Source organism: Sorex araneus, chromosome 2 (genome assembly GCF_027595985.1).
Source record: "Sorex araneus isolate mSorAra2 chromosome 2, mSorAra2.pri, whole genome shotgun sequence".
NCBI classification, from domain to species: Eukaryota; Metazoa; Chordata; class Mammalia; order Eulipotyphla; family Soricidae; genus Sorex; species Sorex araneus.
In genome coordinates, this window is record NC_073303.1 from 94,840,612 (window position 1) to 94,984,790 (window position 144,179).

The following is a 144,179-nucleotide window of genomic DNA, read 5'->3' on the forward strand; positions in this document are numbered from 1 at the left end:
AACGGTTGCAGAGAAGGCATTTGACAAGATTCAGCACCCATTTATGAGAAAAACTCTCAGCAAAATGGGAGTCGATGGAACTTTCCTCCATATAGTCAAAGTCATCTACCACAAGCATTATTCTCAAAGGGGTAAAACTAAGAGCCTTCCCTTTAAGACTGGGACCAAGACAAGGTTGTCCACTCTCACCACTTCTATTCAATATAGTACTGGAAATACTTGCCATAGCACTTAGGCAAGAAAGAGATATAAAGGGCATCCAAATAGGAAAGGAAGAAGTCAAGCTATCACTATTCGCAGAGGACATGATACTGTGCTTAGAGAGTCTTAGAGGCTCTACAGAAAAGCTACTAGAAATAATAGTTTTGTTTAGTAGAGTTGCGGTTACAAAATCGATACCCAAAAGTCTATGGTTTTCCTATACACAAATAATAAAAAAGAAGAAAGAGATATTTAAAAAAATTCCCGTTCACAATAGTGCCTCAGAAAATAAAGTACCTCAGAATCAGCTTAACTGAAGAGGTGAAGGACCTATACAAAGAAAATTACAGAACACTATTTCTTGTAGTTTTCAAGAAATTAAAGAGGACACTGGGAAATGAAGAATTGTGCCCTGCTCATGGATCGGGAGGATTAATATTGTCAAAATTGCAATATTTTCCAAAGCATTGTACAGATTCAATGCAGTACCTATAAGGATATCCATGACACTTTTCAAAGAAATATACAATACACTCCTAAAATGCATATGGATTAATAAACCAAAGAATAAATAGCCAAAGAAATCCTTGGGAAATAGAAGATGGATGGCATCACTTTCCCCAATCTCAAACTGTACTACAAAGCAGTAATAATTAAAACTGCATGGTATTCGAATAGAAACAGACTCACAGACCAATGGAAAAGAGTTGAATATTCTGACACCTCCTGTCAAGTATGTGATCACTTAATCTTTGATAAAGGAGCAAGAAATGTTAAGTGGAACACAGAATGCCTCTTCAACAAATGGCACTGGGAAAACTGGACAGCTACATTCAAAAGAATGAACTCAGACCTCTGACTAATGCCTATCACAAAAGTCAGATAAAAATGAATTAAAGACCCCAATATCAGACCTGAATCCATAGGTACATGGAGGAAAATGTAGGTAGAACCCTCCATGATATTGAAGCTAAAGGCATTTTCAAGGATGAAACACTACCAACCAAGCAAGTGTAAACAAATATAAACGAATGGGACTACATTAAACTAAGAAACTTCTGCACCTCAAAAGAAACAGTGACTGAAATACAGAAAGAGCCCACGAAATGGGAAAAAATATTTACTCAATGCCCATCCAATAAATATACAAGACTCTGGTAGAACTTTACAAGAAAAAAATTCTCTAACCCCATTAGAAAATGGGGAGAAGAAATAAACAGAACCTTCCTTAAAAGATAAATTCAAATGCCCAAAGACAGAGGAAAAAATGCTCTACATCACTTATCATCAGGGAGATGCAAATCAAAACAACAATGAGTTATCATCTTACACCACAGAAACTGGTATACATCAATAAGAACAAGAACCACCAGTGCTGGCACAGATGAGGGGAAAAAGGGACTCTCACATATTGGTGTGAATACAAACAGGTCCAGCCTTTTTGGAAAACAATAAGGACATTCCAAAAACTAGAAATTGAGCTCCCATGTGACCCAGGAATACCACTCATTGGAATATATTGCTATTTGCAAAAAACACACAGTTGAAATGACATCTGCACTTCTATATTTATTGCAGTACTGTTCACAATAGCCAGAATCTGGAAAAAACCCGAGTGCCTGAGAACAGATGACTGGTTAAAGAAACCCTGGAATAACTACAAATTGGAATACTATGCAGCTGTTTGAAGAGATGAAATCATAAAATTTGCATATAAGTGGATGGACATGAAGAGTTTCATGCTAATTGAAATGAGTTGCAAAGAGAGGAACAGATACAGAATGACTACAGTCATCTGTGGAGTACATAGTAGGATAATATGAGACTAACATATAAGAACAGTAGCAATAAGGGCCAGGAGGGTCACATTATACTTTGGAAGCCAGCCCCACATGCTGGGGGAAAAGGCAGTTGGAATGGAGAAGGGACCACTAAGTAAATGTTGATTAGAGGGATTTCCAGGGGTGGGAGATATGTGCTGAATGTAGATCAAGGACCAAACATGATGGCCTCTTAGTATCTGTATTGTAAATCATAATGCCCCAAATCAGAGAGAGAGTAAGAAGGAATGTACATGCCACAGAGGTGGGGGTGGTGGAGGAATGGGGTGGGGATGGCTGGAGGGACACTGGGAATAATGGTAGTGGAAAATATGCACTGGGGGAGGAATGGGTGTTCAAGAATTGTATTCAATGTATCACTGTCATCCCATTGTTCATCGATTTGCTTGAACAGGTGCCAGTAACATCTCCATTCGTCCTAGCTCTGAGATTTTAGCAGCCTCTTTTTACTCGTCCTTCCCAAAGGTGTAGCACTGGAGGCTCTTTAAACGTCAGGGGAATGAGACCCATCATTGTTACTATTTTTGGCATATCGAATATGCCACGGGGACCTTGCCAGGCTCTGCCATGTGGGCAGGATAATCTTGGTAGCTTGCCAGATTCTCCAAGAAGGAGAACTAAACAATAAGAGTTCTTGGCTGCATACTTCTGGGAGCTTTGTTTAATAGTCTCTGGATCTTTGCCTTTGATGGTATTACACAGCGGCGTAGAGGGCAGTTTGTGGGTGTGATTGCCGAGCTACTGGAAAATGGGGGATCTGGGTCGAGGAGGCCCAGTCCCGATCCAAGCAGCCTTGGAGATCTCAGTCCCGGGACCCGCACACCTGGGCTCCTCTTCTGGTTCCTTCATGTGTGAGGTTCATCCGAGCATGTGGAGAGTGGCCGTCAGCATGGCTGTGACTGGATTCTGGACGTTTTCAGCTGCTGGGGCTCTGCTTGGGCGGGGGGAAACTCAACCCACCCCCCTCTGAGGGGCCCCAGTGAAGTACAGCCAGGCACTGGGGCAGCATTATATTACTGAAATGTAATTACAAAAGTTTGTAAGTGTATCTCACGGTGATCAAATAAAATGTATTAAAAATAATTGTAGTATATGTAAAAAAATCCTTCTATACTTAATTTCATGAGTGCCTTTGCACTTTAATTATATTATTAGAATATTTGATGTTTGGGGAACCAATAACAAATTTATATTAATACATAAGGTATGGGAAAACTAGAAGTTGTCTAGTTGCCATATTGCATCCACCCCCTTTTTTCATTTCCCTTTTGAGTCTATCACCTGGAAAGAGTCATGCTTCAGGAAGCTCCATTAACCACGATGGAGCTTTTTTTGTTTAATGGTGAATCATCATTAAACAATGATGCCTAATTCCTTTTTCTGCTGAGGCAAGAAAAGCAGTGAAACTGGATTTTACTCAGATTTTTAAATTATTGAGTTGTTAGAAAATAGATTGAGTTTCCTCATATGAATATGTGGATAAAATAAAAAGTTAGTCCCACACAATACTGTCCATAGTTTTTTATAAAATGCAAGTGCTTCAATAATATGATTTCATTGACCTTGACTGAGTTCTTTTTTTTCCCTTGGCCAAGATTCAATAAAACAACATTAAAGGTAATAATGCTATGCCAGCATCTGCTATATTTACTCATCTTGATCATCATTCAGAGAATAAATTAATTTGTTTTTAAAATTTGAATGAATATTTAACCTTTGTTGAGTGCTTCTTCCATAGATAGCACTTTTCTAAGGGTTTTTACCTGTATCATGGCCATTACTTCTCAGAGTGATACATATGTATGCTTATATATATATATATATATATACATACATATATATATGAAAAGCACTTAGCATTTTAGCATTTGTCAATGTAAAGAAGGAAGTAATGACAGAAGGAAAAGAAGAAAGGGAGAAAGGGAGGGAAGGAGGGAAAAAGGAAGAAAAGAAGGAAGGAAAAGAGGAAGGTGAGGAAGGGAGGGAGAGAGTGGGGAAGGAAGGATGGGAAGTAGGTAAGAAGGAAATTGTAGAGATGTTGATAAATTTGGGATGCTTTTTTTCCAAAAGGGGCCACTCCAAGTGGTGCTGAAGGTGTTTGAACCACATAAACTCCACTGGAGTGGGCCTTGCAGCATTGGAGTGAGAAGTAAGCAATGCAGGGGACCCCACATACACTATGCATGTGCTCTCTCCCTGGGTCCACATCGGAATCTTCTTTATTTGCCACAAAATTGCAATGAGGAAAGTCTTTTGATGGAAAATTATGCAAAATATAGCATCACCATCATATTAGGTACACATTTTAAATATATTGAATTTTAGTAATAAAAACTAAAATTATATTTAGTCATTTAATTTAATAAATACCACTATATCACTATCATTCTGTTGTTCATTGATTTGCTCGAGTGGATGCCAGTAAGGTCTCATTCGTCCCTGTTGCGTTCAGGATCAGGGAAATGAGGCCCATTGTTGTTACTGGTTTTGGCTTATCGAATACGCACGGGTAGCTTGCCAGTTTCTGCTGTGTGAGATTCTGCATCACTCTCTTCCAGGATCTTTGTTTTGTAGTCTCTGGATCTTGGCCGTTGATGAGATTACATGGAACCATGGGCAGTTTGTCGGTGTGGCTGCCAAGCTACTGGAAAATGGGGGATCTGGGTGGAGGAGGTCCTAGCAGGCTTGGAGATCTTGGCCACAGGTCCCGCATACATGGGTTCCTCTATCAGTTCCTTCATGGGTGAGGCTCGTCCAAGCGTGTGGAGAGTGGCCTTGAGCATGGCTGTGGCTGGATTCTGGAGGTTTTCAGTTGCTGGGGCTCTCCTTGGGGCTAAGAGGGAAACTCAACCCACCCCTCTCCGAGGTGCCCCAGTGAAGACAGCCTGGTGCGGGGCCAGGAAACTCTGCCAATTTAATAAGTAATTTTTATTTTTAAGTAAATAATTAAAATTATTCTATTTAATAAGTAATTTAAACTATAAATTATATAAAATTATAGTAATAAAGATAATAAGAACAACATAGTTTTCCAGGTGAATGTCCCTGGAATTAATTGAGAACAAAAGAAATAAGAAGATTATCTTGCTGTTGCTGGAATTTAAAGAAAATGTTTCAGTGGTTTGCTCAGGAAACACCACTCCTTATATTTCCAAGAGCCGGAAAAATGAGTCTATTTTGAATATGATTTGCATAAACAGATACACCCCATGATTCTTTAAATTACCACATTCAATTTGACTGAAATGAACTTGACTTTACTTGGAGTTGTCACATAATCATTTCTCAATTTCCCTTCCTGTTGGTGAGCTGTAAAAATTCCAGCACATTGTCTACCTGTCCTTCAAGCCCCATGGGTTTTCTGTGGCATTGGGATGAGGAAGGGCACAATATAACCCACCCAGTCTGACCTATGACAAATGATAAAGTAGACGTGTCTGGTTTCTCTGCTTTATCACATAAAACTCTTTCTGTTCTACTGCAGAGCTAGGACAATCTGTAGAACCCTGCCACAGAAAGAAATTCTTGTTGCAGTTTAGGTGAAAAGGCTCCAAGGTGAGGAAGTTCTCAAAGAACACTGGGGGTGAGCCCTTACTTAGCACTGTCAGGACCTATTCTTTCCGTGCCCTAAAGTGACCCCCCAGTCTTGGGAGATTGTATGCTGAGCCAGGCATCAAACAATGGTTGGCTGTGAATTCAATATGTGGGTATGCAACACATGCATCCAGTGGCCGGCCGAGAACTGCCTCCCTGTCCTCCCCAGCAAAGGAACAAAGAGATGGGGGACCACACACTGATGATCAAAATTGCCTGTTTAGTGCAAATCTGTAAGAAAACTTAAGAATACATATGAAGGGATTTGGGCATAGAACTGCATGTATGTGTGATTGATCATTTACAGAGGCAAAACATATAGATGGAGGCAATTCTTCTGGAGGGATTAACTCAAGGAGACACTCTATCTCCCAGAGACAGTTATTGCTTTTCTCTTTCCCTTTAAGTGTACATGTTTAACAATTAAGTTTACTTCTTATTGAAACTTTCAATTACTTGGATAAACATAGTAAGAGATACAAATTCCAAGACTTAGTTTTCTTGGCTCCAAGGGCAAGCAAGGCTTTTATTGTAAATCCCAGACTAAGTCCTCAGGCCGGTTCAGCTTATCCTTTCCCATGGGGTCCTGTCTCTTATAACAGCTTGCATTGAGACTGTAATTTTATGCTTTCTAGACTGTTCCATTTTGATGCCAGGATAGCTTTGCCATTCACCCCGGGTCTATCAAGATCCCATGGTGAGACTCCCACTACCACCTTTTGGGTAGTTAGGAACTATGGAAACTAAAGTCCATGTGCAATAATTATGACATGCCCAGGAGTTGGTATATTTTAGAGTAAACCAACTCCCAAATATTAGGAGCACAGCATTCATGTTTTTCTGTGTTTAAGCAAAGAACATTGCTCCATAGTAAAATATAAAAAGCTATAGAGGAAATAGTAAAGCAAATAGTTCACTTCAAATACAAAGTCCAGAATCACCAGAAGGTTTGACTTCTAAGTAAGCAAGACTGACTTGGGGTATGTAATAATGAGAGGTAAAGCACAAAGGAAAGGTTAACTCAGGGATTAGGGGTGATTATAAGAGCACTGTAAGTTTCTCTGTGGGGAGGAAAAGGGGCAAGTCACTAATGAAGCCTAAAACACATAGTGTTAATATCCAACAATTAACCCTATGAAGACAAGTCCTTCACCTCCTGTTTTATCACTCCTCAGAAAAAGACCAGAAGAATGGGTTACCATTCCTGTTAGATCCACTGAAAACATGAGCATCTCTGTGACAATGTGACTTCCGTCCTCAACTGTGGTTCTCCTTTGTCTGGAAAATCAAGCTGTAGTAGACACTGGATCACTGACTGATACATTTAGTCATTCAGTAGATATTTGGGGGACCCTCCTCAGCGTTAGAGATTCAGCTAAAATGTAGAATTTAGAGAAGAAACACCACCCTCTCCTTCCTCCTCAAGTAATTTTTGGTCTAGTAAATGATACAGTATGAACTACACCTTGAGCACAAAATCCTGAATCCCTTATGTGCTAGCAATGTTTTCTCACTAGGCTTGTTCCTGTATCTATACTATGTGCATAATAACATTGCTTACCTCTATGGGTTGACGTGGGAATAACACTTTCAAAGTACTCAGGGGATAGGAGCCCACAAACTTTAAAAAGATTTAGAGACTCAGGTCAGGAAAATAGCTTAATGGACTGGAGTATTACATACGTGAGGCCCTGACACTCCATCCCCCTCTCCCAGAACTTCTGGGTATGGCTTTGGTAGCCCCCAACACTACTGGGCCTGAGTATAGAACCAGTATCAAAACTGGGCCATGTGCCGTGGGGATTGGAGCTCAAGCCCTATTGAGGAGACTCTCCCTCCCCACTCTATTTCTTTTCAAACAAAACAAACTAAAAACACCTGAAATTTTTTTTTTTTTGTAGATGACAGCCTTACTAGATGTTCACTTAGGTATGAGTGAAAAGAACACTCCAGTTCTAACAATGTTAAGTTTTATAGGAAATATTTGAGACTCCTTTGACAACTAGAAAGTGCAAGAGTGAGGTTAGGTATTTTGGGGTGAATTGCCTAAAGACAGGGATAGAAGCTGAGTTAACTTATCAGAACAACGTATCATTGTTCTGCTTGAAATTTTCTGTTTGAATTGTTCTTCAATCCAAATCACAGACTGTCTCCTTGGACTGTCTGCTTCTTGGACAGTTTCCAAGAAGTTTCCCTTGTTTCTTCTGACCCAAGATTGAGATTCTATACTTATGTAGAATCTTTTACTTATTCTCTACTTATCCTTATCTTGACCTCATGCCTCTGTCAACTGAGAAACTAACAATTTGTACCTGTATTTGTGCTACCAGCTTTTGCTAAGATAGACCCTTTTTAGCCTGGTTGTGTAATCTCCGGGGTGGATAGCGAGGCCCCTGCAACTCTCCCTCTTGCCACCCGAGTTTGGTGAACTCGGGCCGCTCCCCCACCCTGGGCTGCCCATGCCATGGGTGGACGAAGGAGGAAACAAGGGTCAAGCTGGTTGATAATCAGTTGCTGTTTATTCCATTCTCCCATGCCGCCTGTTCCAGTCTCTCTGAGCTCCGCATTCTAGTCTCACACTGCCCCTCACTCCCGTCTCCTCCTGTCTCTCCCGCTCATCTCTCCACTCTCCATCTCACAGCTCAGGTCTCTTTCTCTCTCCATGTGCCTGGTCCCGCATTCTTCCTCTACACTCTTCTCCCTTTGTCCCCCTTACTAGTCTCTGTGTGCTCCAATTTGCTGCTCTGGTCTCTCTCGTTTTTTCTCCAATTCCCCTTTGGGGGCAGACACTACACTCAATCCAGTAGTAAATCAACATAAAAAAGCCCTTCCTTTGCTCATGCTCAAAATACCACTTAAGGTGTTTTTTTTCTTTCCTTAATCCAATACCTTAATTAAGTCTTAAGTCTACTTTTTAATATTAGTTATTTTGTATGGACACAGTAAGAGATACATTGAGCTTGTAGGGTGGCTCTCCTGGGGACATCTCACCACAGACTCAGACTAGAGTGCTCAAGACAGATTAATCATTCCTAACCCTAGCAGGGTCTGAATGTAGTTATTACTTTTTGGATCATGTGCAGGCCTATTTTGATGCCAGGGTAGCACATAGCTCACAGCTTGCCCTGGGTCCATCCGGTTCCTCATGGAGACCCTGCTTTTGGAGATCTAGGAAGTAAGGGCATGAGGCTTAAGTCCCAAGAACAGATACCCAGGGGGTTAATATTATCTGGAGTCAATTAACTCCCAAGTTACAAAAGCATAGCATTAAGTATCTTCCTGCGTCCATACATACAAAAAGGACTTTGCTCTGAATTAACTATGCAGAGGACTTAAGGAGAAGAGAAAAACAATATTTACAAGTCAACAGAGCACAAAGAAAGAGGTTACAAATAAACACAGAGGAATGGGAGCACTGTGATGGGAGGAACCCAAGAAACCTAAGCTCCCTGCAGCAAGGCAGAAAGAACAAACCAATGTTATCCTACATCTGGTGAACCTTTTGCTCTGATAAAGAACAAGATCAAACAAAACAGTATTTGCTAAACCAGTCTAGTGTCCATTTCATGTCCTGTCTTACATTTCTAATTAGACCCTGGTGCACACATCTCTCAGTGGCACAGCCACAGATAATGGCATTGTTAGCTTTATGTGGAAACGAGGTAGTTTTAATTTTGTAAGGGAAAGTCACCTCCTGATGCCACATAATAATGCACCTATGGGTTTAAAATAGGTTGCAGAATGCCAGAGCTCATCCTCTTTGACCCTTACTGTCTTGCTTCTATAAAGCCGTGTACTGAGAAGAACCAAACTTTTGGTTTGGTGCTTTTTTTTTTTATTATTCATTTTGTTGCCTTTGCTCGCAACTTTTGGGTAGGGATAATGAATGTGACTTATGTGGATACTTTACATGTTTTTAGAAATATCCTTGGTTCTCCCAGTATTTCTCCAGCTAGGACAGTGCCTGGAAAATCCTCTTGTCATTCCAGTTTAGCACATTAGATGGGAAATAGTGACTTCCACTACTCCTAATCTATTTTTCTCTAACTTACTGCACAAAAATTGTCTCTGTACAGTTCATCCAGTTCATCTTTGGGGTGGGGTGGGGAAGGTGGACAAACCCAGCAGTGCTCAGAGTTTACTCCTGTCTCTGTCCTCAGGGAACCACATGGAATGCCAAGAATAAAATCTGGATTGGTTGTAGGCAGGACAAATGCCCTACCCACTGTACTATCACCTGGCCCTACCCTCTGTCTTCTGTGCAATTCTTTCCAATGCTAAGCAAATTCTGGTCCTTGTTTTTGCCACACTCTGTTTGGCCATTTGTTTCTCGCCCAGTTCATGCTTTTGTCTCCATTTAGCAACACCTAATAATTTCCAATAGCAAATGATTAACAGGACTCTGCTGAAAGAATACTTTCGCTTTGCTCAATACTACTCTATAATTTTCTTTTAAAATTAAAAATATGTAATAAGATGAATACAGATCTTACTATTAACTACAATGAGGATAGAAAAATAATTACATATTACAACTTCTTTTACAAAGCATATAGAGTACAATACTTTTATAATAATATTGTGTTAAAATAATCATGGCTGGAGTGATAGCATAGCAGGTTAGGGCATTTGCCTTGTATGTGGCTGATAAGGGTTCTATTCCTCTGCCCCTCTCGAAGAGCCCGGCAAGGTACCAAGAGTATCCCACCCACATAGCAGAGCCTGGCAAGCTACCCGTGGCGTATTCGATAAGTCAAAAACAGTAAAATCAAGTCTCACAATGGAGACGTTCCTGGTGCCCGCTCCAGCAAATCGATGAACAACTGGAGGACAGTGTTACAGTGCTAAAATAATCATAAATTTTCTAGTAAAGAGTTGTAGACGGTAAGTTTCTTGACATTAATCTCAGTAAATTGAATTTGATGCTGTAAGCAAAGGCAACAAAATCAATAAAAAACAAATGGTAGCACTGTAGCTCGATTTGTTTGAGCGGGCACCAGTGACGTCTCCATTGTGAGACTTGTTGTTACTGTTTTTTGGCATATCAAATATGCCACCGGTTGCTTGCCAGGCTCTGCCGTGCAGGTGGGATACTCTAAGTAGCTTGCCGGGCTCTCTGAGAGGGATGAAGGAATTGAACCCGGGTTGGCCGCGTGCAAGTCAAACATCCTACCGGCCCAAAACAAATGGTGTATTACATCAAATTTAAAACTACCTGAACAGCAAAGGAAGCCATAATAGAATAATAAGGCAACCTCCAGAATTGGAACAGTTTATCTCTAATGAAGGCTTACTATAAAAAACTCATTTAATTCAATGGGAGAAAAACCAATCTGATTTTAAAATGGGCTAAGGATATATCTAAACATTTTCTCTGATAAAGATTTACAAAAGGGGGCTGAAGAAACAGCATGGAGATCGGGGTGCATGCTACTCCATCCCCACCCCAGCACAGGCAAGTGTGGACAGAGGGTGCCACCAGCACCACCTCAGTGACCCTGATGGGTCCCAGTACCCTATATCTTGGGGTCATGACAGGACATTAAACTGTTGAGCCTTGTTAACCAATATTGCTGAGCATAGCCCCTGAACCCCCTGAAACCTGCTTGGGATGCACTCCCCCAAATAGATATAAACATGGACAATCGGCACATAAAAGGGTTTCCATTTCACTAATCATCAAGGAAATGCAAACAGAAAGCCAAGTTGAGATATTATCTCAGGCATATTAGAATAAAAAAATGAACGGGTAGACAAAAACGTGGAGAAAAGAAAATGCTTTTGCACCATTGGTGGGAATATAAATTGGTACAGATGCTATAAAAAATAGTATGGCAGCACTTACAACATTAAAAATAGAAGTGTCAGAGGTCCCTCTATTACATGTATGGGTGTTTAGCTGAAGGATCAATATAAAAATCGATAACAAAATCAATATCTTAAAATATGTATGCTACACCATATTCAACATTATTTACAACAGGCAAACTACAAAAATAGTCTAATCAGAGCTGCAGTGATAGTACAGTGTTTAGGACACTTGCTTTCACTGACCTAGATTCAACCTGTGGTACTCCATATGTTACCCCAAGCACAGCCAGGAGTGATCAATTCCTAAGTATAGAACCAGGAGTAAGCCCTGCACAACACTGGTTGTGACTCCTAAATCAAAACTTAATAACATTATAAAAAGTACCCCAGCCTAATCATGATCTGATGAATGGACACAGAAGGTGTGTTATGTGTATGTAAACAATGCAATATTATCCGGCTATTAGAATGGAAAACTGGCATTTTCAGGAATGTGAAGAAATTCTGAGTACTACATATATTAGATAATATAAATCAAAGATAAATGAAGTATCTCACATACGGAATCTAAAATACCACCACCAACTGAACTCCTAGATACAGACATGAGATTGGTCGTTGTTAGAGGAGAGAGAGAAAGGAGGGGGGAGGGAAGAAGAGAGGAAGGGAGAGATAGTAGGTGAAGGCGTCAAAAAATAATAGCATACCACAATAAAACTCAGACATCAACTTTTGAAAGGTATAAAGTACTAACTGCATATGAATAAGGTTATTGCTAACTTTTCCTCCTTCAGAATTGGGGTCAAGGCCACAGGGTCCTTTTGGAAGGAGTCTGGGAAGACCAAGGGACTGGTGGTGGGAATTTTAGAAGTAAGAGACCTGACAATTCAAATGCTGAGCAGGAAAAATAGATGGTGGGGGATGAACGGAATGTGTTTTTGTTTTATTTTTAATTTTTATTAGTGAATCACCGTGAGGTACAGTTACAAACTTATGAACTTTCATGTTTGCATTTCGTTTACATCCCTCCACCAGTGCCCATTCTCCTCCACCAAAGTTCCCAGTATCCCTCCCACCCTCCCACCCTACCCCCCTACCCCACCCCACCCAGCCTCTGCAGCAGATCATTCAAAGGGAATGTGTTTTGACAACACTTTCTAGGAGGGAAATTGGACGGTGCGAGACTTAAAAAACGATGAACTCTAATAAGACAACTAACCTTTATAGTGAAGAGGCTGTTGGGTTTTTTTTGTTGTTGTTGTTGCCCATAAATTGTCACACAAATGATCTTATTATAACTTCCCAACCAACTCTTGAGGTGGTTATTATTATCACTCATAGAGCTGGAAACTGAAGCTAAGGACGGTTAAAGTCACAAAACCTGTAAATAGATTGGGGACCAATTCCAGATCTCTTGGCTCTGGAATGTGTTAAGTAAAATTCAATTACACATCAGTGTGAGTCTGGCCCTATGGAGCAGGCAGTTCCCTTTAGGAACAGGTCTTGTGGTTCTTCCTTAGCGTGGCTAGTTGATGGGGAAAAAGAGAAGCAGTTTGTGGAAGGAGATTGTATTAGGCCAGGGACAGCCACAGAGGCCTTTGGGAAGCCGCCCCGCTCTCCCGCCGCGCCCCCCTACCCCACCTCCACCTCGCCACCCCACCCGGTCACCGCGCAGTCTCGCCTGCAGGAATAGCGGCGGCATCTGGTCCTGCGCGGCCACCGTAGAGTCCTGGTTGCCATGGCTCCCAAACCGCCGCGCGGCCGAGCCTAGTCCAGACCCAGACCCGTGACTGCAATCCTCCCGGGCCAGCGCCTGGCTTCTCGAGTCGGGGACCCCGACAGACGTCATGGGCCGCAGTAAGCGCCCCCTCCCACCTGCCGCGCTCCATCCTTTCTTACCCCCCGCCCCCGGGCCTCCGGCTGTCCCTTAAGATCACCCCAGAGCGGGCCCCGACCCCCGCGGCGCCTCGGCCCTCTGCAGTGTGCCACCGCCCGTCTGTACGGAGTTGCAGGGGTTGTGGGCCCGAGCAGAGGGGTAGCAGTGGGGCATTTCCTTGCATGCGACGGAGCCGGGTTCAACGTCCAGCATCTCTTATGTTCCCCTGAGCGCACCAGGAGTGATCCCGGAGCACACACTCACACACCAGGAGTGATCCCGGAGCACACGCGCGCGCGCACGCGCGCAGGCACACGGACACACACGCGCGCCAGGAGTGATCCCCGAGCACGCAGACACATACACAAACACACAACAGAAGTGATCCCCGAGTACATACACACACACCTTTAGGAACAGGTCTTGTGGTTCTTCCTTAACGTGGCTAGTTGATGGGGAAAAAGGGAAGCAGTTTGTGGAAGGAGATTGTATTAGGAGATTGTATTAGTGATCCCTGAGCACACACTCACACACTCACACACACACCAGGAGTGATCCCCGAGCACGCAGACACATACACAAACACACAACAGGAGTGATCCCCGAGCATGGCGCGCGCACGCACCCACACACACCCACACCCACACACACACACACACACACACACACACACACCAGGAGTGATCCCTGAGCTAGCACTCGCACACACAGACACAACAGGACTGATTCCCGAGCACACACACACCCACTCCAGGAGTAATCCCCGAGCGTTCCCCCCCACCCCCCGCACACACACACGCACACACACATAACCCTTCAGGGTTTTCATGTAAAATGCGTTGGACGTGGTTCTGAACATCTATATCTGAAGAAGAGATTGTGTCGAGAGAGAGGGTGGTATTAAGACAGAGGTTTGTCCTGTACTTACTACCTTCTAATCTAAATGCACTAAAACTGGTTTTGATTTTTTTCTATAAAAATTGTTTTGCGGGTCTGAGCTACATCAGGCCGTGCGCAGGGCTGACTCCTGGCTCGGGGCTGAGGAATTGCGCTTGGCAGTGCAAGGGATCAATCTGGGTTGGCTGCCATGGAAGGCAGTTACTGTCTGTCTCTCTGGCCCCATCTAAGTGGTTTTGTATGCAGTTCATGGAGTCTTTAAGCACGCCTTGAGAAGTAGACATGTCACTTTCTCTTTGTAAAGGAGGGATCTGAAGCACTGAAGCAACTTGCCCCAGCGTAAGTGGTATAACTGGGACGTGAACCTAAGCAGAAATGGCATTCTTCCATAGGTTTCTACACTTTCTCTTAGAATTAAGAGAAAATATGGTGAGAAAAAAAGTGAGGTTCTTGGTGGAATATGTGCACTGGTGAAGGAATGGTTGTTTGAGCATTGTGTAGCTGAGGCTTAAGCCTGAAAGCTTTGTAACTTTCCACATAGTGATTCAATGAAAAAATAATAATAATAAAAAAAGAAAAAAGAAAAAAAAGTGAGGTTCTGCTGAGAATTTTCATACATAAAGTCTAAGACACTACTTTTAGTGTACTGTCTACTCCAGAGATGCAGAGAGAACAATGGTTAGGGAAAATTGGAAGAATTAGCTCTTCCCTCCTCTCAATCCCCCACCCCTCACATATTAAATCTTATGCAACCTACCGAGAGTATCTCACCTGCACAGCAAGCTGCCTGTGGCTGTATTCACTATGCCAAAAACAGTAACAAGTCTCAAAATGGAGACATTATTGGTGTCCGCTCGAGCAAAGCTATGAGCAACTGGATGACAGTGATTATTTAGAGAAAATATAGAATATTTGTATTATTGAATTCATTTTGTATTACTGTGACCATCAAACTAGGGTGGTTAGTCTTTTAGCAATTTTTGTTGTCAGTGAATACATTTTTCAAGGGTTGGAGGTATTAAATGTCAGCTGAAGGATTTTATTTCTGGAAGGTTACTGAATTAATTAGAAAGTCTCTAATCCAGACTATTTATTTCCACCCACCCTCCTCTATACAGTTGACAAGTATTTTATGAAAAACCCTTAAGCATCGTTCAAGCTTTATTCCTGTTCTGTGATAGGCCAGGATTAAGCTTGAGGCTGTAGCCCAGAAGATTTACATTATGTTCTTGCTTATTTAATGACACATAGGGGAGAAATTGGTTATCTATGTTTCTTTTAAGTTTACATGGAATATGAAATTCCACATGAATCATTCCCCATTATTCATGAACCTTGTATCTTAGTTACTTCATCTTTATGATCTTTAAATTATTTTTTATTTAAATTCTTGCTTATAAACGCTAAATTCGTTTTCTCTGAAGTTTGTATCCATTTGGTGAGTATTTTCCACCTTCCATTTGAAATTCTTTGAGACAGATAACATATATCACAATGTACTTATTTGCATATTTTGAATACTTTTAATGTTTTTAATCAAAATTTTAGCTTTACGAGGAAAAATGTGATTCATTCTCTAACATCTTTTCAGTAAGTGGGCTAGATTTTCATATGTAGCAATAAGCAAAATACTTAACTTGGGAGAGAGTTTGTTTTTGTTGTTCATTTTGTTCTCTTTTCAAGAAAGGCCTAGTTTAGTTTTCAAACCAAATTGTAATAATATGTGATTTTCTTTAGTTGTAGCTTCACAAATGGGGCAGTTATATCCTTTCTGTTAACAGTCATTTTTATTACCAAAAGATTAATAGTAGACAAATATTTCATGACTTTAAGAAAATTAAAACACTTGACTATTAATTTTTGAGTGTTCATAATGAAATCACTTACACAGAACCCGATTGGGTCCTTCACATTCATGTTCCATAACTTATTTAAAAATAAGTAAAATAAACAAATAACACCCAAGTCCCCTAAATATGAAACATGACACCTCTGATCATAAAGAGCCTATACTCTGTTAGGAATGCTATCACAAGAAAAAACAAAATGACATATAGATCTATAAAAAACATTTACAGACAAGGTTCCCTTTCTTCTCATTCATTTTTGGAGACTTATTGCTTTTTCCTTGGCAAAGATTCCTATTGTATGTTCAAAACCATATTGGGGGCTGGATAATAGCACAGCGGGTAGGGCGTTTGCCTTGCACACGGCCGACCTGGGTTCAATTCCCAGCATCCCGTATGGCCCCCGAGCACCGCCGGGAGTAATTCCTGAGTGCAGAGCCAGGAGTAACCCCTGAGCATCACCGGGTGTGACCCCAAAATAAATAAATAAATAAACAAAACCATATTGTAAACAATTCTGAAAGGCACAATGTCTAAACAAAAAATTTAAATGAAAAAAAATGAGTACCTTTAGAGAGAAACCATTGGAAAGACTTATTTTTTTCCCATTGGCAACTAATTTCATTTATTTAGTTTTATTTATCATTTTTTAAAAATTTATTTTATTGAATCACCACGTGGAAAATTACAATGCTTTCAGGCTTAAGTCTTAGTCATATAATGCTGAAACAACCATCCCTTCACCAGTGCCCATATCCCACCACCGAAAAAAAAAAAAACACAGTACGCCTCCCATCCCGCCCACCCCTGCACCCCCCCTTATAACTGATAAATTTCACTTTACTTTCTATTTACTTTGGTTACATTCAATATTTCAACACAATCCTCACCATTGTTAGGAGCACCCCACTAGAGTCAGACCTGTTGTGAAGGGAAATGAGGTCTACAGCAGCAGCGCGGTTTTAAATTTCTGTACTTTAACAACTAAATCCAGGGAGATTTCTTTCGGATATTGGATCATTGCAAGCTTGTAAATCCCATCTGTGGTCATCATAATATGGCGTCCCCACGCCCTTCATCCCCGGGAAGGGACAGGCGAGAGAGAGAGAAATACCTTGGAAAGACTTATTTAAATGAGCAGTGACACACTTTAAGGTTTCTTTCTGCAGCTAAAACAGAGTAAGTGGCATTGAACTTCTTCTATTATAAACAGTTATACAGTTGGTCAAAATATAAATGGCATTTGTTTTTAGGAATATGACTGTACACAAGAATTTAATACGAATTATATAAGAGGTATGGTTTACAATTTCCCCTGCTTCTCATGTCACTTTCTTGCAGCAATAAAGGGAGATGGAGTTCAGGAAAAGTAGTAGTCTTCCTTAGCTGAGTTAGCAGAAATTAGCATTCTGAACTGCTGAAGTCACTGTGATTAAGGGGGCAGAATACTGAAAAGAAAGTTACAGCATGCAATGGGAAGATTATATAAGTCTGTTTACTGTAGGTTTTCAAGTGTGCACACCTAACACAAGAGTTTGAGAGACCTAACAGAGGTCACCTGTCATGGGACCAAGAGTTGAATGAAGATGTCAAAGATCATGCAATCCCCTATATCCAAAACTCACTTTAGAGGAAAATCCTAAACCCTCAAATAATAACCATGGTAAAATAGTTCTGCTCCAACAAAAATATAAAATCAAGCCTAATATGGAAATGGTTCATCTGTCACTATTTTCACTGCCTCCTAGAATAAAATTTCACACCCTGGAAGGGAGGGCCTTTGGCATAATCCAAACTTTGAATCGGGTTTGAATTGAATTGATTGCTTGCAAGGCTTAAAAGCTTTTACCCCTGTACTAATCTCTCCAGCCCTAACCTAAATCTATTTAAGTGAGTTTCAGTCTGGCAAACTACCCATGCCAAAAACAGTAACAAGTCTCACAATGGAGATGTTACTGGTGCCCGCTTGAGCAAATCGATGAACAATGGGACGACAGTGCTAGGACAGGGCTATTTATATCCTTAGTTTGGAAGTCATACCTGGCAGTTCTCATGGTTTACTCCTTTCTCTGTTCTCAAGGATCATTCCTGACAGTGTTCTGGGGACTGTATGGGGTGTGATTGAACCTTGGGTAAGTTGTCTGCAAAGTTGCACTACCTCTTTAGTTCTAACAGATGTTTGTAGTTTTCCTTTTATAAGGAGTTTTCTCATTTAAATTGCTGAACTTGTTAGTACAAAATTTATATCATTTACCTCTTGTCCTTGGACTGGAGTGATAGCACAGCAGGTAGGACATTTGCCTGGCATGCGGCCAACCCGGGTTCGATTCTTCCATCCCTCTCGAGAGCCCGGCAAGCTACTGAGAGTATCCCATCCTCACGGCAGAGCCTGGCAAGCTACCCTGCATTTTATATCATCCATTGTAACTTGTGATGCCCCATTGTTTACCTGGAATATATTTTCATATTTCAAGATCAACTTGGGCTCTCCAGACCTCTTTTGTTTTCCTTTCCAGCAGTAAATAGCACTAATAACTCCATCCTTTGTATTTACTGTACCTTTTCCTTAAACATGTTGCTGTCTACAAACTTTTATCCTTGCTTTTAGTAGCATTCTAACGGAATCACCACTCACAGTACCATTGGATTAGGGTAGTATATAAACTGTCAACAGATGGATTTAAAGCTCACTATGATGACCCTAAGAGTGAGAAAAGGAAGATCAAATAGATATTCCTGTTTTTTAATTAATTATTTTTTTAATTAGTGAGTCACCATGAGGGTACAGTTACAAATTTATCCATTTTCGTGCTTGTGTTTCCCTCATACAATGTCCAAGAACGCATCCCTCCACCAGTGTTCATTCTCCACCACCAATGAACCCAGTATCCCTCCCACCCTCCAATCCTCCCCCCACCCCAACCCACCTTTGTGGCAGGGTATTACATTTTGTTCTCTCTATCATTTTGGGTGTTGTGGTTTGTGATAGGGGTATTGAGTGGCCATTGTGTTCAGTCTCTAGTCTACTTTCAGCACACATCTTCCTTCCCACACAAGATCTCCAACCACATTTTACTTGGTGTTCCCTTCTCTATCCGGACTGCTTTTCCCCCAGCATGTGAGGCCAGCTTCCTGGACATGAAGCCAACCTTCTGGTATTATATACTACTATTCTTGGGTGTTAGTCTCCTACTCTGTTATTTTGATTGCACTCATCTGTGGAATATAAATAATAGATAATCCTGTTTTATAAAGTTTTCATTGATAGAACAGAGTTGAATATCCTGTCACAGACCCCAAAATATATGGCCACTTCATCTTTGACGAAGGAGCAAGAAATGCAAAGTGGAACAAGGAAAGCCTCTTCAACAAGTGGTGCTGGGAAAACTGGATAGCTACCAGCAAAAAAATGAAATCTGACCTCTGTCTAATGCCAGGCACAAAAGTCAGATCAAAGTGGATTAAAGACTTCAATATCAGACATGAATCTATAAGGGACATGGAGGAAAATGTAGGCAGAACCCTCCATGACATTGAAGCTTAAAGCATCTTTAAGGATGAAACAGCACTGACCATGCAAGTGGAAGCAAACATAAACAAATGGGACTACATAAAACTAAGAAGCTTCTGCACTTGAAAAGAAACAGTGACCAAAATACAGAAAGAACCACAGAATGGGAAAGAATATTTACCCAATACCCATCTGATACGGGATTAACATCCAGGATACACAAGATACTTGTAGAATTGTATAAGAAAAAGACCTCCAACCCCGTCAAAAATGGGGAGAAGAAATGAACAGAAGTTTCCTCAAAAAAGAAATACAAATGGCCCAAAGGCACATGAAAAAATGCTCCATGTCGCTAGTCATCAGGGAGATGCAAATCAAAACAACAATGAGATACCATCTCACACCACAGAGACTGGCACACATTCAAAAGAACAAAAGCAACCAGTGCTGGCGTAGATGTAGGGAAAAGGGGACGACACTCCTTCACTGTTGGTGGGTGTGCCAACTGGTCCAGCCTTTCTGGAAAACAATATGGACAGTCCTTCAAAAACTAGAAATTGAGCTTCCATATGACCCCGCAATACCACTTCTGGGAATATATCCCAAAGATGCAAAAGAGCACAGTAGAAATAACATCTGTACCTATATAGTCATTGCAGCACTGTTCACAATAGCCAAAATACGGAAACAACCCGAGTGCCCTAAAACAGGTGACTGGTTAAAGAAACATTTTTTTTTCTTTTTGGGTCACACCCGGCGATGCACAGGGGTTACTCCTGGCTCTGCACTCAGGAATTACTCCTGGCGGTGCTCAGGGGACAATATGGGATGCTGGGAATTGAACCTGGGTCGGCCACGTGCAAGGCAAATGCCCTACCTGCTGTGCTATTGCTCCAGCCCCTGGTTAAAGAAACTTTAGTACATCTACACAATGGAATACTATGCAGCTGTTAGGAGAGATGAAGTCATGAAATTTACTTATAAATGGATAAATATGGAGAGTATCATGCTAAGTGAAATGAGTCAGAATGAGAGGGACAGACATAGAGGGACTGCACTTATTTGTGGAGTGTAGGGTAGCATCACAGGAGGCTGACACCCAAGACAGTAGATACAAGGGCCAGTGGGATTGCCCCATAGCTGGAAGACTGCTTCATGTGTGGAGGGGAGAAGGCAGATGGAATAGAGAAGGGATCACTAAGAAAATGATGGCTGGAGAGACCAGTTGGGATGGGAGATGCATGCTGAAAGTAGATAATGGACCAAACATGATGACCTCTCAGTGTCTGTTTTGCAAGCCATAATGACCAAAAATAGAGATTATGGGGAAAATTATCTGCTATGGAGGCAGGGGGAGGGTGGGAAAGGGGGGTATATCCAGGATATTGGTGGTGGGGAATGTGCACTGGTGGAGGGATGGGTGTTTGATCATTGTGAGATTGTAACCCAAACATGAAAGCTTGTAACTATCTCACGGTGATTCAATAAAATTAAAAAAGTTAAAATAAATAAATAAAAATAAAATTTCCATTGATAAAAGAAGAAAGTTTCGATGTCACAAGAGCTTCACCTAATCCCTTAACTGTTTTATACATCCATTTCATATTTGTATCTACTTTGAAGGTTTTTTCTTTTGAATCACTGTGAGACACACAGTTACAAAGTTGTTCATGATTGAGTTACAGTCACACAATGTTCCATCACCTGTCCCTCCACCAGTGTACATTTCCACCACCAATGTCCCCAGTTTCCTCAGGCCTCTCTCCTCAGCTTGCCTCTCTCTGTCTGTGTCTCTCCCTCACTCTCTTTCATTTTTGGTGCTACGGTTTGCAACTATAGCTACTGAAAGGTTATCCCATATATCCCTTTACCTCCTTTCAGTACTCAGTTCTTGTCCGGAGTGATTATTTCCAGCTATCATTGTCATAGTGATCCCTTCTGTGTCCTAACTGCCCTCCTCTTTCCCCTACTTGTGGCAGGTTTCCAACCATGGACAGTTCTCCTGCCCCTCATATCTACTGCCCTTGGGTATTAGAGAACTATGGGATGAATTCTTAGGGCTGGAATGATAGCACAGCGGATTTGCCTTGCTCTCAGCAGCCCGGATTCGATTCCTCCATCCCTCTCAGAGAGCCTGGCAAGCTACCGAGAGTATCTTGCCCGCTCGGAGGAGCCTGGCAAGCTACCCGTGGGGTATTCGATATGCCAAAATCAGTAACAAGTCATCTCACAATGGAGATGTTACTGGTGCCCGCTCCTGCAAATCAATGAGCAATGAGATGACAGTGATACAGTGATACAGTGATGAAATGAATTCATAAAGAACAACCTAAAAGTCAGCGGGATAGGAACCCAACCCCAGTGAATAAGTAACAGTCGAAGGCATCATTGCTGAAAAGTTCCCAGAGCTTTTGAGGATATTTTAAATTCCATAAAATCTGCTATAACCATATTGATTAATTTTATTCTAATTAGAGGATGAGAGCTGTTTACAGAATACAATAAGGATTGTATTAAAGGAATGGCTTTGGTAGTTTTGAAAAGCTGACTTAATTTGCTTAAAAAAACTTAGAAGTAAACAGCATAGTAATAACAAATATTGCAAAATCTCATTTCCTGCCCTTTATTCCCTTATACTATGAAGTTATTTTACTGACTCTCTATTTTTAATGATTAAAAGCCAAATCATATTAAGAAATCAGAAAGACATCTAGACTGCCTGATCACTTTTGGTTAACCCTTTAGAATTTTCAGCAGCATTCTCTTAATGAGATAAGTATGAATCTGTGTTGAAATTGCCAAATTGCCAATATTCATTATAAACCACTCATTCCTCTAGACCAGCACCCTCAGGGGGTGAAATTCTTATAATCCATCTGTATTTTGTTATTTGAATGTTTTCAGAATTCAAATATGATCTTGAAAGAAGTGGAAAATGTTTTATTTGAATCTCAGTATGTTCTTCTATAACATAGGACACTGGACACTGTGCAAGTATAGACTTTTTAAGTCGTCTTATAATTACATAGCAATACTTTTAATGCATTTTCAAAATTTATTTATTTGAGGCACTGGGATTTACCAATTGTTAGTAAAAGAGTTTCATATGTGAACTATTCCAGAACCACACCCCCCAGGTGTCTGATTCCCTTTACCATTGTCCCAGGTCTCTCCCGCCCCAGTGGTAAGCTCCTACTGAAAACAAGATCTTGGTTTCTGTTGTGTTATTTGTGTGGGTGTTTGTGTGTCTCGGTTATTTCTTCATAGCCTACATGTGAGGGAGATCTTGTGTCCATCCTTCTCTGTCTGATGGACTTCACTCAGCATGATACTCTCCAGCATCATCCAGGTGGCAGAAAATTGTATGATTTCATTTTGTTTTCAAACGGCTGATGAGTATTTACCCTTTAAGAATATGTACCACAGTGTTGTTGTTTTTTTCCCCAGTCATCTCATCCTGGACACTTGAGTTACTTCCAGATTTTGGCTATTGTGAGTAAGGCCTATGCAATGAACATAGGCGTGCAGATGCCTTTTCTAAATTGAACTTTTTGAGCCCTTAGAGTGGATGCCCAGAAGTGGAATTGCTGGGTCATATAGGAGCCCAACTCCTAGTTTTTTTGAGATGTGTCTATTTCAGAGCATTTTAAAATCCCTCAAATGATTTTCTTGCAAATGCAGAGCTGTAATACTTGGAATAGACATTCCAAAGGTGAATAATGCTCCCTGGAGTTAACAAATGTTTAGCCTAAATTATACGCTACAAAAACTTCAAAATGTTTTTCTGTTTAAAGTATGGAACACTATAAAATCCCATATATAGAGTGGATATTCTTAGACATTTCTTCTTAGGCACTTTAGTTTTTGCATTGAAGCTTGTGATTAAAGGTAAAGCTGTATTGTGTAACAACTTCCTAAGTGCTATAAAACCATACACTACACTGCAGTTTAATATAGAAGAGGGCCCCTGAAAAATTGTAGCCCTTCATAGTTCTACCTTCCTCTGTGATTCTCCAATTTTCTTTAATCTGTTCTAATTGTGAACATATTTCCCTGTTTTGTTGAATGAACCTCCTTTCCTTTCTCTGTGTGTGTTTGTTATGTTTAGGGAGTTCCCATCTTTTTTTTTTTTTTGCTTTGTGGGTTACACCTGGTGTTGCACAGGGGTCACTTCTGGCTCTGCACTCAGGAATTACTGCTGTTGGTGCTCAGGGGACCATATGGGATGCTGGGAATCGAACCTGGGTCGGCTGTGTGCAAGACAAATGCCCTATCCACTATGCTATTGCTCCTGCCCTAGGAAGTTCCCATCTTAATCCTGGTCAACATATTCTTAACACATTGTCCTGAAGGGTAAGGATTTGAAAATTGCATACAAGTCGCCAAGTTCACATGCCACAACAAGCATAATAAGAAGATTTTTAAATTTTAAGTAAAGGGTAGCAGGAGAACATAAAATGAATGTTTGGTGCCAGTATGAGCTATCAGACTCGGTTATTCCTGTACCGGCCTGGAGAGCCAAGAAGCCACATGCGGACTGTGTAAGTTCTGTGTGGACATCCTAAGTGATGCTTAACAGGCACCTCTGAGACTTCCCAAGAACACATTTGATCCAGTCATATCGTAAATACAACTATGGGGATCAAGTTAGGTTTTATCTTCAATACAGATACTCAACCTAAGACTGTCAGGGCAACTGAGGGCTAAAACATTGTAAACAGAGACCCTGTACCAAGCTATAATCATACTGCCAAATAACATGTGCTTTCTCCCTTGACATATACTTTTGCATAACTACAGCAAATCTCCATTTCATGTTTCTAACTTTTGAGGCTCAGCGTGAGAGCACAGTGGCTTGGGGGGAGACATGACTCCCTAGTCTAAGCTTCCCTTCTCTTCCCATCCCTAGTACTATCCCTGGTACTTGGTATATACACAAGGCTTTTTAAACTGGGGGTTGGATTGTGACCCTGATCATGGAACCCCATATAGGGCTCCTGAAATCTTTGACAAGAGTGAAAGGCTTCACAATGTACAACTACCAAAAATGAATTTAAAATCAGGTGCATAATGATTCCAAAGTGTTTCTGGTAGTGTTCTCCTTTATTGCATTTCACGGGTGAGTAGGGTTGCAAGTGGAAAAGTTAAAAAAAAACACACCCCTATTCCTATGCATCCAAGTATCAAAGTTCCCCCACAGGAAAACAGCTGTGCCTTAGACACTTGTGGGTATAGAGGTATAGTTTATCTTCAGAAGTGAATTTGGAAAAAGTGGCTAGAGACACACTTGGGGCCCTTGTACATTTTTATTATCATCTGAAGAACTGTCATTCTAAGTAACCTCATCTCCTACCATCAAAGGTACCATCAAACTGTTAAACTCGTTGGGATTTCTCTTTTCACAATGCAAGTTTTCTGAGGCAAAGAGGCATTCCATTCAAAGAGGCATTTCATTCAAAGAGAGTTGATTGTCTAGAATGTTGTATCACAACTGCAGGCCATTTGGCCCCCTGAGAAACCCACACTATTCCAATGGGGGCACAGGTGAAAATCATAGTAATGGAGGGCCACAGTATGTAAGACTAGAGTTCAGTCAGTAGAATAAGGACATAGTGAGAAGGGGCCATGGTAAAAAAGATCAAATGTGTTATTAGTCATTAGTAAACACACTGACAGCTACGGACAGGCCTCATCCCACACTGAGTTGCCTTTGTTTTAAAGACCATGATTATTTTCAATAATTGATCATTTGGGCACTTGTTTTTCAGTCTTACTACATTTGAGGTTCCTGCTCTTATGTTTAAAACACATGGAGTGGTCCTATGAAACCACAGATCCTATCCTTATGTCCAATAAGAGCAGAAATCTGTACATATATTCTCTCTCATTGTCTTGCATTCTCTATCTCTTTCCCCCTCTATCTTCCTCTCTCAACAATCTTTTATTTCTCAAAGTTTTCTGATGGCTACTTCTGGAGGGCATGTTTAAACATAACTACACAACTACACGGGCTAATCTAATCATAGCCTTTGCTATTGTTAGCCTGAAACTGGCAGTCAATTGTGTAGTTAATTGCACACAAATGATCACATTCAATGCACACTTTTTAAAAGGCACACTCTGCTCTTAAGGATGTGGTACAGAAGTGGGTCAGATGAAAAGAATCTCATCTCAGCTAGAAGAGTTTGCACTTTTAGGGAACCTGAGACATCTCAAGGGATTCTTATTTGCTTTATTTGGAACAGTATAATTAACAGTGGTTAAGAGTATATGGTTGGCTACCATACTCTTAAATTAAAAGATGTTGGCTCTGGCACTTACTGAAGACCTTGGGCACCTAACTTAGACTTTCTGTGTCTTAGTTCTCATCTGAAAAATGTATACTGTGCCAACACATATATGAATAGATGGAAAGCATTTAGAGAGGTGGTGGACTACTTGTAAAGTAGCAATAAACAAATTTTTATTGGATATAGATAATTTATAACTACAATCTAAAATAGATTTCAGGTGGATTAATACATCATTTAGTATATAGGAAGTACATGGTTTCTTCATTTTAAGTGTCTCTTTTAGTGCATCTTATGGAGTTAATTCATGGTCTTGTTCTTGTGGCACAAGATCCTCTAAGCCTGATATCTTCTTCCATGCTTGGTCCTAATCTGCTGAGTCAGGCCAGCTCAGTGCCATACAAAGGGAAGGGACCCTCAAGTCTGTTCTCAAAATGAGTGAGATCTTTGGGTTCTCCTGAAAACAGAACAATCTGGGATGTTTCTTGTCTTTCTCTCTGATTTTAAATGAATAAATATTGTTTGAATGAATAAATGACATTTCCTTATTGAGTAGTCAATAATACATTCATTTTTCTGCCCCCTAGCAACCTGATGTTGCTCAAGTTATGGTTGCTCATGCTGCTCAGTTATTGTTCACATAGTGTGATTCACAGAATTCCACAAACTACCTCAAGATTCCACGCCCAGATTCTTATAACTATCAACTCTGATTCTAGCAACACATCAAAATATATGTAGACTCTGGCTAAAAAGGAGAAAAGTTCCCATCATGTCTTATTCTTCTCTGACTCCCTATTGCATCAACGAAACACCAGTGGAAAAGTTTACTCCTCTGATTTCTTGCCTTCCGAAAATCACCTGGGCCTGGAGAATTACAATTAACTGCAAAGAATACCCAATGCATTAATAATGTAATAACCTGATGACAAACACAGAGATGCAGATGTAACATGCAGCAAATTTTCTTTCAGTCACAGAAGATCTTATTAGACGGAATGCTGAACACAATGACTGCATAATATTTTCCCTGGAGGAACTCTCCTTGCATCAGCAAGAAATAGAAAAATTAGAACATATTGACAAATGGTGCCGGGATTTAAAAATCCTTTATCTTCAAAATAATCTCATTGGAAAAATTGGTAAGTTTTCAAGACCTTATTCTCATAGTTTCTGTCATAAGTGGGAAAACATAGTACATAATTCAGTGGGAAAATATCTTAGAGGAAGACCCACCACCACCAAAAAAAAAAAAAAAAACAAAACCCCAACAACTCAGAAGCAGACATAGCCATATCTCAGGAGTTGTGTGTTGGACATATCTCTAATCTTTCCATGAGTGATCCATTTTCTTATCCCTAGGAAGCACCATCAGAGTTGGAAGCAGCAGATGAACCAACAGGAATATGTTTGTTGATTAGTTTATTTATAGCTTGATTTGGAGGCCAGGGGATTCCCAGGCATTGTTTAGAGGAGCGAAAGGCCCTCTGAATACTAGGCCAGGCTGTATTAAATGAAGGCTGACTGAATTCAGTTCATGGTGTTCAATGAAACTTCAATGGTTGGCCTCGAGATGTGGTGCTATTCCAGCACAGCAGTGCTTTGGTGCCACCGGGGCCATATCCAGAAGTGCTCCGGGGACACCAAGCCTATACCTAATGGTACTGAACGAACTCCATTGTCCAGGGATTGAACATGGCAGTGTCATAGATGCCAGATGTCAACTCTAGCCCTTTTGGGCTGTCTAATCCAATAGCCTGATTTTTGAAAAAAGGTTTGAAAGGGATGAGGATATAATATAGGCATGTGTTCCGGTTTTATATTTCTCTAGAAACCTAAAAAAGTGATGTGTGAGTTGGGTAATTTCGTGTCAGATTCTCAGGACCTGTGATAGCTAGTGCTACCCTGTGTTTTAAGAATGTATCTCTCAAGTTATTGAGCTCAGTATTGGATATGGAGGGAATCCCACCGATTTACTGTGCCAGTTTTGAGTGAAATGAGAGGTAAGTATACAAGTCAAGTGAGCAAAAGTCAAAATATGAGCATAATAATTAAAGCCCTTTGGAAAGTTTTGCAACCAAAGGGGCTTCATAATACGACCTCCAATATTTAAACCTTTCTAACAAGTCACGTGCAGATGTGGACAACCATTCTTTTACCTATACTGGTAGGATGGAGCTAGGACTGTTCTGTGCTGGCAAGATGATCCCAAAAGCCAAGCCAGAGGGTAGAACAAGGCCTGCCCGTATGTTTACTAGTTCACCCATCAGGTAAGTTGTTCCTCCCTACAAGCTCCCCCCCCACCAGCCCCCCTCCCCTGGGAGGAATGAGTCAAGGAATTGAGAGATTAGAGGCCTGTAGAGTCATTCTTTTGGGAGATTTTGCCATATGGAAGCAGCAAGAGTATTTCCCAATACTCATTAGGGCAACATCATTGTTTAGTGGTAAGAATGATGATCTAGGAAATTGTACATAAGAGCATGTGCCTGACCGGGGTTCAATTCCATGCACCACATGGCTTCCCAGGCATCACCAGGTGTAGCCCTGGAGGCCGCTAAGCATCAATCTGGGTGCTCTAGAAACCACCATGTAGTTCCGGGGTGGTCGCCAGCACTGCAAGTCCCAAGCAACTGGATGTCCTTAGACTCTCGCAATGAACCATTGGTCTAGTTGGCCAAGTTACATTGGGAATCGCCATAGGACCTCCTGAGCACTGCTTGGGAGGTCCATCACCCCCAAAAAATACAGGCCCCGATCTCAATAATCTATATTTTAATTAATTAACTTATTTTTGCTTTTTGCGTCACACCGGACGATGCACAGGGGTTACTCCTGGGTCTGCACTCAGGAATTACTCCTGGCGGTGCTCAGGGAACCATATGGGATGCTGGGAATCGAACCTGTGTTCGGCTATGTGCAAAGCAAGGGCCCTACCCACAGTGTTATTGCTCCAGCCCCAGGCCTCAGTAAATCTTTAAGCACTACGTTGTTTCTTGGAAATTGGGTGATATTAGATAATCAGTGAACTTCTCCCAGGTTTAGTCTCATATCTATAAAATAGGCATATTAACATCTAAGACAGCAGCAGTGTAAGGCCTACATGAGATCACAAGCAAGCCTTTAGTCACTTACTGGTTGGTGATTGCTGTGACTGCTACTATTATTAACTGTTGTTTGCCCCTGTTTGCCTCAGGCGAACCACCTAAAAGAAGCAGGAAGGGGAGAGCAGAGTGTGAGGAAACAGTGACTTCAGGGTTGATGAATTTGAATGAGTAGCCAACCCAGTTCTGGCACTCTAGCACAGAAGTCAGCTTTTCGGGTTGTATTTTAGCTTTCCATTCTGATATGCGGTGACCTCAGTAATGCCATTTGGCAGTGTCTGGAGACACGTTTAGTTGTCCTCAGTGTGAGTGTGTTTGGAGTGGGGGAGGGCAGCTACCAACTAGTTCTGTGTAGAGATCAGGAGTACTGCTAGCATGCTGCAGTGCTCAGGAGCCCCGCACTTTGTATCCCCAGCCCCAGAAATAAATTACCCAGCCCCAAGTGTTAGTGTTGCTTAGGTCCATGAACCCTGGTGGGTGATGTGGCTGCTCCTTGTTTTCATGGGTAATTTGGAATTGGCTCAAGGATTGCAAAAAGTCTCGAATTTAAATCCTGCTGAAGAATTATTAAAAGTCTTTCTATTTCTTCAGAAAATTATTTTAGGCTTCTTTTACTTTGACCAGAAGTGAGGAAAATGGATACATTGTTCAATTAAAAAGGCTGTCAGAGAAAACCCCGCCAGCCTTTCTGCTGGGGGACATTAAGAGCTGTCCTAATTGTGTGGATCTAAAAGAGTTTCCCAAATTTTAATCTCGACAGCTGGGTCCATCACAATAACTAATTAGTAGCATAGTATTACAGGCCTTTTCAGAGCTGTGAGGGAGCTAAAATTTTTGCTTCCAAAGTATTCTTTAAATTAAACACTATTTTAAATCCTAATAACGGGACTTTTTCAGAGCCTCTCCACCCATAGGCACTTAGGCACTTATTTAACAAGTCAAACTATTTAGCAAGGGTTCGGCCCTGCTCTGGTGTTATTGAGGTAGAAGTCTGCAAAACAATGGCCTTGCCTGCAGCTCTGTTCCTCCCTGGAAGACTTCACAGATGGGCTGTGAAGGCGCTACTTGGTGAGGCTCCAAGTGGAGCTGAGAGGAACCTTCTTCAAATGAGCTCAGGCCCCGCCCCTGACTCAGAACCTGTGTGGGTGGATCCCCCAAATCCACATTGGTAATAGTCTTCCTGGTGAGCCTCAAGCCTGAAAGATACTCAGAGCTTCTTGAATTAAGGTGGCATTTGGTCCATTCTAAATTTGTAGAGTCTGGTTTGAACAGTTGGTAAGGACTGATTCCAGGATTGTTGGGTGGAATAGACGCATTTCCTGCTGCCCCAGACATTCTATACATTTTTTATTTAGAGAACCTTTACTTCTGGACCCATTTGGCCACTCTTATTACTGATGAGTTAAATTAGAAAATTTTTTCCAAACCAGTCTGGCCTTTTTTGGGCCTTATTTTTCGTACCAGGTGATTCTTTTTATGGATGCAAAGTCATCCATATAACAAATGTGTTGAAGTAGCAGTTGTGTTAGTGTAACCTGACAATTTTTGTAAAATTGAATCACCGTGAGGTAGAGCATTACAAAGCTGTTCTTGATTGGGCTTCAGTCATACAATGTTCCAGCTCCCATCCCTCCACCAGTAAACATTTCCCAGCACTCATCAATGCCCCCAGTTTCCCTCTCTCAATCCCCCCATCCACCCCTCCCCACAGCCTGCCTGCCTCTATGCATTCCTCTCTCTGTCTGTTTCTCTCTCTCTCTCTCTCTCCTTCTTGAGCGCTCATGTGTATGTGCACATTTTGAGCGTTATGGTTTGCAATACCGATACTGTATTACAGTTCTTGTCCAGAGTGATCATTTCCAACTGTTGTCATACCGAGCCCTTCTCTATCTTAACAACTCTCCACCCCACACACACTTATGCTAATTTCCAACCATTGACCAGTCCTCCTGGCTTTGGATATTAGCTTCATACTTTTGTTTTTTAGTATATCCCACATGGAGGAATTGAACGCGGGCTGGCCATGTTGTTCAATTCCTTCACCCTCTCGGAGAGCGCGGCAAGCTACCGAGAGTATCTCGACCCTATGGCAGAGCCTGGCAAGCTCCCCATGGTGAATTCAATACGCCAAAAACAAAAAAAAGTAAAGTCTCACAATGGAGACATTATTACTGGTGCCTGCTTGAGCAAATTGATGAGCAACGAGATGACAGTGATACAGTGATATCCCACAAATGAATGCTAGGCTAATAATTTTTTTTAAATTAAACGAGACTGGTAATTTTAAGAACAACAACGTTACCTACTTAAGTTGAAGACTAGAAACGTCACATTTCGCTGTGCATAGAGACTATGAAACTGTTGATCGTCAAATGCCTAGGGTGATCAGAGAAAGGGAGGCTGCATAGGCAACTAGCAATGTCTGTTGTACAAGTATACATTTAGGAAAAAATAGTTTTGATCATCATAATAAGCTCTAGAGTATATTAAAATTTTCATAAAGATTATGTAAAATGCATAATCACATCATTTGTATATTTCAGAAAATGTTAGCAAGCTCAAGAAACTTGAATATTTGAATTTAGCTTTAAACAACATTGAAAAAATTGAAAATTTGGAAGGTAAGAATTTTTCTTTTATTTTGTTATGAATTAAAATTGTAATTTAAAATTACATTGTAAATTATTGCCTTGACAATAGGTATAGTTTCCAAATGCACATTTTACATATCTTAGACCTTTCAATGCTTACTGAATGAGATAAATGTTTTGAAAAAAGTCAATTTTAAAATGTGAGAATGAGCTTATTTTGCATACCACATTCCTTTTTCCTGGCAAGCTCTCTGTAGCATATTCGATATGCCAAATACAGTAACAATAACAGGTCTCATCCCCTGACCCTGAAAAGAGCCTCCAATTATTGGGAAAAATGAGTCAGTAGTGGCTGCTAAAATCTCAGGGCTGGGACTAATGAAGACGTTACTGGCACCTGCTTGAGTAAATCGATGAACAACAGGATGATACAGTGATTCTTTTTTGAGGTAGATGGAAGTTAATGTTTCATGTCTTTGTATCAAAGGGATCCAGCTTTGAGTATTGTTTTGAGAATAAAATTTTTGGGGGGGAATTATCTTGTTCTTTTTCTACTCGGGAAAGGGGTAGAGGTGGGTTGGGGATGAGGGAAGGAGCTAGGCTATGTAACAAAATGTTTGCAAAGTGTTTTATTCGGCTGTTTATCTGCAGATGGACATTTGTGTGGTTTCGGCATTTTTTTCTGTAGTGGTTATAATAGCTGCTATGAGCTTCCTTTTACATATGTGTCAACTCTGTGCAGGTGTAATTTTTTTAAAGGGATACTAATTAATGGAATTCCTAGTATATTTGCCAAACTAGTTTCTCAAAAAGGTTGTGTCAGTGTATACTTATACTGTACTAATAGTTCATGTGAGTATGAAACTAATACTTTTAAAAATTGTTTTTGCATTTTGGGTCACACCCAGTGATGCATAGGGTAACTCCTGGCTCTGCACTCAGGAATTACTCCTGGTGGTGCTCAGGGGACCATATGGGATGCTGGGGATCGAACCCAGGTCAGCCATGTGCAAGGCAAATGCCCTACCCACTGTATTATCTCTCCAGCCCTGAAACTTTAATATAGTTTAGAAGAAATTTTTTAGATCAGAGTGACATTGCTTTAGAAGTCTACAAAGGTTTATGCCTTTTAGGAGTTTGTGGAAGATTATCACACCATACCCACCACCAAAGTGCAAAATCCTTCCAGCTCATTGGATCCTTCCTACCTTTCAGCACACTCCCCTTTTGTCCCCAACCTTTGGTAATTTCAATTCTGTGGTCAGAGTCCAAGAATTGATTTTATTGGACCGTGTCTGTTCCCTTGCTTTGTTTTTCATATCCCACATATCCGTGAGATCATCATCTATGAATGAGGAATTCTCTTTCTCCACACTACCACTCACAGTTTTTTTTTTAAACTGGTGTGAGAAGGTCATTTATTTTTATTTTGATGTTTCCCTTATAATCAGTGTAGTGAACATTTTTTCATGTGCCTATTGGTCATTTGTTTATCTTTTTTGATTAACTGTCTGTTCACCACTTCTCATTTTTTTGTCAGAGGTTTTTTTTTTCTGTCATTGTTGAATTTTGTTAGTTCTTAATATATATCTGGCCTGTTAGGTCTTAGTCAGATGAGTGCGTACAAATATTTCCTCCCATTCAATAAGATGTATTTTTCTTTCAGTGCTCTTTTTGCAGTAGAGAAGACTCTTTTGATTTAATCACATCTGTATATTTTTGCCTTTGTATTTTTTACTTATGGCATCAAATCTAGAACCCTCTCTACCCTTGCTGGTGTCAGCTCTCTATCTCTTGCTGGGCTCTGGGGCCTTTCTCTCAAGCCCCATAGCTCAGAGGGTCTTTGTCCATTGGGCTTCCTTGATTCTCAGGCCACGTGTGAGATCTGATGCTTTTCTGCTCTTTTCCTGAACACAGGTGAGGGGCCAAAGAAGAAATTACCAAATCGGAACTCCCTTGATTTGCTCAAGCGGGCACCAGTAACATCTCTATTGTGAGACTTGTTATTGTTTTTGGCATATTGAATACGCCACAGGTAGTTTGCCGGCTCTGCCGTGCAGGTGGGATACTGGTGGGCAACATGTATCACTGTATTACTGTCATCCCATTGCTCATCGATTTGCTCGAGTGGGCATCAGTAAGGTCTCCATAGTGAGACTTGTTATTGTTTTTGGCATACCGAATACGCCACGGGTAACTTTGTCAGGCTCTGCCCTGCGAGCGGAATACTGGTGGGCAACATGTCAAAGGACAAATTAAACTAGCTATGTGATGCGGTGCCCCTGCTTCCCCCCGCCCCCCCCCCCCCGTGCCCCTTTCTTCACAGTCGTAGCCAGACTGATCGATGTTCATTGTCTCTTACTCCGTATTCATTATTTAAACCTTTTCGTCTTGTCGTTCTGGTCGGAGAGGGGTCTTGCTTCCCTTCCGCTGATTCTACCTTGTGCTGTTACATATTTTTCTCAATACCTGGTAACTGTTTAGTGTCTGACTATAGTCACAAGGGACTTGGTGACTCGTGGCTGGTGCGGGACTCCTCTGCTTCAGTGAGATTTTCCTTTCCGCAATCCTGCCTCCCGCCTGGCTGCAGGCCTGCTCGTGGGCTCCCTGTGAGTGGCAGTCCGTGCTCGCTGGGAGGCTTCGCTGCAGAGCCGGGGCATGGTGCAGAGGCAGGGAGGCCGCGCTCCACACCCCACTCCCATCTGCCGACAGCTAAAATTAGGAGGACTTTCCTTCGATCATGGCAGTTTCTTTTTTTTTTTTAGTCTATTCGCCATCTCGTCTGTGTACTGAGATGCCCGTGACTATAAAGGTTTCGAATATAAGCAAATTTATATTGATAGGTAAGTTTTAAACTCAGAAAGAACCTTATTATTCTTATTTTTTCAGCCCCGAACTCCATGTTTAGAGCTGGAATTGAGCCAACTTTCCCCTTCATTGGCTTGTCCGCATTCGATGAGGGTGGTATTGTTCTGTGTCTCGTGTGAACGAATAGAATCATGAAATGTACTTGAGAGCCATGCTTTAGGTTGGTGAAGTATCACAGAAGTGATTAGACTGATGGGCAGCTGGGTGACCCCCGGCTTGTTCTTCTGTGGTTCAAGGAACCTCTGCAGCACGCACTCTGTGCTTGCGATGTTTGTTCATGTGCCACAAGAGGGCAGCATTGCCACTGTTTAAGCTTCGCAAGCCACAGCTCCCCTCAAGCTGTTTACTTGAAGCGCTTCTTCCATCCATATGGGCTGAGGACAGGGGCAGTTGGGGGCATATTTAGGGCATGGATTGTAGGAAAGGAGGATGCAGCTTACCTGCTGGCAAATAATGCTCTTTTGTTTCATCTCATTTGGGGTGGGGGAATTTGGGCCACACGTGGCCGTGCTCAGGGACTCACTCCCCCTGGGGTTGCAGGGACTCAAGCCTGAGTCAGCCACAGCAAGAGCCTCGACTCTTGTACTCTTTGCCCCCGTTTTGTTTTGTTTCATCCTAAGGGTCTGGTGTGGGAGATGAGGAAGATGGGGGGGCATATACTTCACCTCCCCCCCCACGTAAGTAAATCCCAACATCATTTTTAAAAATGCTAGATGTGTGTTTGTTTGGGTGGATGGAAGAAGAAACCAGTATCACTGTTGTTGCTTCCACGGCTGTGGTGGTGCTGAGGCAGCCTCTCTCCTGGCAGTGCTCAGTGTCCGGGCTCCACTGGGATATTCAACCAGGGCCTCCCCTCCTGCAAGACATGAGCATTACCACAGGAGCCCAGTACTCAACCACTAGGACTTTTCTTCCCCTTCCCCCTACTGTGAGTTTTAGCAGCATGGAATAAAGAGCTTCTTCCTGCCATCGTTCCTCCCTCCTCACTCTGACTTGTACAGGGAGTGCTCCCTCTTAGGAAATAGTTCTTCTTCTTCTTTTTTTTTTCTTTTTGACTTTTTGGATCACACCCGGCAATGCACAGAGGTTACTCCTGGTTCTGCACTCAGGAATTACTCCTGGCGGTGCTCAGGGGACCATATGGGATGCTGGGAATCGAACCCGGGTTTGGCCACGTGCAAGGCAAATGCCCTACCCGCTCTGCTGTTGCTTCCAGTCCCCAGGAAATGGTTCTTACTGTCAGTGACCTTCCTAAGTGGGCCAATGACTTCTGTCTGCACAGAGCAGGCGGCAGGTCTCAGCTGCAAGAATCTGTGCTGTACTGCACATCGGAGCTCTCAAGCTTGATATTGACGAGGTGTGTTTATATGTTTGTTTGCTTGTTTCTCTGGTGCCAGTGATTAAACCCAGTGTCACAAGCATGAAGCTGCTCTGCTCCAGGACCCAATCTCCTGAGGTTTTGTTTTTGCTTTTTTTGATTTTTGATTTTGTTCCAGGGCCAAACCCGGCTGTGCTTGGGGCCTCTCCCAGCTTGGTCCTTAGGGCATTATGAGGTGCCAGTTATTAAACCCAGGGTTCCTACATACAAAACGTACCCTGTGGATCATTATTATGGACTCACAAACATTTGCATTATTTTTTGGTTTATGCTCCTGGTTCTATGTTTAGGGATCATTTCTGGCAGTGCTAGGTGGACCATGTGGTTGGGGGTGGGAGGGTGCCAGAGATTGGACCTGGGTCAGCTGAGTATAAGGCAAGAGCCTTACTGACTGTACTGTCTATTTGGTTACAAAAAAATTGTTCTTTAGAATGACATATTTGGTTTATTACATTATGGCAAATAAAAGAATATTTAAAATTCATCACTTTGAAAAATACAAACTTTTTGGAAATTCTTAACAATTCATTAAAGTGAAATATATAAACATTTTATCCTAGAGTCTTTTAAATTCCCTCCCTTCCTTCCTTCCTTCCTTCCTTCCTTCCTTCCTTCCTTCCTTCCTTCCTTCCTTCCTTCCTTCCTTCCTTCCTTCCTTCCTTCTTTCCTTCCTTCTGTCCTTCCTTCCTTCTTTCCTTCTTTCCTTCCTTTCTTTCTCCTCTACATGCAATGCAAGCACCTTATCCATTGCAATACCTCTCTGACCTCAAATTGTAACTTCTTTGATTTCTTCATTTGTGAAAGGAAAGCATAGTTAAAATGTCTTTAGAGTCTTTTAAGATAAAATTTAAGAAATACCGGTTAATCTCTATTTTAAGTCCAATGAAACTTAAATGTATCTTTCACATTTTATAAAATTCATCTAAACTTTTTACCAATGTAAAACTGAACATACAGATATAGAAATATAAACTTAATTGCATTTATGATTTAGTAACATTTCTAATATAGTGATTAAGTATATTTTGATAATTAAATGGGACTGGAGTGATAGTACAGTGGGTAGGGCATTTGTCTTGCATGTGACCTACCCATGTTTGATCCCCCAGTATGCCATATGGTCCTCCGAACACCATCAGGAGTAATTCCTGAGTTCAGAGCAAGGAGTAACCCCTGGACATTGCCAGGTGTGATCCAAAAAGCCCCTCCCCCCAAATCAATAGACTTAATTATAAAATCTATTGTGTTTTAAATAAATTATTAGTTCAGTGCTTGACATACTTTTGAATAGAACTGTGCTGAATAGTTTTGCACAAATTACTTCTTTTTCCAGTGAGGTAATATTGAGATTTTTTTCCTCCACATGATAGTCTGGATAAAAGAAGGAAGGTATTATGAAGCCTATATACCAAACGCTGACAGATAACTGAAAAGCATAATAATTTTTTTACACTTGCTAATATAATGTTGTTTAAAGTGTATAGTCTAAATGTTTTTGCTTAAAATATTTTTAAATCTTAGGAAAATTCTCAACATTTTTTTCTAATTTTAATTGAAGGAGTTATTTTGTTCTTTCCATTTATATGATTTTTTTTTAAAGTTGTAAAGTCATTGAGTTACCTTAACCTTACAGGAGAGTCTCTTTATTTATTTGTTCTTACACATGTTAGATATTTATGTTTAATATTTAATACTTTACCAGAGTAATATACTATGTTTTATCGGGTTAACAATAGCTTCAAAAGCCAAAGTGTTATTTTCACTTAAGTTGAAAACAATCGCTTCTTGCCGATGTTGCAAAGCCCTGGCTTCTACCCCCTAGAGGGAGCCACTCTCAGCTCTCTGTATTTCTTTCGTACATGTTTCCTCCCGTGCTTTTCTTCTATTTCTTGATATTCTCACTTAGGCACCTGTAGTTCCTTCCTGAAGGAGAAGAGGCAGGTTTTCAAGATTTTTCTCTCTCATTTACTCCACATATATATATATATATATATATATCACTTACTCCACATATATATATCACACAATGGGATATCCTAGAGGGATATGTGATATTGATCCATTTTTGGTGACTGGTATATTTTGAATTTAACTTTTTTTTTTGGAAGGAATAACTAGCTGCTGATCCACATTTGCCTTCTGATCCTTCTTACTCCCCTTCTCTTTCCTCCTATCTGCAGGCTTGCCTGGTGCCCTCCCACAGTGCTATGTGTCATGGTCATAGGCTGTGCCGGGCCCTCCCTTCTGAAGGTTGTGATCACAACTGCTTGTACTTACAAATGCAAAATTGCATCCCACAGAGCTTTAGCTAGAGAATTTCAAGGTAACAGGGGCGGTGAGGGTGATGATGTTGTGTTAGCAATAAGTAGCTGATTTTAGCAAAGAGACTGACTGGGTACATCCTGGGATGTTGTTCAGCTGTTCGGCTGGCTTCCATTCCCAAGTCCCCAGTTTAGAACTGTGTGAACTTTATCAATTTTTGAACTCTTCTGCCTTGCAGTTCCAGTAAGTGCAGCGAATAAAACCTTCAAAAGTGGAGCTGGAGCAATAGCGCGGCTGGTAGGGCATTTGCCTTGCACGTGGCCGACCCGGGTTTGATTCCAAGCATCCCATATGGTCCCCTGAGCACCGCCAGGGGTGATTCCTGAGTGCAGAGCCAGGAGTAACTCCTGTGCGTTGCCAGGTGTGACCCAAAAAGCAAAAAAAAAAAAAACAACCTTCAGAAGTGTAGTGCCTTAAAACCATGTTTTTAGAGCCAGGGGATCTGATGGTGGCAGTGTCTGCCTTGATGGCATGAAGGCAAGCACTTACCACCCCCCTCAATACCCCATGAGCACTGAGTACCAGTACTGTGATTATGACTCAAAGTGTCAGAATAAGCACATCCTCTTGGTACACTGCAATCATGCGTGCACACCACCTGCACGCTCTGCACCCATGAGTGTGAGCACCCAAGTGATGCTCACCACAAGAGAAGGGAAGGGACAACAACAAAAGAAGACAGGCCATGTTTGCACACCCACTCGCAAGGTTGTGGGTGAGCAACTGTATTGGACTTCTTTGATCCATGGAATCAGTTGTGACAGCCATCATCAGATCTACAGCGGAGATGGCGTCTTTGCTACATTTCCCACTGATTTCAGAGGAAGTGGTCCCTGCATGGGATGTGCTCCTGATTCTGCTCCAGCACAGATGAGACTGTTATTCGATGCGGAAGCCGTTTCTCCTTGTTTCCCCTACAACCCCCCCTGTTAGGCAGGCAACCTCTTATGTGGGTTGTTTTCCTGTGCTCCAGCTCTGAGATCTTCCTTTTGCTTCTCCTGTGTTGCCTCCTCATTTGCTCTGCTAGGTCTCTAATTCCCATTTCTTGGCATAATGTGCCGTCTGACTTTTCCTTTAGGCTCAAATAACCCCGGGTTGGCCATCTCTGGTGTGGAGACTCTGTTCAGGTATGCCCCTCTCTGCAGGGATGCCATCCTCGCTGACCTGAGGCTTTGATGCCCATGCCAGACCACGCTGACCGAAGGCTGTGCCCTTCACTGCTCAGACTCTGATTTCTCTGGTCAATGCATTTTTTTCTTCACATACTTTTCTCATTATGTTTGACTTAGAGCACTCTGATCTGTACCTTCAGAGCTATTTTCTGTCTCTCCACTTTTTCTTTACCTTGCCTTTGTTTGTCTTGAAGTGCACACAGGGAGAAGGGGGGAAAGGATGAAAGTGAAGAGATAGGCAGAGAAGAAAAAAGAAGGAAAATATGTGAGAGGAAGAACCATAAATCTTTCCTTTCTCTATTTTTGTTCATTGCCTGTTCTTTCCTTACTTCCTATGCTCTTAAAATAGAAATATTATTAAGGAGGAGATTGCCACTTTGCAAAAGGTGATGATAACCTCAACTAGAATATCAGTAAAAGAATGAGAAAATTTAGTAATGAATATCTGTAGGACTTGATGACTGATGACATAAACAGGTTATAAAGGTAGTTTGATTTTCAAATAACCCTGATTTGTTGATGTCAGACTCACATATGATTACAGAATTGTGATGACATTAATAAGGGTTAGACCAAAAAAAAGCATAAAACCTCTCTCAAGGAGTGGAAAGTGATTGAACATATGGAGAGTTCTATTTGGTACATTTTGAATGTTATTCAGGCATTTGGAACAAGATGGGCATTCAGAAAAAGGAATAAGATCTTCAAGTTGTGGATGTGAGATGTCGAGTTATTTTTTGAGAGTTGTCATAATCTTGGGTTGGTCAATTATATAAGTAATTTATTTGAAAGAGACTGACTAGGAAGAAAACCATTGTACCGTGGATATTAGCAAAGGTGCTAGAATCAGGTGCTAGAATCAAGAATAGATAAGAGAGAGGGAGTAAAAGAATTTAATAAAATGTGAGAAAAACTTGCCAAAGGTAACACTGTTACTGTTGCAGAACTGTGAGTCAGTATGAATTCATATTTGTGAGGTTAACATATCAAAAATAAAGGTAGTTTACTCTAAGTTTTGAAGCTGCAAAGCAATGAAAGGAAAGTAGTACATAACTAGGAAGCATGTGGGAAGAGTGGAGTGGATAGAAGTTTGAAGAGAATGAGTGCAGAACAGTAGAGCTGGGTTTCACCAGGAGATGCCCTAAAATGTTGAAGGCTGCGAAGTCTTTGAGGTGAGTCCTGAAGACAGGCGCATGCCGTTGGGAGAGACTGAGTCTCACCAACAGGGTGAGGCAAGCCAGCTGTTCCAGAGTCACAATGAAGAGCCCCGTCCGTGGGGCAGCAAACCTTCTTTCTCTATCGGCCCCTTGTCCAGGAATGGTCATCAGAATCCTATGATAATTAGTAGATTGCTTACTGGACTATAGCAAATCCTCGCTATTTTTTTCCTCCATGTCCAGAGGTGCTCAAGCTTACTCCTGGCTCTGTGCTCAGGGATCACTTTTGTTAGTGTTAAGGGCTGAAACACAGGTCAGCCTTGTGCAAGGCAAATCCCCTACCACCATACTATCACCCAGCTAAGTTTTTTTTTTTTTTTAATGAAGTGTCTAGTTCACAGACACTGTTGTCAGTACTTTTGGTGAATAATCTTATCTTTACAGCAACTTCTAATTTGGTAGCAACATTATAGTGATTCTACAGAGGAGAAGATGGAGGTCTGTCTGCCTCATGAGCTGGGGGAGAAGGTAGATGGAATAGAGAAGGGATCACTAAGTCAATGATGGTTGGAAGGATTGTTCGGGATGGAAGATGTGTGCTGAAAGTAGATAAAGGACCAAACGTGATGGCCTCTCAGTATCTATATTGCAAACCATAACGTCCAAAAGTAGAGAGATAGAATGGGAACTATTGTCTGCCAAAGAGGTAGGGGGAGGGTTGGGAAGTGGGGGTCCTGAGGGCATTGGTGATGTAAACTGTGCACTGGTGGAGGGATGGGTATTCGATCATTATATGACTGAAACTCAAACATGAGAGCTTTGTAACTGTATCTCATGATGATTCAATAATAAAACAAAAAGACAAGAGGCTTGTAACTTCTTCAAGAATGTGACAAAGAAGGTGACAGAGAAATGAGTTCAAAGTCTAATTCAGAAGTTTGTCTTTCTAATTCATATGGACTGTGTGAGAGGGGAGCTAATTAAAATTTGAATTTAATTCACAATCTATGTTGAAGATGGATATGTCAGCTTTACTATAACTCTTTCAATAACTCACCATTTTCTATCATTCCTCAGAGGAACAAATTTGTTTTTTTAACCTTTGTCTATGGATTAGAGTGATAGCACAGCAGGTAGGGCTTTTGCCTTGCATGCGGCCAACCCGGGTTTGATTCCTTCATCCCGACAAGCTACCGAGAGTATCCCGCCTGCACAGCAGAGCCTGGCAAGCTACCCGTGGTGTATTCAATATGCCAAAAACAGTAACAACAAGTCTCACAATGGAGACATTACTGGTGCCCACTCAAGCAAATCGATGAGACAACACTGTGACAGTGCTACAGTGCTAACCTTTGTCTATACCATTAGCCTTATCCACTCTAAATCTCTCTGACCCCATTCACTCTTTAAGGTGACTACAAATATTATTTCTGATGGACTAATTTCGGGGGAGGGGTCCACATCTGTTGGTGTTCAGGGGTTTTGCCTGTCTCTGTACTCAGAAATTAGAACTGGTAGTGTTCAGGGGCCCATATGGGATACAAGGGATAAAACCTGGGTCAGCTGTGTGCAAGGCAAATAAATATCCTATCTGCCCTGCTATCACTAGAGCCCCTCTCATGCATAAATTTTATCAAATTCCTTTCTTTTGGGGGAACTTCCCTTTACTTTGAATGTTCTAACTGCCCGGTAAAATTTTTAAGAAGATTTGGATGTTCTTAAACTTTTTGTGTCTGTGAGCAGGTATCTGCATACTGTCCCATTGACCAGCATTTAGACCAGCACTGGACAAAGTGTATTTTAACCTTTCCACACCTGCAGAATGTGGAATATTGTTCTAGATGCCCAGTATACAGGAGCATTGTTCTCAAGTAAAGTCCATCCCGGCCCACTCATATGAACTTTCTTTACACACAGTAAATAGGAACAAAGTAAATCCAAATGATCACCAGATTAGCACAGGGAAAGTGATTTCTCCTAGATGGAAATACTACAGGGCTGAAAATAAAGTGAATTGTAAATAAAAATGGTCAAGATTAAGTCTTTGAGGGGCTGGCAGGGGAGATAGCTCAAATGATAGGAGTGCTTCTCTTGCATGCATGTGACCCTGAAAGTGAACCTGGCACCACACAGTCGCCCTGAATACCATGGGATGTAGTCCTGACGGTCCCGATGCACTCAGTGTGGTGGCCCTGGTGGTCACACTGCTGTGCCGGAGCATTGTGGCTTTCCCCTTGTGGACCCTCTGAGCACTTCTTAGGAGCCCTCTCTCCCCTCCAGTCTAAGAGGAGAAAAAAGACCAAGCTTTTGAGTGACTATTTCTGCTAAACCACTTCTTGGTAAAGCAATTAATCAGCCTTAATTAAGGAGACTTAAAATAGTACAGTTTCTATCATGTGCTGTTACACACATTTTATTCACTGTGATTTTCTTTTCCTTTTGTTTTTCGCTTTTCTCTCAACAGGATGTGAGGGGCTAACAAAACTTGACTTGACCGTCAATTTCATTGGTGAGCTGAGCAGTGTTAAAACCCTCCAGCACAATATCCACCTGAAGGAACTCTTTCTCATGGGCAACCCCTGTGCTGACTTTGATGGCTATAGGCAGTTTGTTGTGGCAACTCTTCAACAATTAAGGGTATGCTTATTTTAATAATGAAAAACCTATAATCTGCAATTATAATGATTTTAATTGTAATTTTATAATAATAAATTATAATAATATAATATATTACAATATAGTGTGTATAATAATATCTATTATAATTATAATACTAAATAATAATAACTTATAATAATATTTTATTATAATTCATTATAATTTTCATTATAATTTTTCTTCACAATTTCAGAGAATGTGTTGTTTCAGAGACTGGAACATTTCCAAAAACCAAAACCAGTTCTTTGACTATTGAACTTCTGAAAATTGTTTTTAAATGTTCATGAATCTTTGAAAAATACATTTCATACTTTTCTCTTTTCCCATTTGGAACAAAACAGAGCTTGATTGAACTATTTCTTTAATTCAAATTAATGTTATGAAGAGCATTCATCATTACTAAGATCAAAGTGAAAGGTTTTCATATGATTAAGGCTAAATGACTTTTTAATTAAGTTACTGTGTTTTATTAAAAAAGAATTAATTATTATTATTATTATTATTATGCTTTGGGCCACACTCGGCAATGCTCAGGACTTACTCCTGGCTCTGCACTTAAGGAACATAGAATGAAGTATTAATGTGTATTATTCACAGGCACACAACTGACCCCATTCTGGCAATGCAGTGTTCTGACTTGAGAGGTCTGAATTGCGGGCTGGGAGTTGTTTCAGTGTCCTGGATACAGTGTCTCTGATTTGATCGAACTTTTGCAATGAGTGCCTTGGGTGTTTACAGGGATGATGAAGCAAGAGTTCTGAGAGTCGATGCTCCCTGTTTCACCTGACACTCCTGTCAGTGGAGCAGGTTGAATCTGAAAGAGAAAGGCCCCTGTGGGCACTAAAACTACACTTACCGGGGCTCTGTGTGTTAATGCATAGGCTTTGGAGCAAGTCTTTCATCCAAGTCAGCTGTTAGAATAGGCAACAGAATCTCTTTGAGAAATACTATTTTTAAGTGTTTGCAAGTCTTTAAAGATAAGTTGATAAACTTTGTGTTTTTAATTGCCATTTCATCAAAAGCTTGCAATTTACTTGAAAAGAATTGTTTCTCTTCTAGCTTCTGGTAGTTTTTGGCTGTCCTGGATCTTTTTTTTTGGCTTATATCTGTCTCTTCACAAGACAGTTTTTTTTTAAATCTACTTTTATGTACTGAAAGTAGATAAAGGACCAAACATAATGGCTTCTCATTATCTGTATTGCAAACCATAATACTCATTAGTAGAAAGAAAGTAAGAGGGAAACTGTCTTCCACAGAGGCAGAGGGAGAGGTGGGATGGCGGCGGGGAGGGGTGCAGGGAGAGGGTACTGGGGACTTTGGTGGTGGGAAATATACACTGGTGGAGGGATGGGTGTTCAATTATTGTATAACTGAAACTCAAACATGAAAGTTTTGTAGCTATAGCTCAAGGTGATTCAATTAAAAAATTATAATATGACAGTCATATTGGAGTAGGAGCTACTTCATCCTGTATAACCTTAACTGAACTAATTACATATGCAATAGTTATTTCCTAATAAAGTCACATTCTGAATATGGGATCAGGAATTCAAGATAACATTTCCCCCCTCCAAGAGACACAATTTATTACAGATCATTTATTTTAGAGTTCCACATATATGTACCTCTTTTCCTTTTGGCTGAGACACTCTGGGTGATAAGTATGCACTGCAGAATAGTGAAAAAAGAAGTTTTGGTAATAGACTGGGATTTTGCTCTATCTCCACCATGAATAGTGTGCCTCATTTGTTTTTTGTCAATAACAACGGATGGACAGTTTCTACTTTAAAACCATTCTGTGAGAAATTTGGTACATTTTAAATTTTGTTTCTCTACTTTTTTTTAATAGTACATGTGTGATGGTTATTAATAAGCAAACATACCCTATCTTTGGGTTTCAGGAATCCTAAGTGAAGAAACATTAGAAATGCTATAGTGTGTAACTTAAATGGGGTAAGAGCGGTAGTACAGTGGGTAGGGTGCTTGCCTTAACCATTGCTGACCCAGATTTGATCTCCAGCATCCTATATGGTCCCTGGAACCTGCCAGGAGTGATTCCTGAGCATAGCTGGGTGTGACCTCAAGGGCCTCAAAACAAACCAAAACAACAACAAAATCACCCCCCCCGAAAAAAAAACTCTTATTCATTAGATCTCCCAAACTGAAATGTGATTTTTGGCTTGAAGGAATTTAGGCCATTTTCAAAGATGACCTTTAAAAATCATAATAAATTAAGATTCAATAATTCAATCTCTAGAACAGATGCTGGTAGATGTTGAAATATCATCATAAATTTTCAAAATGTGGGTTTTTTTTGCCTCCTGTCTCTAAGGTAACAGGGAAGTTATTTGTCATAATCTCTTAGAAACAGTAGTTCTAGCAATTATATCTGTGTGTGTATGTGTGTGTGATGTGTGTCTGTGAATGCACATTAATACTTAATTCTATGTTCCAAGTAAAATAAGAAAACAAAACAAGAAAACATTACCTTGCTTCCTTCCCAATATATATCAAAATGTTAGTGAAAATTTATATTTAACCATAGTCTCCCAACTTATTCAGTCTTAACTTAAAAATCTCTCAAGGTTTCCACTGTGAATCTCTACATTATAAATGAGTTTTAGAACTGTTATGGGAAAGCTTGAAATTGTTTCATTTTCTAATCAAACATAACAAAAAATCATGGAATTGATCATGTTTTTCTGTTTTGCTTTCACTGTCAGGAAACTCAGCATCAATCTGCAGTCATCTCATAGCAATCCAAAACATATTTCAAATGTTTCACCTCAAATTCCAAAATTGTTATTTTCATTTCTAATTTAACTCATCCTTATGAATTTTTATTTTATTTATTAATTTATTTATTTTTAAATTTTATTGAATCACCGTGAAATAGTTACAAGCTTTTGTGTTTGGGTTATAATCTCACAATGATCAAACACCCATCCCTCCACCAGTGCACATTCCCCACCACCAATATCCTGGGTGTACCCCCCCTTTCCCACCCTCCCCCTGCCTCCATGGCAGACAATATTCCCCATTATCTCTACTTTTGGGCATTATGGCTTGCAACACAGACACTGAGAGGTCATCATGTTTGGCCCATTATCTACTTTCTGCACACATCTCCCATCCCAACTGATTCCTCCAGCCATCATTTTCTTAGTGATCCCTTCTCTATTCCATCTGCCTTCTCCCCTCCACTCATAAAACAGTCTTCCAACTATGGGGCAATCCTACTGGCCCTTGTATCTACTGTCCTTGGGTGTCAGCCTCATGTTCGTTCTTTTATAAAATATTTTTAAAAATTTTATTATATTGAATCACCATGAGAAAAAGAAAAAAAATACAAAGCTTTCAGGTTTAAGTCTCAGTCATACAATGATTGAACCCTCATCCTTTCACCAGTGCACATGTTCCACCACCAAGAGCCCCAATATACCCCCTCCCACCCAGCCCCCACTAAGTAGTTAATGATCTTTATTTTATTCTCTATACTTTGAATACATTCAATATTTCAATAGAGAACTCACTACTATTGTTTGGAATTTCCCCCCAACAATTAGACGTGCTGAAAAGGCATCATTTAATAATTTCTTTTCATTGCTGAGAATGAAGATTCTATGAACTCTTTGGTTTTGGATTTCTGATATTTCAGCTCAGTTCACAGTCTAGATGCATTTCTGTAAGAAGCCGCTCTGGGTGCCAAAATGGGTTAGAAGACCTCTTGGATCATAGTCTGTACAAGCAGAGGGTCTGTTTCCCGAGCAGCAGCTCCGGATTTTATCTGGGCCGAGGGCGTGCCGGTACCGCCCCCATCCCATGATGGCCTATGAGCCATAGCATTGCAAAGTTCCTACCTCTGGGTGCAAGTCTTAGGGAGTGGCTCTCACCATGTGGATGATGCCGCCGCCGCCATTTTCTGAGCAGAAAAACAGGGTGGAAAGGGAAAATCCCTCCTCGGGCGGCACATAGTCCTAGTACAGCTCACAGTCCAGATGCATGTCTGTAAGCAGGGTGCCGAAATGGGTTAGAAGACCTTGGATCATAGTCTGTACGAGCAGAGAGCTCATGCTCATTCTTGTGATTTTTTTTTACTCACTCATCATGTGATATTCCATTAATAATTGATTTCAACAGAAAGCCTTCTTATTTTTATTTTCAGTAAAGATATTTTGTATGTGGTGTTTGTTAATTATAACAAATAAATAATGATCTGGATCAGAGTTTCTAGTAGTCCCCATTAATTATTTAAATTCCACCATGATTCTGCATTATTTATTTTTTTAAAACTAAAATATTCCAGTCCAAGTCCACCAGTGCTGATTTAAATTGTGACTTTTTAATAACTGCACTCTGTTGATTATCTTTTTCTCTAGTCGTTGGATGGTAAGGAAATAGAGCGTTCAGAAAGGATTCAAGCATTGCAGAACTTTCCAGAAATTGAACCATCTATCAAAGAGCAGGAAAAAACTTACTGTCTCCAAAGAGCCAAGGAAAAGGAAGAGGCCCAGAAAAAAGTGCAGGAGGAACATGGAAAGGAAGAAAAGAAAGGTCACAAAGAGAGCTTCAGGCAAGTGAACCTCAGTGCTCACTGTGCTTTTCTTAGTTACTAGGGTTGCTTTCCACTTAGATTTTGTTAAAATCAGCAAGCTATCTGTTCACTTCCCAGTATGAATGTAATCTAGCTTCTTGAACTATAGGTTACCTACTGGGGTAACTTTTTAAAAACTTATTTTAAAACAAGTTTGTATGGTTCATCATCAGTGAATCGTTTCTCTACCATATTTAATATCTTGGGTGAAAGGGATCAAGGGATTGTGAATGGAAAAAGTGTAAGAAGCCCTGGTTTGCAGTATCATGAAAGTCCAGATGGTTAACTTTGAAGAATAAGTCAGGATGTTGAATTTGGGGGAAACAGGGCATCCCACTGTTTGTACCAGCTCTATGAGACTTTTCTCTCAGGAACGAATGCCTTTCTAAACCAGCAGCTTTAATTTGCATCTCAAATTATCTTCAAATCTCTTGGAAAATATGCACAGGAAAGATGAATTAACAGGTGTACTTAGATTTGTAATGTAGGACTGTTTTAGAAAAAGTTAGATGCAAATCACATTATTATAATTGAACAATTTTAATTGCATCATAAAATGTTCTATTTTGTGAATTACATACTAATACATTTTAATGTGATTAATGTGACTTTAATTGGTATACTTTTACAAACATAAATATTTCATGCTTCTTCATTTTAAGTGAATTGCAACTGTTGTCAGCTGATTTGATTCTATACTACAAAAACTTTAACTATTTTGATAATGGGACTGGATATGTGACTCAGTGATAGAACATGTATATCACCCGTGTGAGGCATTGCACTAAGGCTCCAGAACTCAGAAAAATAGAGAATAAAAGAAAGATAAATATTTTCATAATAGAATTTTAAACTTGAGAAAATAATAATTATTAAATATTTCAGTCTCCTCATGTCAGTTCTGCTGATTAGGGATTGGATCAGTTCAATCCATTCAAACTTAGGTACACAGGTAGAAAGAATGTCTTTATTATTTACGGCTCAAAACTGGAAGCTACTTGGTTTCCTCCAAGGGGCTTGGTGTGTGATTGTGTGTGTGTGTGTATTTATGGACATGTATTTGGCAGAGTTCTCTTGCACCCACGCCTGGCTGTCTTCACGAGGCCCCTGGGGGGGGGGTTGAGTTTCCCTCCCTGCCCCGAGCAGAGCCCCTGGCAGCCGAAGACTTCCGGAACCCAGCCACAGCCATCTCAAAGCCCCTCTCCACATGTTCGGACAAGCCACACACATGAAGGAACTGGCAGAAGAACCCAGGTGTGTGGGACCCGGGGCTGAGATCTCCAAGCCTGCTTGGATCAGGACTAGGCCTCTTCCTCCCAAGTCCACAATTTTCCAGTAGGTAGGTGGTCACACCCAGAAACTGCCGTGTAATCCCATCAATGGACAACATCCAGAGACTATACAACTAAGCTCCCAACAGTGACATCTTGTAGCCTAGTTTTCTCTCTCGGAGAACCTAGCAAGCTACCGAGAGTTTTCTGCCTACACAGGGAGCCTGGCAAGCTCCCTGTGGCCAAAACCAGTAACAATGATGGGTCTCATTCCCCTGTCCCTGAAAGAGCCTCCAATATGGCACCATCGGGAAGGACGAGTAAAGAAAGGCTTCTAAAATTTCAGGGCTAGGACGAATAGAGACATTACTGAGACCACTCGAGAAAATCGATGATCAACAAGATAATGATGATGATGATGATGACGATGATGATAATGATGAAATGCATAAACGTTTATAAAGTGATAACTATGTAGACCCACTACATAAATTTTTAAAATGTCAGCAGTTGTGCCTCTTATTTTCCCTAAGAAGTGCATAGGAGACCTGGGGGCCCGCCTGATGATTCTTAAACTCTTAGCTAATCATTCAATGTAAGAGACTAAGGCTGTGGTGCTCCTCCAGCCTTGCAATGCTGGGAAATAATCTGGGCTACCACGTAATTCTTCCTGTACCCAAACCAGCAGCATTCCATGGGTCTCCAGGCCTGTGTTTTGGCTTACTCCAGGCCCTACATTCAAGGATCACTTCTGGTAGGGCTTTGGGAACCATATGTGGTACCTAAGATCAAACTTGGGTCAGCTTCTTGTAAGGCAAGCACCCTACCTACTGTACCATCACTTCAGCCCCTCAAAGTTTTCTTAATTAGACATGAACTTCCACTCATATGCTACATGGCATATTCGATATGCCAAAAAGAGTAATGATAGGTCTCATTCCCCTGACCCTGAGAGAGCCTTCAATTGTTGGGAAAGACAAGTAAGGAGAGGCTGCTAAAATCTCAGGGCTGAGAGGAATAGAGATGTTACTGGTGCCCACTCGAGTAAATCACAAACAATGGGATGACAGTGATATAGTGATACAGTGATATTTTGGGGAGAAGTCACACCTGACAGTGACCACAGCTTTCTGCTGGATCTGTGCTTAGAAATCACTCCTGGCAGATATATATATATATATATATCATATATATGTATGATTCGAGGGATCAAACCCACATCTACTCTTAAGGTACAAAGCAAGCACCCTCCCTGCTATACTATTACTCTAGCCCCTGTTCTGTTAAAAAAATTATAATTAGCATCCTCTATTCAGACTCCCCTTAAATTCCTAATGTGACTTTGATTGAAACTGTATTTAATTTATATTAATTAGGGGAAAAGTTGGAGTGTTCATGACTTTGATTCTTTCCTTGCTGAATTTTGGAATAGCTCTATTTATTTCTAACTTTTGAGTCCTTTGATAAGAATTTACAACATTCTCTGTAAATTTCTGACATACTTTTTGTTATATTTCTTTCTATGTATCTTGTAGAATGATATTTTAAAATAGAATAGTAATTGCTTCTGCTGATGCATAAAAATGCAACTGATTTCTGTATACTAATATTTTTAAGCAATTTTGCTGAACTTTACAAAAGAAGGTAAATCTGTAGGGTATCTTATGTTTGCTACTTTAAAACAATATAGTATTTTAAGTAATAGTCTACCCCCACCCCATTTTTTGCCCACACCTGGTGGTGCTCCAGGCTTACTCCTGTCTCTGCACTCAGGAATCACTCCCAGCGGGGCTTGGGGAACCATATGTGTTGTCAGGGCTCAAACCTTGGTGAGTCAAGTGCATGGCAAGTACAATGTTCTCTGTACTATCACTTTGGCCTTAAACTATAGCACTGTAGCACTGTCTTCCTGTTGTTCATTGATTTGCTCAAGCGGGCCCCAGTAACGTCTCCATTGTGAGACTTGTTACTGTTTTTGGCATATTGAATATGCCATGGGGAGCTTGCCAGGCTCTGCCATGTGGGCGGTATACTCTTGGTAGCTTGCCGGGCTCTCCGAGAGGGACGGAGGAATTGAACCTAGGTCGGCTGCATGCAAGGCAAACGCCCTACCTGCTGTGCTATCAGTCCAGTCCCTTAACCTAATCTCTGTAAAATAATTCTTAAAATCGTTCTTCATCTACTTTGCATTTTCTTTGTGGTGCCTGTGTCGAACTTTCAGGATGAAGTAGAATAGCAGTAATAAGGATGGTTTATTCTTATCTTGTTTCTGATTCTAGAAGGAACAGTTCAAACTCTTCATCATTAAGTATCATTAAGTATCATTTTAGCAGTGGTGTTTTAGTTAAGGAAATTTCCCCCTTTGCCCACACCCTAAGAGTCACTTGTAGCTCTGCACTCAGGAATTACTCCTGGTGTGCTCAAGGGGACAATATGGGATGCTGGAGAGCAAATATGCAAACCAAACACCCTATCCACTGTACTGTCATTCTGGCCAAGTAAGTTTCCTTTTATACCGACTTGATTAGCTTTTGCCATTACAAGTACCAGATTTTTCCTTATGGGATAGTCTTGTTTTACTTGTTATTGTGCCGAATAAGATCAATAGATTTTTCGATATTAAACCATCCTTGAATTTCTAGAATAAACTTGATTTTTCTATTATATTTTTAAATACACCATTGCATTTGTCTTACTTATATTTTTTCTATAGATAGATCTATGAATCTAAGTGCAGAAATTAGATTTTTGCTACAATGCCTCGTTTTTTTTAACTCAGGGATTTTGTTCGTTTGTTTTTTGTCTTTCTTTTATATTTTGGTGCAAGGATTATATTCAGGTGACACATTCATTGAGCCATATCCCCAGACACTTTAATTCTGTTTCTCTGCTGTTTTACTGCAAAGCAATGAAATGCATTGGGAATGATTCATTATGCTTGATGGATAAAAGTTTATACAAGGTTAAATTTATTCGATTCATACTTTTCATAAGAAGCATACTCAGGTTTCTTGCAAGAAGCCTGAATTTGCAAGAAATTCTTTCTTCCTGACCACAAGACTCATTAGTCCTTCCAGCCTTTACCCCATTACTCTGTTTAACCTGAATAGAAACATCTATGAACAGAAACCTAGACATTCTAGAGGAATGACATTGAAATAGAGGTGCAATGACTTAGAGAGGTATCAGTGAAATTCCCAATGTCAGAAGCTGAGTCGATGTCACAAATGACCACACAGGTAGTTAGTGTGTGATCACTATAATAGGAAACAATGATAGGGAAAGCTTTCATGTTTTCAAGAACTCATACATGTGCTCACAAGAGAATCCCAGTAACTAGGCATCAACCTCAGAGAAGGTACCGATAGCCACGCTATAACAACAGTAGTCTCATACGAGTATTTTGTCTCCTTCATCCATTCTTCCAGGCTCCAATTTCAAAAACTGGGGGAAATGATGAGGCCCAGAAAGATGTGATGCAGAGAGGTGGAATAGATGAGCAGCAAGTGCTTATTCATAAGCACAATCTAAGCATGATCTGGGAAACTGCAGGGGGTGGGGTGGGAGCTTGGAAAGGGAGGAGAGGATTTCCTTTTGGATGTAAGTCTGATGTAATATTAAACTGTAGACATTTCAAAACCTGAGCATTTAGCTGGGGTGAAAATGTTCTTGTATGTGATTAAAAGGCTGTGTCTCCTCATAAATGGGAAGATAATTCTGAGAGCATATTTGAAGAGCATATTTAAAGAGAAAAATAATTTGTTTATATGCTAAGAAGCTCAGTTTTATTCCCAGTCAGCTTCTACATTTATATACATTTTGCATTTGAAGATGCATGCTATTTAGGTTATATTCTATATATTTTAAAAGCATAATTACATTTATTTTTATTATACTTTTTAAAAATTGTGATTGGCAAAAGTAATGCAATGAGTCATTTTTCAGAAAAAACAAACTCTTAGATGAGAATGAGGCCAGTCATTTCAGTGATGATTAGCTAGAATAATGTAGAATAAAATAGAGTCCCTTAATTGCCTTTCTGGTACTATAAAGAACAACATTGCTGCAGGAAAAAATATTCATTTTGTGCAATTTGAATTATTTTCAACTTAAACTATGTACTTGGATTTTGCAATATGTTAGGTATCTTAAGTAGAATGTTATTCTTTTTTGTGTGGCTTATACCACTTGTATTTTATGTCTTATTACTTTGGGCCTGTCTCTTAAGAATCTTATTTGAAGGTTAACAAATGAGCCTTTTGTGTCATCTCATCTCAGTAACAATAAAACCAGAGAAATAACTTAATTATTTGACAGTCCATAAAATAAGGAATGAAAATGAGAATAGTGCTCCACTGCCATATAAAGATATAAAACCAGAAGTCAACTATGAAAACTGGAGTAGGCCAAGGCTATAGATGATAGATCTCAGTCATTGCTTTGAGATTTGGATATGGAAACAATATAATCAAACTTTCCTGTCAGAAATATCCCTTGGGAACAGTACTTGAAATGGAATGAGAGGTTCGTGTTTGGAGGGTTTATGGTTGGTAAGGCCCAGACTGGTTCAGTCATCAGAACCTCCTACAAAATATTGTGAGACAAATTCCTATTCCTTTCTCTGGTTTATGAAAAGACTTGTAAGTATCATGCAATGGATCTGAAATTTTAATAAAGCTCCTCATATGACAGATAACCATATCAAGTAGGTCTCTGGACAGTGAAATTACATCTTACAGTTAGGTTCAGGTAGGCCTTCTTTCAGACACAGTTTTGCCATTCATAGGTAAGAAAACATTTTGAAGTGACAGTTTAAGGATGCACCTAAGATATTCATTACTTGTCTTATGTTCTCTATGTTCTTTTCTAGGGCCTCATCCTCTGTAGGGGATCATGAGCACCTTCAGATACCAGAAAGACAAGAAGGGGGATGCAACATGAAGAAATTAGGTGACACTGAAGATGACTTGGAATTTTGGAATAAGCCTTGTTTGTTTACTCCTGAATCGAGGTTGGAAACACTTAGGCAAATAGAAAAAACAAGAAACGAACAAGAATCATCAAGGTATTCCATGTTTTTCTGTCATTTAAAGTAAAGTTGTGTGTATGAAATATTTGCTAGCCATCTCAAGTTGACTTTGCTTTTTCTAAGTTCAGTTACTTATTGAATTGTATTTGCTAACATTTATTACCTTCTTTATAGTATCATGAATTACTATATTTTTCATAGGGCTTTATTTGTATGTCTTTTTAAATTTTTTAAAATGTTTAATTTTTTTAATTGAATCACCATGAGATACAAAGCCTTCATAATTGAGTTTCAGTCATAAAATGATCAAACACCCATCCCTTCACCAATGTGCATTTTCCACCACCAGTGTCCCCAGTGGGGCTGGAGTGATAGCACAGCAGTTGGGAGTTCACCTTTCACGTGGCTGGCCCGAGTTCGATTCCTCCACCCCTTTCAGAGATCCCGGCAAGCTACCAAGAGTATCGAGCCTGCACGGCAGAGCCTGGCAAGCTACCCATGCATATTGGATATGCCAAAAAGAGTAACAATAAGTCTGTCAATGAGAGACATTACTGGTGCCCGCTCGAACAAATCGATGAGCAAGAGGATGACAGTGACAGTGTCCCCAGTATCCCTCCTACCGCCCTCATCCTATCCCACCCCCTGCCTCTGTGGAAGGCACGTTTCTTCTTTCTCCCTCTCCACTCTTGGGCATCATGGTTTGCAATACAGATACTGAGAGGTCATCATGTTCGGTCCTTAGTCTTCTTTTAGCATGCAACTCCCAAGCGATCCCTCCAACCATCATTTACTTAGTGGTCCTTTCTCCATACCAATTGTCTTTTCCCACAGCATGTGAGGCCAGTTTCCAAATCACGGAGTGATCTTCCTGGCCCTTCTCTCTACTGTCTTTGGTATTAGTCTAATATTAGTCTCAAAATAACATAGTTATTTTGTATTCCACAAATGAGTGAAGTCATTTTATGTCTGTCCCTATTTCTGACTCATTTCACTAGCATGATACTCTCCATCTCCATCAACTTATAAGAAAATTTCATGACTTCATCTTTTCTAACAGCTTCATGGTATCCATTGTGTAGATGTACCAGAGTCTCTTTAACCAGTCATCTGTTCTTGAGCATTTGGGTTGTTTCCAGATTCTGGCTATTGTGAATAGTACTGCAATATACATACAAGTAAGTCTCTTGCCTGCACGCTTGGCTGTCTTCCCCGGGGCCCCTCGGGAGGGATGGGCTCCAGCTTCCCTCCCCATCCCAAGCAGAGCTCCTGGCGGCCAAAGACCACTGGAACCTAGCTACAGCCATGCTCGAGGCCCCCCACTACACGTTCAGACGGGCCTCACGCATGAAGGTACTGGCAGAGGAACCCAGGTGTGTGTAATCCCATCAACAGCCAACATCCAGAGACTTAAAAGCGAGCTCCCAGAAGCTATATCTTGTAGCCTACTTCGCCCTCTGGGAGAAACTGGCAAGCTTCTGAGAGTTTCCTGCCCACATGGAACAGCCTTGTAAGCTTCCCATGGTGTATCCCTATGTTAAATCCAGTAACAGGCTGGATACCATTCCCCTGACCCTGAAAGAGCCTCCAGTGTGACATGATTGGGAGGGCCCAGTCGAGAAAGACTTCTAAGATCTCAGGGAAAGGATGAATGGAGAGGTTACTGAGCCCGCTTGAGAAATCGATGATTAATGGGATTTCGTGATCATGATACATACAAGTGCAGATGTCATTTCTATTTACTTTTTTGCATCCCCAGGATATATTTGTAAAAGTAATATTGCTGTGCTCATATGGAAGCTCAGTTTCTAGTTTTTTGAGGAATGTCCTCAAAAACAATATGGATTGTTTTCCAAAAAGGATGGACTAGTTGGCATTCCTACGGATAATGAATGAGAGTCCCTTTCTTACAGAATCTGTGCAAGCACTAGTTCTTGTTCTTTTTGATGTGTACCAGCCTCTGTCGTGTAATATATATGATATCTCATTGTTGTTTTGATTTGAATCTCCCTGATTAGTGCATTTTTTCACATGCCTTTTAGACGTTTGTATTTCTTTCTTGAGAAAGTTTCTGTTCATTTCTTTTCCTCATTTTTTTGATAGTGTTAGAGTTTTTCCCTTGTACAGTTCTACTAATGTCTTGTATATCCTGGATATTAGCGCCTTATCTGATGGGTATTGGGTAAATATTTTTGCCATTCTGTGCCCTCTCTCTGTATTTTGATCACCAATTCTTTTGAGGTACAGAAGCTTCTTAGTTTAATGTAGTCCCTTTTTTATGTATGTTTCCACTTGCTTGGGCAGTGATATTTCATCCTTAAAGATGTCTTTAGGTTCAATGTCATGGAGGGTTCTACCTACATTTTCCTCCATGTACCTTATGGATTCAGGTCTGATATTTAGTCTTCAATTCACTGTGATCTGACTTTTATGGCTGGCAAAAGTCAGAGGTCTGTCTGAGTTCATTTGTTTTTTGTAGGTAGCTGTCCAGTTTTCCCAGCACCACTTGTTAAAGAGGCTTTCTCTGTTCCACTTCACATATCTTGCTCCTTAATCAAAGATTAAGTGATCATATATTTGAGAGTCTGTGTCATAATATTCAACTCTGTTCCATTAGTCTGTGGGTCTGTTTCTAATCCAATGTCATGAAATTTTTACTGCTTTGCAATACAGTTTGAAGTTGGGAAAGGTTATGCTACCCATCTTCTTTTCCCCAAGGATTGCTTTAGGTATTCGTGGGGGTTTATTGTTCCATATGAATTTCAGGAATGTTTTTTTCCTGAAATTTATTTGAAAAGTGTCATTGGTGTCTTTATAGGGACTGCAATGAATCTGTATAATGCCTTGGGAAGTATTGCCATTTTGACATAGTTAGTCCTCCTGATTCATAAACAGGGACTGTGTTTCCATTTCCTAGTGTCCTCTTTCATTTCTTGAATTAGTGTTTTGTAGTTTTCTTTTTATAGGCTCTTTACCCCCTTAGTTAAGCTGATTCCAGTGTACTTGATTTTCTGAGTCACTATTGTGAATGGGATTTTTTAAAATATCTTTCTTATCTTTTATTATTTGTATATAGGAAATGCATGGACTTTGGATATTGATTTTATAGCCTGCCACTTTTCCATACAAGCCTATTATTTGTAGGAACTTTTCTGTAGAGTCTTTAGGAATTTCTATGTATAATATCATATCACTTGCAAATAATGATAGCATGACTTCTTCCTTTCCTATCTGCATGTCCTTGATATCTTTTTCTTGCCTAACTGCTATGGCAAGTACTTCCATTCTATATTGAATAGAAGTAGTGAGAGTAGACCACCTTGTCTTGTCCCTGATCATAGAGGGAAAGCTCTTAGTTTTTCCCCACTGAGAATAATGCTCACTGTGGGCTTGTGGTAGATGCTTTTACTATACTGAGGAAAGTTCCTTCGACTCCCATTTTGTTAAAGAGTTTTTTTTTATCATAAATCAAGGCTAGGTTTGGTCAAATGCCTTCTCTACATCTATTGATATGATCTTATCTTTTATCTTTTCTTTTATTGATATGATGAATTATGTTGATTGACTTGCCAATGAATACCATCCTTGCATTCCCAGGATGAATCCTACTTGATCATGGTGTATGATCTTTTTGATGATTTTTTATATTTTGTTTGCTAGGGTTTTGTTGAGGATCTTTGTGTCTGGGTTCATCAGGGATATGGGTCAGTAATTCCCTTTTTTAGAGATGTCTCTGTATGCTTTTAGTATGAGGGTGATATTTGCCTCATAGAAACTGTTTGGAAGTGTTTCTGTTTCTTCAATTTCCTGGAAAAGCTTGAACAGGGTTGGGAGTAGGTTCTCTTTAAATGTTTGGAAGAATTCACTAGAGAATAATCCATCTGGCCCAGAGCTTTTGTTTTTCTGGAGACTTTTGATTACTATTTCAATTTCCTTGATAGTGATACGTCTGTTCAGAAATTCCAAGCCTTTTTGGGTCAGCTTTGGGAGACTATAGGGGTCTAGGAGTTTATTCATTTCTTCAAAGTTCCATTGGTTCATGGCATACAGACTTTCGAAGTAATCTCTGATTATCCTTTGGATTTCTGTGGATCTTGTTGTGATGTCCCCCTTATTATTTGTGATTCTGCCTATTAGGGGGTTTCTCTCTGTGTAAGACTTGCTAGTGGTGTATCGATCTTGTTTATTTTCTCAAAGAACCAGCTCCTGGTTTCATTGATCTTTCAGATTATTTTTGGGGGTTTCCATGTCATTAATTTCTGTTTTCTGTTTTATTATTTCTTTCCTCCTGCCTGTGTTGGGCTCCTTTTGTTGATCATTTTTCAAGATCTTAAGCTTTGAAGTTAAGTTACTTGTGTGGCTTGCTCTTTCTTCCTGAGGAATGCTTGTAGATCTATAAACTTTCCTGTTAACACTGCTTTTGCCATGTCTCATAAATTCTGGTAACTCATGTCTTCATTCTCATTTGTTTCCAGGAATCTTTTGATTTCCTCTTTGATTTCCTTTCTAAGGAAAGGATTTGATTTCCTTTCCTTTCTTTCCTCTTTGATTTCCTTTCTAAGCCATTCATTATTCAGTAGTGAGCTGTTTAATTTCCAGGTGTTTGATTTGAATTTCTGTTTCTGGGTGTGATTCTCTTCTATTTTCAGCACATCATGGTCTGAAAAGATCGCTGATAGAGTTTCGATCCTCTTAATTTCATAGAGGTATATTTTGTGGCCCAGCATGTGGTCTATCTTGGAGAATATTATATGTGCATTTATGTGTATTCAGCTTTGGGGTGATGAAATGTCCTAGACATACAGTATATATATGTAGATAGATAGATAGATAGATAGATAGATAGATAGACTAAATCCGTGTCTTTCGTTTCTTCCCTCTGATAACGTATGTCCTTGCTGAATTTGAGTCTGGTTGATCTATCAAGAGGTGACAAAACTGTGTTGAAATCTTCAATTATTACCATGTTCCTATCAGTGTATTTTTTCAAGTCTATGAGCAGTTGTTTTAAGTATTTTTTTGGTTCCTCGTTAGGTGCATATACATTTAGGGGTTAAATACTTCCTGTTATACAGATCCTTTGATCATTAAGAAATGACGTTCACTGTCACTTGTAACCTTCTTAAGCCTGAAGTCTATGGTTTGATACTAATCTGGCCACCCCAGCTTTTTTGAGGGAGTTGTTTGCTTCTACAATTGTTTTCCATCCTTTCACTTTGAGTCTGTGTTTGCTCTGACTGTTCATATGTGTTTCTTGCATGCAGCAGATTGTTGGGTTCAATTTTCAGATTCATCCTGTCACTGTGTCTTTTAATTGGTGTGTTTAGCCCATTGACATTGAGAGAGATTATTGTTAAGGAGTTTTGTCCCATGTTTCTGTATTAGTTTTGTGTGTTAGTTTTGTGTGTCTTGTCTTAAAGCAGCCCATTTGGTTTTTCCTGTAGCCATGGTTTTGAGTCTGTGAAGTCCCTGAGTTGTTTGTCTGTGAAGCTGTGTGTTGTTCTTTCAAGTATGAATGAGAGTCTAGTTGGGTAGAGTATTCTTGGTGCGGCATTCATTTCATTGAGGTTTTTTTTTTTTTTTTTTACTATACCCCCCTACAGTCTTTGGGCATGGAGAGTTTCATCAACTAAGTCTGCTAAAAAGCTTAAGGCTGCCCCTTTATAAGAAATGTCCTCCTTTTATCTTGCTGCTTTCAGAATTTTATCTCTAAAGGATGCATCTTGAAGTATTTTTATTTGGATTTCTTTAGCTAGTACCCTTGAGGTCTCCTGAGTCTGTGTGCATGTGCTTTCCAGCTCCAGGAACATCTCAGCAATGATGTTTTCAACAGTTGCTTCTTCATCAGGGTTTTCTTTTTGTCCCTCTGGGACTCCAATGATTCTTAGGTTATTCCTCTTGGCTTCATCCCTATTTTCTCTTGATATCTATTTGTTTACTTTGAGACTCTTTTCCATTTTCTGCTGTTATCCGGAGGTTCTCTGCACCTCATCTTGGAGCTCACTGATTCTGTCCTCAGCAGCTGTTACTCTGCTGCTGAGGCCTTCCACTGAGTTTTTCATTTCACCTGCCACGTTTTTAAGGTCTCTCATGTACTTTTGTTTGCATTTTCCTCACCTCCACGTTCATATTCTCTCATATTTCATCAGCAGTTCATTCCATTGCTTGTTATGCATCCTTAACAGCTCCATTCTAAATTCCTTATCTGAAAGGGTATATAGTTCATTATTAGTGTTTGATTCATCTGTACTAGCGACTTCACTCTCTAAGCCTCATGAGTTTCTGCATTGTCTTACCAATGCCACCTTTGCACTTTTTAGTTTTTTCCTGTGTGTTAATGTATGTTTTGGCCCCTACTGTTGGGCTGCCTTTGTGTATTACTGTGGGTTATGGATAGGCAAAGAAATGTGAGGCCTGAGTTAACTACTACCTCAAATGTTGGGTATAGATGAAGTAACTTCTTCACACTGATGCTATTGTATCCATGTGGTTTTGTGGTTAAAAGTATGCCATGATCATGGTATCTCCCCTGCCAAGCGGGGTATACCAGGGATATTGGTGGTGGAGAATGTGAACTAATGTAGGGATAGGTGTTTGATCATTGTGTGATTGTAACCCAAACATGAAAGCTTGTAACCATCTCACAGTGATTCAATAAAATTAAAAAAAAATAAAGTATGCCATGAGAGGGGGATTAGCGGGCACCCTGGGGTTCCACACATCTATTTTGAGAAGTTAGATTGGCTCATTGGGGGCTACTGCTGGCAGGGGAGGGAAATTCCTGGGCAAGATGCTGGGAGGCAGAGCTTCCCTTCAGGTGAGGGGTCAGGGCTGACTGGGGAATGGGCGTCACTGGCCACTGGGGTCCACCGAGTTTGAGAAGTTAGATCAGCACATTGGGAGTGACTGCTGGCAGGAGAGGGCCTATATGTTTTTTTTAACAACATAAGTTTATAAAATAATTGTCATTTGAGTTAGATATAGTTAGATATATATATATATATAGATTGTATAATACAATGAAAAAGGCTACTTTGTAGTAGGATGAGCTGCTGTGTTTCATTTGGAAAATTAAAATGAGAACATCATAATTAGAGATGAGCTTCATTTGGCATTGTATTTCTGTAATACAGCTCTCTTGAACATTTGATTAGAGAGGAAATGCTGCACCTTTGAATTTTTTTAGATATAATATCACAATTGTTAGATTCTAGTTTGCTAAAAGTTGTTATTTTCAGAATAACATTTTCAAAGATAGTCTCATTTCATTTCATGCCATTGTTTAAGTTCAATATGTGAAATATATCATTTACAGGAACACTTACAATTCATCATCTGGAGAATGTGATCAGTTATCTCTAAAATATAATATTCTGCATGGCAATGACATAAGTAAAACATATATCTTCTTACAATTTTCAACTAAAAAGAGGATAGCTTTTAGAGATCTCTATTTTTGTGAAATTTTCTTTGTTCATTGGGTAGGTAAGGAGGCACAAACTGACAATATGCATTTCACATACAACTATTTTATATAGTTTATTTATAATATATAATTTATAATATAGAATATATAATTATGTAATATATGATTTATATAATATATAAAAATATGTTCATTTGTACACAGAGATTTTTGGAAATATGGATTTATGTCCCTACTGCCACTTACTATGTGTGAAGTTTGTAAATACCTAATTCCTCCTTATCTGTTCCTCATCTATTGAAGAGGGATTATCATATCTGCTTCACCTGAACCACTGTATTGTTAAGAAAATAAGATGAATAAAAGTACTTTATATACTCAAGAACCCTTTGAAATGGAAATTCTACATATTTATGTAATACACATTTCTGGTCTGTATACACATACAATAAAATTATATGTATGTATGTGTATAGTTACATTGTTTCTTATGTTGTGTATATAGTATATAATATATTGGGCCTGAAATCAGGGGGATTTCAATCTCCCTGACAATCTAAAAATAGATGGCTGGAGTGGATGAAGGTCTAAGTCATCTGGTTAGTGTGCTGTATCTAACCAATCCAATGGGTCCCTGAGATATTTGCCTCTTGTATGTGATCCTTAATTGTCTTCAAATAAAGATAATACCATCTGCTAATAGAAATCTAAGACAAATTGCGTAAGTTCTACCATTGAAACAAATTTGTCTCTATGATCTTTTAGAGGTCATATGTTCTTTTCAGTATAATATATTTTTATTAATATTTTAAATATATTAAACTGATATTCCATACTTTATGTGTTATCCATGAATCTTTATTTTTCCCATTTCTTTTCTTTGTATCCTGACCCTTCATGGAAATGAGTGTACTAAACTTTGGTCAACAGCACCAGATCTTTCTCCAAAATCAATAGTCGTATAAATTATAGGATTGTAGTTAAAGACAATAATAAACTTATCTATTTTGTATATTAATTACCCTTAAAAACATGATCAATACATACATTAGTTTTTAGATTAGTAGGTAAATAGTGAACACATTTTTTAATAGCGGTAAAATATTTCATCATATGAGTAGAGCACAAGTGATCCAATCATTCCTCCATTAGTGGATATTCATGACACTTCTGAGATTTTGCCACTATAAATAATGATGTAATAGACATCTTTTTACATAAGTCCTTATGTAGTGCTATTTTTATTTCTATGAAAGAGATTCTACTTGGCAGTTACAAATTGTGATTTTTAAGTAAAGCAGAAGCTGTGTACTCAAATGGAGAATTAACAGTTATTTGGGCAAGTGATGCATAAAATATACTCATTTAAACATTCATAGATAGTTGATGGAAAGGTTTTTTTCCGCTTTCAAATTATCTGGCAAACTGTCATGATCACATTTTTGCCTTAATGATATAGGCAACCATACAGAAATAGGACTTGATGGTCAATTCCCAACATAGATTTAAATGAATGGGTTTCATAACAGTGAATTATTCATATGTTCACAAATATCTGTCTAATTTTTCTTAATGTCTCACAAAATATTAATTCCTTTAATATTCTCTTTGTTTACTTTTCCCTCTCCATACTATCACTTATTTTTGCCTACCTTCAATCATAAGTGAAAAGAAGAAAGTGAAACCACCCAGGACCTTGATCACTGAAGATGGAAAAGTCCTGAATGTAAATGAACCTAAGTATGTGAGGCCAAAAAGAAACTGGATGAAGCAAAACTTGTGGTGTTGGTCATTTCAATCATTTCAATTGTAGGTTTTCTCTGCAGAGATTATATCTGACCTCTCTAAGTTTGATGAGCTTTAGAATGCCATTTTTCACTTATCTAAAAGCCAAATATCTATGCCATTATCACACATGTAATGTTTAATTTAATTGTGTTAGCATATAGAGAGTGACTTTACATATGGAAATCTTAACTATTTATGTATTCCCTGAAATTCTGTACTATGCATAATCTCATAAAATTAATAATTACATAGTTACTTGATTATATAATTGCCGGTACAATTTCTTTTTGTTTCTTAGTTTTTAATCCAGCGATGGTTAAGCTACCTGAGAATACTGATATATGCCTCTACCACACATCTACAAAGCATTCTAATATTAAGGAAAACAATTGATCTCAATACTTCAGTGTGGTTAATGAGAAAAAACATTCAAACTGGAAATACAACCAATAGAATAATACTTATCTGCTTTAACAGGCAGTCTTAATTTTTTAAACTTAGAAGCAGATCGAAAAGGCCATTTTTAGACAAAATACAACCCTAATAAACTATGAAGTAAATCCTGGCTGCTACTCAAATTCTCAATACTTTGATCATTTGTTTCGCTATGCCATTCCATGATAAAGGTGCAGGATTTGAACCTGTAGAAAAAAAAATATACTGCCTACTTGTGACTACCATGAAGATAACATGAATGATGCCTGATTTCTATTCTGCTCACAGGGCAAACATTCCAAGACCTAGCAGTTTCCTGAAACCACAGAGTTAGTTAGTTAGTTAGAGTTAGTCACTGCCTTTGTCTTGGTAAAGCATAGCCAGTTTGAGTAAATTATTTTGATGGGTCATTGTCACTCAGACACATGCGTTGTCATCTTTCAACTTAAAAGGAAATAAAATAAAGAATTATCTCTTTCCCCAATTTTCATTACAGTTATAGCCCTATTTACCTACTCCTATCCTAGAACACTTACAGTCACATATTTTCTGTATTCTAAGCTCACCACATTTCAATATTCAGTCACATTATTTTAAATATCTCTCCCTATCTTCTTGACCTAGTAGATTTGGTCAAGTGAGTCCTTCCATTCCTCCTTGAAGTAGTTTTTTCTTTTGCTTCTCTAATTCTTCAAACTCCCTACCTGTTCTGATTGTCTTATGATTGGCTCAATTATTTTGACCTCATCTCCTAAATATTCTGGAGCAAACTCCTTGTTTGTCTTCTCCTTTCACATTCACTCTTTAGTGATCTCACCTGATCGTTATATTTTCTCACCTAATCTTAATTTCATCTAATCTTTATGTTATTTTTAAAGTGATCACAATGAGTTACATACTATCATATACATACTATCAAAATGAAATACATTGTACTCCTCAGATTCAAGATGAGTGTATTTATTTAGCTATTTATACCAAAATGTAAATATAAAACATATCAAATTCAGTGAATAACTATATAGCTATGGCTTTCATTGAAAACACAATTATCTCCCAGGACTTATCTTAGCAATAAGCATCCACCCATTTTATAATATTAAAAACCCTGGTTTTATTCTTGATTGATATATTTTCTGTGAATCCTACAACTCCTTCTCCAATATTACCAGATTATATTTCTTCTTTTTCTTATTTATTTATTTATTTTTATTGAATAACCATGTGTAAAATTACAATAAGTAATTAAGTCTCAGTTATACAATGCTGAAACAACCATCCCTTCACCAGTGCACATATTCCACCACCCAAAAAAAAAAACAAACCCACCAGTATACCTCCCATCCCCAGACCCTCCCGCCGTGTAACTGATAAATTTCACTTTACTTTCTCTTTACTTTGGTTACATTCAATATTTTAACAAAAAACTCACTGTTATTGTTAGGAGTTCCCCGCTAGAGTCAGACCCGCTATGAAGAGATATGAGGTCGCACAGCCGTAATAGCAGCTTGTGGTTTTGGATTTCTGTATTTTAGCAACTAAATCCAGGGAAATTTCTTCCACCAGAAATTGGATCATTGCAAGCTTGTATCTCTCATTAGTGGTCCTCATAATATGGCGGTCATGGCGGTCACCACGCCCTTCCCCCCCCCACCGCCCCCGGCAAGGAAAAGGCAAGAGAGAAAAACCTTTCCCCTCTTGGGCAGGCATGGGACTGCGGCTTAGTTCTCAGTCTGGAGACATTTCTGCAAAGAGCTGCCTGTACTGAAAGTAGTTTAGATGGCCTCTGGAATCATGCTCGTGCAGCTGCAGAGAGGCCGCACACGTGTGGCTCCTGGGATCACATCTTGGCCTCTTCTTTTTCTTAAAAGCCAACAATTATGTTTATTTTTTTCTTTTTTTAAATTGAATTATCATGAGATAGTTACAAACTTTCAAGATTGAGTTTCATTCATAGATTGATCAAACATCCATCCCTCCACCAGTGTACATTTCCCACCACCAATGTCCCCAGTATCCCTTCCACCACCCCCACCCCGCCCACCTCCTGCCTTTCCTTTTTACTCTTTCTCTCTACTTTTGGGCATTATGGTATGCAATACAGATACTGAGAGGTTATCACATTTGGTCCTTTGTCTACTTTCAGCACACATCTCTCTGCTTAAATTTCTCATTCATTTCATCATTGCCACATTGACTCAGTTAAGTTTTGCCTCAGCAATTGCAATAGCTTGTTAAATGATCTCTATAATTCATCTTTTGCCTCCTATAATCTAATCTATTCTCAGCAGAATAAAAAAGAAGGTAGAGAGAAAAATGAACACTCATTTCTTCCTCTCTTTCTTCATTGTTTTCCTTCCTTTGTTTCTTCCTTCCTTGTGTCCTCTTTTTTCCCTCCCTCCCTCCCTCCCTTCCTTCCTTCCTTCCTTCCTTCCTTCCTTCCTTCCTTCCTTCCTTCCTTCCTTCCCTTCTTTCCTCCATTTCTCTCTAACCTTGTCTCTCCCTTTATCCCTTCTCTCTTTCCCTCGTCTCTTTCTCCTCTCTTTCCTCTCTCTTTCATTCTCTTCCTCTCTTCCTCTCTTTCTCACACTCTTTCTTTCACTCTTTTTTTCTTTCTTGCTCTCTCTCTCTCAACATCCAGCAGCTCTTAGAGCTTATTGATGACTGTGCTCAGGGCTCACTTCTGGTGGTATTAAGCAGATCAACTGGAGTGTTGGGGATAGCTGCTTGCAAGACATGTGCCTTAACCCCTGTACCATCTCTCCAGTACTACAATTGAAGTGCTCAAAAATCAACCGCTTTATTCGGAATAGTATGTAGACAGTATGGAAACTGTACTTTATCTCGGGGTATAGTTGAATGGCTTAGGACTAACTCTCCAAACTTATTTGCTTCTCCTGAAGGTATTGGTCTTTCTGAGTTGCTCTGTCTCTTCATCTGTAAAATGGAAGTGGTACAGTATGGGCAGGGCCATCAACATTTCCCAGATCCATGGAAAGAGAGAAAAAAAGAGAGTAGAGAGAGATTGCAAAGACGATAGCAAGGAAAAGGAAGAACTACAGTACTCTTTCAAACTTAAAGAAGAGAGTACTGGCTAAAGGGAAGCAAAGACAGTATTTAGTTCTCCATAAATATAGTCTAGTGTTTTAGCAAGCTTGAATAAAATGTGAAACAAAACTTTAACCACCAGATGTCTCTGTCTATGCACCAAAGCAAAACTTTTGTGTGTAATTTTAGGATTTTTCACATCTGAACAATGTTAAAAGGATTATTATATTAATATGTTGTGGATTTCTTTTAAATTTGAAATTAACATAGATATTTTATTGTTCAGTTACCAAGATAAGTTTGTTATTAGCATTATAGAACTATTATATGATTAACTTGGTTACATGATGGTATTATCTATTCTATTGCTCAAGATATCACCTCTTTTTTTCCTAAAAAAATGAATTATCCTTTAGACTGGACTTCTCTTTGAATGATGATGAAAAACATCACCAGATCATCCTGGACCTGGCCGTCTATAGGTAAAGGCCTTTCATTATGTGTTTATGTAATGGCAGTTTTTGTCTCCATTCTCAATTGCATTCTCTTGAGTTTTGAACATTTTGAAATGGAATTTGGTGTCTAATGTAGGGAAGTGAAAAAAAAAACTCTTTTATTTATTAAGACAATTTATTGTCATGTTTTAAATCACATTTAATGCATATATTGCCAAACCAACACTTCAAACACAATTTAAGTGAAAAAGGAAGTAAATAACAACACAGTGCAAAGGTTGTGAACTCAAGGATGTCTGTTTGGGGCAGAGTTTAAATAATTTCTAGGTGTCTGGCTCCTGACACCCCCAGAGAGCCACCTCAGCCTGCTTTCACTGACTTCTTTGCCTCTGTTTCAGCCCCATGCTGTTGTTTCTGTTTTTTTCCACTTAAATATGCTCTGTTAAGTGCCTTGAAGATCTTCATTTTTTAGACCCTATTCTTGGAGTTTTATAAATATGTAACCTTTGTCTCTATTAAGTCTCTTGACCTCCTCACATCCAGTCATCACCCCAAATGTACACGTTTTCAGAGAAGACCTATGTTTCTCCTGTCAGACAGTAAAATTCTTTGATTTCCATTATTCTGTTTAAATTAATTACAATAAAACGCTTCATCACCTTTATTGGTATACATGAAGTATGCATGAGGGTGAAGAGCCTATGCTCTTATGCGTCCTGCTTTCATTCAACACATAGCTATAGAATGCCTACTATACTCCAGGCACGGGGAGGTGTAACTGGCACATTTTAAATACTGTCACTGCTTTCCTGGGGCTATTGACCCAGTTGGGGAGACAGAAATCTTAGGAGTAATTGCAAAGGAAGAAGAGTCTGAGCAAGAAAGAAACAGAGTTAGGCCTATACAACCATTGTTCTGAGGAGTGTCGTGGCTACCGATGAGGGAGGAGACGATGGGAAGAGTTGCTGACTTGGGCAGCACAAAATTGAGGGATGAGAAGTTACATGCTTTGTGAAGAACTGGAAGAATATTGTTACTAGGCAGAGCTAAATAGCTCAAGCAGAGATTTTATAGCCAGAGGCAGATGAACTGTTGAAGACACTAAGCATGAGAAAGAATATGAAATCTATCAAATGGGTGGATAGTAAATTTGAAATTGTAGGAAACCTAGACCCTACTTTTCATTTTTAGTTATGGCTAGAGCGATTGTACAGCAGGTAGCGTGTTTGCCTTGCACGCGGCTGGCCTGGGTCGATTCCTCCATCCCTCTCGGAGAGCCCGGCAAGCTACCCGTGGCGTATTTGATATGCCAAAAACAGTAACAAGTCTCACAATGGAGATGATACTGGTGCCCGCTCGAGCAAATCAATGAACAACGGGTCAACAGTGCAACAGTGTTACAACAGTGCTACATTGAAAAATATGAAAGTGTTTTAGTAACTTTATATATTAGGACCTTTATAGGTGCATTTGTGGCAACCTTTAGGGGTTAAACATTATTCATATCCTAACTTTACACACCAGGAAACAGATTAAGGAACATGGTCCAGGATAATAAAGCAGAAAACGCATTTATCACCTCTCAAGTCTGTGATTGAAGCCTGAGCCTATAACCCCAGTTTTATATCTTACCTTCCTTAATGTTTAAATCATCTCTGCATTTTTAATTTTCCTAATAAATATGTAAAAACATGATCACAATTATTTGGGTAAGCTGCTTGTTTTAATAAATCAGATTTGAACTTTTATGTGCATGTTTAGTCCAGAGAACTAAATGCCACTTGGGCCTTATGTAGCACTACCATAGGTGAACGGTTTTGCTTATTCTGCACGATGTGCTTTCAAGGAGTGAAGTAGACCTAGTCTTCCAAAAGAGATGCTTGCAGGGCAGCTGCAGAACAGCTGTCTGGGAGGGAGAGTAGCTAAGAAAGCAGTTGCTTGTAGCTGCAGACCCCACGCTTAGTGGATTCAGCATTCCTGGTTATTCAAGTCAGTCTTAGGGGCTTAAAATAAAATATTCATGAAAGAACATGGCAAGCAGTTTTTTGCAAACCTCTGATGTTTCAGTCCTTAGATATTTTGGTGGTAGGGGCAATCAATGCCAAGTGTACTTGTGGGTCTAAATATGAAATTGCTGATATATTGAATTTCTTTGGGTCTGGGGATTAATTTAGCACTAATTTTTAAAGACCTGTTTAGCATGGAGATTTTAAACTGTCATCATTTAAAGTGGTTCTCAAGTTTGAATTTGCATTTGTCCTTTAAAAGATGTTTTTAAGATGATAAGATGACATGTTTTATTTTGAAGGTATATGGATACTTCGTTAATTGATGTTGATGTGCAGCCAACTTATGTGCGGGTAATGGTTAAAGGAAAGGTAAGGGTAGCCCTCTGAATGTTAAAAGTTAACCTTTGTACCAAGAAAAATTGCCTTGATAATTTTATTTAAATATTTAAAGTAGTATTCAACTAGGGAAATACAAATTAGAGAACCATTTTTAGGCTCAAAGTCTTTTTTTTTTTTCTTTTTGGGTCACACCCGGCAATGCACAGGGGTTACTCCTGGCTCTGCACTCAGGAATTACTCCTGGCGGTGCTCAGGGGACCAGATGGGATGCTGGGAATCGAACTCGGGTTTGGCTGCATGCAAGGCAAATACCCTACCCACTGTGCTATTATTCCAGCCTCCCATGGCTCAAGATTTTATGTCTTTATGTCAAGGTATACAATGAGAGAGACTGCTGACTTGTGTATAGCTTGATAAAATGAGCAATTTCTTTTTACCTAGTCTGTTGTATAAGTAATATTTTCAAAGCTGATAAGAAGATAAAATATACAGTAGGCTGTTGTTGATAAAATAGATTTAAAAAAATCTATTCCAGTATGTCTGTAGTATTTTCCTTTTTCTTTCCTCTCTTAGGGGCTGGGGTGGGGATTGGGCCACTCCTGGGTATGTTATGTGCTTACTCTTGGCTCTGCACTCAGAAATCTCTCCCAGTAGGCTCCTGGCACCATACGGGGAGCCATGGATCAAATCTGAGTCAGCTTTGTGGAAGGCACGCTCCTTGCCCGCTGTGCCATCTCTCCAGCCCTGAGATTAGTATTTTCAAAGCTGATAAAACCATAATAATATATGTGTTAGGCCATGGATGAAATGATGTTTAGACAATGTACTCATTTAAAATTATCACTGGGACCCAGGAGATAACTCAAATGGAGTGGAGTGCATACTTGATGTGCGTGAAAGCCCTAAGTCCTTGGCACTCCCTGGAGCCCCGATAACTGCTTGTAACCGTGGTGTCCCATGAACACTGCTAGGTGCGTTCTTGCTGGCCCTCAGCACCCCTGGACATGAACAGCACTGTATCCCCCACCATCAGACCAGCACCACCAGGGTCTTGAAGGCCCTGAGTGCTGGGATGTTTTTATTAAATAACATTTTAAAAATTGCCAGTGTTTTCGTTCATAAGGATTTTCTCTACCATGTTCGAAATGCCACATTTTTGCTGACTCCGAGAATTAGAGAAAGCTTGGATGCTTTAGAATGGAAATATGTTGGCATTCTGTGACAAGAAATTTTATGTATGAATTACTTTTTGGTCGTTTTACAAAAATGGACAAGCGGTTGTTTCCTTGTGACTGATGACTATCTTTAGACTTTTCATTAGAATGGGTAAAATATAAAGGTCTTGGTAATAATATGAAACTATCAAGAATGCAAGGCTTTCTCTGTAACAACACCAAGATTAACATTCATGTATGCAGAGACCTCCTGGCCAAGGCAATTTGGAGGAGTTGAATATAACCTGCTCCCAGAGCCATTCTCTGATTGTCCCCTTTCTAGAGAAGCCAATGTTCCCTTTTGAACACATCTCTCTTTATCTCCTCAGACATCTCTATGTAGCACTGTCCTCCTGTTGTTCATCGATTTGCTCGAGTGGGCACCAGTAACGTCTCCATTGTGAGACTTGTTACTGTTTGTGGCATACCAAACACACCACTGGGAGCTTGCCAGGCTCTACCGCGTGGGCAGGATAAGTTTGGTAGCTTGCTGGGCTCTCCGAGAGGGATGGAGGAATCGAACCTGGGTTGGCCATGTGCAAGGCAAATGCCCTAGCCTCTGTGCTGTTGCGCAATGACATCTCTATAAATTTCTTAAAATAAAACTATATTGCTTTATTACTTGTTGGTTCACTAAAAAAAGTAGGTAAGATAATTAATGCATATCAAGTATAAACCATTCATTTTCCCCGGCTACATCCAAACACTTCTTTTTTATTGAATGGCAGTTCTCAGAGACTGTTTCCAGCTCTGTGCTTGGGGCCATTCCCAAGTATGTTTGGGGGACCACGTGATGCTGAAGCTCAAACCTGGATCTTCTGTATAGGAAACACCAGCTCAGCCTATTGAGACTTTTTTTTCCTTCAGCCTGTGAATGTTGTATCTTAAATTTGTAAATGCCTCATAGTACATGAGGTGGCCCTCTCATGTACTGGACACTCACTCTTTATGACACTTTGTTTGCTTCAGCCATTTCAGCTTGTCCTTCCTGCAGAAGTCAAACCTGATAGTAGCTCTGCCAAAAGATCTCAGACAACAGGACACTTGATAGTCTGCATGCCCAAGGTAGGTAAGATTATCTGGATCCTTTCAAGTTTGGTTCCTGAAAGACCCAGTCCTGTCAGAGTTAAGGATGACTACTATTGAGGATTTTGTCAAAACAGCCAAGAAAACTACTCATGCCAGCTTGCATTAGAAAATAAAGACTTGTGGGGACAAAAAAAATCTAGGACCCCTACAGGGGGGTCTATTCCACCATTATGTCACCAGTTCTTGTCTCTGTGGCTTTCCATAGCTCTCAACCAGAGTCTAGGTAGGAGTTGCGGTGTGTAAATCAGATGGTTCTTCCACGTGGAACATGTACCATTGAGTGTATCTGCTTTTTGATGATTGATAGTTTCCTTACAAATTAATTGAGAGGAAACAGTAAATCTTGCATCTCTGAAAAAAATTGTTTTAATTCCAAATATAGAGCTTACTCTCTTCATGACTTTGGATCTTCCTAGGTCTCTGTTTTCTGCTATTGCTGTTCAGAAAGATAAAGCATATAAAATTTATAGAATGGCAAATATGCAATGGATAGTGCTAATATTTTATGATACATAAAAGAAACTATTTTAAATAAATATCCTATGTGTTTGTGTATATATGTGTAGTAGTAGTAGTGTTACTAATGGTAGTAAATAGAAGTCTATGTGTACATAAGCATATGTAAACTAACTGATAGTAAACTAATTTGAGTCAGTTCAATTCATAAGAAATTTTGAGTGTCTACACAGCAGTTTCTGATCTAAGAAACTTCAATTCTTTTTAAATTTTTTTAAACACTTTTTATTATTGAATCACTGTGAGGTATAGTTACAGACTTACAAACTTTCATGCTTGTGTTTCAGTCAAACAATGGTCAAGTACCCATCCCTCCACCAGTGCCCATTTTCCACCACCAGTAGTCCCAGAATCCTTCTGACCACTCCCACCCCATCCCCTCCACCTCACCCCGCCTCTGTGGCAGGGCATTCCCTTTTGCTCTCTCTCTCCTTTTGGGTGTTGTGGTTTGAAATGCAGGTATTAAGTGGCCATCATGTTCAGTCTATAGTCGACCTTCAGCCCACATCTCCCATCCCGAACAGGCCCTCCTAGCACCCTTTACTTGGTGTTCCCTTCTCTATCTGAGCTGCCTTTTTCCCCAGCATGTGAGGCCAGCTTCTAAGCTATGGACTAATCCTCCTGGTACTTATCTCTACTATTCTTGGGTGTTAGTCTCCTACTCTGTTATTCTATATTCCACAAATGAGTGAAATCTTTCTATGTCTGTACCTCTCTTTCTGACTCATTTCACTTAACATGATACTTCCCATGTTGATCCACCTGTATTCAAACTTCATGACGTCATCTTTTCTAACAGCTGCATTGTATAGGTATACCAAAGTTTCTTTGACCAGTTATCTGTTCTCAGGCACTTGGGTTTTTCCAGATTCTGGCTATTGTAAACAGTGCTGCAGTGAACATATAAGTGCAGATATCATTTCTGCTGTACTTTTGCATCTCCAGGATATATTCCCAGAATTGGTATTTCTGCGTCAAATGGGAGCTCAATTTATAATTTTTTGAGAAGCATCATACTGCTTTCCAAAAGGGCTGAATCAGTTGGCATTCCCACCAGCAGTGAAGGAGAGTCCCTTTCTCCCCATATCCGCACCAACACAGGTTCCTTTTGTGCTTTTGGATGTGTGCCAGTCTCTGTGGTGTGAGATGATATCTCATTGTTGTTTTGATCTGCATCTCCCTGATGATTAGTGATGAAGAGCATTTTTTCATGTGTCTTTTGGCCATGTAGATTTCTTCTTTGAGAAATTTTCTGTTCTTTTCACTGCCCCATTTTCTGATGGGGTTGGATGTTTTCTTCTTGTGGAGTTCAACCAGTAGGCACCCCCTTTAGTCTCCCTGAGATCTCCCAGCATCTCCCACTCTACACTTGCCCACCAGAAGGGAGCCCCACAAATCCCAGCCTGGACCACCAATCTTTCCCACCTGCACTGTCAAGAGAAGGGGGGCTCCAAGGCTCCTGAGAGACCAAATGAGCGGGGGCAGGAGGTACCCAAAGGGCAGCAAGTGAGTCCAGATGTTGAGGGTCTCGTTGGTCAACTGGAAGAGACTGAGGATGCAGGCGATGGCAGAGCTCTTCGGATGCTGTTACCCAAATAGGATGCTTGTTCATGGAAGACCTGCTTCCGAAGCTCCCGTGGACCCAATGGCCCCCAACACTGGGCCGGCCTGGCCGGAGCCACCCTGGGACCCCGGCCTCTATCAAAGCTTCAATTCTTAAATGAGTTTACATAATCTAGTAGAGTAGGAAGGAGATCAACAGATAACTGTTCTGTAACAAAAATAATAATTGATTTCTGTACTAAGCTAGTAAAGTTTAATTTTAATTCAGTAAAGAAGTGATGTAATATAATATCTTTTTAAGGAGATGAGACTGTGATACAAGGAATAATTGAAAGCCCGTATTAAAGAGGAGGAAAGCTGGAGGCATATTCTGTGGTTCCTTGTGATTATAGCATATGACAAACATAATAATTTGGAAGAGAGAAGAATTCTGATGGCACCCATGAGGAAAATTTTAGGTGACTTTAGATGTAAATTTCACCCTTTATACAACTTTGAATTGGGATGAATTATGGAAGCCATAAAGACAATTTACTGTCTAAAGTAGGTATCATCTACAAGACAAACATGATGAAAGTATGTATTATAATTTGTTCAATATTTAATGATCATATATATTAGAAGTCAGGTACTATCCTAAATACTGAATGAATCAATGTCTATACTCACGATACTTAATTAAAAGGTGGGGGGACCAGGCCCCACATAAATGAAAGTATTTCTCAGTGTGAAGATAGAATTAAAATCAGATTTGAATAATAAAAATGATCTCAATGTACAAATGTGGTATGCAGAATGAACATACTAAAAAAGAACAGCAAGTACAAAGAACTATGGTGGGGATGAGGTAACAGTATTCCAGGTGCAAAAAAAAAATAAGCCAGCTTATCTGGAATATAGTGCAACAGTAAGAAAATGGAATAAGATAGCAGTAGCATAGGCAGAAGTGACCTCAAACTCAGACTTCTGGGTTTTAACAGACTTGAATATTATTCCAAGTTTAGTGGAAACACTAAGTAATTGGTTTATGTAATAAAATAGTAGAGCTTAATTCTAATTTGTTAAGGAAGAAATGTAGGACAATGATCTTGTAAGGAGATGAGATTGCCATATGAGGAAGTATTGAAAGCCCAGAGAGCAAAGAGGAGGAAAGCCGGAGGCATATTCTGTGAATAAAAACTGGTTCCTTGTGATTTCAACAAGGACATGAAATATCTGATTTATGTCTTTGAAAGTTCAATTCAGCTTCTTTGTGGAGACATCTCAGGGAGAGATGTATGAAGAACTCCAGTTTGGAGAGGAAACTGACTTAGACTAGAATAGAGATGGGGGCGGGGACCAAACAGTGAGTAAAGTGAGTGTGGCATTTGCTTTGCATACAGCCAACCTTGTTTAATCCCTGGCAACTCATATGATCCCTGATCCCCACCAGGAGTTATCCCTGAGTAACCCACAAGTTATCCCAGAGTAAGCCTTGACCATCTCCAGGTGTGACCCAAAACACACGTGCACACACACACACACACACACACACTCACACACGAGTGGAGGTGGGTGGTTATAAGTAACTGCCAATAAGACATATGTTGTTAGAATCAGAGATAAGTCAAGCATGCCTCCTGATGTTTGATTTGAACTAATGGGTAAATAAATGATGGTGCCATTGAAGTATATGAGAGAAGCATATCTTAAAGCTTTAAGTTTCAGATTGCTCGATGTATTCCAGTTTGGCATCTCAGGCAGACATTTGGATACATAAGTCATCAGGTATTAAATTAAATTGGATATAAACATCTTGTAGATGATGATCATAGTCCTAAAACTGAAAATGTCATGTCGGGAGAGGGTGTAGATGGAGCAGAGAAGAGAGCTCACATTTGAGTTGTACGGAATTCCCTCATTCTGAGATTAAGTGTCATAGGAATCAGAACAGGAGATTATGAAAGAACAGCTAATGTAGTTAGGAAAAGTTAAGTGTGTGTCAATAGAGAGGTCTCAAATATAAAGTCTTGTTCATGAAATATTGCCACTACCTAGGTGGTCACAGAGTTTGACCAAATTCGGCTCATTGGTGGAATTGACAAAGTCCTTTCATTGAGTTAGTGAACTGAAAACCAGTTGAATAGGGTGGATGAAAGAGACAAGAATTTCAGTCAGCTGTTTGAAGATATTTTGTGGTGAATGGAAGAAAAGAGAAATTAACCAGTGACTAGGAGAGATGAGGAACTCAGAAAGGGTTTTTGAGATCAGAGATAATAACATAACTAGAGGAAACATTAGAGAAATTGAATATTGTATTAATTGAATGATGGGCGGGGAAATAGAGATGAAAGTATAGGTTGCACCTCCCTACTGGATGATAATCATAGTGTTTGACTCTCTTCCTGTCTCTGTCTCCCTGTGTGTGTGTGTGTGTGTGTGTGTGTGTGTGTGTGTGTGTGTCTACATCTGACAATGTGCTCAGGGCTTACTTTTGACTCAGATCCCTCGGATCATTCCTGTAAGCTTCGGGGACAATATATGGTGCTGAGGATCAAATCCAAGTCAGTTTCATGCAAGCAAGCACCTTATTTGCTGTATTAACACTCTGGCCCCATATTTATGACTTCTGAATACAAGCAATATTATCTTTGTTGCCTACTTAACTTTGATCTGAGTATCCAAGGTTGAGTCATTTGGTATCCCTAAAGGTCTTAAAATGGAAAGATGCTATCCTTGATTAAACATAGGAAACTAAACTTTAAACATTATTTTGCCAATATGAAGTATCTGAATTCCTCATTACAGACTATATGAACAAGTCACAATGTTAACTAATGTATGCTGAAGAAAGTCCAAATAAAACTGGGTTTCACCACAAAAAAATGTTTTATTTCAAGCAGCTGGTTAGGAGAAAGTAGGAAGGGCTCAACAGAGTGGGGTCAGTGCCTTTCTGATGTTAGCTCTACTCAGAGAACAACTTCCTTCCTGAGAAGAGTGCTAACAGCCAAGGGATACTGTGCTTTCTTGTATTTGCCTTGAACAAGGTAGAATAGATAATCAGAGAGATTTGAAAGAGGGATCTTTTGTGTTCTCATGAAACAAAGCTTCCTCTGGACTGATTTGGTATCCCTAAAGGGCAATATAGCCCTTTTTGTTTTTGTTTAGATTTCCCTATAGGACATTATAGGGAAATATAAAAAAACTTTACTAAGTCACTCTTTGGCAACTGAACCAATTAGTTGCCGAAGTATGATAGTACTTTATTTGGTCCCATTTATTTTACATTTGGCTGCTATTTCCTCATCCTGTGAATTAGCATGGAGAAAGTTGGCAAAGGTAATTCATGTTTCAAAGAGAAAGAATAATAGGGAATCCTCAGCACTATGGGGTTTCACTTGTGAGGAAAAAGGAGTCTGGGGCAAAGTGTTACTATACAGAGTATAAACTTCATTAACCAATAAAATTCCTAATTTTGATCTATTTTGTGGGGGATTGGGGCTTATTCCTGGCTCTGTGCTCAGGGTTCACTCCTGGCACGGTTTGGGGACCTTATGTGATGCAGGAACTTGAACCTGTGTCAGCCACATGTGAGACAATCATCTTAACTACTGTACTATCTGTCTGGCCCTAAGATTTCTATAATGATATAATAAGTTTTCATTTGCTCATAGCCTCTTTTGCAGCAGATTTATTAGGGTTAATCAATTATGCATTTTACTGAGCTAATAAAACAGAAAATATAATTTGTTGTCAAGCAATAAAGTAACAAATGTGACTGTAAGAATCACATTGTCCTTGGTGACAATACCAAATTAAGGAAATGGTTCTGTGCTAATTATAATGTCCTATAGGGAAATCTAAACAATAACTGAATTATCTCAGTATTTTGATACAGACATTTGCATGACACTGTGATGGAAGTTATTAATTTTTTTGAGTTTCCATTCTGATTGAAATGACAAAACTTTAAGCTTCAACTATTATTTGCAAAAGAAATTCAAGATATATGATTTATATGCCTTTTGCAGGGTGCCAGACAATTATTCAGAAAGTCTCCATTTTCACAGCTTATGAATCTTTTAAATAAATAAAGCTTTATGCTTCCATTATCTGTTTTATTTTTATATCTGCCTAAATTTTTTATATATACATTTAGAAATTATGAAAATATCTTAACATGTATTTCATAAATGCTTGGGTTGAAGATAGATAATTCATATAGAAAGACTTAGAATGAGTCTATTTTTTTCTCAGTAGTAAACTAAAAGCATTTTTCCTTTGAGGTATGTAGATATATATCTATGTAGGTATACATATAGACATATATGTATATATATACTCACTAAGGTCTATAGACTTTTTCAAAATGACATTGATATCTAATTTATTTACATCATTCTCTTTTCACTTGCATTCAAAAGACCATTTTTCTTCCATTGACCAATTTCCTTTCTCTGCTACATGTAGAAATTCTGCTACACTGAATTTCTTCTCTGTACATTTTATGCTGTAAAACGTTCTGAAATATTTCCCTTCTTAAAAAGAGCACAAGGTATTAAAAATATTGTTTATTGCTCTGATCTGATTTGTATCAAGACACTTAAAAGTAGACACCTATATTTACAATCAAATCTTATAATCTCTAAAACCATCATCAACTTGGCATATATCTCCTCTCCAAGCCCCTCCAGGGAATCCGTCATTTTTGAGATCTCTAACATTCTCTACATGACTAAATCAAGCAATCAGCACTCTCTTTAAAAAAATGTTTTAATGAAATACTGTGAGATACAATTACAGACTTACACACTTTTGTGATTAAGTTTCAGTCATACAATGGTCGAGTACCCATTCCTCCACCAGTGCCCATTCTCTACCACCAATGTTCCCAGTATCCCTCCCACCACCCCTACCCTACCTCCCCACTCCCCCACCCCACCTCTGTGGCCAGCACATTCCCTTTTACTCCTTCTCTCTTTTTGGGTTTTATGGTTTGCAATACAGGTATTAAGTGGTCATCATGTTCGGTCTATAGTCTACTTTGAGCACGCATCTCCCATCCTGAGTGAGTCTTCCAAGCATCCTTTACTTGGTGGTCCCTTCTCTATCTCATCTGCCTTCCCTCCCCTTCCCCCTCCACATGTGAGGCCTGCTTCCAAGCCATGGAGGAATCCTCCCGGTCCTTATTGTTACTATCCTTGGTGTTAGTCTTTCATTTTGTTGCTTTATATTCCACAAATGGGTACAGTCATTCTATGTCTGCCCCTCTCTTTCTGACTCATTTCACTTAACATGATACTCTCCATGTCGATCCACTTATATGAAAATTTTATGACTTCATCTTTTCTGACAGCTGCACAGTATTCCATTGTGTAGATGTACCAAAGTTTCTTTAACCAGTCATCTGTTCTTGGGCACTCGGGGTTTTTTTTTCCGAATTCTGGCTATTGTAAATAGTGCTGCAATAAATATACAAGTGCATTTCTACTGTACTTTTTTGCATCTCCGGGATATATTCCCAGAAGTGGTATTACTGGGTCATATGGGAGCTCAATTTATAAGTTTTTGAGAAACGTCCATATTGTTTTCCAAAAAGACTGAACCAGTCAGCATTCCCACCAGAGGTGAAGGAGAGTCCCCTTCTACCCACATCCACGCCAACACTGGTTGTTTTTGTTCTTTTGGATGTGTGCCAGTCTCTGTGGTGTGAGATGATATCTCATTGTTGTTTTGATCTGCATCTCCCTGATGAAGAGCATCTTTTCATGTGCCTTTTGGCCATTCAGATTTCTTCTTTGAGAAAGTTTCTGTTCATTTCATCGCCCAGTTTTCTGATGGGATTGGATGTTTTCTTCTTGTAGAGTTCAACTGGCACTCTTTTTCTTCAACCTTTCGGCAGAGTTTTACACCATTTCATAAATCCCTTTATTTTTGATATTTGTTCACTTAGCATAGTGCTTTCATTTGGTTCTCTTCCTACTTTGTTTGCTGGATGGTCTTTGCGAGTAGATTGTTTTTTGTGAGATAAGCCCACCTGTGGCCTCTAAATGCTGCCATGTCCACTCACCTCAGGACTACTGCTCTCTACCCCTACTCATTTCCTCATAATCATCTCTACTCATAAATTTAAGTCACATTTCAAGAGCTGCACCATCTCATAATTGCTAGGTAGGTTATTAAGGAGCAACAAACACACTGAGAAAAATGCAGAAAGATGGGTTACATATTAATAGCATCAATATCCAATAAGATAGTGAACAGTTGCTGTCCACTGATGCAAAAGTAATAGCCAAGAGGATTTACCACACTTTTAGGGACCATTCAGGGATGAGAATAAGAAAATTAAAATCCAGAATCTACTATGGTTTGGAAGTTTAGTAAGCCACCAGTACTCTAAGATTGTTGTAATTTGGGAATAAAGTGAATGAGAACTCAACCAATACTTGGAGGTAAATGGTTTGGGGTGAAGTTAGATGCTTATGACTACCATCCACATATACCCAGTAAATATATGTGGTGGTGGGAGGGAAGGAGAGAGAGAAATTTCATATTTACAAATATTTTTGAATTTCAGTTGAGGTAATAAGGTTACAGTAGTTTTTAAGTTGATAACATTGATGTCCAAAGTTTTTGCACACCACTACTGCCTCAGTGCCCAGTGACCCTTTACCACTGTCCCTATGTCACCTCTGATCTGATTTTTCTTTCCTCTTATTCTTCTATTTTACTTCCCACCCTTCACCTTGTTATTTTTTGATGGACCATTATGATTTTGGTATATAATGTTACCTGTCTCAGCACCACACATGTGTTCCAAACACTCCACCTATGATTAAGTATTAAATCCAATCAACCGATTTATTCCTCCTCACCCCATCCCCCAAAACTTGCACTCCCAGACCTGTTTTATTCAAGTCTATAATTGGTTGTAATTGTTTATACCCTTGATGTGTTTCCCTGAATACTGTAGATGAGTGAGATCATCCTGTATTTGTCTCTTTCTCCCTCCTCCTCTGGCTTATTTTGCTCAACATAATAACCCCCAGTTCCAACCAAGTTGTTGCAAACTGCATGTCTTTACCTTTTCCTTGTGGCTGCATAATATTTGAGTACGAATATCTCTGTGTGTATGCACACATATATAATTTATACATATATCAATCACAACTTCTTTGTTCATTTATCTGTTGTTGGATGTTTGGGTTGCTTCCATATTCTGGTTATTGTACTAAGAGCTGTAATGCTCCTAGGTTTGCACATATCTTTTTGAATGAATGTTTCTGCATTTCAGAGTGGGGGTCAGACTCCTAAAAGAAAGTCTATCCCAGATATAGAACCTAACTTAGAAATGTGCATAAAATGGTACAGTTGGAAAGAGAATTCTGGTGGGAAGTTGGAACGGGAAGGCAACCAGTAGCAGGTGCTCTGTGAGGCCAGGAACCCCAGGGAGAAAGAATACAAAACACATATCTCAGGGTAACTAGCTAAGGTGTGATGGAACTAGGAGAATAATAGCTGAGCTTCTGTGAATTTTTGGTCAATAATTTCTTTTCACTGTGTGGGCAGGGAAGTGGGATTGAATAAACACTCTAGCACTTATGATCTATTAATGGCTTAGACCAAACAAGATTTTGAAAGCTTATTTTTATGTGAAGATAATTTTCACTATTTTGAACAAGACTATAAAAGGATATTTAATTTTTACTTTTAAAACATTGTTGTCATCCTTAATGTTTCTCCTAACTTAAAAAAATAAAATTTTCAATTTTTGGCTCTGTTGTGTGGCTACTTCTCCCGGAGGAACTGCCAAATAAGACTGTTCTCCATAAGTATAAAAGAACTCGGAAAGCACCATTTAATAGTGCATTTTTTCTAATATAACTGTGTCATATAAGTGTCAATATTGATTTTACAAATTAATGTTAACAATTGTAACTTTTTTAGACAGCATGTGTATCTTTGGAATCAAAGCCTACATTGTTATTTCTTTGATAAGTTTAAATTTTCTTTGCTGTCTGTTATGATTTTATTTGCAATACAATAGCAATATTTTTTAAATTTTTTACTTATTCAGATGTTTTATATCTTTGTAACACAGTAGCACTGAATCCCATTGTTCATCTATTTGCTTGAGCGGGCACCAGTAATGTCTCCATTGTGAGACTTGTTAGTGTTTTTGGCATATCGAATACGCCACAGGTAGCTTGCCAGGTTCTTCCTTGTGGGCGGGATACTCTGGTAGCTTGCCAGGCTCTCCGATAGGATCACTGTCATCCTGTTGCTCATGGATTTGCTCGAGCGGGCACCAGTAAGGTCTCCATTGTGAGACTTGTTACTGTTTTCGGCATATCAAATACACCAAATACACCATGGGTAGCTTGCCAGGCTCTGCCGTGCAGGCGGGATATTCTCGGTAGCTTGCCGGGCTCTCTGAGAGGATATTTATTTATTTATTTTCTTTCTTTTGGGATCACACCTGGCAATGAACAGGGGTTACTCCTGGCTCCACACTCAGGACTCACTCCTGATGGTACTCAGGGGACCCTAAGGGATGCCGGGGATATCTTTGAGGATTTACAAATATTGTACCAATAGGAATTTATATAATATATGTATTAATATATTTATTAAATACATTTATTAAATATACTGGTTATATTTAATGTTATTCTATCTATTATAGAGAAACTTTATTTACATAGGAAGTAGATGAAATAAATACCCAAGATCAATTTAAAATTCTACTAAGGACTGGAGCGATAGCACAGCAGGTAGGGTGTTTTCCTTGCACGTGGCCGACCCAGGTTCGATTCCTCCGCCCCACTCGGAGAGCCCGGCAAGCTACCGAGAGTATCCGCTTGCACGGCAGAGCTACAGTGCTGCTAATCCTACTAAGTCTCACATTTGGGAGACGGGTAGTGTTTGGACCTGAGTGTGTCCATGGGCTATACCTGGTTCTATGCTGAGGAGTGCTCCCTAGTGGTGCTCGGGGACCATATGTGGTGCAGGATTTGAACCTGGCTTGCTTGCATGCAATACAAGTGCCTTCTTGTACTCTCTCTTCAATCCCTAACTTTTTTTTAATTAATATATTACTTTCAGGGACTAGAGAGAGAGTGCTGGAGTACATGGAGGTCTCTGAGTTTGATCCTTCTCATCACATGCATTCCCCCAAACAGCAGGGTTGAACTTTGCGGGCTCTCTGAGCACCATGTGTTCTAGTACTGCAGGTAATGTGGGCCAAACTCCGCCAGAGAAGTGGCCCTCATCGACCTCATTGCTGAGCACTGTTCTCCCAGTAACTGACTCAACTATCACAACTCACACAAAATAATTGGCTCATACCAATACAGTTGGGCATCTAAAGGGCTTACATGTTTGTAAGTTTTATGGAGGAAAAATATAAAAACCTTTTTAGGAAGTACTTAACAGGCATGGGTGGAAGTGTTAGATATGTAGACTTAAGCAAAATGAGGGTGGAGAAAAGATATGCTGCATCTGTGAATAAATTACATGAAAGTTATTAATATTAGATGAGGGAATTATTTGACATATTTAGTTTGCCTTCCATTTACTTGCATGGAAGTGAGATGCTATAACTCACACAGGAAACTTTCTACAAGTCATGAAAAACATCAGACAATAAATTATTACTTAAAATATTTATCCAATACATCAAAGATTAAGCACCATATGAATAACACACTGTGAATGTTACTGGGGAAGAGCAAAAATTATATATGTTTCTTAGGTTCTGTATCATCCTAATTGAATCAACGGGCCATGATAGTTGAATCCACTGTGTACTCAGATCTGCCCTGGCCCCAGTGTCAAACTCTCAGATCCAAACAGGCTTTGGCTTCCTTTTCCTTCAGTTTACACTTGACACTGTGTTACTGGCTCCGAGCTTGTCATTACGGTCATAATCCTAGGAATCTTCCACAACTCCCCAAATTCCTTTCTTTCCTTTAGTCCCAGTATCAAATGGTGGGCAGGTGGGGGCAGGTGGGGGTGTCAGCCTGTGTGGAGCTGCAATCTGTAGAGCCCCTTTCTCCTATTTGTAGGCATGGTCACTTTCTCCTGGGCACTTTGACTTCTACTGTGTTACCATCCATTTGTTCATTTATTCAGATAGCACACACATTTTAATAAGTACCTACTTTGTGCTATGGAAACTTCCTAGAAATGCAGAGAAAAGGAAAGTTTGCTCCGAGTCAGCTATCCCAAGCATCTCTTCTTACAAAGTTACAATTGAAATGACGATAACTTTGTGGTATGTTTCCTCGAAGTGAGGACTTATTCAGGACATCTTATTTTCAAGTCCTACTTCTTACACATTAGCATCTTCCTTATCAATGAGTACATTTTTAAAAAATTTTTATTGTATCACCATGTGGAAAGATACACAGTTTTCAGGTTTATGTCTCAGTTATACAATATTAAAACACCATCCCTTCACCAGTGCCCATATTCCACCACCAGAATCTCCAGTATACCCCCCGCCCCCCAACCCCCACTGTATAACTGATGAATTTCACTTCATTTTCTCTTTACCTTGATTACGTTCCATATTGAAAAACAAAACTCACTATTGTTGTTGGAGTTTCCCCCCAAGAAAGACAGCCTTACTAAGGAAGCATTTGATAATTGGTTTTCCATTAAAAGATTGTATGTTTTCAGTTTTTAGAAAAGGTCTCATGGCCGCGCTAGCGGCCGCGCGGTTTGGATGTGTCCCACAACCTGGAGCCGTGTTAGTTGCTGCTCAGTGTCGCCAGGGCTCCATTTGGAGAAGGCATCCCAGCTGTACCTCCTCCGTCTGGATCCCTGGTGTTGTTGGCCGGGATTCCTGTCGGGCATTTCTCCGACCGCGTTGCTCACCAGACTGCCTGGCCTCTTCTCTGTTCAATGTGGCAAGATCTCAATGAGTACATTCTTTACCTGTTAATCCTTTGCTTCAGAGATACTATAATCTCTCTAAAGTATTCCAGTCATCTTGGAGATATTTGTAATTATTTTGACTAAAGCTTATTAATCAAAAAGTTGTGATTTTCCTTGGAAGAAGTAGAGAAAATACAAAAAATAAATTATATGACTTATAAAACTTAGTTTAAAGTAGGAAAATTATTAAAGAAGATAATAAACGCATACACACTCTCTCTTTTTCAATCTTCAAGTATACACATTGGTTTTTGTACATGAAAGTATCTAATATATTTATAGGGAAAATGAGTCAGTTTTTTTAGAGTGTAAATTAAAGAGCATTACAGAGTTGTTCAAACAATAGTCAAGACAGTTTCCTGGTAGAGAAAACATGGAAAAGGATATCTGAGGAGCAGAAATTTATAAGGAAGTAACACATAAAATCTATTATGCTATTCATTCACCTTATTAGATCATACCTGAACCTAAATTTCACTGGAACTATTTAAAGAAAATAATGGGTAAAACTATATTAAGTGAATCTAAACAAATGACAAAGTATCAAATATAATAGGATTAAAATACATTACATGAATTCACAATAATTCGATTCAAAACATAAGAAAAATAATGTAAAGTTCCAGTAGTTCTTTATTCATTAGATTGCACATTATTTAAGTGTATAAAAGATGACAAGATCTCAGAAACACAGGGGAAAAATAAACACTGTTATATTCATGATTGATTTTGGTCTTTACAATTATGATCAACAAAAACCCATTTATAATTTTAATAATATAATGAAAATAATTTTTAAAATTCATAATAAATAGACCCTACAAACACGTCATTTTCATTCCCAAAACAAAAATTATAGATATTTTATATAATTACTAATTAGTAGAAATAAAATTAAGCATAAAAATATAAGCCAAAAATTAAAATTGAGAGATTCAAAATAATTCCCAAAACGGTGCTATAAGCCACAAAAGAAATTAAAATTTGAATTATACATTACTTAAAAAACAGAAGACCAAATATTAGTTAGCCATATCATGTCTGTAAAATGAAAGACACTTTATCTGAGCCTGCCAATTCACAAGCTTATTGAATGAATAATTGGCATGACTAATTTAAAGGATCCACTAAACCCATTATTTCCTTTAGCAGATCTGTTCCTCCCACAATTCTTCTACTAAGAAAAGGCCGCCATTATGTATCTAATTTGGCAAGTCAAGGAGTAGGCTACATCCTTGATATAAGCTCTTATTCTCCAAATTGTGTCTTACTGTCACTACCACCCAAATATCTTCTGCTTGAAGTCACCACATCCCCTTCACTTCACCCCTGTCCACACTGGTGTTCTCTGTCAACCAGACCACCTCATACAGCCCTTTCTATTTTCTTTTATTCTGCTATTACTCTTTATTCTTTCTACATTCAGAATCCATGGCAATCTTTAAAAACATATATGAGACCATTTATTCGTTTTCTTCTAAAAGTTTTCAATAGCTTTTTATAACATTAATTATAGCTAGAGCTCCTGGTTGTAGCCCAGAAGCTCTTATACAAAGTAATATCTTGGCTTTTCTCTCTTCTTAGAACAAAGAAGTTTCATCCCAACCATAAGACTTTCAGAGTTTGTGTCTTTTTCTATGAGGACTACAGTCCACTTTCTTTTCTAACCACTCTCTTTGGTTTCACATGGGTTGTGGGTCAAAAGATGACTTTGAGGGGCCTTCTTCCTCTTGATCAGAGCTAACTAGTTGTGTTCTCTCTCACCTCATTCAGCCACATGACCTGACTCTGTCATAACAGTATTTACCATGTGAAAAATTATCTTATTCATTTATTTTTGTGTGCTTTGTCCTTACTGAAAGTGTAGGTTCATTATAGGAGAGCCCTGGATTCACTCACTAGTTGGGCAGTATCAATCTGCCATCAGGTACCAAATAAATGGTTGAATAATCATTGCGATCTTAACTTTATTAAGTTATGCAGTCTGTGATCATCAATTTTTTATTCCAAGAGGACTTTTAAAAATTTAATTAATTTGGGGAGCCTCTCTAGTGATGCTTTGGGACTTTAGAACTGTAACCAGTAATGATCAGAGGACCATGTGGTACCAGGAATCAAATTGAGGTTGGCGACATGCAAGGCATGTGTTTTAACTTCTGTGCTATCTCTATACCTCTCCACTAGGTGTTTTAAAAATTCCAACCGCAGTGTTTACTTTAAGACATCAAAATCATGTACAACTTGGGTTGAAATTAACATGTCTTTGTCACCATTGTGAATACAAGTTTTTTCAATTATATTTTCCTTTTTGTTGTTTTGCTACCCATATCAAAATAAAAATTACTTTTCTGTACTGAACTTACAGTCCCATATTACTTCTAGTAATTTTCCCAGTGATTGTTTAGTATTTCTTATTTTAAAAAATATGCCATCTGTGACTACACTGTTACTTTTCAAATATTATTCTTTATTTTGTATTGCTTATTTGTTTACATATTGCTGGGAAGTGCCTCTGGGAATAAGCCAAATAATCATGGGAAGTCATTTTATTTCTTTTCTCTCACAAATCACAGCCTGATGCTGTCCAGTGTCCACTGTCAGAAACAACTGTTGAATTTATTTTTTCTTCCATTTTCTAGTTGTTTATAGCAGCAAGCTCTGACAGTTTGACTTGATATATGCACCTGCCTTAATTTGAAGGCTTGTTCACTGGTTAATTGTTCATTATTTTAAAGATGTTTCTAAAGAAAAGTATGATAGTGATTCCTATTGCTCCTCATAAGTTATGTGTTCTTTTTCTCAGGCTGTTTTTAAGATTTTTGTCATTTCAGGGGTCAGAGAGATAGTACAGCAGGTAGGACATTTGCCTTGCAGGCAGCCAGCTCAGCTTTGATCCCCTATATCCCATATGATTCCATGAGCACTAGGAGTGATTCCTGAGTGCAGAGCTAGGAGTAACCTCTGAGCATTTTCAAGTGTGACACCCCAACAACAACAAAAACAACAAAAAAAGTTTGTCATTTCAGTTATTTTAAACTGTATATTGTTTCTTTGTATTTATTTAACTTGGGATTATATGAGCTCCTTGAATAACTATATGCAAATTTTAACAGATCTGGGTAGATTTTCAGTCAGTATGCATTGCACGGTAGCACTGTTGTCCCGTTGGTCATCCATTTGCTAGAGCAGGCACCAGTAACATCTCTATTGTGAGACTTGTTGTTACTGTTTTTGGCATATTGAATATGCCATGGGTAGCTTGCCAGGCTTTGCCGTGCAGGTGGGATACTCTCAGTAGCTTACAGGACTCTCCGAGAGGGACAGGGAATCAAACCCAGGTTGGCTGCATGCAAGGCAAACGCCCTACCCGCTGTGCTATCGCTTCAGTCTGATTTAGTATCAGTACCTTTAAAGCCACCAAGTAACTCCAATGCTTACCTTAAGAATCACTGAAAACACCCCAACCACTGTGTCTAATGTACAGGTCATAGGTGTGCCTGAGTCTTAGGGCAGACAGAAAATAACTAGAATGCACTAGCATCTCTTTCGCTCATAAGGTATTAAGCCTGTGACAAAGGAAGCATCCCAGATTACAACTTTTTATGCTGTTTTGTTTTTGAGCAACACCAGGCTGTACTCAGGCATCACTCCTGGAGGTGCCTAGGGGACCACAGGCATGTTGGAATTATTTTTTGCATGCAAGCCAAGTGCTTTAAGCCCTATACTATCTCTCCATCCCCAGTTCTGGCCCATTTTATTTTTTTTCAGGGCGGGTACTTACCAGTGTTCAGAAATTGTTCCTGGCAGGCTTGGGTGACCATAGGGATGCCAGGGATTGAACCTAGGTTGGTGTGTGCAAGGAAAATGCCCTACCCATTGTACCATTGCTCTTCACTCTCCCCGCCACCCACCCCACCTCCAGCTTTTTTGTTTTAATGATATTAGCCCTATATAACTTCTCTGGAAAAATGTATGCCAGATATTTACAATAAGTCTGCTCACTGTAAAGTAGGTCATGAGCTAGTTACCTGAATGTTAAGTTTCATGAACTGAAGTGTATCTAATCAATTCAGTGCTCACTCTGAGAAAGGAAACATCTTTTATTGTTTTGGGGCTATACCTGGGGATGATCAGGGCTTACTCTTGGTTCTGCACTCAGGAACTACTCCTGGAGGTACTATGGGGCCATATGGGTTGCTGGGGATGAATCCAGCTTGGCTGGATGCAAGGCAAGTTCCCTAACCACTCTACTGTCTCTCCAGTCCCAGATCTTTACAAGTAAGAGAATTTGTCTTTGTGCCACATCCTGAGGTGTTCTGGAGCTACTCTCCTATTCTGGGTTTCCAGGGGGGACCATGCTGATTCAGATTGAACCTGGAGCTCCCACATGCAGAGCATCTGTTCCAGTCCTTAAAATCACCTCCCCAGCCAACAATGAGAGAATTTCATTATAAAAATGTCCTCTTTAATCAAAGCTGCAAAATGTAACTGAGTTCTTGGGAAAAAATAAAAAAAGGAAATTTTCTTTTTTATTATTTGGCTTTTTGGGTCACACCTGGTGATGCAAAGGGGTTACTCCTAGCTCTACACTCAGGAACCACTCCTGGCAGTGCTCAGGGGACCATATGAGATGCTGGGAATCAAACCAGGGTTGGCTGCATGCAAGGCAATCACCCAACCCGTTGTGCTATTGCTCCAGCCCCCCAAAAAGGAAATTTCCCAATACTCTGAAATACAAATCACCATACATACAACACCGAGCAAGAAATGGGAAAAAGACCACCCAAATAGCAAGTTGACAATCCCTGTAACAGCACGGTCTGAGAGGCAGTTGCATTCTACCCACACTATGGAGTGTGCTCAGCCAGAGACGGTGCTTGCAGTGGCTCTCGGGGTCACACTCAGCAGCCACTCAGCCCAGGAGCATCCCCTGGCTGGGCTGTGGTGCTACTGACTCTACTCAAGAGAACATCCTTCAAATATCAAAGTGAGAAGCTAGGCAACACAACAATGTCATTGGGAGGACGCTAGCAAACGCAGACAGCTGCGGACAGCGCCAGGCTGCAAAGTGGCTCGACAGATTCATTTCTTTGGCTTCTTGGGCAGTGGCTTCCGGAACAGCAAGATGTGAGGTTCTGTTTCATGGATCATATAAGGGACCCATCCCTGACTTTGCTGAACGCCAAGGTTCCCCCATTCTGACGCAGACATCAAATGGGTTTTAGGGACCAGCTTGGCTATATCCTTGGGCAGCATGACATGCCGGTATTCGAGTTCCTCGTTATCGTATTTGTCCAAGTAGTATCAAGAAATTTTTGTTTTACCTATTATTATATTTTTCTGAGACTCCAGCGAGACATATGTTAACTGCTTAATTCTGCCCACCTGTCTCTGAGTGTTTAGACATCCTTAAACATCATTCTCTATTATTAAGATTGGTTAATTTCAACTGATATATCTCTGCCAACTCAGTGGCCCTTTCTTTGCTCTCTCCATTTACATGTTATTCCTCCTCAGTGATTCATTTTTTAAGATATTGCATTTCCCAATTCTGGAATTTTCAGTTTTGCTAAAATCTTTGATGCTTATTCATCATCTAATTCAAACATCCACCAGTTTCCTATGTTTCTTGACTGTGAAGGCATACTGGAGCGATAGCGCAGTGGGTAGGGCATTTGCCTTGCACGTGGCCAACCCAGGTTCGATTCCTCCATCCCTCTTGGAGAGCCTGGCAAGCTACCGAGAGTATCCTGCCCGCACAGCAGAGCCTGGCAAGCTACCCATGGCATATTTGATATGCCAAAAACAGTAACAAGAAGTCTCACAATGGAGACGTTACTGGTGCCTGCTTGAGCAAATCGATGAACAAGGGGATGATAGTGACAGTGCTCCAGTGAAGCACTGTCCTATTTCTTCATGTTGTAATTTTTATTACAGAATGAGCATTGTAGAAAATATATTGTAGAGACAATTTTGTTAGCTTCCTTTGGGGAGTTTCCTTTGCAATTACTTTATTTGACCATATTGTTTCCAAATTCTATCTTTGCTGAAGTAGGCTATCCATGCAGTAGGCTCTGCTTTGAGTTTGTTTGTTTGTTTGTTTTATATGTCTCCCAGTTCTTGCATTTTTGTTGAGATATTTGAAATTTATGCCTTTTATGCATGGCCAAACAGAGATTTGAATGGAATTCAGATGCCTAATTATGGCTATCCTCTGTGGTTCCCTGAGTTTTTATTCTCATTCAAGTCTCCTACTACCATTTTTTTGACACTTTAACCAGTAACAGTGCATCTTTTTGCTGAAGTTTGAGTCATTCGCTAATCAAGAAATAGTTATTTGTGGTAAAATCAATAGATAAGCATACGTCTTATATGTTCTCACTCTCAAGGTCAACTTCCACTAGTTTCTTTTCCTTTTTTTTCTTTTTTTTTCCTTTTGGGTCACTCAGCTGTGTTCAGGGCTTACTCCAGGCTCTGTGCTCTGGACTCCGGTGGTGCTCAGGGGACCATATGGGGTGTTGGGGAGCAAGTGGTTTAATGATAGAATAACTACCTGCTATACTATTGCTCCAGGACTCCCATGTGCATTTTTTAAAGAGGAAGTAAAACTTTTAAAGATGGAAATAATAGTATATACATATAGCCATCTGGGCTGGAGTGATAGCATGGTGGGTAGGGTGTTTGCGTTGCACGCGGCTGACCCGGGTTTGATTCCTCCTACCCTCTCACAGAGGTAAGCTACCTTGCCCACATGGCAAAACCTGGCAAGCTACCTGTGATGAATTCGATATGCCAAAATCAACAACAAGTCTCACAATGGAGACATTACTGGTGCCTGCTCGAGCAAATGGATGAACAACGGGACTACAGTGCTATAGTGCTACATATAGCCATTTATTCTAAGTGAAGAATAATTTTATAAGTATAAAACAATGGCTGAAATCATTCAGAAATTACAGCCATGAGTTTTAAACATGTTAAAGTTGTATATTTAAAACTATCGTTCAAAAAATGTTGTTCATTTGTACTTTGTCCATTTGGTCATTCATTCAGGAAATAATTGTATAGCACCTGTTCCATTCTCAGCACAAAAATTCCTGCCTTCATAGGTTATCTTTTTGAGGTAAAAGGGGAAATGAATAAACTAAATACACAGTTTTTTAAAACTGCCGTGTTTTATTGCCATCGTGTGCAAAACACAGAACAAATAGCAGATACTGCATATGCATATAAATTCACACAAATGTTTCAGAAAAATTTGAAACTATAATAGGAGAGATAAATTATATATGCAAAAGAAATATTTCCTTTTAGACATAAAGCTTGATTAAACATGAAAAGTATTCACTATATCACATAATAAAATTATTTATCTGGTAATTAAACATTCTTACTTTCTTTGGGGTAGATAAAATATATCTACAGGACTAAATTCAACAGTTTTTTTCTTTGTTTTGTTTGGACTCACAACTAGCAGTGCTCAGGGTTTACTCTTGGCTCTGCACTTGGGCATCACTCCTGGAGGGGCTCTGGAGACCACTTAGGGTGATAGGTCAGCTATCTGCAACACAGGACCTTACCTCTCCTCTGCCCCTAAATTCAACAGTATTAAATAATTTATAATGTAAAACAAATCTACCTTTCATTTCTCTTCCCCAACTATCTTGCTTCCCTTTGCTAGAAGTAACTTTTTCTACCTATCAAAACAGTCAGAAAAGTGCAGTGCTGTAAGGATTATATGAAAAATACTCTCATAAAATTTCTTGTGTAAATATACAATTGTTTAACTTCAAATTAAGTTGTCAACAGATAATAATATACACATATATTAAAATGTGCTATGTGCTGTAGTAATTCCAATTGTGTATTTTCCCCTAAGTAGACATATGATAAAATTTTATGTACAAAGGTACGTACTACAGTATAACTATGATAAACTGGAAATAATATCAATATCTAACCTCTATTACATGGCAGCATACAAATAAATGGAATGCTATGCAACAATATTTCTCGTACATGAAGTACATAATTTAGTAGCAATGGAAAATATTTCATTAATGCAGTAACCATGCATTTCCTGATTCCCTATCATATCCTTGGTTCTGGTACTATTCCCTGGGACACAACAGGTACCCATAAATGTATGCTGTAAAAATGAATAATATCCAGAAAGTCTTTGAAACTGTGGGATCTCTTAAGGCACTTTGCAAAATGTTCCTAATCCAAAAAATAATCTGGAGAAAGCGTGTTAAAAAAAATAAGATTCAGGCCACTATCTACAGATTTTAATTAGATGATAGAGAAATATATGTTTAACAAGCTCCTTGAAATTTGAAAATACATGAAGTAAATAAGTAAAGGCCTAATGAAAAATCAGAAAACACTTAAGTATTGAAATATATCAGGAATTTATAGGAAGAATTCAGGAAATGTACAAGTCATAAATATGTGTGCTAAAGAAGGGTTATAGAAGGAATTATAAGATCATCCCAAAACATCCGATCAGGAGGACATCATCACTCCCAGAACAGAGAAGGGACGACAGTACTGAATCCTTGCACTGGAGTCACCTGGAAAAAGAAGTCCGGTACAAGTCTTTTTTTTTTTTTTTTTTTTTGCTTTTTGGGTCACACCTGGCAATGCACAGGGGTCATTCCTGGTTCTGCACTCAGGAGTTACCCCTGGCGGTGCTCAGGGGACCATATGGGATGCTGGGAATCGAACCCGGGTCGGCCGCAGTGCAAGGCAAACGCCCTACCCGCTGTGCTATTGCTCCAGCCCCCTGGTACAAGTCTTGAGCAGTCACATTTAGACTTCATGAGTACAGGAGAAGCTGCTCATGTGGAAAGGATTGGGGGAGAAGTACTTGGGGGTCTTCTTCTTGGCACCCTAGTCACCTTCCAGTGCCTGCCACAAGTCATGCCCAACCTAGAGACCAGAAAACTATATAATGAAGTCAGTGGTGCTTATCCCTCTCTATATAGAGCAGAACAAAACAATGCAATAGAGAAGCCAGAAGCCAGCGGGGTTCCATTTTTTTTGTACATATAAAGCAGAACAAAACATGGTAGGACAGCAAATAGGCTCAGAATTTGAGTTATGCCATAGGGTTAAATTATCATTAAAATGACACAGAATCCTGAACTGAAGAGTGTGAAAGTCAACTGTTGAATTATTTTTAAGAAAAATATTTAACTTTTCCATGCTAACTTTTTGTGTGTGTTTGTTTTTGTTGTTATTGTTGTTTTTGGTTTTCGGTCACACCCAGCAGTGGTCAGGTGTTACTCCTGGCTCTGCAACCAGGGATCATTCCTAGCTGTGTTTAGGAGACCATACGTGATGCCAGGGATCAAACTCAGGTTGGCTGCCTGCAAGGCAAGAGCCCTACCCGCTGTACTGTTGCTCAGCCCCACATCTTCACTTTTATGTTATTCTGTCTGGGACAATTGTGGATAATGGTCTGTACTTCATTACTTCATGAAGATGAACCTTTGAGCAGATGGTTTACCTGGTAGCTGCTGTTGACAGCAGAGTCCAAAGCCCACCTAATTTAAAATGGTAGGAACTCACAGAAGTATGTACACGTTTGGAGTCAAGCCAAAACGAGTCCAAAACAACAGTTAAACAAGCCAACAGTTTACATGTGATGATTCTCCCTATTGATTTGATTGCCATTAGAATACATTCAGATGGTTTCCAAGCAAGATTGTATGTCATTAGTACTTTGAGAGTAAGTTGGGTGTGCATATGGGCGAGCGGGGAAGGGGGAAAGAGTGGGCATAAATCTTACAATGATTGCCTGAAATGATAGAAAAAATATTTTTGTGTAGGGAAGAAATAGATTTCTTTCTAATGCTTCACACACTACTACCTTTCACTCCCACTAAATTTAGTGATTTTGCTAACATCATCACCTTGGCAGATTTTGAAAGCTTCTAGTTTAGCTGAGATAAATAGTTATATCATGGCGCCAATGAAACATATTTCAAAGATGCCCCAAGACTTCTAAAACAAAGTGTAAACACTTCACAAATGACACAATAACTGACCCAGTTCCTCAGCTTTATTTCCACCTATTCTCTAACATGCTGTGCTAGTTTCTGTAGTCATTTATCTTATCTTTGTTCATGATTTTTCTTTTCTCCCCTTTAATATTCTTCATACTTTGCATGACCTTTGTATCCTGGAAAATCCCCCGTGTTCTTTACAATTTATATCACCTCACATTCTCCAGTCGGCCTTCTTTAATCCCTACTGTCCACATCATCCAACATGCTTCCCTTCTTTCCACTGTATACTGGTATATTCTTGTCAACTACACCCTTCTCAAATGTATTTAATTGCATAGGTAGATGGCTTCCATTGCTTTATCTCTTATTAGATGACCAGGGATAGTATTTTAATCTGTCATTCTATATCTACCACTTAGTCCCATGATTGACACGTAACAGAAGAGGGGTTCCCAAGCTTGTTTGACCTAACACATCCCACCCCCAACCACACACACACACACACACACACACACACACTTCCAGGAGTCACTCAGAAGCCCTGGAAATCTTTTATAAGTGAACAATTGCATCTGGGAGCACTCACCACCCAGCCCTATTCACCTCCATCGGGTTCTCTACTCCCGAGGGTTTGGCATCACCCAATTTGGAAAACACTGTTAGATACCCTTTAATTATTTCTCTAAGCAGATTTAACTGAGATAAGAATTGACACTATGACCCAATGTGAAATATCTAAGAGAAACCTAGGATTTTCATGAGTACTGATACTTTAGAATTCACAAGAAAAATGAAAAGGTTGGTTATTTTCTATTTACATTCTCAACAAATAACTGATGATATTCCATTTTCTCTTTCTATTCAGTCTTTTAAAAACTTTATTAAAGTGTCATGATTTACAAAGTTATTCATAGTTGAGTTTTCAATACACAATGTTTCAGCACCAATCCCACAGCCAATGTCCCGAGGTTCCCTCCAACCCCTCCCCTCAGCCTACCCACTTAACAGGCACCTTTTTTTTTTTTAAGTTCAGTTGTTTAATTTGGGTCTCATGATCTCAGTGTCATTGACTCTGTTATTTGTATATTTATAGCTCTATCATTCCTTAATGCCACCCGTGTACCTGAATCCCTTCCACCCTCGATCCTCGTTGCTTCTCATCACTCTTTTTTACACTCCATTCTATTTCTTTCCTTCTCCTTTTTATACACTGGGACCAAGGGTTATGTAGGCAACCTCCTTGTAAACCATTGCATTCCTTCATCCAGTTACTCTAAATACCACATATATAAGTGATATCACCCTGTGTTTATCTTTCTTTTCCTGGTTTACTTCATTTAACATGGCTTCTCCAGTTCCATCCATGTTGCAGTGAATTACATGATTTCATCATTCCTTACAGCTGTGTAGATACCACATCTTCATAGCCCACTTATTCATCATTGGACATCTAGGTTAATTCCAAATCTCAGCGACTGTATTGAATGCTACAATGTCTATTCAGTCTCTTACTACTAGCATGTATTCCAAAATAGAATGCCTACTTATTTAATTTCATGCAAACATCAAACCAAACCATGTGTAATCACTGTTTTTCCAGGTCAAGTTGAACTCAAAACTCCAAAACAGTAACTTGCACATAGTACCGGTAATTTCTATAGTTCAAAGTACAAAAGTATCAGTTACTAAGTCTTTTCCCCTTGTGTATGTTTACTGTGTTCTATATAATTCACATAGTTTGGACTTCTTGTTATTAGTTGACCCTAATCACAGGTTACTAACCATCGCATTCTATTAAAATAAATACAGGATCCAACTTCAGAAGGTAAGGAGATTCCAGCATGCTTAAGATATGGTGTAAGCTAGAAAGGCAACTATCAGCAAAGCCTGAGAAGGCACTGTCACATTCTCCAGGAAAGTAATTTTGATTACTACCTCCATGTTCACTCCCAACTTTCAGTCACATGACTATGATAATTAATATAATGTAAGATCATTAAAATCTTAATTTATACCTTTGTTGCTATTTCACAATTGGATTTTCAAGCAGTTGATTACATTTTTCTCTGTGGATTCAGGAAACCATTAGTCCACAATTATCTAATATTTCAAACATATCTTTAGCCCTTAAAACTTTCACATTAATCATCCGGGAACACACTTAGTTCAAATGAATACGATGTTTGATGTTAATGAAAATCATTTCCTAGTGGAAGAAAAGCACTAGGTTTGCAAATTTGGTTCGGAAAGTAAGGGCAGTATTTTAAGAACCTGAAACTCTGAATCTTTGGTCCTATTCTTGATAAAAGTAGATCCCTCTCAAAGGAGTTTTATCTGCTATTAATATGAATATTGGTGTTAATAGAAATATTAGCCTTAAGATGAATTTTTGGTGTGAAGGTGAAAATTGTTAATGTTTTTCATATGTTGGCCTCTCAATTTCTCCTAACTTTCAAACTTAAAAGAATCTTTGAAACTAAATGAGCTGAAAATATCTTTTAAAAATAAGAAACACATTTAGATTCTGGTACACAGCAAAATCCCTGTGAAGAAAAGTTCCAAATTTGTGATTCTATTTGCATTTCCATAAACACAGAGAATCTTTGTCTGTGCTTATTATGGGATAAATAACAGTGTTAGAAATAGGGTGTTTTAAGACTCCAATTATGCATATGCTCCCATTCTTGTTACTGCACTTACAACATGAAGTAATAACCAAACTTGTGCTTTAGATCTAGAGCTTTTTATCACCTAAAAATTGATGTTTTAATGAATTTTAACCAGCCTTGACTTCATTTAATGTAACTTTAAAATTTTTTCCAAGAGCTTCTAAGGTGCCACTGTTTCCAAGAAAGCAGATAATAAGCACAGAGATAAGTACTTAGATGGTGCCCTAGGGAAAGGAGAACAGGAAGCAGTAAGAGGAGAAGAGGGAAACTCAGTATCAAAGCAGACCTTACTTTTATCTAAGAATCTCCATGAGCTCTGTGGGCGACTAGGTTCTTTAGAGTTGTTCTGAGTTGCACTAAGGGAGCAGGCTCATGAGTCCCACAATCAGAGAAACAAATTTAACCTTGGGTTCTTATACTCACAAAAACGTTTCACATCTCAGCGTCAAAGAGGAAGCTCAAAGAGCTGGCTGTATTCTCTGCATGCAGGTGGTCCAGGTACGATCCCTAGTACTGCATGGTCCCCAGGGCCTACTGAGAGCAACTAGCAAGCAGGGGGTCAGGAGTAGCCTTCAAGCACCACCAGATGCCACCTCTCCCTCCTAAATATATAAGAGTTCCATGTCCCAGACCTGTCCCAGAAGTAGTTGCAAGTTTCAGAACTATACAATTCCTGTGCTCTAGGTCCACCAATTAGTCAGGGCCAAGCCCAGTAAGGGTGGATGGCCTTCCATCCTAAACAAGAACTGGCAGCCCACACGACCACTCCGTCTGGTCATTTTTCCTCTCTCCAACTTTGTCAATCTATGTTAAAATTACTTGCGGTTAAATACACTGAAGACTTGTGTCTTGGTTGCACTAATCACTTCTCAGATGCTCAAAAGCCCCACTTTGGGCAATCTATTTTCGTTTTTTTTTTTTTTTTTTTGCAGAAAATTGTACTTAACATTGCCATCATGCAGCCAAGGATCTCAGAGGTCCCCCTTTCTCCTGAGATCCTGCAGGAGGGAAGGGCCTGCTCACAGCACCCTACTGTCGCTGAGCTCTCTCTGCTTCTGACCACCTGGAGGAGTCTTTTTTTTTTTCGATCTCCTCATTTCTTGTTTTTCTTTGTATTGACATTAGCATGGCTTCAGCTGCAACAGAAAAATTTTTCTATTGCTATAATGGTAGGTCAGAAAAGTGGGAGAAATATTTGTATTCAGCACACTACTTCATTTAAATAAAGAGAATAAAACCAATTATATTTTCTTATTAAGGTAGCATAAATAGCCATACCCTGCCAGATTAAGCTTAACATTGCTGGCCTGCGAGAAATTAATTAAAGACAATAAACCTATGGCATTAAATATATTTTAGAACAGCAAAATAAGTTCTTTGGTATGAATAACCACTTAAGTATTGTTAACTCTCCCCACATAAATCATGTTCGATGGGGTTCATGCTATGGCGTTTGGGGTGGGGGGTACTTTCTGCTGAATCATTTTCCTTTCTGATTCCATAAGCATTGCACTGGTAACATAGTTGTAGTTCTTCCACCATTGCACAGATTTCTGTTCTTCTACAAGTTGTTTTTTGTAGATTATAACTCTTTGAAAGTGTTTCTGTACTAAAGCTTCCAATCACGTCATATTCATCATTACTCATTTTTTTCTCTTTCTGAAGAATAAGCAAAAGTCTTGTCACTGCACAAATCATTTATGTTACTTAAAGGTATTCTTTCCTGTTCAGGTATTCAGTCTCTATGCAGCAATGGTACAGTATATGTAGATTTGTTTCTTTCTGCAATGCACATATGCTCTCTCTTTAAATCTGTGCGAAAGAAAGTGAAGCTTATGTTCTTGTCCTCCTATGTAACAGGGCTGAACTAAGTAACCAACACATAGACAGATTTAATTTTTATAAACTCATAGAAAATATACAAACTAAGACAACTGGTTCTTATTCCACCACATGAGAGGATTACCATCCATGAGTAGTTTTCTAGAACACTCATTTCCTCAAGTTTCATGGTCCAATTTCTCAGACTAGTATTCATTGACTTCATTTATCATTCCCTGATTGAAGCATGTTTGCTATGGACAATAGACTCCTGGGGTCCCAAACAATAGAGCACACAGACAAGTATCACCAAATGGGAAGCAAATGATCTCAATTATTAATTAGATTAGCTGTCTGACAGGCCAGCAGAGAACTCTAGTAATGATTGGCTCAGAGGATCTGATTTAGGAGTAAGTCTAAGTGGAAGTTCCTAAAACTACAGTGAGTTTGCCTGCAGCAGAGTATGACATGCTGTTGGCTTTCAGAGAAGTTTTATTAAATTAACTAATTCGTCCTATCTCCCTGACTGTTCTTTGAAGATTGAAGTATAGTTTGCAACTTGAAAAGACTATTACAAACATAAATGATGTTATATAACCTCATAATACACATTTGGACTTACAGAATCTTTCATAAAACTTTTTAACATTTAGCATGTGTATTATATATATATATGTACATACATAGATATGCATGTAAGGTGTGTTGCATTTTTATTTTAGGTTGGAGAAATAATTGCAAGAGGTCAACAAGCATCCAAATCTGTGAAAAGTAAATTGGACAGCAGCAGAGAGCAAACAAACACAAGGTATCACTTCCCAATCTGCCTTCAGTTGTGTTGTTCCCGGTATGGTCCTCTCGTGATAAGAATCCTTTATTTCAAGGATACCACAAAACAGCAGAGTTTCTGCTTCCCTCCATCACTGTCCCAAAGACCCTTCCTTCAACAAGTTACAGTTGTTTATAAACACAAATGTTAATATTTATTCTCCAAATTTATATTCTTGATTTGCAGAGGTCTTGATCCCTTGGAAAGCAAACTTATGTATACACAAAGCTATAGTCTGTGGCAGGAAGAGTGGGAATTGCAGCAGCAATGCCTGATAACACATACCGAGCATGTGCTTCATTTCAGACACTCTTCTCTGTGCTTGATCATAGTAACAGATTTAATCCTCAGAGTTTTCCTCCTTGGCTTCCAGGTAGAGAAAATGAGGAACACAAATTGAGAATATCTGTGAGTCATGCTATGTTGGAACCACTCTGCTAATTCCTGCGCACTCTACTGCTTACATTGACTTGTTTTTATGACCCACATGTTCCCTCCTATATCCTAAAACTCCCAGGGCTGCAAGAGCCAAGAGATCCCGTTGTGTGACCGCCTGTCAATATCCTAATCATAGGTAATTTCAGCTTCGCTTTAGCTTCTTTCCCAGCAGGACTCTCTCTCTCTCTCTCTCTCTCTCTCTCTCTCTTTCTGTATTTCTCTATCTCTGTTTCTTTCTCTCCTCCTCACCCCCACTCCTTTTCACCTCATTCTCCATATTTCAGTGTTAGAATATATTTCTTTGATCCTAGCTAAAGGTTCTTGTTTTGGCCCTATACACCCTGGGACCCTCAAAACAGAGTCTTCTGTACACAGTGACATGCTTTATTTTGGATAAAGCCCTTATTATTTTTTAGTGCTTCCATAGAATGAACATCCCAGTTATTTCCTTCTACTTATGATTCCTAGGCTCTTACCATCCAGATGGCAAAGTCTATTTTGAATCAAGGCGAACTATCTTTGTATACAAATATATATGCTAGAATTATCACCATAAAAATACCTGAACAGTGTTATATTTATGCCTTGCATAATGCAAGCAGTCAGGCATTCATATATTCAAAACTAATTGTCAACATTTTGTAGGGCTTTTCAAACATGGTAATAAATCAGGGTTTTTCAAATATTTGTTTGGACAACAGGTATGGAATTGAATTCCTTCTGAAAAGTGGGCTGCTGTTTTCTTCCTTTGAAATCCACTCATATTTAATATCTTGGTAATTTTCATTTTTGATATATATGTAATTTACCGAGATTCAGTAGTATTATGACTTTTTATGAATAGTCATAATTGTCCCCCAGAAGTATCAGCGTGTGTAAAAAGTCATTTGTGAGGAATTGCAGAATGGAAAGCTCAGTCACTGTTTCAGATCCAGGAAAGCCATCATTACTGTAATTACACGTGAGAATTGTAGATATCTTAGCACCGGTTTTCATAGTAGTATCTCCTGCTGTATTTTAGAAAGCTTTTCTTTTTCATTTTTATTACTGAGAAGTAATCTCACAAATGTACAATATTTGTCTTTGTGAGAGATGCTTGTAGAGTTCTTTAGTCATGGGTAAACTTTATTATCCCCATTATCTCAGCCTCTGACTGGGCAGTCTTATTAATCTAACTGCTACCATCAGGCTGCACATGGAACGAGTTCAGGCAATTAGTAGCTTTGGCCGGCAGATGCAGCAGTACACTGTGAGGGCTGGAACCTCTCTTATCCAGAATGGTTCTGTTCACATGCAGCAGAAATACTGAACGGGAAAAGAAGAACTAATGAATCAGGGTTTTTTTATGCATTGTGATGAAATTGGGCCATGTTTGGAGGATGGTAATGGATTCAGCAAACACTTGTGGGCCTATGATACTATGTGATAAAGATCAACCTTTCTCAAAAGTGGATTTACTAAGTATTCAGTCTCTCCTCTACTACATGTTTTCTTTTTTTTTTTTTTTTTGCTTTTGGGGTCACACCTGGCGATGCACAGGGGTTACTCCTGGCTCTGCACTCAGGAATTACTTCTGGCGGTGCTCAGGGGACCATATGGGATGCCGGGGATCCAACCCAGGTCGGCCGAGTGCAAGGCAAACGCCCTATCCGCTGTGCTATCGCTCTGGCACTTCTTTTTTTTTTTTTTTAAGAAATATTTTATTGAATCACCATGAAAAAAAGAATGAAAAAAAATTACAAAGCTTTCAGGTTTAAGTCACAGTCAAATACTGATTAAACCCCCATCCCTTCACCAGTGCACATGTTCCACCACCAAGAACCCCAATACACCCCCCTCCCACCCCACCCCCCATCTAAGTAGCTAATGATATTTCCTTTATTCTCTATAAACTTTGAGTACATTCCATATTTCCATATAGAACTCACTATTATTGATTGGAAATTTTCCCCAACAATCAGGCCTCAGCAGGCATCATCTAATAATTTCCCTTCATTGCTGAGAGTGAAGACTTTGACGCGGCTGCGCGGTTTGGGGTTTCTAATATTTTAGCTCAGTTCACAGTCAAAATGGATGGCTGCAAGAATCCACTCTGGTGCCAAAATGGGTTAGGAGACCTCAGGATCACAGTCTTTAGGCGCGGAGGGTCTGCTTCTCGTGCCGCGGCTCAGGTTCATCTCTGGGCGGAAGGCCTGCTACATGTTTTCTGTCCTTAATCTTCAAGCGAATTGCAAGATAATATTTTTTATTTCTAATGCACTGAGATTTAAAGAGATTAAATAATTTTTCCAAAATCACAAAGTTGGTCAGCAAATTGAGGAATCAGGCCAGGAGGGAATGGGGAAGCAAGGTAGATAAATTGGGTAAGTGAAGCCAACTGTTGCTGAAGGGTAGAATGGGCCTTTTAGTAGTGAATTTAATGTACTAAAGCTGTTAACTTATAAATAAACATGTTGGCTTGTGCAGTAGAAACTTATGCAGTGGTATAATGTAGCCCTACTTAAATGAAAGTTTGAAGAAAACTATCCTTAGTTCCAAAATGGAAATTATGGTTGAAAATACTAATGTATATGTCTGCCATTGTGAGGCTAAAGTTCAATCCCTGACACTACATGCACCCACTAACACTGTGCTGTACAGTTGTGGTGACCCACGGGTACTATGTGCCCCTGGTGACTCCCAGCCCCAGGCCCCAAACACTAGTTCATACTACCATGCTGAGTGTTTCTGAGAGTGTCACTTGCTCTCACCCCCATAACCACTGAAAGTGACGGCTGTTTTTAAAACACACCTTCAGCCTTCCTACATCTCCTCCAAAATTAGAAATTTGCCTTCTTCAGTACTATTTTTTAATGATTATTTTTAGAGGCTATACTAAGCAGTTATGGAAGAGCCTGGCAAGCACCTAGTGGCGTACTTGATATGCCAGATACAGTAACAATAACAGGTCTCATTCCCCTGACCCTGAAAAGAGCCTCCAATTGTAAGTAGGGGCTGCTTAAAGCTCAGTGCTGGGATGAATGGAGACGTTACTGGCGCTCGCTTGAGTATATCTGTGAATGGAATTACAGTGATGTAGTGATACTAAGCAACATAATGAAAATGGAATACTGTCACATGCTAAAAAGAAATGTGCTATCAAACCAAGAAAAGGCCCAAAAGAACTCGAATTTGTATCACTATGTGAAAAAAAAAAAAGCCAACCTGTAAGGCTACATACTATGTACTTCAATGACATGACATTTGGAAAATACTAAACTATGGTGACAGTGAAAAAAATTCAAGTTTCCAGGAGCTTTGGGTGAGAGAGATATGGACCAGGAGAACAAAGAGAATTTGGGGGACAAAGAGACTAATCTGTTTCATTACCATATGATAATGGTTGATACATCTCATTACAGATTTTCTAAACCCACAAAATGTACAACACAAGAGTGAACCTTACTGTCACCTATGGATGACATGAGCTACTGACATAAGTCAATATAACTTCCTCAGAAGTGGCAAATAAACCACTCTTAGGGAGTTAGATGGATATGAGTGAGTGAGGTAAGAGGTTATAAGGAAAATCTCTGTGTATCTCAAACTGGTTTGAAGAATCAGGTTTAGGGGGAAAATAAGACACCTGTGTCAGGAATGTAGCCTAAGTGGTAGATCACATTTTTTTCATGTGCAAGTCTGTAGGCTCAATGCCTGATTCACATTACAACAAACTTGACCACCGCAAACACCCCCAGTCCCCACCACTGCTGGGTGTTGCCTATATGGTCCTTAATCATTCCATTGTCCAAATACACCTCATTCATTCATCCATTCACATACTAAAAAACACTCTCTCCCCTCCCCATTTTTTAGGAGATATTAATAAAGCTGCTATAAACTATACATAGGCTTCTGTGTGAACATAAAATATTAAAGACCTTTGGGGTCCAAGGACTGCGATTACTGAACTGTATGGTTAGAAAATATTGTGCTTTTCTTAGAAAAGGCTCAACTATGCTTCTAAGTGTTTGTGCCAGTTTGCATTTCCACTAATGAAAAAAGAGTTCATATTATTCCTCATCCTTGGCAGCTTTTGGATTTGTCAGTACTCTGAAGTTTGGTTTTACTAAGAAATATTTAGTGGTATTTGATTTTTATTTTAATTTTGATTTCCCCAATGGCAAAGCCTATGGAACAGTACTTCATATACTTATTAGTCAAATGCATATTTTCCCTGCTGAAGGGCCTGTGAAAACTAATTGCATCTTTCAGTCCCCTTGTTAATTTCCTTACTGTTGAGTTTTAAGAGTTCTTTATATATTTTAGAAATCAATGTTTATCATATTTTTCCAATATTTTCTCCCAAATCTCTGACTTATTTGTAGTTTTTCCAAAATGGGCCTTCACAGAGTAGAAGTTTTAAATTTTAAAACTATCTTAAAATTAAAATCTATCTTATTATTTTATGAATCATCATTTCACTGTTAAATATGAAAAGTTATCTCTGTAGCTAAATTCACCTAGTTTTTCTCCTGTTTTGTCATACAAGAAATTTGTAATTTCATTTTTAGGCCACATACATATTAAGAGTTTGTTCTTTGAAGTTTGTAAGTTCTGTGTCCAGATCTTGCAAACTTAATTCGTTTTGCATGTGGATGTCTATTTTTATCAATGCATTTGTTGGAAAGACTCTTTGATGTATTGCTTGTACCTCTTTATTGATGATCAGTTGTCTATATTAATTGGAATAAATTTCTAGACTCTCTGTTTTATTGCCTTGATCTTTTACAACAAAATCACTATCATTGTAACCAAATCTTGATAGATTTTTTTTTTAAGTAATGTCAGTCCTCAAACTTTGTTCTTCATGAATATTGTATTTGCTATTCTGAATCTTTGGCCATTTCATATAAATGTTGAATCAGTTTGTTGTTATCCAATAACTTGGTGGGATAAAAATTATAACATATTTTAATTGTATAATATATACTTCATGTTAATATGATGAATTTTATATTATATATTTACTATATGGAAATATTTATTTTGCTGACTATATAGTTATACTACAGTATTGGTGTCTATATTTTTACTGTTCATTAGATGTTGATGGCTTATTTATGATTCACTTAGAAAGCATCCTCAGATAACATCAGACTCATGTCTCTGCCCTAATATTTTTATAACCCAGTTTCTCTCTTTGGATTTTTGGTAAGTTTAACTTTTTTAGATTCCACATAGAAGTGGTACCCTATGGTTACTTGTCTTTTTTTCTGTTTGACTTAGTTTTATCTATCTATCTATCTATCTATCTATCTATCTATCTATCTATCTATCTATCTATATATATATATCTATTGAATCACCGTGAGATACAATTACAAAGCTTTCATGTTTGAGTTTCAGCCATACAATGATCAAACACCCATCCCCTCACTGGTGTACATTTTCCACCATCAATGTCCATCCATAATGTCCCTCCCACCCACCCCCACTTCAGACCTCCCCCTGCCTCTATGGCAGACAATTTCCTTCTTACCCAACTTAGTTTTAACTTGCAGTTTTGACCAAAACACTGAATACACAAATGAAGGTGACAGAAACTGATGTCTTAACAATTTGAGTATGCCTAGTCATAGATGTGATCTATTTCTCTATTTATTCAATTCTTATTTGCCATCTTTCATTAGAGTTTTGTAGTTTTCTTTAAAAAATCTTCTACGTGTTTTGTTAGATTTATTTCTATGTTATTTCATTTTGTGGGGATGCTATTGTAGATGATATCATGTTTTCAATTTGAAACTACATTTTTCATTGTTGGCATATAGTTATGTGATTGGCTGGTATATATCAATGTATACCTTACAAGGTATCAAGAGCATCCTGCCCGCAGAGCAGAGCCTGGCAAGCTCTCGGTGGAGTATTTGATATGCCAAAAACAGTAACAGTGATGGATCTCATTCCCCTTACCCTGAAATAGCCTCCAATGAATGCGGCAGTGCTGGGGAGAATGAATAAAGAGAGGCTGCTAAAATCTCAGGGCAAGGGTGATTGGAGATGTTACTGGTGCCCGCTTGAGCAAATCAATGATCAATGGGATGACAGTGATACAGCAATACAGTGATCTTATAATTGCGCTAGAATTGCTTATAGGTTTGTGGAGTCATTTGTATTCAATTCTTTTAATATTTTCTACAAAGATATTTGTGTCATCTGGAAAGTTTTCTCGACTCAAATTTCTCTTAAAGAAAATTTTTTTGCCCTTTTTATTTTAAAAACAGCTTGTCACACACACTACATATCACATATGCCATGTGTCACACATACCACATGTGCATATACAAACACATGAATTTTATTTTTAAATATATAGATTAATTTATAGAGAGCTATCCTTATAACATTGACATCCATTAAGTTTTATTTGATGTTGTTCAATATAATCTTGCAATTTTTTCTACAGGTTTTTTTAAAATTTGTAGACGTGTTATAGTTATTATAAGTTAATATTCTCTTTCAGTTGTTACTGACATATAAAATTTTAATTAATGTTTTAAATCTTGTTAAAATACATAATAATTACAATATAACCATTTTAAAGTGTAAAATCCAGTATCATGTGTTTTATTTGTAATTCTGTGTGACCACTACCCTTATGTAATTCAACTCTATATTGGCTTTTGCACACAGTTATTTCTTATAATTTTGTTCATTCACATGCTAGTTTTTTATTATATATATATATGCAAAGAATTATGTCATTCTTTCTCTTCAACCCCATGCCTTTTTTTTATTCAGACCTACTGCATAGGAAAAAAAATCCTATATGGGGTGCAGAGAGAGGGAATAGTAGATATCTTTGTCCTATGAACAATTTCATAAGGGAAATGTGAAGCATATTGCCATAAATTATAAAAGATATACTTAAATATAGCATATTTAGTGGCTTTACAATTCATGAATTTTTATTCCAGTGTCTGAAGTTTTTAGATTTCTATTTCTCATTAAATTAGGTGAGGTTCTAGTGGTGGTACCAACTACTTTTCTTCAAAGTCAAGGACAACAGAATTGCAATCAATGATCTTATTCATTTAAATTACAGATATACCATAGTCTATTAAAGATTCTTATGAAGAATTCTAGTTTAAAAGTAGAGCTATAATAGGTGATTTTCATTAGTCCTTTTGAAAGCTATCATTCCCTGTAGAATCTATGGTGTACAATCTGGGTCTTCAGAATCAACTATTGTATAGTTTTTGTCTGCTTGCTGTTTTTCTTCAGCAGGTCCATGTGTAATCATCATAATGCTGTGTTAAGAATAAAACACTCAAATGATTTCAAATTCTGTGAAGACAACAGAAATGAGGGACATGGTGACAAGAACATAGTTTTACACTTTCTACAAAAAAAGTCATTAAACTTCCTTCTTTCAACAAATTGTATCTGATATATGTTATTCTGAGGACATCAGTTTGGAGTTCCTAGATTGGGTTAACTATGATTTTTTTTAGGAAAGAAATCATATTTTATTTCACTGTCCAAAAATAGTATAATAATTTCTTTTACATTTATTCAGTGATATGTAGTAAGAAAAGCTGTATTCAAGGCTACAGATAAAAGGACAAAAATTGGGTTGGAGTGATAGCACAGCGGGTAGGGCGTTTGCCTTGCACACAGCCAACCCGGGTTCAATTCCCAGCATCCCATATGGTCCCCTGAGCAAGCCAGGAGTGATTCCTGAGTGCAGAGCCAAAAGTAACCCCTGTGCATTGCCGGGTGTGACCCAAAAAAGCAAAAAAAAGAAAAAGAAAAGGACAAGAATCTTTGCCCCAGAGTTGCCAATCTAGTAGGAAAACAGAGTTGTAATGAAACAATTACATGACAAAGTGATAAATTTTATATTTGAGCACTGCACTGTGTTATTGGATGTTATAAGGAAAATTGTCAGTTTGCGTAGGCAAGATATTGCTGTGCTAAAGAGCAACTGGTAAATATATATATATATATTTAAACATATATATGTTAAGTAATTAAATTGTGCAATGATTCAAAAGTAATTTTATCAAAATAATTAGGTAGGTGATCTTTATCTAAACACCAGTGTACCAGTTACTGGGCTCAAATCCAAGCATGTAGATTGGAAATTGCCTGAAAAGGAGCCCAGGGACTTATATTATCCAGAATTTTCTATATGTCTATGATAAGGGAAATTATTGGCAGTGGAAGTTCTTTTTTTTTTTTTTTTAGCTCAGGCCGCAGAAACTGGTTTTTGTGGGAGGAGAAATTAGTGGCTAAACTTTGTGATGGCTCAGATTTTTCAGCATACTTACCCCAGCCAAACCACAAGGCTGCCTCCTCTGAAGCAGCAGAGTCCAGGAGACTGGCTACATTCAGAAGTAACAGCCATTTAAAGTGGTTCTATTATTAATCCTGGCTGTGGGCTTGGCCTGAGGTATCTTTTCAATTTGCTAAAACAGTATATTCTTCTTTTTTTTTTTTACTTTTTTTGGGTCATACCCAGCGTTGCACAAGGGTTACTCCTGATTCTGCACTCAGGAATTACTCCTGGCAGTGCTCAGGGGACCATATGGAATGCTGGGAATCGAACCCGGGTCAGCCATGTGCAAGGCAAATGCCCTACCCACTGTGCTATCGCTCCAGCCCCAAAACAATATATTCTTAGGTTAGCAGAATCTCCTGGATCATCTCTCCAACTGCCTGTACATTAGCATGGCTGGGGCCTCTGGGAATGTATAGTACCTTATTTCTTGCAGGGTCTTAATCCTCCTTGGTGAGACTCTAATGTGACTGAGAGCTCGGACCATTTCTTAATTTAGTACTGTTTTCTGAGATACCACCAGCCAATGTTTACCAAGTAAGTAAATGATGAACTATTTGAAATTTAATTTTATTTTTTTCCCATTGTAGACACAGAAAAATCGAAAAACTAGAAGTAGATCCTAGCAAGCATTCCTTCCCTGATGTGACTAACATCGTTCAAGAGAACAAATATACAGCCAGAAGAGTTCCCAAAATTACACCAAATGAGGAAGACCCAAGCTTTGAAGATAACCCCGAAGTGCCTCCTTTGATCTGAAACATCAGATGATCTGCGTACAACCACCCAGACCCAGTTTTTCTCAGAGAAAGAATGTATATCAATTACTTATGGGATAAACAGAGTTCTTTATCAGATTTATCTCTCCTCTGTTTTAGCTCTGACTTTCTATAGTGATACTCCTAAGCAAGTTTAAAATTAAAGTGTGTACTTCAAATATATCAAGACTTCTCACTTTGTCTATAATAAAACGTTGGCTGCTGACATAGTTCAGTAAATCATAGATTTATTACAGAGCCTATGAACAAGGCTCTGTAATAATATGCCTGTATGTGCAGATAGATGAAGTCATAGATGAAGTCATTGAAAGACTGATTACTGAATTGGTAGCTCAACTGATGGGTCAAGAACAAAAGTTAACACTATAATTTCAGAGCAAATTAGAATACTTTCAAATTATTATAATCAGTGTTCTGCTCATGATATCTCTGCTTTCTTTGGTGGCAAGGATGACATAAGGGCCAGAAGACAAGGTTTGAAATGGGATACTTGAATTTGAATCTGAGCTCCTTTGCCTTCCTGAATCTGTGCAGCTCACCTGTGAATGGGAATAGTACCCCCTAACCCTAAATTCTCCCCAAGGTGAGCTATTGTGGATGTCTAGCCCCATGTATGTGTGTTCACTTACTCTCCTGCTCTTTCATGCCTTCCTATCCTAGTAAATTTTCTCCCTTCTCTTTTATTTTCATCTATCTTATATTCTACTCCCTCCTTTTTTAAAAGCAACATTCTTTATACAGAACAATGTAAATTAAATAGTCCACAAATATTACCAGAAAGACAGTTTCTGAACTTACAAGAAACCATTATCATGGGCTGCCTACTCATGTTGGACTCTGTTAAAATTAATACAGGAAAAACCTGTTTGAGCATAACCTAGCAATACCCACACTTCCAAAATCAGCTTCCTTTAATGGTGATTTGATAATTTGCAACTGGAAGATGGTCTAAAGAGAAAACCTTTCTCTTTCACTGTAGCCAAATTCTTCCCAAAATGAGCAATAACCCTGATTTGCTCCTTTAGTTGCCTTGATACTGGCATGTGGCTGTTGTTACTTAATTACATACATTACTATGAGTGGTCTTAAACAGGCAGGTGTATGTTTGTCAGTGTGCAGATCATTACAACATGCCAGTCGACCAAAAGCTTACATTCGGTAGACTGGGAACACCTATAAAGGTGATTAGAGGCCGCCTCCAAAGCCTCTGTCCCTTTGAAGAGCCAGGCAAGCTACCAAGAGTAACGTGCCTGAACGACAGAACCTGGCAAGCTACCCGTGGGATATTTGATATGCCCAAAACAGTAACGACGACAGTCCTCATTCCCCTGATCCTGAAAGAGCCGCCAATATGCCATAGGACTACACTAGCACTCGACAGGGACGAATGGAGATAGTACTGGTGCCTGCTCAAGAAAATCGATGAAAAATGGGGTGACAGTGATACAGTGACAGTGATCAGGCCTGTCCAGCCACACATGCAGTAAATATGTATGGGTCACCATGATTCCTAGGGAATGGTTTGCCCATCAGGGAGTCAGTGGTAACAAGGCAATAAATGTCCAAGCATGTTCCGCATCAAGAGATGGTAGAGCTGTAAGAGAAAGAGTGAGGAAAGGACATGAGGGATGAGGTATTTTTTTCAGATGGGTTCTTACAGAAAGTTCTTTCTAATAAACAAAAATCTTAACAGATAACCAAAGTGCATCAAGCCCACAGTTTGGGGAATAAGATTGATTGCTAATATTCATCTTTATAAAAATTTGGGAGGAACTTCTAAGTGAGGTTCTGAAAGGATTGGTGGAGAAAGGGAGATGCAGTTGGATTACTCAGAACCTGGCCAGAATCTGGGGAGCAAGGCACTAATGAGTTTTGAGACAGACCACAACTGAGGAGCTTGCAGAGTTGGCTGTCGAAATGATTCTGGGGACCAGAGCAAGAGAACAGCAGTTAGATGTTTGCCTTGCATGCAGCTGACCCGGTTTTGGTCCCCGGAATACCATATGGTCCCCCAGCACCACCAGGAATAATTCCTGAGTACAAAGTCAGGAGTAAACCCCAAGCATCACTAGTGCACCACAAAAGAAAAAAAAGCCTTTTTTTTTTAATGATTCTGTCTGCTGGTATGGTTGCTACTGTATATATAGCTCCTGCCTCTCAGTTCCACAGCCAAGCTCCTGGTGGGTGGATTGGGAAGTCAGCCTTGGTCAGCGGTAATCAGGAAGAAAGATGGGATGGGAAAGGCATAGAGGAGGGAGAGCAAAGGCAAGTTTGGGTCTACTGGTCCCCCCTGCACATGTCTATCACTGTTCCTGAGTCCACTATCAGAAGGAAAGACTTCTGCTGGCATTTTGCTTCTCCAACCTCATTCAGCTTGTTCTTCGGTCAACTATACCAAGAAATCATGTAAGGAAGAAAATTCTGGAAAGCAAAGTTTCCAGCAGCAGCCAACTTAACATTCCTTAATCTGAAAGAATGTAAAACTCATGAACTAAGCAGTGATACATTCTTAGAGCTATATTTTACTTCCACCACAAGGCAAAGCAAAGTTATAATTCTGACTTAAAGCATTACCTTTTAAGCACCCCAAATCATGCTATTTTAGGCTTAAGAATTTGTAGTCAACCCAACCCCAACCCCCCAATTTCTACATTAAATCCCTATGCATCAATATTTAGTGGGTTTGGAGATGGCATTTGGGGAGATGATTCATTGTTGATGAGGTCATGAGGATGGGTGGAGCCTCGTGGGGTGGGTGGGTAAAGAGTCAGCCAGATCCGCAGCAAGAAAGAGAGATCATGTGAAGGACCAAATCAGCCATCATCACCTTGTTCTGAGATTTCCAGCATCCAGAACTGTAAGAAATATATCTTTGTTGTTCAAGCCTTCAGTCTTTGTGTTTAACTGACAACCCAAGCTAAATAGGACTTTCTCTCTCTCTTTCTCTTTCTTTCTTTCTTTCTCTCTCTCTCTCCCCACCCTGAGATACCACCCAGAATCTTTTCTGCCACCTTTGTCCATTCTTTAAAGTCATTATTCCTGCTTTTGGGAGTCATATAGTCATATTCTCTTTTGATATCTCATGAGTTAAATACTGCACTATAAAGTTTGTTGTGATTATCACATCTCAAAATGAAAAAGAAAAACATAAAATTTTACATATTTGGATGAAATTTACGTATATATATTTAAATGTATATTCTTAAAGTAAAGAAGAAATATCACATATAATTTTCGTTTTTGCAGCAGTTGCTTGCACTTGGTGACTGATAATTGTAACTTCCTTCCTAACTTATCTTTTCTGTATTAATTTTATCCTCTGAAAGCAGTTTCTACTAATTATAGGTCCTTCTCTGGTGGGATAATAGAATCTTCATTCTTTCAGATTCTGAGTCTTTATAGTCCTGCCTATATAGGATTATATAGTTTCTCATTCACTATTGCCACAGAATGCAGAAGTACTAAGATATGGTCTAGGGATCTTCTGCATTTTAATTATGTTCCTTCCTTTTCATTCTTACCCACCTCCACAGAGCGAATATTAACCATTCTGCTTTCCTATGACAATCACCCTAAGCAACAATAACTTTGCTCTTTGTTCACTGGTCCAAAGAGAAAAAAAGGTGAGATGGTTTCAATGTCCAGTTAGAAGTAAGATTGTTCCCTGAACAAGAAAAATATCTCCCTCACTTTAGAACCAGTGTCTCTAAACCTAAAGATTCAGGAATAGAAACAAAACTCTGACCATTTTGCCATTGGGATTAACAGTGGAAGAAACCTCTCCCATTTTTTTCTGTTTATGTTATTTGCCATTTTTTCTTTCTTTTCTTATTGAATCACCGTGAGATAGTTACAAAGCTTTCATGATTGAGTTTCAGTCATACAATGATCAAACACCCCTTGGTCCAGCAATGTACATTTTCCACTACCAATGTCCCCAGTATCCCTCCCGCCATCCCGGGCCACCCTGCCCCCTGCTTCTATTACAGACAATTTTCTTCTTACTCTTTCTCTACTTTGGGGCATTATGGTTTTCAATACAGATACTGACCTCTCCCATTTTGATTCCTTGACCTCAGATCTATGCATCTTGACTATGGGTAAAACCATATATTGGACATTCAGATCACTTATTTTATCCCATTGAATTAACCTTTACTCTGAAAACTGTTACATTCAACTGATCCTTTTGAGTCTTCAGAAAACGACTTCATTGTTTTATCAGGCCAGCTGCCTCAGGATAATGATGACCATGAGAAGTACAAAGAACTCCAAAGATATAATTCTAATTGGCACACTTCATTTGCTGTGAAAATGAAATCCCTGGTCAGAGATGATTCTCCATGAAGTACAGTGGCAGTGAATGGGACATTCATTATGTAAGCCCACAGATGGTAGTTTTGGCAGAATTATGGAGAGAAGGAAGGCATTTTCATGTTCAGAGTAAGTATCTATTTCCTTGAGAACCAGGCACTGCTTCTTCCATCATGGAATTGTCCCAATGTAAGCATGTAGATGAATGGTCCCCTGGCGTACAGTCTCAGATAAGTTGCTCAGAATTGGTTTCTGCTATTGTTATACTGGTGACAATGACTACTAAAACAAATTTCCAAGTTATTTAACATTCCTCCTATTTAAAGGCTTATTGTCCTTTCATCTCTACTCTGTGCTAACCTTACTTACTTGCTTCTGATAAATAATAATAGTGTTGCATAGTTTGTTGTGCCTAAATCTAAAAAGACTGCTTCACTTTTATATACTTGTTATGAGACACTTGCTCTTGAGAAATCAAGCTGTCATGGAAGAGATCCAACTCTTCAGGGACATTACACTAGAGATGCTGCAAGATATTCTTACATAAAATTAAATATTTGGCTCAGTAGCACTGTACGCTGATAACATGAACTTCTAGACATTTGAGTTCCCCGTCTTTGATGGATTCCAGTCCTGACCAAAATCTGACTATAGTTGCATAAGATGCCCCAAGTAGAAATCAATAGGAGTTCCTTCCCAATTTAGACCCAGAATTGGAACAAAATAATACTATTGTTTTACTCCACTCTACTTAAAGATCATTTATTTTGCAGCAATCAGAACAGAAGCGGGTGCCTAGAAATAGAGTGGTACCAAGACAAAAGCCTGTGCTGTCCAGAAATTGATGGGATGAGGGAATAACGAGACATTTGAAAAAGCTAAAGACAGTTTGTGTCAGTTTGAATCCTCCAGGAATCTGAGCCCAAGAGAGAGTTCAAGTGCACATACTGGGGGCGATACCTGGGAATGAGGAAGACATAGCAAGAATAGAAAGGGAAAGCCTTTAGATGTAGAAACTGAGGAGGGAGAAAAAGGAAGCAGGATTGGCTCTGAGGAGGCTTAGGAGGCTCTGTTGCTTGCAGAAATTTCCATTGAACAGAGATTTCCACAGAGGATGACCATGTTGGTCTTGTTTTTTGTTTTTTGTTTTTGCTACTGTTGTTTGTATGTTTTGTGCTTAGAAGTTCTTGGGATTTACTCCTGGCTCTTAGCTCAGAGATGATCCATGGCAGGGCTTCAGGGGACATTGTGCAATGCAGGAGATCCAAGCTGGGCTGGCCACATGCAAGGCAAACACCATATCCACAGGATTATCTCTTGGACCCCAAGGATAAGTATGTTAGATGAAAATTGCCAAGCCCAACTGCCGTTGCCACACTTGTTTAGAGATGGGAGCAGCCCCAGAGTGGGCTCGGGGCATCCTGAAGATGCTGAGCTGAGACTCTTGGCTCTGTGCATGCCTGGGTGAGGATCTCTAGGATTTGAGCAAGCACATGCTCCTCTGTGGATTTAAGCAGCCTGCGCCTCTCTGTGGCTGCACAAAACCATTACAGAAATTCAACAGGACTTGGAGAGACTGTTGGGGTTCATGGGAGTAAGGAAAAGGATCCTTGGGGACTGGAAGAAAAAGAGAGTTTTTGCAGAAGAAGAAAGTTTTGCAAAACTGTTGCCTGTGGTAACCTTGAAAAACATTTAACACACCTAATGACTTAATGGGTTTAGCAAAAGGGATTTCCAGGTAGACTGCCAAAAGTATGAGTGCTTTTTTAGCAGCAATTCACAAGGCACAAATAATTAGTCATTTTTCAAGCAGAATTTTATGGAAATAAAAGGGTGCTAAACTGGCTAGCTTCAAAATAAAGCTTTCTCATCTCAACTTTCTCCAGTGTAAGTTAGAAAAAGAACAACCGTCAATCTAAGTGGGGGTCTGTGGTATTGATTGGGGTCCCCGGGAATTATAACACTTTAGAGTCCAGTCATTGTATGGTAATTCCTGAAAAAAGTGTTTCTTGTCTCCCAGTGTATGTGTAGGCACTTGTGCAAGAGACAATGGAAATGTGTAAAGGCTTGGCAGTATAGCACGATCCTTTGACCCAGAGAGATTCAATGTGTGACCATGAGCCTCGGGATAGTTACAGGAAGAAGGATTTAAAACAGGAAATGCTAAGGCCCTAAGGTAGCTCGTGGTGTCAGGAATAGTCAACAAACCAGTGTGACTGGAGTCACTGAGCAAGGCAGGGTATTTCAGAAAATTTTGGAGAGGCAGTGGAAAAGGAGGTTAAGACCTTGCTTGGTGTCGGCTATAATAATCCTAAAACATTCTAAAATTAGGAGTTGCATTGTCCCCGAAAAAAAACGCTTTGGGTTGTGTCAGATTATTGTTGAAGATGCTTATAGTAACCCATCTCTTCTTTTTTAATCTTCAGAGAAATACACTGAGCATGTGTTTGTTCTTTATTTAATATCATTTAGCCATTCACAGTGCCCCCGGAGCAGGTGGTACAATAATAAGTGAAAAGAAAGAAACTTTGTCCTGAATTTCCCAGAACTCGTGTTTTTTGTGGCATGGATAAATGTTAATCAAATAATGTATCAAACAGAGTGATGCCTTTGAACTTACTCTTACACTTTATAGTCAAAACAACCCGAAATGATTAGTGGCTTGGATTGCCAGGAGATATATAACAAGAATGGGATTAAAAGAATGGAATTCTTTTAAAGATATTTTGACTGAATTTCCAATGTGAAGAATTTTCTCTACCTAAGTAAATGAGATTACTCACATGATAACATTTTCAATGCAAGCAGTCACAAATGATTTCTTGAATCTTGCCCCCATTGGGAATATTAAAAGGGTTCCTTGAGTGAGGGGGCTTTGCAGAGGATGAAGTCCCAAGGAATAGCTAGCTGACAGGGCAATGGGAGGAGGTATTACTATGTTTTCACTTGAATTCTGCTGGTCATGGCTTCCAGAGGATTTTTTGGAGCCTGAGATAACAACAAATGTCTTTGCAAAGAGTTTTCTCTATGTTGCACTTTTGTTTGGGAGATTCCAATTTAGTAATTTGAGTTTGGAGAGGGATTCTCCTAAGAGTCTCCTGGGGAGATTTGAAGAATGACTCCTGGAATGAGGACATACAGGCTGGTATCTGGCTCAGGCATGAGAACTTGAAAGTGACAATGGACCTGGGTATCTCAAATGCATCTATCTGCAAAGCCAGAGCAGAGCTGTGCAAGGTTGAGTGTGGAGTGTGGCCTCAAAGCTAGATATGAGTAGGGACATTGAATCTTTTGTAGGAACCAGATATTGCAATGATAATCTGGATTTTCTTCAGTGCCATACAGGTGGGGCATATGGAAAATGAAGGAGCCATATAAAAGATGCAGAGAGGGGCTGGAGTGATAGCACAGCGGGTAGGGCGTTTGCCTTGCATGCGGCCGACCCAGGTTCAAATCCCAGCATCCGATATGGTCGATATGGTCCCCTGAGCACCGCCAGGGGTGATTCCTGAGTGCATGAGCCAGGAGTGACCCCTGTGCATTGCTGGATGTGACCCAAAAAGAAAAAAAAGAAAAAAGAAAAGATGCAGAGAGTGTCTTTCATAATACTGGGGACTGAGCAGCCAATCGCAGATGACTGGCTAGAAACAGGGGCTTATGCAGAATGGGAAAATGGGGACGGGGGAGGCTCTGAAGAGTCTATGAAAGGGCCTCAAGAGTTCGCTTTTAATTCTACTGCTGGCCCACAGAACAAAAAGTTCAGCCAAACAGTGTAAGGACAATTATAACTGTACTCTGAACATTGTAGAGCTGGGAGTGAATCAATAAAAGGAGAATGAGCACAAAGACCGAGGAAGAGAGTTGGGATCAGCAGACAGGAGGGGCTCAGACCCTCTTATGAGAACTCAGTAGCTCCCGGGGAGGAACCAAGGAACAAATATCTTCATCTCCCACCCAACTTTCCTCTAATCTCTGGCTGGAACATTCCACTGGACAAACCCATCTAAAGAAGGGGGCAAAGAACCTCTGGGCAGGGTCATTAGAGGTCAAGCTCCTGGGTACAAAGTTTGGCAAAATGTGTTATGGCACACTTGACTCTGCCCCTTTTCCTTCATTCTCCCACCCCAATCCAGGGTCCATACTGGTGAAACATGTTATTGTCCCCCATTCTTCAGTGGTGGTTTTTCAACCCAAGAGGCAGAGAGGGAGAGAAACAGACAAGATTGAACACCTGCATTTGGGGGGTGGGGGAAGCGGCAATGTCATTCCTGAAGGACAGCTGAAAATCGTATTCAAATGTTAGAAGGGCCATGTTTTACCCAAGAGTTAGAGAAAACTCTCAAATATTTGCCTGACTTTTCACTGGGCCTGTGAAAACTAATGTCAATGAAGAACAGCTGACACAGTGAGAAACATAACTCTGCAGTGCTCAGATGACAGATGACAGTGCTCAGGTGAGCAGTCAGCATGATGTTAATACTAATCCTTGATTCTAGGCTCTGGTGCTCTAACCAATATTCTCAAATTCTTCCTGTATTAGCCCTCCTGCTTAATAACAAGCCCCTCGGATATATACTCTCCCTCTCTTTACCTCTGCTCATTTCCGTTGAAGAGACTCCTGCCTTAGGTCCTCTTCCAGGGCTGAGAGGGGCCTTTTTACTATTTCCATATCTTTCTCCTTTATCTCTACCTTCTCCTCCATCCATCCCACTCTGCATCTACCTCTAGTCCCTCTGCCAGGGGAAAGACTCGCTAGAGGTGATACAGCCATCTACCTCTCTAAACCAAAACATTCCAAACTCTAATCCACACATTTTCCTCCCCTGCTTTTCCTTTCTGTCTGATGGCTCAGTGTGTCCTAACATTCCCATCACTGCCATGCAGGGCTCTGCGGGTCCTACCCTGTGACCATGTGATGGCGTGCAGCAGGCCTTTTGCCTGTGTGGCAGGAAGAGACCACAGACAGGGACTTCTGGGCAGGGGCAAGTGTCACTCAGACCCCCAGGGCCTGAGTAGAAGTGTGCTCCTTCTAGCTCCTGGGAGGTCAGCCTCTGCTTGACAACTGGCCTTCAACATGCAAGAGTGTGTCTCTCACCACTGGCACTCTGACACAGCTTTCCTGACACATATGGATGGATATCCTGTCTCAGCTGACGTGTGTCAGGCCAAGGTGTCTGTCACTCTTGCAGCAGGCCATCCTAAAAACTTTTTTACGTTTGCTCCCATTTTTATTTTTGCCCTTTTATTTGGTCTTGTGTTTCCCTTGGAGATAAGCTTCAGTTTGGTGATAAAATTCTACACTCAGTAAACATGGATAGAATGCCAGGAGACATGCTGGGGTCCATGTTCACCTCTGAGACCAGCCTACTCACTAAATTTTCTAATAAGTGACAGCTCCCTCCAGCATTGACATAGGCTGTTTATGTACTAACCAGGGTGATCCCTGCAGCCCGGCCCTCTTCCTAAGGCACACACTCTCCCTGCACACTTGGACCATTCTGATGGTTTCTGTGATCAGCTCTAGACTGATGTTCCTGTCACCTACATTTCCAGTCTCAGATTCATCCTTAAAGTTTCCCTGACTCAGCTGACCCCATGTTTGTTCACTGTCTTCCTTCTTTCTTTGCTGCCTCTTCATCTGATTTTGCCTGTTATCTTTTTTTTTGTCTTGGGTATTGAATTTCCATACACCCAGACCAGAAAATGACATCACTGTTTCCTCTGCGCAAGATTCAATTGGTAACTGTTGATTCTAACCCTTGAAAAAGCCTTTCCAGTCTCCGCTAATTCCATCGCTAGCATCTGCATTCCATCTTTGCTCATCTTCACTGTCAATGTGATCCCACACAACCCTATTACTGCCACAGTCGCTCCTCATTATGAATGCCTTCAAGGCAAATCTGACCTAATCAGATCTGGACCACAATTTTTTTGTGAACAATTCCCCCTGGATATCCAACCTGTTCACTCACTGAAGTCCTTGCCATTCCAGAGAATCACAGAAGACTCATGTATACATTAGTCTTCTTTAGTGTTGTGACTACACTGAAGCTGGTTATTTGCTGTGCCCAATGGTGGGATGGGGAAGTGACAAGTTGTATGGAAGAGACCCAGATTTGTACAGGAGGATGTCAAGGAGTTAAGGTCGTGTTGACAAGGCCCAGATTGGAGATCCTATGGTAGAGGGAAAACAGAACAAAGACTCAAAGGCTTGTGTCTTTTTGATAAAAGCGTCAAATGCTGGGGGTCATTGGAAAAAATAGGGCTCTTTTCAAAGAGAAAATAGTTCACCATGAAAGGACATCATCTCTCTTTGACTTCCTCAGCAAATGCACCTGATTATGGTGTCCAACAAGTCCTGCTTCCTCCCACCCCCAAATGTTCTGAGGGTTTTGGACAGCTGCTTGACTCTTCTCACCTCCAAGGGGGAAATTAGGATGCTGGGCCTGTTTATACTTGCTACAAACCATTCTTAACTTACGAACATAAAACAATTATTGCAGCTTCTATGGATCAGAAATTCAGTTCAATGCAACAAGAATAACTTATGTTCTCCCTTAAGTATAGGCTTTCAATATGGTGAAGTCAGGATATAGTAACCTGAGTCCAGGGACAATAATAATAGAAGTCATCCTCATTCACATACTTGACTGTTGATTCTGACTTTTGATAAGACCTCTGCAGGGTTCACAGCAAGATAACCCTAGACATGTGCTTGAGGACTGAGTTATGCTTTTTTTAGAGCGTGAAGAATAGATTCTAAGAATGAATTTCCCAAGAGGATAATGAAGAAATGCTTGACATTTTAATTACCTACTCATTGAGATCAAATAACTTGTTTCAGCTCTATCCTATTGACCAAAGCAATCACAAAGGCCAGCTTGCCCAGGTTCAAGGGTTCATGGCACAGTCTGTAAATATTTTTTTGTTTTGGCTTTTTTGGTCATATCCAGCGATGCACAGGGGTTACTCCTGGCTCGTGCACTCAGGAATTACTCTTGGCTCAGGGGATCATATGGGATGCTAAGAATCGCATCAGCTTTGTACAAGGCTGGGTCAGCTTTGTACAAGGCAAATGCTCTACCCACTGTGCTATCACTCCAGCCCCCTCTACATCTTTTTGGAGCAGTGGGCTCTAGAATACCAGATGGAGCAAGACATATTTGGAGACCATGGGGATAAAAGAGTCTATCACTATGTTCTTCCTCCCCCATGAGAACTCATATTCTCTTAGGTTGTATTTCTACTCCCAAGAGAAAAGAGATGATTACCTTACTGTTGTCATATAAATAAAAGATGCAGGCAATGGTGGGAAAATATGAATATTTTTGGATAAATTATTATAACTTATACTCTGTCTTTTCTACTTTTGGGGGTTATTAAAATCATTTACACCCTTCTCCCCGCCCTAACGAGGCTCCAAGTTGCCACCCACAAATGGCTCCTGGCTCCTGAATGGCCATGAAGCAAACAAACCAATCTTGGAATCCGGAGGCTTTTGTCAGAAATCCCTCCTGACTTATTACTAAAATATCAGAAATCAAAAATCACGCAGCCAACATCATATGCTCTTCATAATCAGCATTAGAAAACAAATTATCTAATTTCAGCAGGTCTGATTATGGGGAAAATTCCAAATAATAACGATGGGTCTTTTGTCAAAATATTGTATGTGATCAAAGTGGAGAGAGAGTAAAGTGGAAATCATCTGCCATATAGGAAAGGAGAAGTGAGGGATGGGGGGTGTATACTGGGGTTCTTGGAGGTGGAAAATGTACACTGGTGAAGGGATGGGTGTTTGATCATTGTATGACTAAGAATTAAACTGAAAATCTTTTTAACTGTTCTCATGGTGGCTCAAAAAATTTTTTTTAATTAAAAAATAAATAAATAAATAAAAATTTAAAAAAATAAAAAAATAAAAGAAACATTTACAATCAATCTTAGACCAAAAAAAGATCCTTTTAAGAAATCTCAAGGGTTGTTCCTAGTTCTGATTGGATCCCTTTTAATATTCTTTAGGTTTTACAGATATAGAATTCAAAATATTTGCTTTTGCTATATTTCCTTTAGGGGTAATATTAACTCTGATCTTGCTCTATGGATCCATCAGTTATTTTTTTCTGGTATTAGTTTTGCAATTTTTCTTATATCATTTTATCACTGTATCACTGTCATCCCATTGTTCATCAATTTGCTTGAGCGGGCACCAATAACATCTCCATTCATCCCAGCCATGAGATTTTAGCAGCTTCTTCTTACTCGTCTTTCCTAACGATGAAGGCTCTTTCAGAGTCAAGGGAATAAGACCTGTTATTGTTATTGTACTTAGCATATTGAATATGCCATGGGGAGCTTGCCAGGCTCTTTCGTGTTTATCTTATATAAACCAGGTTATTTTTATTGAATCACTGTGAGATACATATACAAAGCATTCATGTTTGAGTTTCAGTCATACAATGATTGAACACCCATCCCTCCACCAGTGCACATTTTCCAACACCAATGTCCCCAGTATCCACCCCATTCCACCCCTCCCCCTGTCTCTATGACAGACAATTTCCTCCATACTCTCTCTCTACTTTCAGACATTATGGTTTGCAATACAGATACTAAGAGGCTATCACATTTGGTCCTTTATCTACTTTCAGCACACATCTCCCATCTGGAACTATCCCTCCAACCATCCTTGACTCAGTGATCCCTTATCTATTCCAGCTGCTTTTTCCCCCAGCTCATAAGGCAGACTGCCAATCATGAAGCAATATTCCTGGCCCTGTCTCTGCTGTCCTTGGGTATCAGTCTCATATTATATTGTTTTATGTTCCACAAATGAGTGCAGTGTCTCTATGTCCATCCCCCTCTTTCTGACTCATTTCACTTAGCATGATACTCTCCATGACCATTCATTTATAAGCAAATTTCATGACTTCATCTTTACTAACAGCTGCATAGTATTCCATTGTATAGATGTATCAAAATTTCTTTAACCAGTCCTTTGCTTTCAGGCATTTGGATTCTTTCCATATTCTGGCTACTGTGAACAGTGCTGCAATAAACATACAAGTGTATATGTCATTTCTACTGTGTTATTTTGAACCCTCAGAATATATTCCCAGATGTGATATTTCTGGGTCAGATGGAAGCCCAATTTCTAGTTTTTGAAGGAACACTCATATTGTTTTCCAAAAAGGGCTGGACCAGTTGGTATACCCACCAACAGTGAAAGAGCCCCTTTCTCCCCATATCCACACCAGCACTGGTTGTTCTTGTTCTTTTGGATGTGTGCCAGTCTCAGATGGTATGAGATGACATCTCATTGTTGTTTTGATTTGTATCTCCCTGATGATTAGTGATGAAGAGCATTTTTTCATGTGCCTTTTGCCCATTTGTACTTCTTTTTTGAGGAAGTTTCAGTTCATTTCTTCTCCCCATTTTTTGGTGTTGAAGATTTTTTTCTTGTACAGTTCTACTAATATCTTGTATATCCTGGATATTGACCCCTTATCTTATGGTTACTGGGTAAATATTCTTTCCCATTCCGTGGGTTCTGTCTGTATTTTGGTCACTATATCCTTTGAGGTGCAGAAGCATCTTAGTTTAATGTAGTTCTGTTTGTTTATGTTTCCACTTGCATGGTCAGTGCTGTTTCGTCCTTAAAGATGCCTTTAGCTTCAATATCATGGAGGGTTCTGCCTACATTTTCCTCCATCTACCTTATGGATTCAGGTATGATATTGAGGTCTTTAATCAACTTTGATCTGATTTTTGTGTTAGACAGAGGTCAGAGTTCATTTCTTTGCAGGTAACCATCCAGTTTTCCCAGCACCATTTGTTGAAGAGGCTCTCCTTATTACACCTAACTTTTCTTTTTCCTTTATCAAAAATTAAGTGATCATATATTTGAGAGTCTAGTAACAGAATATTTAACTCTGTTCCATTGGTCTTTGGGTCTGTTTCTAGTCCAATACCAGGCTGCTTTAATTCCAACTACTTTGTAATATAGTTTGAAGTTGGGGACGGTAATGCCACCACATACTTTTCCCCAAGAATTGCTTCAGCTATTTGTGGTGGTTTATTGTCCATATGAATTTCAGGAATGATTTGTCTATTTCTTTGAAGAAACTCATAGGTATCTGATAGGGACATTATACCTGTATAGTGCGTTGGGGAGTATTGCCATTTGGATAATGATAATCCCTCTATCCATGGGCAGGGGGTGTGTCTCCACTTCCTAATTCCTCTTTTATTTCTTGAAGTAGTGTTTTGTAATTTTCTTTGTATAGGTACTTCAACTCTTTAGTTAAACTGATTCCATGGTACTTGATTTTCTGAAGCATTGTTGTGAAAGGGGATAATCTTTTTTTTTTTTCTGATCTTGGTTTCTGGGGTCTTTCAGTGTGAGACCACTATAATTGTCTTAACTCAAGCTTTCATGACCTTTGACTGAAGAGTTAATCACACTTTTCAGCTCATTGCATATTAAAATTTCATGTAAAACCTCTATCTGGTTTATGTATATAGTTATGTATTCATATACGTATTCATATATGTATATATGTATTTTAATTTATTTTCTTTTTCATACCAGAGCCCATAACCCACTTTGTTGTGTGGCATTTAAATTAGTATAGAGCATCTTCCTTACATTAATTTGGTTATGTGTGTGTCCTTTAAAATTAAATTGCTATATTAAGGTTGTAACCTTTTTATTTGTAAAGATTTTATTGTGTTTTAATTTTTAATGATATTTCTTACCATTTTTACTTGACACTAATTTTAAAAAACCATGGGTCTGCAAGTATTTCTAGTTCAGAGTATCTTGCTACAGAGAAATACAACATTTAAACAATGACATTATTTAATCCACATAATTCCTTGCACATTGGACATTAAGCCCTCTCCAACACTTTGTTATCCCAAACAATGTTTCACTGTGGATGTCTGAATTAGATACTCTGGCATATATATTGCAGAATAACTACAAGCTGGCATCTATTCTGATTGGTTGTTGCCATGGGTACCAATTGTTAAAGTATTTGACCATCACCTTAACTGCTCTTATCTAAAGCCAACAAAAGCTGCAAACAGGTTTTCAGAGAGAGAGAGAGACCATCCCTTTTCTCTGCTTCCTTTCGGCATTTAACAGGTTTAATCATTTCCTTAATTTTTCCTGATTATTTTTGAAGTGTGTTTACTAGAATTTAGGTCTTGTCTCTTTCCTAGAGTCATTACATTACAGCAAAGAAAAAATTGCAAAAAGTCTAAGAGGAAATGTCTTCATTCATAGCAGAATTCCAGGTGTCCTTATGAATGGGGAGATCATCATGAAGCAGGAGATTCTGTGTGCCCCACCGTGACAAGCCTATTGAGATGAACTCAAAATTCATTCATGTTCTTGTACATCCTTCAGTGCCACATTCAGAGTGAACACTTGAAATTGTGGTTGATGGAAGGAAATTAGGGAAAAAGGGAGAGAAATAGGCAAGCAAGCTTCTCAGAATGCCTGAAAAGATGCCACATATCCCAGGTAGCTCATGAGATATGTAATATACCAGAATTTTTCCCACCTTATGAATTCATGTGAAGGGACAGACACACAAAATCCAAGTTAAAACTAGATCTGACTAAAGGGAATCACCACTCTACTTATTTATGCATTAAATTCGTTGTCTTTACAAACAAAGGATAATACATAAAACCAGGAGGTTAACACATACTTTTGGTGTATATTCACCAAAAGAAAGCATATATAGATATATTATGTGTTTACATATAATATAAGATATATTTAATTGTATATAAATGAAGCATAAAATTACATGTTAGATACAATATTTTCCCTGCAGTCCTTTAGTTTATTGTTTATTGACATTTCCTCATGAGTAACCTATAGAGCCAGGATACCCTGCTCTACTTGGACACATGAGGAAACCATATGGAATATATATTGACTCTTCAGGATGCTTTGAAGACTAGAAGATATTCAGCAAAGTAGAAGTCCTGAGTCAAATCTACTCACCACCATTTTTATAAACTTGTAAACAATAGTGGATTTTACATTTTAAAATGGTGAGAACAATTAGAAGAAGATCACTATTTCATGATACTTGAAATGATAGGAAGTCTAAATTTCACTGTCTACAACAAAGCTTTATTTGAACACAGGTATGCTCTAGTAATTTGTTTAGAACTGTGCTCACACAGCAGTGCAATTTCCTATGGCTTTCAAAGCATCAGTTATTTAATTTCTGACAATAAAAGGAAAAAGTATGCTTCAATTCTTGGACTGGAGAATTATTTCCCATTGGGAACACATCATAGAAAAACTGTACAAATATCTCTATTCATTACAGGGCTGCAAAAGTAAGCTCTCTGGACAAGGCACCGCCCATCTAAAAGACAGCTGTCAGCTGTCAATTCTACCAAATCTGGGCTACAGACCCCTGTGCACCCCAAAGTCATAGACAGTGTATCTTCACATAATTCAATTTTTCAGTCATTTCACTTAAAAAAATGATCCTTGTCACATGACAATGTGATATGAGGCCCAGCAGCCTTTGCCCGAATCGGAAACAAAAAATTTGATTTTTCTTCAGTGTTTTTTCTTTGTGGTACTTTCATTCCAACTTTCTACAGTACCATTTAGTCAAAAGAGAGATATATTTGGTGGGTGGAATGGGGGGAGGGAAAGAAGAAATAGGAAGAATTTATCATCCAAGACCCTGATCACTTATCACCCTTCTCTCTTTCTCTGTTCAAGCGTATTTCTTGCTTCCTTCTCTTCATTGCTGTAGAATTTTTGTATGTTATCAACTGTAACCCAATTCTTAGCTATAGCCCCATTTAGAACGTAGTGTCTAATTCTCCTTGCAAACATTTCATTTGACTTCAAATTTCTTAGCCTACAGTGTCCAGCTTTATCTTTCTGACTGCTTCTCACATCCAGAGGTGGCACAATAATTACCTCAAAGATAATTTTCCCATTAAAAAATTTTAAAAATATACCCATGGATTTAATCCCAAATCCATTTGAGTGTAATTATTGCTTTATTCATTTGTACACTGCTTAATTACAGTAAGATACATGAATGTAGGACCTGGATTGGGGTAATTCGAATATCCCCAACATTTAACACAGTGCTTCTCTCAGAGGGGCCATACAGAAAATATTGTTGATTGGTGGGTAAAAAGTAGATTATATAGTTGCCTCAACTTCATACCTCCAATCAAAATCATACACAGTTTCACAACTCCTGAAATTATAAAAGATAGGAAAGCTGCTCTGTTCCTCACCGGGAGTCACCAACGATCTCCTCGCTGGGCCTGTAAGTCCCTGTCCAGGACTGTGGAAGGCTGGATGCAGCGCTACTGCCCTGAGTAGACCCAGACATGTCGAGATGGGCCACAGGGGCCATTGAAAACATCTCAGCACAAGTGCATTCCTCTTGGGATCAGTGAGTTTTTTATTCTTTTAGTTTTCTTATTTGTATTTATTTTGGGAGAGGGCACACCAACCAGTGCTCGGGGATGAGTCCTGGTGGGTCACTGGGGATCATACGGGGTGTTGGAGGTGGAGCCCAGATTTTCACTTCATACGAAGCAAGTGCCCTTCCCACTGCACTATCACTAGGACCCAAAGACCAGTTCTTTGACACAATTAACACTTGTACTAACTTTTTATAAAAGGCAAACTTGCAGTATTCCATTAGCATGAACATAATAGAATTTTTTTAGGTTCCAAATGGACTAATTTCAGTGCCCAGTGAGACTAACGCTCTCCACTCCCACATTAGGCTCTGGATTTCCTCCTGAGCTGTCAAGAGACCATTTGATGGAGCCTGGATCGCCACCATTCTAGTCACCTCTTGCTCCACTGAGCTATCCCAGCAGCATAAATATATGTCTATTCCATTGTGAGTCTTACCAGCTCACAGAGGACTCCTGAGAGCCAAATCTAAGAGATTTGGGGGCATCAGGTCAGCTGACACCCTGGGCAACCCGGCAGAGGTTTGAACAAAGCAAAGGCAACATGGTCCTTTGAAGAGTCTCTGCAGCTGTCCCGGGGACCTGTTGTGCTGGGGTTCACCATCAAATCCTACAGGAGCTCCAAAGTTTTGGGGGTCATGATCAAAGGAGACATTGAGACATCAAATAAAATTTGAAGGAGTGTGTTCACACCAGCTGTCAGGCTTTCCTGCTAGACAAGAGCAGCAGCTTCTCAGCAGAAGCTCAGGCTTTTGATTAGGAAAAAAACACATCCTTCCATACCTGTCATTTTCATAAGCACCCACAAAATTAGCTTAACTCACCAGGCCCATGTCCTGGTACCCAATAAATTTATGTAGCATAGTGAAGCAAGCATTGATATAGAAGAGAGAAAAAGTGATTACACAAAGGAATCAAGCATTGTTCATTAACCAAGTCACTCTTGTGGACCCTAAGCCATTGTTTCTATTTTACTCAGTGACTGGCAGGCGTCCTTGTGAAGGGGTTACAAGAAATTACATATACAGTTATTAAATAACTCCACTAAGTAAAAAATAAACTTCTAAACTAAGTGTCATATTTTACTGTAACAAACAAAAAATATTAGCTGAACAATAGGTCAACACGTCTAAAAAAGAGACTTTCTCCTGCACCCACTATACAATTCTTCTTGATCACTGGTTCAAATTTTGAAGAATTTAATTTTTGCTTCCACATGCTCAGGCCGAGCCTCACACATGAACGGCCGTGCTACAAATCACCATAAAGGGAAATATATGTATATACCTCTCGGAGAGCCCAACAAGCTACCCAGAGTATCCCGCCTGCACGGAAGAGCCTGGCAAGCTCCCCGTGGCATATTCGATATGCCGAATACAGTAACAATAAGAGGTCTCATCCCCTGACCCTGAAAAGAGCCTCCAATCCTTGGGAAAAATGAGTAAGGAAAGGCTGCTAAAATATCAGGGCTGGGACGAATGGAGACGTTACAGGTGCCCACTCGAAAAAATTGATGAACAACAGCGGGATGACAGTGATACAGTGATACAGGAAAGCTACACTCTCTACAATGCCTAGCATATGGTTTGAGTTCTACTTCCTGCAGTGTCACACCTTCATTTCAGTGACAATTTTCTAAGCACATCTCTATTTCATGGACCTCAAAGAACAGGTATGGAACATGTAAAGAGAATCTCTTACAGCATCTCTTCAGGGCCATCTCATTCCCAACTCTATATATACTTGCATTTTTATATCTCTTCTCATTCTCCTTTCAAGTATTGTGTCTTTTGCACAGGATTAACATCTATTTCAATACATAATGTAGTCAATTTTGTATATATGTATGAAGGACTTAGCGCTCACCTAAAACTCATTGTGCTGTTGCATGTTGCTGATGAAAACACAGAGGCTTGGAGAAAATAGGATGAGAAATTTAACCAGTTTTCTCTTATTCCAGGAGCCATTCCCTTTTCTTCTTCGCTACCTTGTCATCAGCAGTGACCTTTGCTCAGGTGCTCTTCACTGGGGGTTGCAGCTCTATTTTCATCGTCTAGATACCACTTCACGTAGTATAAGAAGCATCAGGTAAAACAGAGCTAATTGAACCTTTCAAGTCTCACTTGAACCTTTCCTCTTTCATAAAAATATATAGAAAATCAAGGCTGTTGCAACCAGAAAACTGTGTTGATCACCAGAACATATGACAGATTCCGGGGAACCGGAGACTCATCCCTGTCCTGGCTGCTTCTATTCTTATCCTGAGATATCCTTTAATCTTCATACATGAACACTGACCCACAAAGTTAGAAAAGCAGAGGGAAGTAACTCATTCCGGTATAAGTACTTTAAAGAAAGATGAGCCATATGTGAGGAAGAGAGGAACCCAGAAGATAGTATAAGGGTAAAAATACTTGCCTTGCACAGAGGTGACCCCAGTTCAATCCCTAGCACTATAAGTGATCCCCTAAGCACAACCAGAAGTAACTTCTGAGAATTTCTGGGTATGACCCTTCCCACCAAAAAGTGAAGAAAGGAGAGGGCATAAAGGTTTGAAAGTTTGTGGATTTCGGACCAGATTAAAATTTAGCAACACTGGATTCAACAATTATGCCAACCATCTGTTATGTTGTAAAACTAGTCTAGATTCTTTTACGCTAGGCATCTTTTTATTCCCCCTCAGCATCTCTACTGAGTTACACTAATGATATGATCTGTTTTATAGATGTGTGAACTGAGATTCAGAAAGCCCAAAACTGTGGCCACAGAGCCAATACTGGTCAACTGTTGGATTTATATTGGACTCCAACTCTTTCCAGATTCCAACTCTTTCTTTTTTATATATTACAATTTGTCATCTTAATAAAAGCAATGGAAAGCACATATGAGGATGAACCCTGGGTTCAGAATAGATGTTGCATCTTTTCCAGTGTCCAGTTATACCTTGGTCAAAATTATCAACATGTCAGTGACTTCCTTAGGTCAAGTTTACAGATAAATAACATTGCAAGAAGACACATTGGTTATATTATTTAGCATGTATGTTATATTAAAGTTCATTTAATATAATAGAAAATAAAATAAGTATATCAAGTAAGAGCAACAATCGTTTCACCCAAATAGAATAGATGTCAAGAAATCCAGGATTATCTGGTATGTTACATAGTGATATTATGGAACAATCTTCTAACATTTGGTTCATCCTTTCAAGCACATGATTTTTCTATTGAATGTTACCACAGGGTCTGAGAAAGTTTCAGGAGCTGCAATCTTCATATCAATGATTCCATCCTTCAGAGAAAAACAAGTATATGCTCACGTTATAAGCTCAAAGTATAAGTTCCTGTGTATTTCTACTCGCTTTTTGCTAACTCAGCCTTAGCTATATGGTGACTTAGAACTTCAAGACAGCTGGGAAATATACACTTGGTTCTGCATGATAATCTGCTCAGCAAAACTCAATCACATTGCAAAAAAAAAGACTAGAAATCTTTACCAAATATGGAAGGTAGTGTGAGTGCTTATGAAACTAAGCTGGAACAGGACTAGAAAGATTTCCGCTGCAGTGTGAACTCAGCCAAGTTGTCCATGTCTTTAAACTCACATTTCCTTGTAAGATGAGGACAGCTACACTTATGTTATACAAATGTTATGAGGGTAAACTAATTTAGTACTTATAGCCACACTATCAAGCAGAAGGCCACACCTGATTGTGCAGATGTCACCTGACAGCTAGAACCTCCTATACGAGAATGTGAATTTGCCCTCTACTGAGTTACCTAGAAGATACCCTAAAATTCTTATATATTTCTGCTTGCTATATGGTCCCTTTTACAGAGAAAGAAACTGAGTCCAGATGTGGCCAAGTGATGCATTCAAGTGCACAGCAGAAAGTGGCAGAACTGGGGTCTGAATTCTTCTTCCTGTTTCTCACACCCACATGATAGTCCGTGCTTTTCTATTTCAATATTCAAGTATGGTTATATATTTGGAAGCTTTAGAATTATCTGAAGCTTCAGAAACTCTATTTCCTCATTAGATTATTTGTCAAATTCTGTGTCCTAATCTATAATTTTTAAAACAAACAAAAACCTCCTCATCACTTCTATCTCTTTAGACACATAACCTCTATCTCTCTAGACACAACACACCACAACACAACACAACATAACCATGTACTGTCCCATCAGCTTGGCCTTTGCCCCACTTTTTGTCTCTGTGAGTCAATAATTCCCCATCCTTCCTTAATTTGTGCTCTGTAAATTGAACAGTAGAAGTACATATCTTTCTCTAGTATTATCATACATTTTCAAAATTATGCTCATTGTAAATGCATTTGGCTACAAGTAATAGAATTCAATTCAAGGTGACAAAATAAGCAATAAGCCTAAATCTGGTATTAAGCTTCTGGGACTAGTTTGATAACTCAGGAACATGGAATCACTCCATCTTTGCATACACACTTTATGCTTACGGTTACAAATTGAGTGCTATGCCATTAATCCAGATAAGAAGAAAAAAGGCTCTAAAAAGGGAAGTTATGAGAGAACTGATTACTACTTGCCATGCCCTATATCAAAGGACATGTAATTTCTTCAGTCATGGCTGTGATACCTAGCTAGAGCTTGTTGCAAAGGAATTTAGAAATTCATTATTTTAAGTTGTGCTTTCTTTAAGCCTCCCCCAAATGAAGGTTCTATTAGAAGCTCTTTTAGGTAGAAGAGACTCCGTGTCAGACTGTTTTCACTCGGGGTGCCCCAGAAGGGGGCGGGTGAGAAACCTCCCCGCCCCAAGGGACCCAGCCTCAACAGCCGACCCCTCCACTACCCTACTGCTGCCAAGCTTCAGGCTACTTTCTAGACCAACACATTATAAGACACTTCCTATTCATTTTCCATAATTATCACACCATATTTGATGGAATTCAATCAGTAGGCAACAAATCATAGAGAGTAATACACACACACACACACACACACACACACACACACACACACACACACACACACACCTCGGAGAGCCTGGCAAGCTACCGGAGAGTATCCCGCCCAAACAGGCTGAACCTGGCAAGCTTCCTGTGGTGTATTTGATATGCCAAAAACAGTAATGATAGGCCTCATTCCCCTGACCCTGAAAAAGCCTCCAAATCATTGGGAAAGATTAGTAAAGAGAGGCTGCTAAATTCTCAGGGCTGTGAGGAATAGATGTTACTGGTGTCTGCTCGAATAAATCGATGAACAATGGATGACAGTGATACAGTGATTAGGTAGAGGGGCTAACTATATATTGAGTAGACAACCAGCAGAAAGAAACTGAAAAAAAGTAAACTTAAGCATACTATGAATCAAAGAAGTGATCACTTTCGGAATTTAAATTTTACTTTGACATTGACAGACCAATATTTGTACTTGATCATGAGACAGATTTGTACACATTAAGTACAATATTTCTTGTGGAAGATCAAGTTAGTTGCAATGCTGAATTTTTTAATTACAACCCCCTTTTTTGGAGGTAATATATTTTGCTCAGTCCTGATGTTTATTATCATGCTATTGTATAGGTAGATAGATAAATACCACACTTCTTTTATTTCTTGCTGAATTTGAACTAAGTAATATATATTTTACTTATTATGCCCCTACATAGGTTTACAACATAAAGTATCTTTATATTCCTTTCCCACCTTCTCCTTTAAAAGCTTCCTGATGTACTACAGACTTATGGAACATAATTGAAAGTCCTGAGGTTAGTCCCCAGATTAGATTTATAGTCAGCTAATCTACAATAAAGGAGGCAAATATATTAAATGTACCAAAGAAAACTAACAAAAACAGCTGGGAAAACTGGATAGCCAGAAAAAAAATGAAATCAGAATTATACCTCATACCCTTCACAAAAGTAAACTCAAAGTGGATTAAAGATCTCAAGATTACATCAAGAACCATAAAATACATTGACGATAACATCAGCAGAACTTTCCAGGAAAATGACTTTAGAAGGAATCTACAACAGCATAGCTACAGTGGCAAAAACAACAGAAACAACAATAAACAAACTGGAATACATCAAAGTTAAAAATATTCTGCACAGCAAAAGAAACTCACACTCTAATAAAAGGACAGCCTACTGAGTGGGAGAAAATATTTGCACATAATACAACAGATAAAGGATTGATAGCCAAGATATATAAAGTACTCACCAAACTCAGCAACAAAAAATATAATGACCTCATACATAAATGAGGTAAAGAGATGAACAGACACATCCACAATGATAGACAATAAAAATATGAAAAAAGTGCTTATTCTGACTCATGAATACAGAAATGCTGATCAAATCAATGATGTATCTTACACCTGTGAGAATGACATGTATCAAAAAATGTGGAAATAGTGTTGGCAGGGTTGTGGTAAGAAAGGAACCCTCATCCACTACTGGTGGGAATGTCATCTGGTTCAGCTTTTATGGAAAGCAATAAGGATATATATCCAAAAATAGGAATACAACTACCATACAGCCCATCAATGCCACTTCTTGGCATCTATCCCCCAAAGACAAGCACATTAATTCAAAAGGATATATGCACACCTATGTTCATTGCAGTACTTAGTATAATAGCCAAGATATGGTAACAACCTATGTCTACCTACAGATGGATCAGAAAGTTGTGGTATAAATAAAACATAAAATACTATAAATCTCTGGGGCTGGAGAGATAGCACAGTGTGTACGGCATTTGCCTTGCACGCTGTTGACCCGGGTTCAATTCCCAGCATCCCATATGGTCACCCAAGCACCGTCAGGAGTAATTCCTGAGTGCATGAGCCAGGAGTAATCCCTATGCATCACTGGGTGTAACCAAAAAATACTATAAATCTCTAACAAAGAACAAAGATATGTATTTGCAGCAACATGAGTTGAACAAGAGGATATTATGCTGAGTGAGAACAGAAATATAGAGGTAGGCACAGAATGATCTCATATGTGGGACTTAAAGATACACAAGAAGGTAGAAACAGGTAAAAGGGCAACATGATGGAGAATTGATTGCTAGAACTGAGTTGGAGAGTTGGAGAGGGAGGGGTCGTGGGGTACTTGGAAAGGGAAGGTGGGTAACTGGTAATGGGGGTGGTGTTGGATTACATGCATGAGAAAATGCTATCGATGGCAATGTAAACTACAAAATCTCAATAAAAATGTATTAAAAATAACAAATTTTAAAATATTAAAATATCTCTATTCCATACTTTTTAAATTTGTGGACATTATAACTCTAAATTATCCACATCTTTATCTTTCCATCTTCTCTGGGAATAATTACCATGAGTGGTTCTCAAGAGCTGTCACTGAATCTTGCCCATAATAAACAATTTGTATAACTCTCCCCACCCCGGTTGACCTTGGAGTTTTCATCTTTAGTGCCAAGTATCTCCAGGCTGTATATTCTGAATTTTTCTAATTAATTTTTTTGCTTTTGGTCCACATCCCTGATCCTCAGGGCTTATCCTGAGTTTTATATGCTCAGGGATCACCTTTGGCGGAGCTCAGGGGACCATATGAGATGTGAGGACCCAAACTCAGGCTAGCAGCATGCACCCTACTCTCTGTCCCATCTTTGTGGCCACTCCAGACTGTATATTCTGGACTTCAAGTCTGTTTCTTTGTGGAGAATCATCTTTGCTGGCAAACATCCCTTATCTGAATCCAACAGGCCCCCTTGACCTAAGTTAGTCCAGTCTTTGTACAGGAAGATGATGATGAAAATGTTTTATGACCAAAAACTCTTAATTCAGAGAATCCACTTCAGAAACACATTCCCAGTCTAGAAACTTCTCCTACTTGACTATCACTTTTAAACTATTCCTGAAGTACCCACTAAAGAACCAACATAATTCTGAGAGAATTATATACAGAGATCTCCAGTCAGAATAACCTTGCAATGCTGAGACTATAAGCCCCACTTTAAAGATGATGAACATGGAGTTTCTTGATAAAACTTAATGCTTTAGTAAGAAGAGACTTTGTGTCAAAACTCAGATCTATTTAATTTCAAATTTTTGGTTTTTCCACCATACCTAACATCTATGCTGTAGTATACTAATTTACAAGAAAACAAATAAAAGTCTCTATATGTGTTTTTAAAAGATCGTAGCCTCAATACCATAGAGATGCTTCCAGACCCCTCACCAAGGTGTCTCATCAGGGGCAGCTCAGAAAGGGAAACATGAGTTCTCCTCTCTCCCCAGTGGAGCCCTGACAGAGGAAAGCCTCCAGAACTCAATCCTCACCATATTCTTGGCCACTTTTCACATGCTCAGAGGAGCCTCACCTGTAAGTGAATCTAGAAAAACTCAGGTATGCAGGACTTGTGACTGAAATCTGCAGACTCAACAGAGTCAGGAATGGGTGACCTACCCCCATCTCCCTGTGTATCCAGCAGCTTGGCAGTGATGCCCACAAACTGCTTCTGGTGCCATATAATCTCATTAACAGCCATGATCCAGAGACTCAGCAAGAAATCTCGCAGAAGAGAGCACAGAACTATGCACCATACAGATGTCTCCAGCCCCCGCACCAGGCTGTCTCATCCAGGGCAAATCGAACGGGGGCCAGTGAGTTTCCCTCTCTGCCCCCAAAGACCCCCAGCACCTGACAAAATAAATTACTTTGGTTCTGCTTTGGGGGTGGGGTTTGGGGTTGGGATGGAAACATTTGAAATATTTTGGTGGGAAGTTGTAGTGGTGGTGGAGTTGGTTCACAAATATTAACTGTAATCAATTATTGTGAATAACTTTATAAAATAAAATAAAATTTAAAAAATAGAAAAAGATTGTAGCCTCACCTGCATTGGCATATAACAAATATCGAAGTCACCAAGGTATCAAAACATTTTCAGTGACTATATTTTTGTTGAAATGTCTCTTTAAATCACCCCCTAACTCCTATTTTTCCCCCATTAATTAGCCAGGTTGCTAAGCTGGTGTGGTGAAGTGGTAGTGTTAAAGTGTCCCCAAATTAATAGTGCTTCATCAGCACTAGGCAGGGTGTGAAATTACCTTCTGAAGTGTTACCTGGATGCAGTTAGCACCTCCTTGGTTGCTGACAAGAATGAGACTCAGCAGAAATATCAGCAGGTCTGTAATAGACATCATCATATCCCAGAGTTTCCCAGGTGAAATCCTTGGCTTTCAGTATCTTTTGGCTCACTTAGTGGCTTTATTCTTTGTGCCTTCAGCCCCCAACACTCAGAGATCCAAGGTTTCAGAGATAGTTGTTCCCAAATGGAATTGTTCTGTCCCTGACTCACCCCTTAAATAGAGCACATTGCGTCGCCAGGCAACTGGATAAATCGTGTATGAGTTGTGCTAATGGAACAGGATTGGGGCAACTGCCTTTCACCATGGAAACACTGCCCTGTGTCACTGCAATTCTAGCCTGCTGTGCACATCCACAATAAATAAGATAAAAGTACCTCGTATATCAGTGTGTATGTGAGCCTCTTAATGGAGCTTCTTTCCAGTTGAGTCTTCAGGTAACAACTTGAGGTTAACCCTGCCTTAAATGTTAATTCCTCCCTCTGCATAAACTAAAGTGACCTCCAAAGTAGCCACTATTAGTCTATAAACATTTTATAAGGATTAAAAATTATATTTGAGATGAAATATGTTTATTCAGATATTTATAACACTAGAGCAAATTCATGCCAGGTCCATTGGCCCCTGACCTGAAACAGCTGCCTCTTCTCTAGAGAGTGACCCTACAATGGAGAAAATTGTTGTCATGTAGTCTAGGAAGCACTATGATAAGTAGCAAGTCCTGATAGGCCCAGGTTTCCACTGAGAAGGGCCAGATCCTCAATCAATCACTTACGATATATGTGTTCTTGGGAATGCTGCCCTCTGGACCTTCATTTCCACATCTGTGGTATAAGGTACATACTGCTGATCTATGAAAATTAGCGCATGTAAAGAAGCAACTGCCACACAATAAGCCCCTGAAATTTTATTGAGATGATGAAAATAATTGTGATGATAGTCACCATAATGGATGTCATGTATGATGATGTTAGTTATGACTATTTTGATGATGGAGAAGAATAATGAATGTGAAATATTTACTACTATAGTGTGGACTGGAGTGATAGTACAGTGGGTAGGGCATTTGCCTTGCATAAAGCCGGCCCAGGTTTGATTCCTCCATCTCTCTCGGAGAGCACAGCAAGCTACCGAGAGAATCCCACCCGCACTGCAGAGCCTAGCAAGCTACCCATGGTATTCAATATGCCAAAAACAGGAACAAGAAGTCTCACAATGGAGAAGTTACTGGTGCCCATTCAAGCAAATCGATGAACAACAGGATGACAGTGACAGTGACAGTGAGTTTGGTTTGGGAACTAAGTCATCCAGAGAGAACTTCATTCCATGTGGTTAGTTACTTTGAACAAAGCAGAAAGCTTTGTAAAAGAAATATAATGGCTCCCTTAATAAATTGTGCCAGATTGAATAAATAATTTTATTTATTTATATGCACATATATCTTATACATACTAGATCAAATGCATATATCTCAAAAAGGAAAAAAATAAAAAAAGCAAGTTCTACTTCACACAAACTCAATACCTAAAAGTTTATTTTAAAATTTAAATGCACTTTTCTAACTGATCAATACAATCAGTTGAGCAGGCCACTCTGAGTCACATTTTAATAATAAATAGTTATGATTCAAGCACATGAAAAAGGGAAATTGCTTACTCTTTTATTTCCCTCACTCCATTGTTCCCATTTAGGGAACTCATCTGGACAAAGTCTGGGATGATAGTTGACCAGCAGAACCATTCTCTCTCTACTCCGTCTGGGGTCACGGGTGCATGCTTCCAGGAAGTTTTCATAATCTGTCCATATCTTAACACTGATACCCCTCAAATTGGCATCAACATTTTAATTCTAGAGACTAGAATCAGGGCGCAGACCTGAGGGACAATTGCCCAAGATTAATTGAGTTGGTTCTCATTTTCCTTGTGACTATTTTTTCAAGTTTTGAGAACAGAATTTAAACATTCAGACCTCATCTCCAGTCCATAGAGAAAGTTCATGACATTCTGAATTAATACATAAGTATATTGAACAGACAGACTTATTTGCTTGCTCATAAGGACAGTTAGAGGGGAGCCCAGTGTCATAGCACAAATGCAGACATTTCCAGACTGTATCTCTATGGAGAACTCAGACTTCTCAGAAGGTGAATTGACAGTGCTCAGTGGCTTGTCTTCCCCACAATTCCGTCTTTCTATATTTTTTTCTTGATGTTCCAGAAAGAGGAGGTTATGGTAAGGGTTACTGGCAAGGGTCTGGAGAAATAATTCTTTTATTAGATCTGATAAATTTCAATTCTTAAACTTTGGGTGTTAAGCAAGTGAAGGTAATTTAATTCAATTCTTATTTTCAAGAAAAAGTTGTTTTTAAAAAATAAATTTGGGGGTTTAAGAGATAAGATATTACAGTCTAAGACATTTGCCTTGCATATAGCCAGCCCTAGTTTAACTGAGCACAGAGCTAGAAGCTCTGAACACCGCTGATAGATCCAAAAGCCAAAATAAAATTTGAAAAATTTTAAAATCGTTCTTTCATCAGTGATGACTTAATTCACAAAAAATTAAGCTCTACAGTATATCAGTCAAGTGGTGGTGATGCTAATCTAATATTATAAATAATAATAGCTACTTTTTCAAGTACCTATGATTTGCCTTTTATTTTATTCTATTAAATGCTTAATGGGCTCATACTATATTCTAGGTTGAGGATAGAACTATAAATAAAACACAAAAATTTTATCTTTATGGAGCTCATTAAAAAATCTCATTTACAATTTAACGGTACACAACTGTATGGAAATAGAAAAAAGAGACAAATTAACAAGCGGATTATATGGTATAAAAGATATGGAGAAAAACATAATTAATAAAGGGGGTAAAAGAATTTTTGGTGAAATGATATTAACCTATAGTGTTAAATGATGGGGTAAAATAGAATTGCATTGAGGCCAAGAATTTAGTGAGTTGTTAGATTTACAATGGACTTCATAGAGCAGAGGGTCCCATGTAGACTAAGGAAGTGTCTTACGGTGGGAGTGAATTCATTTCTTGGGAAAGGTAGACCAGCAGTCTGCATGGCTAGAGAGGAAGAGGAAGTTCGGTGAGAGAGATTTTGCCATGGATTGACTGGGGTCAGATTACATTGCTCTTTCAGAGAGCTCAGCTATTTTTCCGATTTCAAGAGAAATCTGAGTGGGAACGGGGATTATTAAGGGTGGGAGCACCACATAAAGTTCTTTCTAAAGGTTCAGTCTGAACACTCTGCAGAAGCAAAGGGGAAAAGTCAGGAGCCTATAAAAACAGTGGTGACAATTCAGAGAATGAGAAGCTACTATCTTGAATCTGGGAATTAAGGTTAGGGGAAGTAACTATTCTGCAAATATTTTTCAAATATTTTTGAGGAGAGACACACAAAGATATGCAGATAGAATGTGTGTGTTTTTTGAGAAAGGAGGTGGGGAGTCAAGAGTGACATGGAAGTATTTGTCTAGAGAAAATGAAACGAAACGGTAAGTGGGTTTTACAGAGATCTGAAAAGTGGGCAGAAATCACCAGGACTAAGGAAGCAGGAGAATTTCGCCTTCACTGTATCGCTGTATCACTGTTGTCCAGTTGCTCATAGATTTGCTCAAGCTGGCACCAGTAATGTCTCCATTCATCCCTCCATTCATCCCTGCCACGTTCAGGGTAAGGGGAATGAAGCCCATTATTATTACTGTTTTTGGCATATTGAATACGCTTGCCAGGCTCTGCCATGTGAGATTCTTAGACATGCTAAATTGCAAACATCTACAGGATATTCAAGGTAAAGTCTGAAATTCAGGGATGGGGATTGGAGTATGAGACTAGAGGCTAGGAGGAGGGCGTAGTATTGCTTTTAATGTTTGACTATACCTAGAGATGAATGCCTTAATCTTACTGTATAGTGAAGAAAAAATCTTTAAGGAACTTAAGTATGGCACATGATCAATCTGCTATAATCAGAATTTGAACCCAATTTGGAATTCGCCCCTTAATGCTAAATAATCTGTTTTATAGAAGATTTTAGATGAGAAAAAAATAAAATACTCATGTAAATCCCCCATATTAAAAAAAATCCTTGTAGCTCAGCTCAAACCTTCACCTATCTGAGCTCAGAAACAGAGCCAGCTGGCCACCCACTCACTTGAAAAAAAGCAAAGTAAAATCCCACTTTCACAGAGCCTATGGTTGGCTTAAAAAGCAGTCACGCTTCACAGTCCACCCAACAGAGGATTGTTTTTGGCAGGCATAAGGAAAGATGATGTCATTTTCTGAGAGCAAGGAAAACCCCCAATGCCTTTGATTTCTCCTTCAAAATTCATCAGCCAGGGTTTCTCATACGCATACGTATTGCTGGCAGCGGAGTAAACAGGTGCAGCGTTTTGGATAAAGAACATTTATAAGATGTAGCAAGAATATCAAATATGTTTATGCCCCGTGAACTCAATGTCATAATTCAAATCATCTACTTTTAGGAAATAATCAGAATTGCCAAAAAAAATTAAAAAGGCTTATGTGCAAAGATGTTCATCAAGACACACTTTTAGTGCTAAAAAATTTAAAAGCATCTGATATGCATAGGGGAAATGGTATAGTAAGCTATAGACATCAAATTATTTTTAGAAAGAATTTAAAAAATCATGTAAAATGGCTCTATAAAATATTAGACTTTAAACCAAAGAAATTAGACAAATGTTAAGATACTTAACCAGAAGCAACTGTGGCCACAATCGTGGCTTGAATCTACCCTAGTGATGCAAATGGTCCCTTGAGCAGAACCAGGTTTGTCTTTCCCCTCTACCACGCCCCCCCACAAAAAATGTTAAGTTGGAAAGTGAGATGCAGCATTGTGTTTGGGTATAAATCAGATTGATATTGCAGTGAATTTAAAAACAAGTTGGTAACTAGAGAAAATGCCATTTTAGTATAAAAGATATTATTAGAGACTGAAGGGGACCTCACCATGTTATTCTAGAATGGAAAACTAAAGAAATGCCTGAAAACAAAGACATGGGAACCTCGCATTTTAACTAGTTACTTTCTCATGACTTACTCAGGAGTGATATTTTAACAAAACAGCTTGACTTCTAATCTCTTCCTCCACCAGTATCCTCCAACCTGTATGAATGGAATCTTAAGAAGAGAGAAGACACTTGCTCATGAAATGTAGGAATGACATAGAAGTTTTAGTCCTCCTTTATTACTCTATTCCTACTCATATTCTAGGAATAGAGGATGCACGGAATTTCTCAGATTCAGAAGAGTGAGGAAGAAAATCACGCATCAAAGAGATAGCTGCAACCTACAAACAACACCATGGAATTTCATCTATTGGCCCAGCTTTACCGACTCATGATTCAATCTTGCAAAATATTAACAAGCCACAAAAACTCACAGTACACCATTCTTTATGCTGAAAACTCTGGAGCATCCCGGGGGTGGGGGAGCGGTGGGGAAATGGTACAGGGAACCTAGTCCCCATATCAAAACCACCGTAGCCACTCTCACACTCCCGCAATTGCTGCCATGCCAATGGTCCAACTCCACTGACTCAAGACTAAGTTCTGCAGAGATGCCAAACAGGCAAAAACTCCAGGTACAGTGGTCTTTACACTGAGACCTTTGGAGTCTTGAGAAGGGGCAGACAGCCTCTCCCGGTCCCTGAAGCCCCAGGAGCCACACCCACAATTGCTGTCATATAAACTCACAGCCCAGTTAAATAACCTGGAGTTTCTGAAGTGTATTACTATGTGACACCCCACATTCTACAATACTTACATCCCAGTAGGAGCACACCAAATCAGATGAGAAAGTAACACAGAAGCCAACTAAGCTCAATAGACAAAAGCATTAACACAGAAGGCTCAACTAACAACAAATAGCTTAGCAAACCCTCAGAAAAGGATTTAATGATGCCATGGTGAAATATAACAATTTTCACAAATTTTCTTTTACTGAAGTATGTTTTGATAATTATATTAGTCATTTAGTTTTAACAAGCAATATAAAATTGTTTTGTTTCTGCTAATGGAATAGACTTGGAGGTGGCTGGGAAAATGGGGGAAGTGGTGGAGACAAGGTCACACTGGTGGTGGGACTGGTATTGTAATATTGAATGCCTATAACAAATGTATTGTGTCCATCTCGGTATACCATGGTGTTCAAATGAAGGAGAACAAATAGATAGGTACAAACAAACCAGTAGGAGAAACCGATTCTTTAATCAAGTTTCTGTTTGACCACCACGTTTTCTGCACAACTGAAAAAGAATAAGAATACCATGAAGATATTGTGGTAAGGGAAATGCCAAACAGATAATGGCCCCTCTTAGATTTAAGATTCGTAATTCAGATTATAACATAACTCTGGGTATGCACATTTGGGTCTAAAAGCTTATATTAATAAACAAAAAGAAGATATAGGAAACCCACCTCTTAATACAAAGAATGTCAAATGATCAGTCAATATATTTGCTAAAGTTCACCTCTGTTCATAAATTACTTCACCACTTCACTGTCACTGTATCACTGTCATCCCATTGCTCATTGATTTTCTCGAGCAGGCACCAGTAATGTCTCCATTTTGAGATTTGTTGTTACTGTTTTTGGCATTGAATATGCCACGGGGAGCTTGCCAGGCTCTGCCGTGTGGGCGGGATACTCTCAGTAGCTTGCTAGGTTCTTCGAGAAGGATAGAGGAATAGAATCTGGGTCAGCCGCATGCAAGGCAAACGCCCTACCCACTGTGCTATCGCTCACCACATGCAAAACACAATCATTTCATCCCAAGATCCCTCCAAACCTGTGCCACACCAGCATCAACTTCTCATTATCTAAATCACAAATCCAAAACCTTGTGGCTGCTATTGTAGCCACAGGACCTCATATCTCTTCATTCTCAGCAATGGAAAACAAATGATCAAATGCTTCCTTTCTAGCAGGTATGACTTTGCGGGGAGGGGGGCGGAACTCCAAACAATAATAGTGAGTTTTTTGTTGAAATATTGAATGTAATCAAAGTAAAGAGAAAGTAAAGTGAAATTGATCAGCTACACAGGTGGGGTGGGGGGCTGAGAGGGTGGGGGGGAGGTTTACTGTGGTTCTTGGTGATAGAATATGTGCACTGGTGAAGGGATGGATGTTTGAGCATTGTGTAACTGAGACTTAAGCCTGAAAGCTTTGTAACTTTCCACATGGTGATTCCATAAAAATTTTTTTAAAAAAAGACTGTATATGTTTTAGAATATGATTCTTCTCAAAAATCAAGAAGTAACTAACTTTCCCCTATGCTCTGCATATGATAATGTAACAGGCATAAAATATCTACAATAGAGGACAGGAAAGACAATAAAGTTAGTAAGACACTTTTCTTGAAGATAGCTAGTTTTTGTTTGATCATCCTGAACCACACATAGCAGTGCTTCTCTGAGCACTGCCATGAGTGATTCCTGAGCATAGAGTCAGGAGTAAGCCTTGAGTACAGCTTGGTGTGGCCAAATCCCCAACCCCCCAAATAATTGCAGTTCTAAAAGTCAGTTCTAAAAGTCTTTGGTCAGCTGAATTAAGTGAATGTAGTCAGATATTCA

General features: G+C 39.3%; 2 protein-coding genes across 5 annotated transcripts; one reads left to right on the forward strand and one right to left on the reverse strand.

The window, feature by feature from the left end:
- The first annotated feature begins 13,182 nt into the window (after positions 1-13,182).
- DNAAF11 (dynein axonemal assembly factor 11) lies at positions 13,183-109,831 on the forward strand. 4 transcript variants are annotated; one of them, XR_008628689.1, is made up of 13 exons: positions 13,183-13,304; positions 26,843-27,010; positions 31,513-31,590; positions 42,922-43,094; positions 47,495-47,688; positions 53,851-54,045; positions 63,101-63,244; positions 67,123-67,188; positions 69,470-69,539; positions 71,693-71,788; positions 100,037-100,122; positions 100,517-100,717; positions 109,492-109,624. XR_008628689.1 is itself a non-coding variant. In XM_055129511.1 (12 exons), the coding sequence occupies exons 1-12, from the start codon at positions 13,295-13,297 to the stop codon at positions 109,658-109,660; spliced, it is 1,449 nt and encodes a 482-aa protein (XP_054985486.1). In that variant the 5' UTR covers positions 13,183-13,294; the 3' UTR covers positions 109,661-109,831. The 4 variants fall into 4 exon arrangements, 3 of the variants coding, with proteins under 3 accessions (XP_054985486.1, XP_054985487.1, XP_054985488.1); XM_055129511.1 differs by lacking the exon at positions 100,517-100,717 and having other exon boundaries at positions 109,492-109,831; XM_055129512.1 differs by lacking the exon at positions 100,517-100,717 and having other exon boundaries at positions 63,101-63,175; positions 109,492-109,831.
- On the reverse strand, positions 89,894-90,115 carry LOC129402164 (cyclin-dependent kinases regulatory subunit 1-like; the record flags this gene model as incomplete). The annotated part of the gene is made up of 1 exon (XM_055127540.1): positions 89,894-90,115. A coding segment is annotated over one exon (222 nt), but the record flags the coding sequence as incomplete, so codon positions are not given.
- Positions 109,832-144,179: the final 34,348 nt, after the last annotated feature.

What these genes read in the sequence shown, in the direction of transcription:
- DNAAF11 (XM_055129511.1), top strand. An exon ending in TAATCTCATTGGAAAAATTG is followed by an intron (nt 27,011 to 31,512) that starts GTAAGTTTTCAA and finishes TGTATATTTCAG; the next exon opens with AAAATGTTAGCAAGCTCAAG. An exon ending in CAACTCTTCAACAATTAAGG is followed by an intron (nt 43,095 to 47,494) that starts GTATGCTTATTT and finishes CTTTTTCTCTAG; the next exon opens with TCGTTGGATGGTAAGGAAAT.